This window comes from Budorcas taxicolor, chromosome 3 (genome assembly GCF_023091745.1).
Source record: "Budorcas taxicolor isolate Tak-1 chromosome 3, Takin1.1, whole genome shotgun sequence".
Taxonomy (NCBI): Eukaryota; Metazoa; Chordata; class Mammalia; order Artiodactyla; family Bovidae; genus Budorcas; species Budorcas taxicolor.
In genome coordinates, this window is record NC_068912.1 from 19,290,541 (window position 1) to 19,431,447 (window position 140,907).

The 140,907-nt window shown below is 47.7% G+C and overlaps 7 protein-coding genes across 25 annotated transcripts; 6 read left to right on the forward strand and 1 right to left on the reverse strand.

Moving 5' to 3' along the window:
• The first annotated feature begins 8,942 nt into the window (after window positions 1-8,942).
• THEM5 (thioesterase superfamily member 5) lies at window positions 8,943-17,394 on the forward strand. Its single transcript, XM_052638184.1, has 6 exons — window positions 8,943-9,065; window positions 11,009-11,210; window positions 12,305-12,443; window positions 16,356-16,466; window positions 16,899-17,023; window positions 17,348-17,394. The coding sequence occupies exons 1-6, from the start codon at window positions 8,943-8,945 to the stop codon at window positions 17,392-17,394; spliced, it is 747 nt and encodes a 248-aa protein (XP_052494144.1).
• Window positions 17,395-29,386: 11,992 nt separating this feature from the next.
• C2CD4D (C2 calcium dependent domain containing 4D) lies at window positions 29,387-30,427 on the forward strand. The gene has a single exon (XM_052638276.1). The coding sequence runs from the start codon at window positions 29,387-29,389 to the stop codon at window positions 30,425-30,427; it is 1,041 nt and encodes a 346-aa protein (XP_052494236.1).
• An 8,957-nt stretch (window positions 30,428-39,384) lies between these two features.
• On the forward strand, window positions 39,385-63,709 carry RORC (RAR related orphan receptor C). 18 transcript variants are annotated; one of them, XM_052637687.1, is made up of 14 exons: window positions 39,414-39,484; window positions 39,918-39,997; window positions 42,165-42,311; window positions 44,846-45,023; window positions 47,900-48,076; window positions 54,207-54,292; window positions 54,575-54,716; window positions 55,976-56,488; window positions 56,829-56,950; window positions 57,807-57,939; window positions 58,103-58,210; window positions 58,393-58,503; window positions 59,966-60,075; window positions 63,055-63,709. In XM_052637687.1, exons 1-14 carry the CDS (start codon window positions 39,445-39,447, stop codon window positions 63,214-63,216), a joined length of 2,109 nt encoding a protein of 702 aa, XP_052493647.1. In that variant the 5' UTR covers window positions 39,414-39,444; the 3' UTR covers window positions 63,217-63,709. The 18 variants fall into 18 exon arrangements, with proteins under 18 accessions (XP_052493658.1, XP_052493660.1, XP_052493661.1 ...); XM_052637685.1 differs by having other exon boundaries at window positions 39,436-39,512; window positions 39,922-39,997; XM_052637691.1 differs by lacking the exon at window positions 39,918-39,997 and having other exon boundaries at window positions 39,410-39,508.
• Window positions 63,710-67,764: 4,055 nt separating this feature from the next.
• LINGO4 (leucine rich repeat and Ig domain containing 4) lies at window positions 67,765-69,559 on the forward strand. Its single transcript, XM_052638208.1, has one exon. The coding sequence runs from the start codon at window positions 67,775-67,777 to the stop codon at window positions 69,557-69,559; it is 1,785 nt and encodes a 594-aa protein (XP_052494168.1). The 5' UTR covers window positions 67,765-67,774.
• Window positions 69,560-77,354: 7,795 nt separating this feature from the next.
• On the forward strand, window positions 77,355-99,839 carry TDRKH (tudor and KH domain containing). Its single transcript, XM_052637373.1, has 14 exons — window positions 77,355-77,457; window positions 92,610-92,746; window positions 93,364-93,470; window positions 94,077-94,266; window positions 95,153-95,292; window positions 95,399-95,720; window positions 96,810-96,970; window positions 97,134-97,306; window positions 97,543-97,607; window positions 97,892-98,043; window positions 98,268-98,369; window positions 98,622-98,715; window positions 98,921-99,008; window positions 99,187-99,839. Exons 2-13 carry the CDS (start codon window positions 92,623-92,625, stop codon window positions 98,971-98,973), a joined length of 1,683 nt encoding a protein of 560 aa, XP_052493333.1. The 5' UTR covers window positions 77,355-77,457; window positions 92,610-92,622; the 3' UTR covers window positions 98,974-99,008; window positions 99,187-99,839.
• Window positions 99,840-101,526: 1,687 nt separating this feature from the next.
• OAZ3 (ornithine decarboxylase antizyme 3) lies at window positions 101,527-107,952 on the reverse strand. The gene is given in 6 exon segments (XM_052636916.1): window positions 101,527-101,669; window positions 102,343-102,428; window positions 102,918-103,093; window positions 103,859-103,933; window positions 103,935-103,998; window positions 107,921-107,952. Coding segments are annotated over 6 exon segments (576 nt in total).
• On the forward strand, window positions 107,555-114,510 carry MRPL9 (mitochondrial ribosomal protein L9). 2 transcript variants are annotated; one of them, XM_052636915.1, is made up of 7 exons: window positions 107,555-107,748; window positions 107,942-108,098; window positions 108,829-108,953; window positions 109,169-109,219; window positions 110,842-110,943; window positions 113,785-113,845; window positions 113,981-114,510. In XM_052636915.1, exons 1-7 carry the CDS (start codon window positions 107,596-107,598, stop codon window positions 113,992-113,994), a joined length of 663 nt encoding a protein of 220 aa, XP_052492875.1. In that variant the 5' UTR covers window positions 107,555-107,595; the 3' UTR covers window positions 113,995-114,510. The 2 variants fall into 2 exon arrangements, with proteins under 2 accessions (XP_052492875.1, XP_052492874.1); XM_052636914.1 differs by having other exon boundaries at window positions 107,556-107,748; window positions 113,785-113,868.
• The last annotated feature ends 26,397 nt before the right edge of the window (window positions 114,511-140,907 follow it).

The following is a 140,907-nucleotide window of genomic DNA, read 5'->3' on the forward strand; positions in this document are numbered from 1 at the left end:
GTGGACACACTCCAAACTAACGATGCCCGTGGTCCTGAGGACAGGAGTCCTGGCACCTAGCCGCTGTTGGTGATGCCACCATCGCCTATACTCTGAGGGCCCATGAAATTGGCCCCTGAGTCAGTTCAACAGTTAGTGAAACCCTGTTTCAGAGTTTTCAGGGGAGAAAGGGCTCAGGTATCCCAGGAATGGGTGTTAGACATTTAACGTACTTTTTAAAAGGAATGTGATCTTACTTTGTGCCCGAAGCTGGGAAAGCAGATGTGACTGTCCATTGGTTTTGAAAGAACCACCACTCAAGAAACTGTCTAGATTTGGGAAAGAGGGGGTTCCAGGTGCTGGCCTGGCCATGCCTCTGAGCCCACCCTGAGCATGAGCACACGCGTGCACACACACACACCTGCAGGATTTGTCACTTTCTGAGCTTAGCGGTCCTGCCTCTCTCTGCCTCTTTGCATTTCGCAGCCCCAGCTGAGCAGCAAGGGGGAGCACTCACATTTCTGGGAGGAGTTTAGGTTCCCCTCCACGGGCCTAGTTCCCTGACCCTATACTCTTCCAGGACCCCCTCCTTCAGCCCAGGGACCATACCAGGCGGCAGCATTTGGAGCCAGGGCCTGCCGATCAGCTCACCTGGACACCAGGTCCCCTGCCACAGGCCCTGCCTTACCTGTGTTATTCTTCTACCAGGAGGACATCCCACCAGCCCACCACCCAAGTTCCCTCTGGACAGAAGGCTTAGCAATCACTGCTTTTACCTCCACCCAGGGCCCCAGGCTTGGGGAAAACAGGCTTTTCTCCTATCTTGGCCAGTCTGAAGCTGACCTTCCCTGTAACACTTTGCACCCAGAGCAAAAACCAAGAACCTTAGAAACTGGATAAAGCAAAATCCTGAAGCAGCATAGAGCCAAAGGACTCATCAGTTTCAATATGTGACAGTTATTTTCCTCTCCAAAGGGCCCACCGGGGGCACCCAGAGTATAAAATGAATCTCAGGAAGGCCCCTCTGAGAGGAAGCCAGGAAAAGATGGCTGACCTAGGAATACTCAGAGAGAAGAAAGCTGGAGCAGACAAACAAGAAGCTTCTGGGAGAGTGAGGTAAGAAAGGCTCAGGAGTGAGCTTAGAATCAGATGGCATGATCAGCAGCCTGCAGGCCAAGATCCGATCAGAGATGTCAAGTTTGGCTCGTGCAAATTTTTTTTTAAGATTTATTTATTTTTAATCGAAAGATAATTTGCTTTACAATATTGTGTTGTTTTCTGCCATACATCAATATGAATCAGCCACAGGTGAACATATGTCCCCTCCCTCCTGAACCTCCCTCCCACCCCCCACCCCATCCCACCCCTATAGATCGTCACAGTGGCTCCTGAAAATTTTTATACATTCAGTTCAGTTCAGTCGCTCAGTCGTGCCCGACTCTTCGCGACCCCATGAATCGCAGCACGCCAGGCCTCCCTGTCCATCACCAGCTCCCGGAGTTCACTCAGACTCACGTCCATTGAGTCAGAGATGCCATCCAACCATCTCATCCTCTGTCGTCCCCTTCTCCTCCTGCCCCCAGTCCCTCCCAGCATCAGAGTCTTTTCTAATGAGTCAACTTTTCGCATGAGGTGGCCAGAGTACTGGAGTTTCAGCTTTAGCATCATTCCCTCCAAAGAAATCCCAGGGTTGATCCCCTTCAGAATGGACTGGTTGGATCTCCTTGCAGTCCAAGGGACTCTCAAGAGTCTTCTCCAACACCACAGTTCAAAAGCATCAATTCTTTGGCGCTCAGCCTTTTATACATTAGTTGCGATATTATAAGGTTTAATATAATAAAAGTCTGGATTTGCAGAATTCCCTGGTGGCACAACAGGCAAGAATTCGCCTGCCAATGCAGGGAATACAGGTTCGATCCCTGGTCTGGGAAGACTCCTCGTGCTGCAGAGCAGCTAAGCCCATGTGCCACAGCTACTGAGCCAACGTCCTAGAGCCCGAGAGCCACAGCAGCTGAGACCGCGCGCCAGAACTCCCGCACCGGTGTGCTGCAACTCCTGAAGCCCACGCACCTGCAGCCTGTGCTCAGCAGCAAGAGAAGCCACCGCCAGGAGAAGTCTGTGCACCACAGCCAAGAGTAGCCCCCACTGGCCACAACTAGAGAAAGCCTGAGCAAAGCAACGAAGACCCAGGGCAGCCAAAACTAAATTAGTTTTCTAAAAGCTACTTAACAGGTCTGGATTTGTGCTGGCTTTTTGGGAAAATGTGAAAAGCTGGCAACCGGGCCTGGATTCTATTATGGCAACCCTCGAATGGAACATGGCCAGGGAAGCCCCCTCTAGGGTCCCTTGAGTTTGCCCACCACTTTTTGCTGTGCACAATGGTTCCTGCCCAGCCTGCCCCCTGAGGCTTAACTCATGAGAAGGTCAAGAAACCAACATCTCTGAGGGCAGGGCCAGCCTGGGAAGGAGTCTGGAGATAAACCATGAACTGATAGGGAGATGTGCAGCCCTCCAGGAGGTGCCCTGTGTGAGCCTACAGGGCCAAGTCTTCAGGAGGGATTTGAGTTCACAGTGGACGAAATAGCAGTGGCATCTAGAAAGGCTGTTAGGGAAGTTCTTTCCTCATCTAGAAGGGCCAACAGGGGGTTATCTCAGACAAAACCCTTCCAAAGTGATGGGAACCCCCCATCCTGGCAGGGAGCCCTGCGGGCTATCAGGAAAGGTCCACAGCCCGTCCCAAATGATCTGAGAAGGCTTCCAGTGCCCCTCAAGATGAGGAAGACTTTGTAAGATTTCTAGAAATGTTACAATTTTCCTCTTAAATATCTTGAAACAACGCAAAAATCTTTAACAAAGAAACAAATGAAAAAACATGTCCTAGGAACTTGCTTGCCAGGCAGCAAGGAAGGAAGGCAGGCTGGGGAAATGAAGTACTATTGGTCTTTAGAGGGAAGGGAACTGGAAAAGAAGCAAGTGGTTGCAGATTTACATTTGGGAGGACCCAGGGCCAAGAAAGGATCTAATCAACCTACCTCAGACTTGGTTACCTGTGTTGCTTTACCTCAAGCCAAAGAAATTTCCGGTTCAGTGGTGTGCTGGAGCCAGGGCTTACCAGCTTCCGAGAACCGACTGAGCACACCTTTTCCCAACTTCATAGTCAGGGTCAGTGGCCTCATATTGGTAGCTTGAGATCAGCCACCACAGGAATATTTACACGTGACATGGCCCCAGAAGCATAGCCTGGGCCTGACCTGACACAGGTTGCACAGGAGAACCAACTGTGGTGTGCCAGTAAGCAGAAAGGGATCTACAACTCCCAGCAGAGAGTGTGTGAAAGTGTTAGTTGCTCAGTCACGTCTGACTCTTAGCAACCCCATGGACTGCAGCACACCAGGCTTCCCTGTCCATCACCAACTCCCGGAGCCTGCTCAAATTCAGGTCCGTTGAGTCGGTGACACCATCCAACCATCTCATCCTCTGTTGTCCCCTTCTCCTCCCACCTTCAATCTTTCCCAGCATCAGGGTCTTTTCCAGTGAGTCAGCTCTTCACATCAGGTGGCCAAAGTATTGGACCTTCAGCTTCAGCATCAGTCGTTCCAAAGAATATCCAGGACTGATTTCTTTTAGGATGGACTGGTTAGATCTCCTTGCAGTCCAGGGGACTCTCAAGAGTCTTCTGCAACACCATAGTTCAGAAGCATCAATTCTTTGGCCCTCAGCTTTCGTTATGGTTCAACTCTCATATCTACACATTATTACTGGAAAAACTATAGCCTTGACTAGATGGACCTTTGCTGGCAAAGTAATGTCTCTGCTTCTTAATATGCTATCTAGGTTCGTCATAGCTTTTGTTCCAAGGAACAAGCGTCTTTTAATTTCATGGCTGCAATCACCATCTGCAGTGATTTTGGAGCCCAGAATAAAGTCTCTCACTGTTTCCATTGTCTCCCCCATCTATTTCCCATGAAGTGATGGGACCAGATGGCATGATCTCAGTTTTTTGAATGTTAAGGTTTAAGCCAGCTTTTTCACTCTCCTCTTTCACTTTCATCAAGAGGCTCTTCAGTTCCTCTTTGCTTACTGCCATAAGGGTGGTGTCATCTGCATATCTGAGGTTACTGATATTGTGAGATGAATGCAATTGTGTGGTAGTTTGAACATTTTGGGGCATTGCCTTTCTTTGGGATTAGAGTGAAAACTGACCTTTTCCAGGCCTGTGGCCACTGCTGAGTTTTCCAAATGGGAGGGGGACTCTAATTGGTAGTATTTGCCAGTTTCATTTATACAACAGAAGCTGCTGCTAAGTTGCTTCAGTCGTGTCCGACTCTGTGCGACCCCAGAGACGGCAGCCCACCAGGCTCCCCCGTCCCTGGGATTCTCCAGGCAAGAACGCTGGAGTGGGTTGCCATTTCCTTCTCCAGTGCATGAAAGTGAAAAGTGAAAGTGAAGTCGCTCAGTCGTGTCCGACTCTTAGCGACCCCACGGACTGCAGCCCACCAGGCTCCTCCGTCCATGGGATTTTCCAGGCAAGAGTGCTGGAGTGGGATGCCATTGCCTTCTCCACAACAGAAGCTAGCAAATGCTAATTATAGTTCTCCTCTCTGCTATGCTGTTCTTAGTCACTCAGTCATGTCCGACTCTTTGCAACCCCATTGACTGTAGCCTGCTAGGTTCCTCTGTCCATGGGATTCTCCAGGCAAGAATACTGGAGTGGGTAGCCATTCCCTTCTCCAGGGCATCTTCACAACCCAGGGATCGAACCCAGGTCCCCACATCGCAGGCAGATTCTTTACTGGCTGAGCCACCAGGGAAGCCCAAGAATACTGGAGTGGGTAGCCATTCCCTTCTCCAGAGGAACTTCGAAACCCAGGGATCAAACTGGGGTCTCCTGTATTGCAGGCAGATTCTTTATCAGCTGAGCTACCCAGCAAGCCCCTCTCCTCTTTGCTGCTGCTGCTGGAGGAGGGGGGCTTGCTGGGTAGCTCAGCTGATAAAGAATCTGCCTGCAATACAGAAGACCCCAGTTTGATCCCTGGGTTTCGAAGTTCTTCTAAGAGGTGTTAATCCCTTACAACTTACTAGCACACCACAGCTGGTTCTTCTGTGCACAGATCAGGCCTCCTCTATGCTTCTGGGGACATGTCATATCTCAGTCAGAAAAGCCTCCAAACTCAACATTCCCCTACAAGATCCCAAACAGGAAATGCAGGAGGCAGACAGCAAGCCAAATATGAATCCAACAGGAGTTCTGAATTATGCTGAACCTTCACTGACTTCCCTCTCTTTTTTAATTGCGTATCCTGAGACTCCAGGTCTGGAGAAAAGCTTTTTCTCTGCACTGAGTGTTCTTTGTTCTCTGAGCTGAGTTCACACAAAAGAAGAAGGGTTGTGGCCAGACCCCACGTTCAAGGCACTAGTCTAGCACCTTTCCACCTCGCTGGATAGCTGAATTCCCAGCCCACGTGTGGGAAGTGCTCTGTGTAGCAGAAAGAATCCACAAGATGTATGAAATAATGGGAAAGGAGTTCAAAGGGAGGAGAAGAGTGCTTTCTCCACAATCTTAATTTTTCTCTTCCTAGATGGCCTTGGACAACAACATCCTCCATCCTACACGAGCCGTCAGAATTCAACACCCCATGTACAATTTTGCCATCACCATAGATATTCTCCTCAGATATCTTTCTTTCTAGTTACTCTCCATCTGTCATACCATTGATCTCATTATATCTTCTCTTAAATATCACAGCCATTGCCAGATCTTCATTTTTTTTAAAAATTTTCTCTCTCCTCCCTCTCAGCTGGGAAATGAAAGCTAAGCATCTCAACCACTGTCCTCCAAATTCCCTGTATTCCCCTGGACCACATTGTCTAGTTGAACCTTGGAAATTATCAATTCACAGAAAATAAAACTTATACAAGAAATAAAATGAAACTATAGCATATGGCAAGGCTGAGAACAAAATTTACATAATCATAGTGATGTCAGGTTTTGAAAGTTAATTTAATCAAAAGCTGCAAAACAACTAAAGTAGGAGGGTGCTTATAGGAAAATTTTCCTGTGTTTTCCCTTTGCTCACACACACACACACACACTCCCCTTGCTCTCGCACACACACTCTAATGTCCAATGTGTGGGGTTTTCCTCCCCACCAAGCAATTCTCTATGACACCAGATGGATGCTCCATAATTTAATTCTGACACTAACCAAAGTTAGCACAGACCCCATGGGTTAAAGGCTCAGTCCCACAAGACTGTGCCCCACCTCAAATGCCGGTCACCACGTTACTCACAACTTCTGTCAGACTTGGCTACAAATCAGATCTTCCCATGACCGCTCCTCTCCTTAGATTTGATCATTGGCTAGAACAGTTGATCAAATTCAGAAACAGTTTTACATTTACTGGCTTATGATTTATTAAAGGGTATTATGAAAGATATACATGAACAGTCAGATGAAGAGATATGTAGAGCAAGATTTGGAAAGATCCTGCAAAGAGTCGGACACAGCTGAGCAACAGAACTGAACTGATCATAGAAGCTGGCGTGTGCCAACCTGGAAGCTCTCCAAACCCTACACTCCTGGGGTTTTTATGGAGGGCTCTCAACTGGTAAAGAATCCACCTGCAATGAGGGAGACCTGGGTTCGATCCCTGGGTTGGGAAGATCCCATGGAGAAGGGAATAGCTACCCACTCCAGTATTGTGGCCTGGAGAATTCCATGGGCTGTATAGTCTATGGGGCCACAAAGAGTCAGACGCGACTGAGCAACTTTCACTTTCATCATGTAAGGATGATGAATCATTAATTCACTCTCCAACCTCCTCCCCTTCCTGAAAGATGGGAGGTGAGACTGAAAATTCCAAGCTTCTAACCAAGGCTTGGTCTTTCCGGTAACCAGCCCCCATCTTGAGGCTCTCTGGAGCCCACTCAGAGTCACCTCATCAAAACAAAAGATTCTCCTATCACCCAGGAAATTTCAAGGGATTTAGGAGCTCTGTGTCAGGAACCAGACAGTGAACCCAAGCAATGAAACAAGGATTTCCTTTCCCAGATTCAGCTACTGATTCTTCTTGGGATGACAGCCCCTGCCTTCTCTCAGGGCAACCTTCCTGGGCTCAGCTCCCAGCCTCCAACACTGTCCCCCCCCCATGAATCGTTCTCCTCCTTGCTCCCTTTTCCTCTGCCTCCTCTTCAGTCTTTTTTTTTTTTTTTAAGGATTTATTTGGTTCCTCCAGGTCTTAGTTGCAGCATGTGGGATCTGATTCCCTGATTGAACCCAGTCCCCCTGCATCAAAAGCAGAGTCCTAGCCATGGGGCACCAGGGAAGAAAGTCTAACCTTTCTAAGAGTCCTCTTTTCTCTCCTGTCTCCTGCTCAAGTCTCATCTTCCAAATCAAGTATTGCACATACTTGCAAAGCTGCTGGCTGCTTTGATGAACCTTTGTTGGCAAAGTAACGTCTCTGCTTTTCAATATGCTGTCTAGGTTGGTCATTTTTCCAGTAGCCATGTATGGATGTGAGAGCTGGACCATAAAGAAAGCCAAGTGCAGAAGAATTGATGTTTTTGAACTGTGGTTTTGGACAAGACTCCTGAGAGTCCCTTGAACTGCAGGGAGATAAAACCAGGCAATCTTGGAGGAAATCAACCTGAGTATTCCTTGGAAGGACTGATGATGAAGCTGAAATTCCAATATTTTGACCACCTGATGCAAAGAACTGACTCATTGGAGAAGACCCAGATGCTGGGAAAGATTGAAGGCGGGAGGAGAAGGGGATGACAGAGGATATAGTGGTTGGATGGAATCATCGACTCAATGAACATGAGTTTGAGTGAGCTTTGGGAACTGGTGATGGACAGGGAAGCTTGACGTGCTGCAGTCCATGGGGGTCTCAAAGAGTCAGACACAACTGAGCGACTGAACTGAACTGAACTGAACTGAACATAGAGACTGGCAGACGGAGTGAAGGAATGTTCAGGATCGCCGAGGCCTGGGGCAAGCCCAAGGGCACACAGGAATGAAGATGCCCTGTTGCCAGATCTTTCCACTTATCTGGAGGTCTGAGGCCTTCTGCTCTCTATGAAACTCCTTGTTTTTAAATATTGGCAACTAGTTCAAATATTTATGGTTAGACCCAGAAACTGAATCAATCAAAAAACTGAGTTCCCCCAGTTCTTGAAGAAGTTTCATTTCAAACATTGACAAGAGTGAGGAAAATACTTACAGTCTAGTCTTCTAGGGCAGCTAACTACAGAAGGTGGGACAAAATCTTTAAATTTCCATGTTTATTCTGGTGAATTAAATTCTGGGACTTTTAGTTGAAAATTGGCAGTTTTAATTCAGTAGAAGAAATACCACCACCAAAAAGAGTTCGCACCCTAGCAGACTGAGCGCTTCTTCCCCACCCCCATCCCCACCCAAAGCTGGCTCTTTCCTAGACTTGTCTTGGACAAAACCTCTGCTGCCCTGCTCTGCTTCTCACTCCCAAAACTGTCTGCTGCCAAAACTCCACCAACATACACAGATTTTCCATCAACAACCTCCCATCAAGGATCAGACCTCCCTCTCCTTTCTGGGAGTATTATTGGGTTCTTCCCAGAAAAGCTCCAGGGCAACTCTCTGAAGTTTCATATACACTATACTATTTTCATTAAGTATTCTTTTGCTCCTTTAACAAATATTTCTGAACTGAGGCTAGCCCTGCTCTGCATTCATGCCCAGGCAGCACCTGCCTCTCCCCAAGGGCTGGATGGGGCTCTGCACCAGCTAGATGCCCCAAGCATCTACGGGTGTTGCATCAGACGAGCCCAGCCTTGCCTCGTCATCTGTGGTGGGAGCTTGCTAATAGAAGCCCGAGACAGGAGAGAGGCTCGTCTGAGAGGCAGTTGCACCAACAGCTCCAAGAAGCAGCTGGAAGGCTTTCACTGGCCTCACTGCTACAGCCCTGCAGCTCAGCATTCAGCCATGCTACGGAGAGGCTTCCAGATGGCAGTGATACTTGGCCACCATGGAACTCTTCCTGGTGCCACCCACCTCCTGCCCAGATTCAACCCTGCCTCAGCCTTCGGATCCTCCACGGAGTCCCTGGTGAGTGAGTTCTCAGTTCAACCAAATGCACAGCCCTTCTGGAGCCCAAGGATATATTTGTTGTTGTTGCTGTTTTTGTTCTGTCGCTAAGTTGTGATTCTTTATAACCCCATGGACTGTAGCCCGCCAGGTTCCTCTGTCTATGGGACTCTTCAGGCAAGAAAACTGGAGCAAGCTGCCATTTCCTTCTCCAAGGATCTTCTCGACCCAAGGATTGAACCCAAGTCTTCTTCATTGCAGGTGGACTCTTTACCATCTGAGCCACCATGGGGCCCAACCCAAATCTCCTCTTCATAGGTCATGGCCAGGGCAGGTGAGAAGCTTGCTGGGAGCTATTTGATTTGGCAAAGGAAACCAAGTAGCCCAGATCCCAAACTAAGACCACCAGGTTACTTTCCTCCTGATCTGAACCTTGTGTGGCCACCAATCACTTTCCTCCTACGGGGCTCAGACTGTTGGGACATACCCAGACGAAGGATGCTTTGTGTGCCCTTAGCAAACAGCTGGTGTGTTGCCCATGATTGCAGTTGGTGCCTGAGCATCTGGTGCCGCAGAGGACTCCTCTTCATCCCATAGAAGGTACTGCACCACTGTGGTGCCCAAAACACGTTTCAAAAGAGCCCCCACTCCCCACTTCCCCATTGTTACTCACTTCAGGGTGAGGACAGCTGTGGACAGAGCCCAAGTAGCCCCTGAGATGAGTAACGATGGTCCTCACCTGTGGTCCCACTCCCGCCCCCACCCCTGAGGTAGACGGTTGTTCAAAATGAGCTCTGAGCTTCCCAGGTGGCATTAGTGGTGAAGAATCCACCCGCCATGCAGGAGGCAAAAAAGACACAGGTTCAATCCCTGGGTTGGGAAGATCCCCTGGAGGATGGCACAGCAACCCACCCCAGTGTTCTTGCCTGGAGAATTCCATGGACGGAGGAGCCTGGCAGGCTGCGGGCCATGGGGTCGCAAGAGTCGGACACAACTGCAGCAATTTAGCACACGCAGAAAGGGCTCTAGTCCAGCCATCAGCTCACATGCTTACAAGTTTGGCAGCCTCAGCCATATTTCCTCAGTTTTCCCAGTGGGACTAATCCTAGCCATTCTCAGCCTCAAAGAACAGCTCCAGGTGGTCTCGTTTTTGTTCTTGTTTGGCTGCACTGGGTGTCAGTTGTGGCACATGGGATCTTCTTTGCGACATGCAGGATCTTTCATTCTGGCACTCCGACTCTCTAGTTGTGGCGCAGGCTCAGTACTGCGGCACACAGGCTTAGTTGTTCCTCAGCATGTGGGATTTTAGTTCCCTGACCAGGGATTGAACCTTCAATCCCTCCATTGCAAGGTGGATTCTTAATCACTGGACCAGCATGGAAGTCCCTTCTCAGGTTTCAAAACAGAGCAATTATACTGCACCATCACAGAGCTGCTGCCTCTAATTGTCAGCCCCAATGCCTTCCCTTCCTTTGCACATTAGTGTCCCCTAGCCTGATGGCTCAGTTGGTAAAGAATCCACCTGCAATGCAGGAGACCCAGGTTCGATTCCTAGGTCAGGAGGATCCACTGGAGAAGGGATAGGCTACCCACTCCAGTATTCGTGGGCTTCCCTTGCGACTCAGCTGGTAAAGAATCCGCCTGCTATGTGGGAGACCTGAGTTTGATCCCTGAGTTGGGAAGATCCCCTGGAGAAAGGAAAGGTTACCCACTCCAGTATTCTGGCCTGGAGAATTCCATGGACATGGGGTCGCAAAGAGTCGGACATGACTGAGTGATTTTCACTTTTCCCCTTGACTGGTCACTCTGAGGAGTCCCCAAGGGCCATTTTCCTCAACACTGACAGAAGAGATTGAGAAGCCCAAGAACTCAGGAGCTGGGTTACATCAGGTACAGGTACCACAGCTCAAACCACAGCCCACCTTCTAGAAAGCCATCTAGTCTCCCCAATCTTTCCTGCCCAGGTCTCAAGATTCTGTCAGGAGATGACAAAGACTAAGAATTATGCCCTCCCCAATGCCAGCTGGGGTCCAGACATGCTGAGCCTGTATCATGAATTTCTGGAGAAGACCAAGACCGATGGCTGGGTCAGAGTGCCTTCCTTCAGGTCCAACAGAGACCACATCCAGGGGTTCAAGCTCCCACTAGAGTTATCAGCTAACTCAGGTAAGGCCTGGCCTGAGAGTGGCCCTTGGCACGCACACGCCCCAGCCCATAAGAATCAGTTCAGCCAGCCCCTTTTCCTACGGCCAGAGACTTTTTGGGAGGAAATTAACAAGCTCTCTGCCAGTTCTCAGCCAGAAGTTCTTTCTGACAAGTCCACCCCTCACGATGCAGCCCCAGGCACATGGATGAGGAAAACGTCCTCTCAGCCCCCACCCCCTCCTCCCCTCCTCCTGGGGATGAGAGCATGCCCTAGCAACCGCCTCTGCTCCCAGCCCAGAGTGCACCCACTGGAGAACCGCTGACTCAGCCCTCTACCCATCTGCCTTCTCACCAGGGATGCTTGCCTTACTGTCAAGCCTTATCCCAAGTCCTCCTCCCCACCCCACAAAGGTCTGAGGATTCCCCCTTGCCCACTGCAGACCTCCCACACCATCCCTGTTCTGCTAGGCTCAGAGACTCCTGAAACACCCACAGGTCAGAGCAATAGAGCTTTCCACTTTGATCTCTCTGCATGTGCATGGACTTGGACGGGTTAACATGTCTCTCTCACTAACATAACTGTTCTTCCAACCAAGTGCTGACTGGATGGTCCATTCAGTTTATGGAAAAAACAAAGTTGCATCAAAAATTTTTGAAGACTTTGGTTATCATCCAAGAAGGATATGGTTCTTATAGTTGCCTTGAGGAAAAAAAAAGTCAGAACTTTAGGGGATTCATATCCACTATTTTTCTGTTCTGTATTTTTATTTTGAGCTACATGTGAATTAAATGCCTTACATTTTAATTTTCAATGTTTAAGGTCTCTGACTTGTCTCTGACCCTACATCTACTCTCAGCCAGGGAACTTCATATGTGTTTCTTCCTCAAGATTCAGGGCTCCCAGAGGACAGAGCTGTGTCCCCTCAGACCGAAGACCTTGAGGACAGGTCGGTGCCTCACTCTCCAGTTGAAGAGTCCCCAAGAGCAGAGCCCACGTGTCCTCTGGTTCTCTCCTCAATGGTGTGCCAGAGGCCAGCTCCATCTCCGCTGCTGACCAGCCCCCCTGCCCTTACACACTCCCTCCTTCAGCTGTGTCACTGCCCATCTCTCCCCAGATAAGAGTGACTGGCGCCTCTTCACCAGGTGTATTGAAAGGGAGGGACAAGGCTACGAGTATGTCATCTTTTTCCAACCATCTGAGAAGAAGTCCGTCTGTCTTTTCCAGCCAGGCCCCTGCTTGGAGGGGGTCCCAGGGTAAGATAATGGGCTAACCCAGGGAGGGACATCTTTGGCTGCTTTCTGGGCTTGGCCAAGGGGTGCATTAGGCTTGGCCAGCCTCTAGGCTCTGTACCTCTCTCTAAGGAGCTGGGTGGAGAGTGGGAGGCACTGGGCTTCAGTCTCGCAGTGTCAGATGTGGAAGGATATTCTGTCATCTGGTTCAGTCCCCACTGGGCAGATGAGAGACAGTTTCCTTATTCCAGGCCTGGGAATTTTTCAGTAAGAAGGGGCCTTAGAAGCCACTCTGAGAAGGGTGTAGTAGACTCAGAAGATGATAAGATCTGGAGTTAAGGGCTGGGCTTCCAGTCCTGCTCTGCTGCTGCTTGTATGAAGACCCCAAGCAAGCCATTTAACCTCTGTCTCCTGGCCTTCAGTCTCCTGGAAAAGGCAATGGCAGCCCACTCCAGTACTCTTGCCTGGAAAATCCCATGGACAGAGGAGCCTGGTGGGCTACAGTCCATGGGGTCACAAAGAATTGGACACGACTGAAATGACTTAGCATGCATGTACTTCAGTCTCCTTACCTAAATCTTGGGGCAGTAATATCTACCTCCCAGAACAGCTAAGAGATAACAAGGGCCTGTGTGTACGTACTCATAAACCATAAAGGACAATACAGCTATCAGGCTATCTCTTCAAACTTCACCTTTGCCCAGTGGGCAAACTGAGGCGCACAGAGGTAATTGATCTTGCCCAAGATAGCACAGGCAGTTAAAGTCAGATCCAGGATTCTAACCCAGGAGGCGGGACTCCAAATCCATTGCTTCTTCTGTACTCCGCTGCCTCCAAACTGGGAAAAGACCCAGGAAAGAACTCACACTGGACGTAAATACGTTCATGCTGGACATAAAAACACATTCAGATGGGCCCTGAGCCTCTTGCTTAAGGACCCTGGATCACCAGGTCCACCTTTGCCTGCCTTCTTGACCCCTGTTTCTGCTTTAGACAGTCACTGAAGGCTAACTGTGGAGTCAGAATTCTTGCAAGGGAGAGGAGAGAGGGGAGGGAAGGAGAAACATAAGGGTCGCAAGACCTGAGAGAGACTGAGTTGCAGTTAAACAGAATTCAAAGAGATTATTAGATGTCAGCACCTCTGCAGGCCACGGATTCCGACTGCAGCCCTTTCGTCACCTTGGCCATCCTGAAGGTATCTTCAGGGGACTTCCACACGAGTGCGTCCAGACACTGGGGGACCAGGTCAGAACTCTACCCAGACCACGGGTCCCCTCCCTTATGAAGATGAAAACCTCCAAAGAGGCAGGGATAGGGTGGAAAGTGGGCCTTTTATTTAGGGGCTCATGGAGGTGGGGCTGGAAAGCCAGAAGAGGATCACTCAACACTGAGGCTAGAAGATTGAGGGGATCCAAAAAGGGGTCAGCACTGAATTAGAAACACCCAGGTCAGTCTATCTCCTGCGTAAGGAAAAATCTTGTACTTTCTGCTGTCTTTCTTTCCTGTGAGCCTCCTTCACTCTCACACAAAACACTTCACTTCTGACACTTCAGTCACCAAATGGCTGGAAGCTCCCCCAACACCAGGCAATTCTCTGTGACACCACTTGGGGAGGGGGGAGGTCCTACATCAGAACTCCATTCTGACACTGTCTACCCAGAGATAGTGTCAGGCCCCACAGGTTAAAGGCTCAGCCGCACGAGACTGCTTCCACCCTTCTTTAGATGCCAACTGCAAGCCTAGGTGCATAGGTCACCCACAATTTCTGACCTGGCAGTAACTGGTGGTTCCCAGTACCCTTTCCTCTGGTTGGATGAATTTACTAGCACCATTCACAGAACTCAAAGAAACACTTACTTATGTTTACCAGTTTATTAAAGATATGGTAAAGGATGAACAGGCTTCCCTAGTAGCTCAGTCAGTAAAGAATCTTCCTGCAGTACAGGAGACCCAGCTTCAATCCCTGCATAGGGAAGATCCCCTGGAGAAGGAAATGGCAATCCACTCCAGTATACTTGCCTGGGAAATTCTGTGGACAGAGGAGCCTGGCGGGCTATAATCCATGGGGTCACAAAGAGTCAGACACAACTGAGCAACTAAACCACCACCAAAGGATGAATATCCAGATGGAAGAAGTCTATAACAGAAGGTCTGGGAACACATCCTGAGTGCAACAGCTTCTGTCCTCATGGAGTTGTGGTGCATCACCCTCCTAGTGTGGATGCATTCACCTACCCATACTAACTGGAATTATTATGGAGGCTTCAACATATAGGTATGATCCGTCATTAACTTCATTTTCAGCCCTTCTCCTTTCTCAACAGAACTAGAGGTTGTGGGGGCAGGACTGAAAATTCCAAGCTTCTAATCATGGCTTGGTCTTTCTGGTAAACAGCCCTCAATCAGGAGCCCACCCAGAGTCGCCTTGTTGGAACAAGAGACGTTCCTATCACACAGGAAATTATGAGGGTTTCGGGAGCTCTGTGCCAGGACCCAGGGGCAGAGACCAAGATCCCCTGGAGAAGGCATAGGCTACCCACTCCAGTATTCCTGGGCTTCCCTTAAAAGAATCTGCCTGCAAAGCAGTAGACCTGGGTTCAATCCCTGGGTTGGGAAGATCCCCTGGAGGAGGGCACGGCAACTCACTCCAGTATTCCTGCCTGGAGAATCCCCATGAACAGAGGAGGCTGGTGGGCTACAGTGCATGGGGTCGCAAAGAGTCTGGCATGACTAAGCGACTAAGCACCTCACAGCATACATACATATCATATTATCTTACAAGTACCCGTCCAGGCCCAAGGCAACGAGGCAGGGCAGAATAACTGAGCCAGAGCTACCCTGAAGCATCTTCACACTTGCCACTGGGTCCTGGGCCCTGAACAAAGAGGGAAGAGCAGGCTTACTGTTCTTTGGCTACAACTCTTCCCCTATTTCAAGCCATGTGGGAAGGGAAGTGGCTAGAGGTGTATGTAAAGGTTTATAAACATTACCTCATTGGATTGGATGGGACACAAATTATTTTTATTCACAACCCACAGTGAGAAAACTAAGGCTCAGAAAGGTTTAGCAACTTGCACAAGATCAAACAGGTAGTGAGGGTGGAGCAAGGAGTCAAACCAGGCGGGTGTGGTTGCATGGCCCCCAGTACTTTCCACCAAAGGGAGCAGAAGCAGGGGTGTGGGAAACCCGCTGGTGGCAGGCACAGCAGGGTGACCCGTGATAGCACAGCAGGGAAGCTGACCTGGTCTGTGGAGAATCGGGGTCACACTGTTCAAAGTCAGAAACTGGAATCTCTTTTCGAGTTATCCGCTTTCTAAAACTCGGTGCCTCTCTATTTTCCCCAACTTAACCAGCAATGGAGTTTTGGCGTGAAGAAGGTCAGGTTACACAAGTGAGAACGAGAATTTGCACCCTTTAAATAAAGCAAGTGTTTGCAGCATCTGCTGAAGCTGGCTCTCAGCTTTCCACAGGCAGCGCCGCTCGGGGGTCCATCTTGTTATCACTGAATAGGTCCTAGATCAAGTCTCATGGTTACTGGTCTTGAAAATGTGGGCTCAACACTGGCCATAGTGACTGGTGAGGTGAGAGCTGCCCAAGGTCACAGTTTAGAGACTAAAGCCCAAAAGTTCAGGGATTTTTCCGTCCCCTGAAAGAGTGTGCCTTTCCAAACTACGGTAATTGCTACCAGCAATTGGTGATTAATCAAAAAAAAAGCTTCTTCCATTCATTCTATCAGAAAAAAATTTTTTCCTGAAATACAATAATGGTATCAGTGGTTGCTAACACAGGCTATAGTAATGTGGAAGAAAAACCAGCTGATTTTGACTGGTTTGATCAGACAGGATCCAGATATGTTTCCTTTTTTTGGGGGGGGGGAGATGGAATGGGGGGTGCGGGGTTTCTGTCCCTGGCCTTACTCCTTGCTTCCTCCCCCAGGTTTGCCCATGGAGGGTCCCTGGCAGCCTTGATAGATGAGACCTTTTCTAAAACTGCTTACCTGTCTGGAGAGGGGCTATTAACAGTAAATTTCAACATCAGGTTCAAAAAGTAAGTATGGGGTACTTCCCTGGCAATCCAGTGGTTAATACACCTCGCTTCCAATGCAGAGGATGTGGGTTCAATCCCTGGTCAGAGAACTAAGACCCCACGTGCTACATGGTGTGGCCAAAAAATTAAACAAACAAAAAATCAGATTTTTTTTTTAAGTAAGTACAGATCTTTGGGGTGTTGGCCATTGAGGGGACAGCTGGGGTGCAGAAGACCTGTCATGCTCCTTCCCCAGCCACACAGTCCCTTGGTCCCCTGGCCAGATCAGAATCTCTGCCATGCAACTCTGGTTGCTGGCAGATGGGCCCTGAGCCGGGAGCCACTTAAGTCCTTGGACAAGGTAAGATGAAGAGAAGTATGGGGGAGGACAGAGAGTTGAGGGGCAGGGCCCAGGGGCTTACATGAGCGGGGCTAAGCCACCTCCTCTCCCAGCTTGATTCCCCTGGGCTCTCTGGCTGTGCTGAACGTCAATGTGGAAAAGATCGAGGACCAGAAGATGTACCTGTCCTGTGTCACCCAGAGCAGAGATCAGCAGACAGTTTACGCTAAAGCCTCAGGTAAAGAGGACCTCAGCTCCAACCCCTGGCCCCGTCCTGCTGGCGCTATGCCCAGAACAAACAGGAGGGGGAATGCTAAGGATCCAAGCACAAGGTGGGCTCCAGCTTTTTAGAGTGGGATTGGGACCTGCTGTACACACAGGCAAAGTGAGGAAAAACTGAATTAGGACTTTTTTTTTTTTTTTCTGTATATGAGTGGCCCAGCATGTCTCACAAAGACAGGACCCAGGTACTGAGTAACTGGGTACCAAAGCTCTGAGCACCCCATCAGCTCCTGCGATCCATGCTTTGGCCCCTGCCATTTGGCTCACCCTTCTCTTGCAGGCACTTTCCTCCAGATGCAGCTGGAAGAGGAGTCATCTCAACAATAGACACAGTGCCTTCAGGAGAGCCTACCAACCACCACCTTGCCTACCAGGGACCCACCGTGGGGCAGGGAGGGGTGCCCAAAAAGTAGCAGGTGAAGTGAGGGAGAGGGTGCTTTCCTTGCATAAATAAAGTCTCACAGCCCTGTTCTCAGTCCAAGACGCTCCTATTGTTGAAACTCAAGATTCTCCCAGGGCCTCCCACATACCCACTTTCCCATTCAGCACCAAGAAAAGTGGCGTACTGAGGTCTGCCAGGCACTGGGTGAGGCGCCAGGCGCACAGTGTTGAAAGACAAGGCCCTTGGTCTCAGCATGCACGGCGCGGGGCGGGGAGCAGAGCGCCCCGTCCACTCCTCCCACCCGAGGCCCCAGTTATGACACAAAGGGAGGGGGGATTGCTCTAGGAAAGCAATCAGAGGTTTTCTAGAGGAAGCTGTGCTTGAACTGAGTCTCAAAAGTTAAGTGGTGTCCACCAGGCAGGCAGGCAGGGAATAACAGGATATTCTGAACAGGGGGCTAGTCCGGGCAAAGGCACGGTGACTTTGGAGAACAGCAAGGTGTTGAGTGGGCAGGAGTTTAGGGAAAGAGAAGGGGGCAGGGCAGGTGCAGGCCATGGAAGGTGCCTTAAACCGTGCAGTGCAGCTTGAACTGTGTCTTGTAGGCAACAGGGATGCTTTAAAGGGTTTTGGCTGGGGCATGGCATAAAGTTTCGTTTTTTGGAAAGATGACTCTGGTGACAATAAGAGGTCAGCAAGACTGAAGTTGGGAGCACTGGTTAGGAGATCCCTGTGGGGCTCCAAACAAGAGATAGTAAGGACCTAACAGGGTTCAAAGCAATGAAGATGAGAAATATGAAAATGTTGCAAAGAGTACGGTTTCTGGCTTGATGGTTCCAGGTGGCATCACTGGGCATACAGGGGAGCAGGCGTGAGGTGGAGGGAGATACTGAGGTTAACTTCACACAAATTGAGCTTGAAGTACCCATGGAACCTCAACCACAGGGCGAGCAGCAGCAGGGGCCCTGGATATTATCATTTGGAACTCAGAATTGATTACATACTGACTCAATCAGTAAGTCACCAATATAAAAACTGGCATGGAATCCCACGGAGTGGATTATGCAGAATGAAAGTGAGGAGGAGCCAGAGAGCATGAGAGTGACAAGATGAGAGAGGAAGGAAGGGCAGGGAAAAGGGTCAGTGACGGAACATGCGGCCACACTGGGGCTTAACGCTGGGACAGAGCATCACACACCCACTAAGGAGGCCAAGAATGGGACAGGTGGGACCGTCATTAGATCAGCAGTATCAAATGCTATAGAGAAAGCAGACAAGAATTAAAAAGAGGCCTTTGGACTTCGCAGTAAGGAAGGTGGTGGTCTTTTTTGCCAGGAGGTAGGAGCAAATTCTAGATTGTGGTAGACGAAAAAAGGAATGGGGATGACAAAGTGAATCGAGATGAGTCTTTCTAGGAATGTTGTTGTTGTTCTTATGTTATTTAAAGAAAGAGATTTAAGTGTATTGAGGAGAGAGGTGTCATCTCGTAGAACAGCCATCTGGTCTTGGAGCTAGATCAAGAGCACAAATGGTGGGCTTCCCTGGAGGTCCAAGGGATTCTTAACCAAGAATCCACCTGCCAGTGCAGGGGACATGGATTTGATCCCTGGTCCTGGAAGATCCCACGTGCTGAGGGGCAACTGAGCCTGTGGGCCACAACTACTAAAACTCTGAAGGCCACAAGTGGACACAAGTGGAGGCAGAAGAACATCACCGTGACTCTGAGACCAAAACGAAGGAGTTGGAGGGTGGTACAGAGAGGAGCTAGAAGTTGACAGGAGCACCTTGACTTCCTCAGAGATAGGAGGCAAGGCCACTGGTGGAGAAAGAGGTCTGGAGGAAGGGCAATGATTTGCATAAGCCACAGTGAGGATCAGGAAAACAAATTGACCAATACATGGGGGCTAAGGCATGCTGAAGGCCCAGCTACTGGTGAAAGGCAGGCCTCTGGAGTGGCACCAACCTGGAGTGAAAGGAAGATGTGAAGCAGCCGGCAAAACCAAGGGCCATGGCAGACACATCAGGTGAGAACAATGGTAAAGGAGGAAAAAGACTGATATGGCTGGTGCACATTTCCAGGGAGGAAAGGTTTGATGTGAGAACAGCTATGTCATTGTTCAGTCGCTCATTGGTGTCCAGCTCTTTGTGATCCCATGGACTGCAGCACGCCAGGCCTCCCTGTCCATCACCAACTCCCAGAGTTTGCTCAAACTCATGTCCATTGAGTCGGTGATGCCATCCAACTATCTCACTTTCTGTCATCCCCTTCTCCTCCTGCCTCCAATCTTTCCCAGCATCAGGGTCTTTTCCAATGAGTCAGCTCTTCGCATGAGGTGGCCAGAATATTGGAGCTTCAGCATCAGTTCTTCCAATGAATATCAGGGTTGATTTCCTTTAGGATGGACTGGTTGGATCTCCTTGCAGTCCAAAGGAATCTCAAGAGTCTTCTCCAACACCACAGTTCAAAAGCATCAATTCCTTGGCACTCAACTTTCTTTATAGTCCAACTCTCACATCCATACATGACTACTGGAAAAACCATAGCTTTGACTATATGGACCTTTGTCGACAAAGTAATGTCTCTGCTTTTTAATATGCTGTCTAATTTCAAGGAGCAAGTGTCTTTTAATTTTGTGGCTGTAGTCACTGTTCACAGTGACTTGGGGCCCAAGAAAATAAAGTTGGTCATTGTTTCCATTGTTTCCCCATCTATTTGCCATGAAGTGATGGGACTGGATGCCATGATCTTAGTTTTTTGAATGCTGAGTTTTAAGCCAGCTTTTTCACTCTCCTCTTTCACCTTCATCAAGAGGCTCTTTAATTCCTCTTTGCTTTCTGCCATAAGAGTGGTGTCAGTTGCCTATCTGAGGTTATTGATATTTCTCCGATAAGTCATGTCCAACTCTTTGCAACCCCATGGACTATAGCCCACCAGGCTTCTCTGTGCATGGGATTTCCCAGGCAAGAATACTAGAGTGGGTTGCCATTTCCTTCTCCAGGGGATCTTTCTGACCCAGGGATCAAAACCCCGTCTCCTGCATTGGCAGGCAGATCCTTACCACTGAGCCACCTGGGACACCCTTTATTAGGTATGGTGATGCCAAATGCTGAAACAGATAAAGCTTTGCATCTCTGTAGTCTAACCCTTTTCATAAATAGACTAGTTTTCATTCAGGTTAGGTCTAGTGTTTGGTTTTTAGCAGTCATTCAGTAACCTGACTGACAAAAGCTCTGTCATCTTCAACATGCAGTTTCCAAAGTCATCCTGGGTTGATGCCTAGTTGCCAAATGAAAGAAGAGAGAATCACAGGGAGGTTTTCAGAACCAAGCCTCAATGTGTTTCCTCAGTCACAAGACTCCGCCAAACTGAAAGGAAGGTTGGCTAGAAAATATGGTCTAACTCCATGTTGTGGAAGTAAGGGAAATGGGGTTGGTAAGTAGCTAGCCACCACTGCCTCAGTTTGAAAGGAGAATCAGCAGAGGAGGGTGAGTCTGTGTCCAAACTCTCATCCTGCCAAGTAAAGAATTCAAATTCAGGGGGTTCAGAGAAAATGAGGTTTTTGTGGCACGGAACAGGGTCAGAGAGTTGGACACAAATTCAGCAGTGGTGGGTGGATCAGGCTCTCTTTCTAGTAACTAGACCACATACTTCCTAAGCCATCAGTCTTGAATGACAAGCAAAAGATCAGTTGACATGGATTTGAAGGGACTTGATCCAGTGCCTTCCAAAAACTGGAGATTTACTAGAAGCCACAGCCAGAAACCTTGTGGCAGCTATTCCCTCCCCCACATACTCACATAAAAATTCTTTCTCAAGGACTTCCTTAGTGGTCCAGGGTTAAAACTCTGCACTTCCAATGCAGGGGGCATGGATTTGACCCCCAGTCGGGGAACTAAGATCCCACATGCTGCATGGCACAGCAACAAACAAAACAAAAAACACCTTTCTCTTGTGCTTTCACAGTTGCCTTTGAAAACCAATTAAACCCAGAGTCTAAATCAGTGTACACCAAAAACCTATTGTCCTTTATCATGGTCAGTTCAGTTCAGTTCAATCGCTCAGTTGTGTCTGACTCTTACAGACCCCATGGACTGTAACATGCCAGGCCTTCCTGTCCATCGACAACTCCCGGAGTTTACCCAAACTCATGTCTATTGAGTCAGTGATGCCATCCAACCATCTAGGGCTAATCTTCATTTTTTTATTTATTTATTTTAATATAAATTTATTTATTTTAATTAGAGGCTAATTGCTTTACAACATTGTATTGGTTTTGCCATACATCAACATAAATCTGCCACGAGTGTACATGTGTTCCCCATCCTGAACCCCCCTCCCACCTCCCTCCCCATCCCATCCCTCTGGGTCATCCCAGTGCACCAGTCCTGAGCATCCTGTATCATGCATCGAACCTGGAACGGCGATTCGTTTCACATATGATAATATACATGTTTCAATGCCATTCTCCCAAATCATCCCACCCTCTCCCTCTCCCACAGAGTCCAAAGACTGTTCTATACATCTGTGTCTCTTTTGCTGTCTCGCATACAGGGCTATTGTTACCATCTTTCTAAATTCCATATATATGCGTTAGTATACTGTATTGGTGTTTTTCTTTCTGGCTTACTTCACTCTGTATAATAGGCTCCAGTTTCGTCCACCTCATTAGAACTGATTCAAATGTATTCTTTTCTTTTTAATGGCTGAGTAATACTCCATTGTGTATATGTACCACAGCTTTCATGTCCATTCATCTGCTGATGGACATCTAGGTTGCTTCCATGCCCTGGCTATTATAAACAGTGCTGCGATGAACATTGGGGCACACGTGTCTCTTTCAATTCTGGTTTCCACAGTGTGTATGCCCAGCAGTGGGATTGCTGGGTTGTATGGCAATTCTATTTCCAGTTTTTTAAGGACTCTCCACATTGTTCTCCATAGTGGCTGTACTAGTTTGCATTCCCACCAACAGTGTAAGAGGGTTCCCTTTTCTCCACATCCTCTCCAGCATTTATTGCTTGCAGATTTTTGGATCGCAGCCATTCTGACTGGCGTGAAATGGTACCTCACTGTGGTCTTGATTTGCCTTTGTCTGATAATGAGTGATGGTGAGCATCTTTTCATGTGTTTGTTAGCCGTCTGTATGTCTTCTCTGGAGAAATGTCTGTTTAGTTCTTTGGCCCATTTTTTGATTGGGTGGTTTATTTTTCTGGAATTGAGCTGCAGGAGTTACTTGTATATTTTTGAGATTAATCCTTTGTCAGTTGCTTCATTTGCTATTATTTTCTCCCATTCTGAGGGCTATCTTTTCACCTTGCTTATAGTTTCCTTTGTTGTGCAGAAGCTTTTAATTTTAATTAGGTCCCATTTGTTTATTTTTGCTTTTATTTCCAATATTTTGGGAGATGGGTCATAGAGGATCCTGCTGTGATTTATGTCAGAGAGTGTTTTGCCTATGTTCTCCTCTAGGAGTTTTATAGTTTCTGGTCTTATGTTTAGATCTTTAATCCATTTTGAGTTTATTTTTGTGTATGCTGTTAGAAATTGTTCTAGTTTCATTCTTTTACAAGTGGTTGACCAGTTTTCCCAGCACAACTTGTTAAAGAGATTTTCTTTTCTCCATTGTATATTCTTGCCTCCTGTGTCAAAGATAAGGTGTCCATAGGTGTGTGGATTTATCTCTGGGCTTTCTATTTTGTTCTATTGATCTATAGTTCTGTCTTTGTGTCATTTAAACATTTCCAAGAGAAGAAGGGAAATATATTCCATCTTTCCCATACGGTCAAAAAAAAAGAAGAAAACCAAAACAGTTGTATTTGGAAACTCAAATACAACTTGCTTCTTTCTTTTCTCACTTGGCAACTGGACATCAACACTCAGGATGACTTTGGAAGCCAAGTGCTGAGGATGGCAGAGGTTTGATATACCCTGTCACTTCTCCACTGGGACCAGTTTCTAGCAGAAAACAAGCATAAGCTGAAAAACATACAGAAGTAGGAGGGTCTCAGGCAAGACCCACAGCCAGGCTGGGAGTGACAGCCTTGATTGGAAAAGGCCTGGGGGGCAGGCAGGGATCTCCAGAATGGAAATAAGATCGCCAGCTGCTGGAATGCTTCTCTAGCATTAAGAGCGTCGACAGATGCCTCTCTTCTCACAGAGGGCCAAGTATTGCAGCTTTCTAAGCAGAAACGATGAGAGGTGCTACCTCCACACTTTAAAAGCCAATTCCATGTGTAGTGCGTTCATCTGGAATGCAACTACTACTCAGGTAGATTGGGTGGAATCCAACAGGCCATCCAGGCAAATGTGCTAGCTTATTTTGCTTGAAGCAAAGGATATGTGTTCTCCAAATATCTGAATCAAGGGCCAAGAGAAGCCAAAGAGTGAATAAAGCAATTATAAGACTAACCAGTTCAGAAAGCAAGGGCTATCAATAGTTCATATCAGCTCCCCCTAAGGTCTTCCTGAAACTAAGATCAGAGAGTTAGGTCATTCATCAAGGGTCCTGGGTGAGGAGCCAGAGATGCAAGACATAGTATATCACCAATCCTATCACCTGCCAGCACCTGCAGTGAGCGCACTGGCCAAGTTATGCTGCCTGAGGCCGCTGCTCAAGGACAAGGGACAATTTAGCCCAAAAGCCCAGGGAGTCTAGTAGTTGTCTGCTGACCCAGAGGAGAAGTCTCTCCCCTCTGTGTCTGTTCTTCTGGCTTGAACCCAGGAAAGCACTCTGTCCTGCCCAGTCCTCTAAGTGTCCTTCTACAGTGGCACTGGAAGAAAAAGGAGGTCAAGGCCCCAGGTCACCTATAAAGTTCTTGAGTGGCAGCAATGGTGCTGGAAGTTGGGGGAAGCCACACTGTGGGTCCTCATTCAATGAAGAAGCTCTGCTTAATAATGAAGACCCCTGGAGTACAAGAAAGAACAGAGGTTCTTTAAGATAGAAGATCTGGGTTCTAGTCTCAACTCTGCTACTCTTTGGCACATCATTTCTTTTGAGGTCTGTTTCCTGCTCTATAAAAATTAAAGAGTAGATGAGGTGACCTCCAAGTTCCAGGTCTGATGTCTTATTGTTCTAATTAAGTCAGCTTTCAGCTCCCTGGTGTGCCGGTCATTTGAGTGATTGCTCTCACATCCCCACCCTTGTCCTACTCTGCCTCGGACTGCAGAGGCCCAGTGCCTGCAATCTACATTTCCCAGTCTCCTCTGTCATCAGCTTGGAAAGGCTCTGGTGGCAGACTGGAAAGCGGGAAGTCGGGAGATGTAAGGGTATTTCTCGCCCTTTTCTGTTTTGAGAGGCAACTCAAGTAGTGGCGTAGATCCTACAAGGTTACAGATCCTACTAGACAGCCCTCACCTTCCTATTTTGCCATTTTTGTTCTTCCACCACCTTGGTGACAGGTTCCCTGTGATAAATGCCCTCTGTTGAACCATCTAATAACTGCTTGCAACCCCATGGACTGTATCCTGCTGGGCTCCTCTGACCATGGAATTCTCCAGGCAAGAGTTCTGGAGTGTGTAGCCATCTCCTTCTCCAGGGGATCTTCCCAACCTAGGGATCGAACCCAGGTCTCCTGCACTGTAGGCAGATTCTTTACCATCTGAGCCACAGGGATATAAAGTGGGCCCATAATACTGTCCAGCAATCACCCTGCAGTTTTGTAGATCATTCGCTCTCCTGACTCCATGGATTGCAGCATGCCAGGCTTCCCTATCCTTCATGATTGCCCAGAGTTTGCTCAAACTCATGTCAGTGATGCCATGCAACCATCTCATCCTCTGTCATCCCCTTCTCCTCCCACCTTCAATCTTTCCCAGCACCAGGGTCTTTTCTAATGAGTCAGCTCTTCGCATCAGGTGGCCACAGTATTGGAGCTTCAGCTTCAGATCTAAAATTGAGCTCCTCATATTTTCCCCCTCAGCAAATGGCAACTCCATTCTTTTAACTGTTAGAGCCAAAAACCTTGGATAATTCTTTCTCTTTGGATAAGGATGGATCCATCATGAAATCCTGTTGATTCTATCTTCAGAATACGGCCAGAAACTGACTACTACAATGCTGATCCACGCCCCAATCAACTTGTGCAAAGATATCTCAATATCCTTTTATCTGTTTTCCCTACTTATGCCCTTATCCCTCTCATTCTACTGTCAGCACAGCCGCCAGAGCAACCCTTTTAATGCATAAGTCAGGTGGTATCACTCCTTAGCTCACCACAAGGAAAAGCTAAAATTGTTACAGCGGCTTCAACCCCCTTAAGATTCTGGCCTTACTATCTCTCTAAGGTCATCTTCCCATCATTCGTTCTGTTCCAGCTACAATGGACTCTGCCTCCTTAAACATTCCAGGCATGCTTCTGCTTCAGGACTTTGCATTTCAATTCCTTCTGCTTAGAATGCTTTCCTTTCTCCTTCCTTCATATCATTACTGAAATGTTACATTCTCAAGATGGCCATCCTTGACCCCACTATTTAAAACTGTACGCTCTCCTCATACCCTCTATGATCCTCCCCTACTTTAATTTTCTCCCCAACACTGATTTTCATCTGACAAGCTGTATTTTTTACCAATTTATTTTTGTCTATGGTCTTTCTTCTCCCACGAAAGTATAGATTCCATTTGGCCAGAAGATTTCTCTGTTTTCTCACTTCTATATCCTCAGAGTCTAGTACACAGTGCCTGGCATGTGGTGAGTAGTCAATAACTATGGATGGTTGAATGAATGAAACTAAAGAATCAAACTTCCCTGAAGCCTACCCTTCCTCTGGACTTCTAATCACAGAAGACAAAAATGTCCTTATTGTCAAGTAAGATTGAATTGGGGTCTCTGTTTTTGTGTACTTGTAGCACAAGTCAGTCTAACTGATACGCAAGTGTGATCTTTTTCACTATTTTGGTTGTTGTTTTTTTTTAATTTCTGTGCAGTTCCCTGGGTCTTCGTTGCTATGCATGAACTTTCTCTAGCTGCAGCAAATGGGGGCCACTCGTTGCACGGCGCAGGCTTCTCTTGTTGCAGAGCACAGGCTCCGAGCGCGTGGGTTTCAGTAGCTGCAACACAAGTGTTCGGCAGTTGTGGCACATGGGCTTAGCTGCCCCATGCGTGTGGGCTCTTCCCGGACCAGGGATGGAACCCATGTCCCCTGCATTGGCCAGTGGGTTCTTAACCACTGGACCACCAGGAAAACCTCTATGTATGATCTTAATCTTCATGCTAACTCTGAAGTTTAGATAGTTTCTCTCCATTTTTCAGATGGGAAAGGAGAACTTCTGAGAGATTAAGTTACATGCCAGAGGTCATACAGTTAGTAAATCCCAGGGCTCAAATCCCCAACCTGACTGATGCCGCAGCTGCGAGTTCTTGGCTGCAGCACTCCACACAGACCACTGTCCCCAGAAACAACACCAAGGCTGAGCTAAGTCAGAAGCCTTTGGATTGGAGGGTCTGGGTGCTGCCAGTCATCTCCATAAAGGAAACATTTGCTCCCTGAAGACTCTTAAGTATCAGATGTCAAAATAATAATCTTGTTCATTTCCTGAACTTCACAGTTTGCCTTGTTGCTGTCATTATTGTCTGTCTGCTTCCCCCTTCTATGTATCCCCAGCATTTAACACAATGAAGGATAAAGGAACTAATTCAGATACAATTCTGCTTGAAGTGAAAATGTTAGTCACTCAGTCGTGACTGACTCTTTGAGATCCCATGGACTGTAGCCCGCCAGGCTCCTTGTCCATGGAATTCTCCAGGCAAGAATACTGGGATGGGTAGCCTTTCCCTTCTCCAGAGAATCTTCCCGACCCAGGGGTGGAACCCCAGTCTCCTGCATTACAGGCAGACTCTTTACTGGCTGAGCCACCTGCTAAATATCATTCATTCATTCACAATCCTAATTAAGCATCTGACTTGTTCTAAGCACTGTCTTTGTGATGCTTACAGCCTACTAAGAGAAGAGGATATTAAACAGTCACAGAAATAAATCACACACACACAAAAAGAAACTGTGAACAGGGCCATAAGGGCGAAGTATGGGGTACTATGAAATCAGACAACAGAACATCTTAATTTCAATGGGAAAATGTCAGTGAGGACCTCCAGATCTGAAGGGTGAAGGGGAAGTGGTCCTCGAAGACGAATGTCCTAAGGAGGGAATGAAGGATGGTGAGTGTTCCTGAAGTACAGCTGATGGGGCTGTGTTTCCTAGAATCTGCCTTCAAGAACAGGAAGGAAGGGGGAGACACTGTATTTACAGTTTAACACACATCTGGCAAGCCTGACCTCTACTCACTGATGGAAACAGCTCTGTCCTCAGTGTCTCTGTGTCCAGATATTTCCAGCTTGGTCACTTTTCCCTGGTCCAGTGTAATTCAAAGAACCAGTCACTGCAGTCACTGTGTTTGGGAGCAACTGGGATGTCTCCAGAACTAAACAATGGGGGCCAAGGCAGGATTCCAGCAGGGAGGGCTTTGCAGAAGTTACCGTTTGTGTGGTCAGGGCTGTGGGTTTCACCTAGGAGGGTTGGGTGGGGCCTGGGTAGCATTAAGGGATGGAGGCCACTGCAAACGAATGGCTGTCTCCCTTTTCACAGCAGCCCTCCCCAACTCCCAGCAGAGAAGGCCCCAGGGCACAGGGCTGGCTTGCTGCTAGAAACCTGAAGGAAGGAGTTAAGAAGGCCGGGCTGATGGACTTAAAGACAGAGCTGTGTTTATCCAGGAAAAGAGGTCGTACGTAGGCAACGGAGGCCCCTGCCAGCTCCTCCCGGGACTGGGCTGCGGGAGCAAGCTGGAGAGGAAGTTGTTCCCCTCCCGGCTTCGAACGGCTCCTGGCCCGAGGCCAGGACCCAGAGGCGGCCCACAGGTGAGGCCTGAACTCTGGGCGCCAGGCCGAGCCCACTGCCTTGGAGCTCAGACTCCCAGACAGAAAGTCGGAACATCGCGCTCCCTGGGAGTGCGGCGAGCGGGTGCGGTAAGCGCGCCGCGGAGGGCCTCCCGGAATCAGGTCAGAAGGTGACGGAGAATCAATGCTGTCTTTGTGCTCGGCGGTTTCCTAGGGGGAAAAGGAGTGGAGAGTGGGAGGGGCGGCCCCACTACTCGGTCCGCTGCAGACTCGGGATGCGGTAGGACTGGGAGGTAGGGAGCCGGACAGCCAGGGCTTAAGTGGGGGGCGGCATTCTGTGTCCCCGAGAGGTGCTCTTCTTGAGCAGGCCGTGGGTGCTCTCGGGGCAGCAGTCAAATGTGCAGGCAGTTCGTTTCTGGCCTGGAACGGCCCCGGAAGGCGAGGGAGGAGCAAGAGGATACAAGTGGGGCGAGGGACGAAGGATGGCTCAGCCTGCAGAAACTTGCGCAGCCGCAGGGGACGGGAGCCAAGGGGTGGGGGTGGGGAGGGGAGTGGCGGGAGTCCCAAGCGGCGCCAGATCAGACCCTGGAGGAGCGCCCCAGTGTTCCGGAATGGGCATGGGAGAAGGGGGTGACCCCCCTCCCCTAGGGCCGCGGTGTCTCTTGAGGAGGAGAGTGAATATGAGGGAGTTTCAGCTCTGGGTCAGTGTTTTTGACTACAGACCTTTTGACAATGTGGTGTTACTCGATTCTTCTAATAGGAGTCTAGGGTTCCAGTAGGTGTGTTAGGCCTTCTCTCACTCTGAAGTGGGTGTGAAAGCAGTGGGAGAGTCTGTGTACTCGTATGTCCGAGGCCTGTCTAGCCCTGGACTCCATTTCTCTCCGGACCCTCAGACTTTGCCGCCCTTTGTTTTTGCCGCTCAAAAAGGGCCTACTGCGCCGGTTGGGCCCCCAAAGAAGGGAGCGGCGGCAGATCGCCCGGTGTACGATTGCAGCGTCATTCACCTTGGGCTCCCCTTCTTTCCTTGCCCAGGCCTCCACGCTGGACTCGGATCCTCTCGGCCTCGTGGAATTCGGGCTTTCAGCACCCCACCACCGCCGCCGCCGCCTCATGTGGCTCTTGGAGAAAGCTGGCTACCGGGTAGGGGCCGCGGAGCCCAGGGCCCGGTGGGCGCCCTCCAGTTTGTTTCCTAAGCGCCGCACCCCGTCTCGCCCGTGCCCCAACGTCCTCACCCCGGATCGCATCCCGCAGTTCTTCATCCCGCCTCGGCTCCAGGACCCAGGTGGCGCGCTGCCCCACAGCGGCGGGCGCGGCCTCCCCGCGACCTGTTCGCTGCCACACCTGGCGGGCCGCGAAGGCTGGGCCTTCCTGCCCGAGAGCCCGCACACGCGCCGGCGCGAGTCCCTGTTCCACTGGCCACCGGCCACCCCCGCCGGCGGGCTGCCCCCCGCGCCGTCCCGCCTGCACGTCTCCGCCCCGGACCTGCGCCTCTGCCGGGCCCCCGACAGCGACACGGCCTCGTCGCCGGATTCGTCGCCCTTCGGCTCGCCGCGGCCAGGCCCCGACCGGCCCCGGCCGCCCCGGCCGAGCTCGCTGTCCCGGCTGCAGGCGAGCTCGGCGGCCACCAGCCCGCACGCCTCGCGCCGCGCGGGGCCGCCCACGCCGCCCCTCTTCCACCTCGACTTCTTGTGCTGCCAACTGCGGCCGACCCAGGAGAGCGTGCTGCACCTCGAGCCCCGGGGAGGGCAGCTGCGGCTCTCCGCCGAGTACCCGGCCGGGCCCGGGCGGCTGCGGCTGCGCCTGGTGAGCGCCGAGGGCCTGCCGCGGTCGCGGGCTGGCCCCGGGAGCGGCGGCGGTGGCTGCTGCGTGGTGCTGAGGCTGCGGCCGCGCTCCCGGCCGCGGGGCCAGCGGAGCCGAGTGGTCAAATGCAGCACCAACCCCATCTTCAACGAGGACTTTTTCTTCGATGGGCTCGGCCCGCCGGACCTGGCCGCCCACAGTCTGAGGGCCAAGGTGCTGGACAGGGGCGCAGGATTCCGCAGGGACGTGTTGCTGGGGGAGTGTGAGACGCCCCTGATTGCCCTGCTGCCGCCCTTGGGTGGTGGGCTATGTCCCGGGGCCTCCCTGGTGCCTGCCCATCTCAGCCTGTAGCCTGAGAGAAGGTCTCTTCCTCAGGAGGGCTCCACCGGGTCTACAGTCTCCATTCTTTCCATCTGCCGCACATGTATTTATTTTTGCAAATAAAATATCTGTCTCCCCTTGTTTGCACATTGCGTTCTCAGATCTGCAGCCTGCCCTCCTCCCTCTGCGCTGGCCCTACAAGGGATGGAGGAAGCTCATTCAGGTTTTCTGATTTGGAGCAGACTTTAAGAAGTGGGTCTCAAACTTGAATTGAGTATCACAATTACCAGACATCAGAAATGCTGGATGAGCTCGTTAAACATAGGGAAAGAATCCTGAGCTCTGTTCCTGAGAGACTCAGACACTAGTTTACTAGGTCTGAGCTGAGTGGGTCCGAAGTTCCCTGCTCAACACAGCGCCTATCCCTTCAGGGGGCCCTCCAATCACTGTAAAGCTCTGTGACTGAAGCTCCAGCATAACTCACCTTCCCCTGGGGGGTTCCTGGGGGCTGCACAGGGGAAATCAACACCCCCCACCCATCTAGCACACCACTCACACCCACATCTGATCTGAAGAAGTGAAGTGAAGTCACTCAGTCGTGTCCGACTCTTTGCGACCCCATGGACTGTAGCCTACCAGGCTCCTCCCTCCATGGGATTTTCCAGGCAAGAGGACTGGAGTGGGTTGCCATTGCCTTCTCCAGGGGATCTTCCTGACCCAGGGATCGAACCTGGGTCTCCCGCATTGTAGGCAGATCTTTACCATCTGAGCCACCAGGGAAGTCCAACCTTCCGATCTGAAGAGAGAGATGAAATTTCTGGGTCTTGGGAGGGAGTCAGAGGATGTCAGACTGGCACACTATGCCTTCAGGGGCCCTCGCTCCGCCTGTTCCGGCCGTGCCTAGGCCTCCCTGGGGAGTAAAGCAGTACTTGAGTGCTGAAAGACCGGGATATAAGGTCACAGGGATTGAGGTCCTGGGGCAGAGGGGGCCCACTGGGCTGTGAGAGCTGTTCTCACGGCTTTGCTCAGAAAAGGCTACCCAGGTGAGTAGGGGCACAATGTGGAAGATGGATACATGTAGGTCACGGTGTATTTACCTCCTACCTGAATGTCCCTGACGTCAGCAGTGACCTTCTTCTCTCTCACCCCTCCTTCTCTGAAGCTGGTTCCTCTTGGCTCAGGGCAGGCTTGGAAGAGGGAAACAGGGAGGAGGAGAGGGAGGGAGGGAGGCAGGGAGGGAGACACGGTGCCAACCCAGCTTCTTTTTCCCACCCCCTTGGGCCATTTCTCATTTTGCCAAGTGCCCGTAACCAGGGCCAAGCCTTTGTTACCTAGATAAACCTCAGCATATATAATGCTAGCATTACCCACACACACACCCCCCCACCCCCACACACCCCATGCTCCTCCATTCCTTCTCCCTCCCCTGATTAGGTCCCTCTCCAATCCCCCAGGCCAGGGAAAAATCTTGCTCCAGATGTCCACCAGGTGGTAGCATTGATCAACTAATATTAAGCACTAACAGCTACAAAAAATATGACGGCCATGAAATGGCAACCCACTCCAGTATTCTTGCCTGGAGAATCCTGTGGACAGAGGAGCCTGGTGGGCTGCTGTCTATGGGGTCGCACGGAGTCGGACACGACTGAAGCGACAGCAGCAGCAGCAGCAGCAGCATGCAAGGAATCTTATCCAACAACTTGTCAGCAACTCCCATGAGAGTTAAGTACTACTGTTAATATTGTTATCCAGTGTGACCTCAAGTTTTACTAATCCAGTGAGGGATAGAACTAGGATTTAAACCACAGTCTGGTCTTAGACTCTGAGCTGTCAGTCACCTCACTATAGTGGTGCTGGAGAAGACTCTTGAGAGTCCCTTGGACAGCAAGATCAAACCAGTCAATCCTACAGGAAATCAACCCTTAACATTCATTGCAAATGACACCATCTTATGGCAGAAAGCGAAGAGGAAATAGCCTCTTGGTGCAAGTTAAAGAGGAGAGTGATAAAGCTGGCTTAAAACTCAACATTCAAAAAAAGAAGATCATGGCATCTGGTCCACTGAGTTCACTCAGTCGTGTCCAACTCTTTTTGACTCCAAGGACTGCAGCACGGCAGGTTTCCCTGTCCATCAAAAACTCCGGAGCCTGCTCAAACTCATGTCCATCGAGCTGGTGATGCCATCTGACCATCTCATCCTCTGTTGTCCCCTTCTCCTCCCGCCTTCAATCTTTCCCAGCATCAGGGTCTTTTCCGATGAGTCATTTCTTCCCATCATGTGGCCAAAGTATTGGAGCTTCAGCCTCAGCATCAGTCCTTCCAATGCGTATTCAGGACTATTCAGGATTTCCTTTAGGACTGACTGATTTAATCTCCTTGCAGTCCAAGGGACTCTCAAGAGTCTTCTCCAACACTACAGTTCAAAAGCATCAGTTCTTCAGTGCTCAGCCTTCATTATAGTCCAACTCTCACATCCATACGTGACTACTGGCAAGTCCAGAGTTTAGTTTTGACTAGACCTTTGTTGGCAAAGTAATGTCTCTGCTTTTTAATATGCTGTCTAGGTTGGTCATAGCTTTTCTTCCAAGGAGCAAGTGTCTTTTAATTTTATGGTTGCAGTCACCATCTGCAGTGATTTTGGAGCCCAAGAAAATAAAGTCTGTCACTGTTTCCATTGTTTCCCCATCTATTTGCCATGAAGTGATGGGAGGAAAAGGGGACAACAGAGGATGACATGGTTGGATGGCATCACCGATGCGATGGACATGAGTTTGAGTAGGCTCTGGGAGTTGGTGATGGACAGGGAAGCCTGGCGTGCTGCAGTCCATGGGGTCGCAAAGAGTCAGACATGACTAAGTGAACTGACTGACTGATGGGACCGGATGCCATGATAGACTTTATTTTCTAGGGCTCCAAAACCACTGTAGATGATGACTGCAGCCATGAAATTAAAAAAGGCTTGCTCCTTTCATGACAAACCTAGACAGCATATTAAAAAGCAGAGACTACTTTGCCAACAAAGGTCTAGTCCAAACTAAACTATGGGTTTTCCAGTAGTCACCTCTGGACGTGAGAGTTGGACCATAAAGAAGGGTGAGCACCAAAGAACTGATGCTTTTGAACTGTAGTGTTGGAGAAGACTCTTGAGAGTCCCTTGGACTGCAAGGAGATTCAACCAGTCCATCCTAAAGGAAATCAGTCCTGAGTATTCATTGGAAAGACTGATGCTGAAGTTCCAACACTTTGGCCACCTGATAGGAAGGGCTGACTCATTAGCAAACACCCTGATGCTGGGAAAGATTGAAGGTAGGAGAAGGGGATGACAGAGGATGAGATAGTTGGATGGCATCACCAACTCGATGGACATGAGTTTCAGCAAGCTCCAGGAGTTGGTAATGGACAGGGAAGCCTGGAGTGCTGCAGTCCATGGGGTCGCAAAGAGTCAGACACCACTTGGTAACTGAACAACAACCACCAGCTGCCACCTCCCAATCAGGTCACTTCCTTCCCTAAGATGATAGCTCTCCAATCTTTTCAGCCTGTGAAGTCCACCCATAGGTCCAGTTCTATCCCTAGTACTGTCCTTCTTCAACCCAAAATCCTCCCCTAACAACGTTCGGTGAACAGCTGTATTTGATGCCTCTTTCAAAGGAGAAAGAAAAGAAGAAGCCAGTCACCTTTCATTCCTGCAGTCCTTCAACAGATACTTAGGGAGGGCCAGCAGGGGCTGCCCTGGTGGCTCAGTCAGTACAGAATCCGCCTGCAGTGCAGGAGACCTGGGTTTGATTCCTGGGTCGGGAAGATCCCCTGGAGAAGGGCATGGCAACCCACTCCAGTATTCTTGCCTGGAGAATCCCATGGACAGAGGAGCCTGGCGGGCTGCAGTCCATGGGGTCACACAGAGTCAGACACAACTGAGCGACTTAGCACATACACACACGGCAGGTGCTGAGCTTTGGATACAGCAGTGATCAGAATAGAAACGGGAGCCTGTTACACAGAATGGAGTCAGTCCAAAAGAGAAAGATAAATATTGATATCAACACATATATGGAATCCGGAAAAATGGTGGCGATGGACTTATTTGCAGGGCAGCAATAGAGACTTGGGGCTTCCCAGGTGGAGCTAGTGGTAAAGAACCCTAAAGAATCCCTTGGACAGAGGAGCCTTAGGGGCTACAGTCCATAGCGTCGCGAAGAGTCTAATGCAATTGAAGTGACTTAGCATGCAGATGCGGAGAAGGCAATGGCACCCCACTCCAGCACTCTTGCCTGGAAAATCCCATGGATGGAGGAGCCTGGAAGGCTGCAGTCCATAGGGTCGCTGAGGGCCGGGCACCACTGAGCGACTTCACTTTCACTTTTCACTTTCATGCATTGGAGAAGGAACTGGCAACCCACTCCAGCATTCTTGCCTGGAGAATCCCAGGGACAGGGGAGCCTGGTGGGCTGCCATCTATGGGGCCGCACAGAGTCGGACACGACTGAGGTGACTTAGCAGTAGCAGTAGCAGCATGCAGGTGAGGTCATACAGAGTCAGACACAACTGAAGCGACTTAGCAGCCGCAGCAGCATGCAGGCACAATAGAAACACAGCATAAAGGACAAGCTTGTGGACGCAGGGAAGGAAAGGAGAGGGTGCGGTGAATTGAGAGGGTAGCATTGAAACATACACATTACCACATGTAAAATAGCTAGCTAATGGGTAGTTGCTATATGACACAGAGGGCTGAACCTGCACTCTGTAACAACCTAGAGGGGTGGGAGGGAGGTTCAAGAGGGAGGGGACATATGTATACCTATGGCCGATTCATGTTGATGTGTGGCAGAAACCAACCCAATATTGAAAGCAATTATACTCCAATTAATAAACACTGAAAAAAAAACAGAAATGGGAATCAGATAAGTTACAAAATGAATAAGCAAAATGTAAAAATGTTACTCGGTAATCTGTTTTAGAGAAAATTGAAGCAGGAAAGGGGCAAAGGAAGGAAGTCAGACAGAGAGAAGAAGGGAGGAATGGAAAGAGAGAGAGAGAGACTGAAACATTTCTTTTTAACCGCAGTACTTTGTACCCGTAGGTCCTGTATTTTACTCATTATGCCAGTTAATCATTGCAACCACTCAGCAAGGTGGGTTCTGTTCCCATTTGACCGAGCCGATAGATCAGAGAGGTTAAGTAAACCTGTCTGAGGAGCAGCCCTGGCTGCAGAGAAATTTCAGGACTGTGGCTTCCTCCACACCTCCTACTGCTGCTCAGAGGTGGCTGAGAGGTGGGAATTCAAGTCCATTCCAGTCAGGAGCAGTTCACTCAGCGTCCACAGCTGCGACCTTCCCCTCCCCACACCATGGGGACCACAATGTCTCAGGAGGAACTTCCTGGCGAGCTAAAGCCACAAAAGCATGCCCTGGGGCTAATAAGGTCAGACTAATCCCTCCAGTGTGCAGACTGCTCTGGCCTCAAAGTATGTTCAGACACAAGTCTGGACTGTTATTATTGTCCCTCTTTTATTTTTTTTAATTAATTAATTTATTTTAATTGGAGGCTAATTATAATATTGTAGTGGTTTTTGCCATACATTGACATGAATCAGCCATGGGTGACCATATGTCCCCCATCCTGAACCTATTGTCCCCCTTTTAATGATGTGGTAATTGAGGCCTGATAATAGTAGGCTGCATTTTTATCTGTCTTTTGGCTCCAAAAATCAGAGCTCCTGCTTTTCAACGCTCCTTGCTGCATCCAAGCCTGCTGCTGCTGCTGCTAAGTCGCTTCAGTCGTGTCCGACTCTGTGCAACCCCATAGACAGCAGCCCACCGGGCTCCCCCGTCCCTGGGATTCTCCAGGCAAGAACACTGGAATGGGTTGCCATTTCCTTCTCCAATGCAGGAAAGTGAAAAGTGAAAGTGAAGTCGCTCAGTCGTGTCTGACTCTTAGCGACCCCATGGATTGCAGCCTACCAGGCTCCTCCGTCCATGGGATTTTCCAGGCAAGAGTGCTGGAGTGGGGTGCCATTGCCTTCTCCGCATCCAAGCTTAAATGACCACAAATGTTAACTGACAGACAAGGGGACATGGAATGTTCGGGCCAGGAACTAGGGTCAAATTTCTACTGTCCCTCCACCCACAGTGGCCTTTGTGACAGGAAAGGGGAGAGCTGGTGACTGAGGTGTTTATAGAAGCAGGATGTCTTTTCTTTCATGGTTGAGGGGCCTGGGCCCCCTTCCTGAGTCACTCCAGTGGGTTGAGGTCTCCCCAGGCATGGACCTCTTAGGGAGGACCTAAAGGAAAGTGTTCCTAATCTCTGGGTCAGGCTTCCCAGAGCGGGTGGGCCTCGAAGGATGGAGCTGAGGTAGCATGTGGCATACAGGCTGCCCAGGTCCCCGTACTTTCCACCTTTCCACCCCAGGCCCCCCCAGGAGGGCAGGCCTGCCCTGAGCTTTAAGTGGTTTCTGTGGTTTAGGGGTGGGGAAGAAGGCAAAGAGAAGTTGGTGACTGTTCCCCAGTTCCAAGCCGCCACCACCACCCTCCACCCCCTCTAGGCTGCTTGCCCCTCACTTTCAGATTCCCCTGATAAGGGAACTTGGGCACGTGGGGGGTGAAATGATTCTCTGATCCCTATCAGCCTCTTCCTTGCATAAAAATGTGAGGAGGAAATAACCAATGCCCTGCTCTGAAAGGACTGATTCCTCCAGAAAGGGGGCTGCAATTGGAGCAGAAGAGAGGAAGGGTAGGCAGGAGGGGACTTCCCAAAAGGATGAGTTACCTTCTTGACCCAGGGAGAACACCAGCCATCCATGCTTAGGGCAAGAAAGGGGTAGAAATGTCCAGGAAGTGTGTAACTAGCTTAGATCTAGGAGGACCCTGTCTTCCCAACCACCAGTCACTTCCTCCCCCACCTTACACAGTGACCCGAAGTGGCAGGGCTGAGAGAGGCAACCAGACCTGTGGTATCTGGGGCAGGCAGGGCTGCCTGGCACCATGCTGGGGCCAAGTGTCCATTGCCAGGTGCTCTGCATGGCCTCTACTCCGTGCCCATGCTTGGGAGGTCAGGAAGGATCCTGAGAGACCCAGAGTCACAGAGGAAGGGAGGGTTAAAGAGAAGAAAAGAGAGAGATGAGGCACAAAAAACAGAAGAGCCATAGGCATGGGGGGTTGGCAGGGGGAAACACAGAGACAGGGTCCTGAGTGGAAGCAAAGCCAACTGGGGGTGGGGAGGGGCCAGCAGAGCAGCACTCCTCGTGGCCCTGCCCCCCTGCCTCTCACTGGCTCTATTGATCTGCCTGGGGGTTCTTCAGAGAGCTTTGCTTACTGAAGCCTGCCCAAGGGGCTGCACCCCAAAACAGACCAACATCCTGTTCTGTGCAGAGAAGTGTACATAGATGCGTGGGCCACGCATTTACCAAAAGGACACGGGGATAATCAGAGTCTCAGAGACACAGACACACGCCCTCAGACTCTCGGTACGAGAAGGTCCCCAAAAGTTTCCACTTCACTCTTCCTCACTCCCTACCCCCTTGTCAACCATCCTGGGAGCTGGAAAGTCCTTCTCTACTTCTAACCTCTGTCCTGTGAGCTGCAGCCCTGGGAGACTCTGGGAGCTACCTGGGAATGGAGGTGCCGCTGGGAGCTGAGCATGAGGCTCCAGGGTGGGGCACGAGTGGAGGATGGCAAGATGGGAGGGCAGGCCGGGGAGGGGACAGCTACCCGCCTCTCCACGCCAGGTGCCACGTGCACCACGTCGGGGGGAGTGGGCTGCAGTCATGAGGCTGAGGCGTGTCTGGCTCCTGCTCTGCTGTTTACCAGCTGGGAGTGAGAGCAGGAGGAGGTGCCAGGGAGCCTCCCCACTGCAGCCTGGCCCCTGGCCAGCCAGCCTGTTGGGTAACCAGGAGAGCCAGGCCCAGCTAATCAAACTCTGGGCCGAGGCTGTGCAGGAGATCAGTGGCACCCAGGATCCTCAGAAGCTGTATCCTGTGGCCTCCCCAGAGCCCTTCCTCCGTGGGGGCTGCCAGACTGGGGCAGGGGGGGGGGGCAGGGCGAGAATCTCCTTCCTGCAACTACTGCATGAAGCATGTCTCCTCTACACTCCTCTCCCATTGCTCCTCTGCCTCAGCACACACCTCCAGGCCTGCCCCCAGCACCCAGCAGACCAGGAGGCTGTGAAGGCATCAGGGAGCCGGGGAGTTCTAGGGAAGGTCAGCAAAGTGCAGACGCTAAGTAGGCAGAGGCCTCAAGGAAACCAAGAACTGCTGGGATGAACCCGACCTCACCCTGTAGAAGAGGCACCATCCACCAAATATGCCACCCCATCTTCATCTCTCCCCTCCCCACCTCCCCTTCACCAGTCACCTGCCTTGGTGGCTCAGTGGTAAAGAATCCACCTGCTAATGCAGGAGACACAGGTTGGATCCCTGGGTTAGGAAGATCCCCTGGAGGAGGAAATGGCAATCCACTCCAGTATTCTTCCCAAGAAAATCCCAGTGACAGTGGAGCCTGGCAGGCTGCAGTCCGTGGGGCTGCAAAAAGTCAGACACGACTGAGTGACTGAGCACGCATGTCTTCTTGGTCAAATAGAAAGCGCATGATTCTAGAGTCACAAAGACCTGGGTTCAAATCACAGCTCAACCACTTACTGTCCTTGTACAATCCCTGGGCGAGTTGTGACTATCTTCGAGCATCAGCTAGCTTTGAGCATCACATAGGTATCTGAAGCAACTATGCTTGCTCCATGGTGGACATTGGGAGGATTGCAGAAAATCATGGATTTACAGAAAGTGACTGGCAAAGGACCCAGCACACAGTAGGTGATGCAGAAAGGCCAGTGCCCTTCCCGTCACCTATCCTGTCTCTCCTCAAGGCCCCAGACTCTGTTCCTCCCATCTCTCCCTGTGTCCCCTCCTGATGCCGGGACGCTCTGCCAGCCACTCCTTTCCCCTGCCTGCTGTCAGGCCAGGTGCTCCCTCCTCCTCCCTCTTCCCTCCCCTGGGCCCTGCTCCCTGCCCTCCTGGGCAGCCAGGGCAGCAAGGACGGCACCAAGGGAGTTGCCCCATGGACAGGGCCCCACAGAGACACCACCGAGCCTCGCAGGGTAAGAGGCCCTGCAGCCTTACAGGCAGGTGGAAGGGGCTCCCAGGAGGTGCAGAGGAGAGATGGGAAGGGGCTGGTCGGGACGTAAGAGGGTTGGGGCAAGAGAAGAGAGAAGGAGAGAAAGATGAGTTGGCAGGGGAGGGTAGGCCGGTGAGACAGAACAGGTCTTGATAGAGACTGAAGGAGACATGGGAGGAAGGGCTAGTGGCCAGACAGAGGAGAGAAAGAGGAGAAGCGAGAAGCAGGAAGCACGTGGAGGGGAAAGAAAGGCAGCCGTGAAGAAGGAAGACACAGGTGGGCTGGGGGAGGAGAGGAGAGAAGAGAGTCAGGGAAGCTGGAGGGAGGAAGGGCCAGCATGTGGGCAGGGTCTGGTTTCAAGTGTGAGCGCCCCCTGGGAGGAGGGGCGGACACTGCTCATCTGGCTGGGACCCCAGGCAGCAGTAAGAGGCCGACCACTCCACCTTCTGTTCATTCGGCGACGGAGGAAGCCGTCCTGCCTCTAAAGATGACAAAGGTCAGGGGAGCAAGCAATAGAGCCCTGTCCGCTGCCCACGCCCACCCCCAGCACTTTGCTCCCCACTGGCTCCGGGTTGGGGGTGGAGGATGCGGTTTCATTTCTGCAGAAAACGTGGGACGCTCGGCCAGGGGTAGCGGGGCAGGGGGGGCCGGGGGGTGTGGAGAGTCAGGCAGTCCTTGGCCCCACGGAGGGTCTAACTCAAACCGCTCAGCGGGATCCCATGGCCACATGCTCAGTCAGGTGTGAGCCCTGAGGCAAAAAGTGGTGGGGCCACCTGGTGGAGGAAGAACTCCACTGCAGGGGCAAGCAAGGGGAGCTCCCCCACCCCAGGCCTGCTGTGAGGTTCAAGGCTAGAGGCTAGGGAAGAGGGTGCCACGTCAGGGAGGAAGCTGGGTGGGGCCAGGCAGGATTGGCGGCCAGAGGGAGGGGCCGGATGGAGCCACTCCCTCTCTGCGCAGTCCTCCCCCGACCCCACCCCACCCCAGCTGAGCCCAGACCTTCAAGTCCATCACTCCCACCCAGTCCAGTGGAGGAACTGGCGTGTAGGGGGCACCTCCTGGGCAGAGGGACAGTGTGTGAGCCGGGAGGGTGGGCAGAAGGGAAAGATGCTGAGCATTGGACAAGTGCTGTGCTTAGTCGCTTGGTGGTGTCCGACTCTTTGCGACCCCATAAACTGCAGCCCGCCAGGCTCCTCTTCCATGGGGATTCTCCAGGCAAGAACACTAGAGAGGGTAGCCGTTCCCTCCTCCAGGGGATCTTCCTACCCAGGGATCCAACCCAGGTCTCTGGCATTGCAGGTCTCCTGGATTCTTTCCCATCTGAGTCATCAGGGAAGCCCACTGGGCAAGTAGAAGAAAAAAGTAACAGGAGAGCCAAGTCAGAGGTCAGGGGAAATATAGGGGGCTTAAGGCAGGCCTGCAGCATTTACTGAAATGAAAGACTGTCCTTGTGCTCTGTGAGGAGCTGCTGTGTGGATGTACAAAATGCAGTAAGGTCTGGCAGGGAAAGCTTCTTCGCAGGGACTCCTTTGATAGGTGTTTAATAAAAGTTAACCATATGAATGAATGACATGCTCTTCCCTGCTCCAATCAGGCTCTAGCTAAAGGCTTCCCCCTCAGCAGCTGCCCCTCTGGAGGTCTGTGCCTCCTTTCCTTCCTCCCACATCAACCCATCTGTGCTCCCTACAGCCTTCTCTTCACCTGGACCAGCCACACACAGCACGAGGCATTCCTTCTTCTGCAGGCTGGGGGGCCAATGGAGCCAGAACCTGCAGGAGGCAGTGTGTGTGGTGGGGGTGTCTGTGCTTGCAGCTCTCCCTTCTTCCTTCTAACATCTTCACTACCCTACCCTCAACTCCTACACCTCGAAATTTCCAGATGCTTGCGGGCACAAACAAGCAACCAAGAGTTTTAACTCTGGCCGCTTGGCTCAGTAGTAACGAATTCTCCTGACAATGCAGGAGACACAGGTTTGATCCCTGAGTCAGGAAGATTTCCCTGGAGGAAGAAATGACAACGCACTCCAATATTCTTGCCAGGAAAATCCCATGGACAGAGGAGCCTGGCAGGCTACAGTAGTAGGGTTGCAGAGTTGAACACGGCTGAGCATGCTTGTGCAGCCAGCAGAATATTTACTGTGTATCTCTAAGGGGGAGGCACTACAAAATAACAATATGAACAAGGCAGACACAGTCCCTGCCTCCATAGGGCTTACTGTCCAGCAGGAAAGCTCCCTGTTCTTAGATCATGAGCAATTATAGCAGTGAGATGATGTGATGAGTGCCAGGAAATCAACTGGTGCTGAGTGTGTCAGCACAGGGGCAGGAAGGCTTCTCTCAGGAAAAGACCTGCTTGGGAACTTGGGGGCTGAAAAGTTGTCTAGATTGAAGAGGGGCCAGGGAAGGGCCTTCCAGGCAGAAAGAATGATGTGGGGAAGTCCCAGAGTGGTGAGGAGCCTGGCACATTTCAGGATTTGAAGAGGCTTCACGTGACTGTAGGGCAGAGTGAGGAGAGCAGTGCAGCGGAGGTGGTCCCACCTTCTCCCCAGACGCCAGGTTCTTCCAGGAAGGACTGGGGTGGGAGTGAGGGCCTGAGCTTTGGGGAGGATCTCTTGATCCTCCATGGTCCTCAACTTTTGGCCCTGACCCCCTCTCTTCTCCTTACAGAGCTGCTGGCTGCAAAGAAGACCCACACCTGTGAGTAGAGGACTGGGGCAGGAACTGGTGCTGGGGTGTGGAGAGATGGCAAAGAATTCAGCAAGGGCGCCAGGAGGTCCATGTACGGAGCTGGAGCAACCGGGCAGAGGTGGCCAGGTCTGAAAGGAGGTGGAGCTGAAAAACCAGGGAGACGGGGAGATGAGGAGGAGGAGTGATGAAACCTCAAGATTGGGGGGCAAAGGGAGGAGATAAGGGAGAAGCCTGAAAAGTGCGAGGGAATGTCGCAAAGAAGTAAGGAGACGACAGTAAAAGGGAGCCACAGGAAGGAGGAGCAGCTGGACAGAGGCACAGGAGATGCCGGGTGGGGCGGTGGGGGGCGGGGCGTGGGCAGCGGCGGAGATCGCTAGGTCAGGCAGGGAGCTGCTGAGGCAGGGTGGCCTCAGGGACTCAGGGAGCCTGCACCAGGCTTTGTGGCGGCAGAGTCAGGTTTGCTGTGCATCTCTGTGGTTAACACATCCCAAGGCATAAACAAGCCTGGGGCCAGCCTGTGCAGAGCAGGAGAACAGGAAAGCCTTCATCTTGGTAGGAAACTCATGGAGAAAAACACTCTGGGTCCTGGGGACATTGAAAGACTGAGGCTGCAACCTGTGAGGAAGGGATTAGAGCTCAGGAAGGACTTACCAATGGATACTAGCAAGGAATACCTTCTCTTGGGAACTCTCAATTCATCAGATCTACCTAGTTCATAAGACAGGCTACACCCCCAGAAAATGCACCCATTGCACCTTGGTCTCAAAGCTCATGTCCCATCAACGTGCCCTTCCAGCCCCAGGATGCCTTCTCAGAATCCTTGAACTGAGGAGGACCACTCCAGGGCATGAGAGGTCACCTGCCTTTCTCCATGGCCCTCCCTTGGACTGCCGACCAGTTCCTCCTGAGAGCTCACTGCAGTTCTTTCTGCTGCCATCATTGCCTAGAGCTCCCTGTTCCAAGCAGAGACTCTCAGAGGGCCCAAGCATCACCCTCCTCCCTGAGCTGGTCAGATAGGGGCTGGGGGGCCACCAGGAGGCTACATCCTTCTGAGTGGGGGGTTGCTTTGCTCAGCACAATCCTGATCAGTGCCTCGCCTGCCCCTAGCCACAGGGCCCCACGGAAATGCTGAGCAGGGCCCTGGGAGGAAAGCGGGTCAAGGAGTGACGCGGGTGAGCTGGGGGAGGTGGGGGCCAGGGACCATATGTGGGTGGGGGGGAGAAGGGGGACTTTCGGAGCATCTGGAACTGGAAGAGGCTAAACGCCATTCCTACCCTCAACCCCTTACCACAGAAACCTCGGCCAGGACCACACCCCCTCATCCCCTTCCAACCCACTGGCCCTGTGCAACCACCTCCACCCCACCCCCACCCGTGAGGGTCCTCAGGAGAACAGGGGCTGACAACCCCTCCCCCAACCCACTGCCAGCTCCTGAGTGCCCAAGGAAGGCCAGCGGGGAAAGGCCTGTGCCAGGCGCCATTGGAGTCCCGGCAAGATCAGAGGCCTCTTGGGAGGTTTGGCCCAGAGAATCCAGGAAAGATTAATGCCTCCCCCAGGCCCAGAGACTCTGAAAAGTGGGCTCTGGAGTGTAGACAGTCATAAAAGGGGGCTCCAAGACAACCCCAGGAAGGGAGAAGCCCGACAGGGACTCCCAGACTGAGAGGGGCACCTGATTACTAAGGGGTCCTGAAGAGGGAACCCCGAGGCTGAGGTGCCCATAGAGCAGATATGAGGCTGAGAGGGCCTCTGAGGTTGATGGACCCCAGAGAAGGACTCCAAGAGCAAGAAACTCTACAGACTCACACAGCAGGAGACCCTCCTAAGCAGACCTGAAGCAGAGAAAGCTTCCCATTTCTCAAGTGTAATCTGGGGTCAAACACCCTGATTTTGAGTCCTGACTCCACCACTTTGCTAGCTTTGTGACCTCAGACAAGTTACTTAACCTCTCTGTGTCTCGCTGTCCTCATCTTTGAAGTAGGGATAATGGTACCTACAACATAAAGCTTTCTGGGAGGATTAGATCATCCACATAAAGCCTTAAGAACCATTTCCGGCACATGGTTAAGCATTATTATTAACATCGTCTTCATTCCGAGTTCAGCAGTTTTGCTCCTGAGGAAATTTCTGACAGACTAATCCCTCCTACAGATAGTGGCATTTGTCTGATGGTTATTACTGCTACTATAATCACTTATGCCCTAGCCCAGGGCATGCACTGTGTGCAGGGAGGGCATGAGCGTGGTGGGTGGTGGAGCACGGCTGTTGGCAGTCCATAGTGTCGCAGGTGGCCCCAGGCAGACATTCTGTGACTTACCTCTAGAAATAGCCCCGTCCCTGGAGTCACCTGGCAAAGAGGGTCAGGCTCTCGGGGATCCTCGGGGGGAGGGGGAGTAAGGACCTGGCCCCAGGCTTGTGTGAGCTCCATTCCGGCTCCCCAGCCAGAACTACCCTGGCGGGTGGAAACAGCTTTTACGCGTGTGGCTGTCGCCTGTGGTTTTGGAATTTTCCAACGCCCCCTGCGATTGGCTGCCCCGCCCCTCACACTCTGCCCCAGGCCCAGATTGGCCACATGGGGCGCCTGTCATCCTACCCGCTGCACCCCAGGGGGGGTGGGGGGTGGAGTTGGGGGGGGTTGTCACTCGGCCACCTGCGTGGTGCAGATCTTAAACCCCCCGGCCCAGAAGCATTGGGGGAGAGCTAGTGCAGAGCTGCGGACTGAGGCTCTGCCAAGAGGGCCTGGCCCCCACCCCTGCTGTCAGCTGCGCCCCAGCCCTGGACCACCCCGGCTGAGAAGGACAGGGAGCCCAGGCGGCAAAGCCCAGGACTCAGTCATGAGAAGTAAGTGAATGGGCCTCCTGGGAGCGGGGAACCCTGGGGCCCATCATCATTCACAGGCCTTCTGAAAAGGAGGGGACAGTGTGGGCAAAAGCCGAGTGCTCTTCCCTGGCAGGGTGTGTCCTGGTCAAGGCTAGTGTCTGTTGGGCGGAGTAGCCGTGGAGTCTCGTTCCTCAAGCGGTTCTCTTACAGCAGTCGCAGTAAAGGGACTGTTGAGGAGCTCCTCTGTCATGGGCTCTGGCAAGGATCTCCCAGAGCAGGTGAGGTGCCCCGCGCCTTGTTTTACAAAAAGAAACTGAGACCCAGAGGGGCCCAGTGCTTCACCCCTAGATCACACAGCTGTAGTAGGTGGAGGCTGGCAATTAGCAGGCAGCCCAGACTCGCTGTCCCGGCACCCACTGCAGTGTTTCCCTCCACGCCTCCAAACTACCTGTGGGAGGGTGAGAAAGCAGGCCGGAGGAGCCACTGTGCCCTGAGGCAGCGGGTTGGCGGGGGTAAAGAGAGGGCAGCTGGCGGAGGGGGTCAGAACCCCAGCATCCAGGCCTCTGAGCCATCATACTCCCTGCCCACTGCAGGATCATGAGGACCAAGCGGAATCCAGCCAGGGTGCCGTGTGTGTGTGTGTGTGTGTGTGTGTGTGTGTGTGTGTGTGTGTGTGTGCGTGTGTGAGAAAGAGACCCCTCATCCCAGGTTCAGACGCCCATTTGATGAGTAGGATCAGGCAGTAGAGATGAGAGCAAAAAGCCTTCAACTTTACTGGCTTCCTGGCCCAAAGCCATGGGCCAACAGCTGGTGGGCAGATGTCTGGGGTCCCTGTGCCTTCCAGCAGAGCAGTGGTGGGCAAATCGCCCTCATGTAGGGAGCCAGAGAACCTCCCAGAGCATAGGGTGAAGGACGAAAAGGGAAGCCCTGGACCCCTGTGGCCTGAGGCAGGAAGCACCCCCAGCCTCAACTGGGGGTCTTCCCACAACCCACAAAAGAGAGTCCATATTGTGTACTGGAAAAACCCACTGGCTGAGTCCAAATACCAGGTTCTGAGCCACCTCTGTCCCTGACTAGCCTTGTCCTTAGGCAAGTCATTGCGCCCCTGTCTCTTGTTTAAAAAAAAAAAAAAAAAAAAAGCTGAATTTAAAAACAAAACTAACTTTGGAGAAGCTCCCGTTCTGAGCAAGCAGAGAGCAATGATCTCCAAGTAAAGCATCCCCCAGGGTAGTGGAAGAAACTCAGAGGAGACACGGAGAGGTAGCCAAGGGAAGGAAAGAGCCTCACCTCCACACTTGGGGTGGAGACTCCCATGCAGGCATCCGAGCGGTGGCAGCCAGGAGGGGTGAGGAGACCCAAACTTCAGTTTCCCTTCTAGCTTCTTCCCAGTAACAGCAAAGGTTAGCAGGAAAGGTTAGCAAAGGTTAGTCTTGCCAGAAATGGTCTCAAATCAGCCAGTCCACTTTGGGAAGAAGCAACGGTCAGATGTGCTTTAGAGCCTGGCAGGAGGGCAGGAGAGCCCGGGACTGAACGGGGAGACACTGAACAGAGCAGCTCTACGTGGCAAACCCACCCCCCACCAAGCTGGTAGGCTGGAGAGGGTCTCCTCCCATCCGGGGTTGGTGCCGCCGGTCCTTCTCACTTGGACGTCTCTGGGCACCGCATAGCCCCTCATGAGTTCCCGCTACCTCCCTGTCCTCGGACCTTCTCTGGGGCGGGCAGAGCACTGGGGGCTTGGAACTGTGACCCACACAAAGACCAAGGTCCAGACACACTGGGAGCAGAAAACGGACCAGTGGCACTTCCCTGGTGGTCCAGGGGCTAGGACTCCGTGCTCCCAATGCAGGGGGCCCAGGTTCGATCCCTGGTAGGGGAACTAGATCCCACGTGTTGAAAACAGAAGATTCTGCATGCTGTAGCTAAGACCCAGTGCAGCCAAATAAATTTTTTTAAAAAAGAAGAAGAAAGAAACCAGACCAAGAAATAAAGAGAGATGCAGAGGCCAAACTCAAATGACAGAAGATCTATAAATACACGGGGAGAGAGTGATGTCCAGATAGAGCTACAGCTGGAGAAATGCCAGGGGAGCCAGAGCATGACAACGTGCAGCCTGAGGCAGGACTGAAGTGCCGAGGATGGGAAGGCACACAGACCCAGGGGGTGACAGAGAGAAGAGAAGGTGGGCAGGAGAGGGGAGACACTGAGGATAGGTCAGGTGCAGGAAGGCAGAAGTGGGAGGGAGGGAGTTTATAGAAGTTCCAAAAGAACGACAGGGACTCTGCCATCATGACCTGCTGCCGAGTAGAGAGGAAACATCCATTAGCCAGAAGAACTTCCCAGCCAGACAGAGGGAAGGTGGCCCCATCACCTCACTCCAGGGCATGGCTGGAGTAGAGACGGACATAAGGCCCTGGCGTTAGGCCTGGATGGGGAGGTGGGAGGGCACGGGCTATGAGGTTGCATTCTTGTCTTTGTTGTGCCCTGATCTTCCTCAAGTCTGGTTATGATGAGGAGGACCTGTGAACCAGAAAGAAGTCCAAGTCCCAGGGAGCCACAGACCTCACCCAGAGAGCTCAGGGCCATACAAAGGGCCCCCTCCTTCCTCGAGTCACTCTTGTACCTTTGGCTTTTTCTCTCTGCCCATTCCTAACAGGACTCCCAAACACCTCCAGCTCAGGGCTCTAGAAGGTGGGAGCACCCCAGCCTGTCCCATCACCATGAAACATGGGTATTGGTGTGGCTGCCCCTCCCAGGGGCTCCCTCCCCTCCCCTTCCTCTGTCCCCTGATTCAGATGGGGAACAGGGACTTTCCCATGCTGAGAGCTCTCCTAGAGAGGCAGCCCTGGGGTCTCCTCCAATGACTAGTCCTTTCTGAGATCTCATCTCCACTCTTCCAGCTGACCCCTCCATGCGACTCCAGGCTCAGAAAGGATGGAGATATCCATCTAGGAGGAGGGACAGCAACATGGCAGGGGCGCGGGGCCAGAGCCTGGGTCTTTCTGGGGGCCCTGGCCTTCCCACAGCAGCAGAGGCCCTCTGGAAAGGAGACTCGAGCCTCGGGAAGGCCGCTGGCGGTGCGTCTGGGCTCCTGCTCCTTACTGCTTCCTCCTGGTGATTCATCCCCTCCCCCCATCCCCTGGTTGTTTTCACTCAATTCTTTTGTTTCCCCTTCTTTCTCCTGTCCCAGACTGCGGGGGCGGCGGGGGCACCAGGAGGGGGGTTTCAGGTGGCTGGCTGTCTTTCGTAGCTTTTCAAAACCCCAGACTCTCCCTCGCCCACCTGAGTTTTAGCTTCACTACTTTCTCAGCCCTGGGACCTGGGTGTATCAGCAGAAAATTTTCACCAAGTGCAGGCAGGAGCGTTCGCCAGGTACAGCAGCTTCTGTTCTGACCCCCACCCTGCCCTCCCCTTCCTGCTGTTTGTGGCGTGGGGAGCCCACCACCAGCCGTGGTTTCCAGCTTTGCAGAAGCTGCGGGAACTGAGAGCTGAGAAAGGAGGGAGGCTGGTGACCGGCTGGGGTACACAGGGATCCCCTGGCCAGAGGTGTGGTCTCTGTGGGGAGAGGGACTGAGTTGGAGCTGGGGGGTGGGGGCCCCTGAGCTAAGAAAAGAGATACAGTCCTTTCTCACTCACTCACTCACTGGTTTCTGCAAAGAAGCCTACCAGCATGCCTGACCTGAAAGCCAGACCATACGCCAGCGGAGCTGTGGGCCTGCGAGGAGTCCTAAGTCAGGAGCTCGGCTGGGGTGGGCGAACCATGGTTAAAGGCAGGAGGGGGCTGACACCACGGGAGAAGGTATGGGGCAGAGGGAATAACGACTGTCTGGATCTTTAGCCTAGACGTGAGGCCCGGCTTCAGTGCCATGGGTGTCCTCCCTGAATTCTGGTCCTAGCCCCCCCCTCACTTTGCACTTCCGCTGCAGCCGGTAAACATGCCCCTACCCACAAGCTGCCTAGTGCATTTGGGTGTCTCATCCTTCTAGAGTGAAAGGCTCAATGGCTGGGGACCCTGGCTCTCAGGTCACAGAGACCTGGGCTTACATACCAGATCTCCCACTTCTGGTGAGGACCAGCAAGCTTGTGCAACCTTAGTCAAGCCACTTACTCTCCCCTGGACTCAGTTTTCTCATTCTTAAAATGCGGACGATACAATGAGTACCTACTTCATGGGATTATTGTGGTCATTAAATGAAAAATGTATGTAAAGCCTGGCACAGAGTAAGAATTCAGCCCACGCTTATGTCTATCATGCTTGTGTGTGCTCAGCCGCTCAGTCATGTCTGACTCTTTGCGACCCCATGAACTGTTGCCTGCTGGGCTCCACTGTCCGTGGAATTTCCCAGGCAAGAATACTGGGCTGGGTAGCCTCCGGGCTTTTCTGTCCATGGGATCAAAAATACTAGAGTAGGTTGCCATTTCCTTCTCCAGGGGATCTTCCTGACCCAGGGATCGAGCCCATGTCTCTTGTGTCTCCTGCACTGGCAGGAGGATTCTTGACCACTCTGCCACCTGGGAAGGTGCCACCTGTCATCATCATCCTTTTTTTGGAGAAAAAGAGAGAGAAAGAGGAGAGAGGAAAAGCCTAGCCTTGGGCAGATAGAGCACCAGGGGAAGATGAGGACCTCAGGGTGCCTCTGCCTGCATCTTTCTCTGCCAGAGCTGGGGTGGTTCTGGGGTTTGAGGGGAAAGATCCCCCTGGGTTGCAGCCCCTCCTTTGCTCCTACCACTTCCTCTCTGTGGCATAGGGCACCTGGACAGGGCCCAGGGCTGGCTTTCTAAGGTGGCACAGGGCCAAGCTCGGGATGCATTCAAAGAGCGCTATCAATGAATCTTGCAGCTGTGAGAAGGGTGAGATTAGAGGAGGCTGGAGGGAGGGGGACAGCCTACTTTGTCTCTACCGTATTTCCCCACATAGGAGGTGCTCAGAGGAGGCTCCCTGGGGATCCTTCAATCCCCAAAGCAGTCCAGAAGAGATTCATTTTCTTTTCCTAGTACTGTGTCGGAATGAAGTTTTAGAAGTCACACCGGTTGGCAGATAAAAGAAGATAAAAGAATGAGCTGGGGAGGAGACCACCAGCCCCACCCTTATGCCCCAGGAAGAGGCAGAAGCAGGAAGAGGGACTACATTCTTGCTACTCAGAAATGTAGGGTGAGGACCAGCAAGCTTGGGCACCAACCAAGAGCTTGTTCAAATGCAGAACCTGGGCCCCTCCAACTTCCTGAGTAGGGACCTGCATCTTAACTAGCTCCCCAGGGGATCTTGTTGGCTACTCAGAGGTCTAGGGTCATGCAATCACTAGGTGCTTTCAGGAGGTATCATGTGTACGTGGGCACGTCGCTCCCTCCTTGGAATTGACGGGCCCTGGGAGAGAACCGCAGTGTGCTACACCGATCTTCCTGAAGCAGCAGGCGAGGGCGGATAGAGTGAGGGCTGTTGTGGGAGCCATGCTGCAAGGGTTGACCTCGAGGCTCCTGACCTCTGCTTAGTTCTAGTTCCTGGCACTGTTAGGCCCTTAGGTGGTAAGTTCCTGGCAGGCCAGGCTCCTGGGAAACAGCTTGAGTAATCCTGTGATTACTCAGCTCCCCTCCCCAACCTGAGTTCCCACCAGCTGCTGCTTCAGGGACAGGGCTCATGGGGGGAGGTTGCAAAGGTGAGGTATTCAAGGTGTTTTTCAGCTCCAGCTCACCCCACCGCCACCTCTGCCGGTCCTCTTCCCGTCCTCTCCCCGCCCCTCCTCCACAAGTCACAGTCGTGTGCACCGGTACTTTCTCTTTGAGGTTTTGGGTAGATGGCATGGCTGGGGTACAGGTGGCAGGGCCAGGAGGGAGGAGCAGGATAAGAGGGCCTGACCGTGCTGACAGGGCCAGGCCTTGGGCATGGGGCCAGGACATGAGTGTGGGTTTTTTCTGTGTTTCCGGGGCTCTCTCTCCATCTCTGCGTCTGTCTCTGTCGTCTCCTGGTCCCGAACCTCTTGGTCTCTCTAGCTGAGAGGCTGGACAGTCTAGCCCCAAACCCCTGACCCTGTGTGCCTGTCTCACTCTGTACCTCTGTCTCGGACTGTGGCTGGGGAGTGTGGGACTATGGTTGGCTGGCCCAGTGGCTGGGGTCCAAACTCTGGTCTCCCCCAAACACGGGTATTTGTGAATCTGGTCTGTGGCTGGCCACATCGTCCTATGAAAAGGGCAAGGTCTCGGTGACACTGTTGTGAGGTTCCTGGGGCTGGGACCAGCAGTGGGTCAGGCGGTGGGGCCGAGAGACGCGTCTGGGTCAGCCGTGTGGTCAGCGCACACACGCACACGGATGTGGCTCTTGGAGAAGGGAAGAGGCAGGGAGGCCTGTGGTTGAGCGCTGGGCTGGAGCCCAAGTTCCTACTGTGGCTTGGCCTAGTCTCCCTCCCGCTTACTTTTTGGGTGACCCACGATGGTTTCTGCCCTCTCCGGGCTTAAGGCCACTGAGGAGTGAGATCCCACAATGCTGGAGGGGAACTGGTCGGGGAGAGGCAGGAGCTGACTCCACAGGAGACAAGTACTTCTCTTAGGCCTCAAACGCCTTCAGGGTTCTGTTCCCGCCGCTGTGCTCAATGGCAGCCAGCACCCAGTGTTTCCAGCTGCAAGGCACTTTGCTCAGGTGATTCCATGTACCCCCTATGCTAACACCCGTCACCCCCTGCACTGGCAACGCAGGCTGTGCTTACCCTGATTTTACTGACAAGGGCACTGAGACCTAGAGAATCCAGTGGCTAAGATGTGCAGGTGTCCCTGCATTCTCTGCCCCTTTTCCAGGTATCCAGTCCTCCCTTGTTCTCTCTTCCCTCCATTCATTCCCATCTGCTCTTAATTTACTGGAAAGAATCTGAAAGCTCTCTTGCCATCTGTCCTAGATGATCAGGACAGCCTACTGGGTGGGTGCTGGGCAGGATAGTGGACTGCCTGAGAATTCGAGTTAGGAGAGACTCGAGTTCTAATGGAGGGATTTCAGACACCCTGTCCCCCATGAGAGGCAGCTGCTTACTCTGACTCAGGTCTAGGCTAACCTGAGGGGATGATGGCTTAAGGGTGACGAAAACAATATTTGGGGGAGTAGTGGGCAAGCCATGGTCCCCCGCCCCACCTCACATCAGCAGGCCCTACACCACAACCAGAGTCCAGGCTGAGGCCAGAAGAGAGTCCATAGCACTGCGGCTTTGCCCCCCAGGCGGCTGCTGCTTCTTTCTGACCCTTGGAATCAGAGATGAGGAGGGACTGCAGTCCTAGACCACTTTCACATCCTGCTCCATCCCAGGCAGGAGAAGGCAATGGCACCCCACTCCAGTACTCTTGCCTGGAAAATCCCATTGGTGGAGGAGCCTGATGGGCTGCAGTCCATGGGGTCACAAAGAGTCAGACACGACTGAGCGACTTCACTTTCACATTTCACTTTCATGCATTGGAGAAGGAAATGGCAACCCACTCCAGTGTTCTTGCCTGGAGAATCCCAGGGATGGAGGAGCCTGGTGGGGGGCCGTCTATGGGGTCGCACAGTCGGACACAATTGAAGTGACTTAGCAGCAGCAGCAGCCATCCCAGGCATTCTCCCTCAGAGGGGAGGCAGCAGGTCAGCAATGGCAGAGGAGAGACGCGCATGCCCTTAGGAGTGATGAAAAGACCTGAAAGAGAACCCGTCCCTGCCCAGTCCCTCCAAAGATTGGCTGGTGGGGAGGCCGGCGGCTCATCCCTGAAACTTAGCAGGGAGCTGTGGGCATTGACAAGGATGGGCAAAGTAGAAATGAACCTGGGGCCAGTAACCAACCACAGCGAAGGCACCAGGGAGGTAGGTTACAATGAGCTTCGTGGGAGAAGGGGAGGGTCCTGCCAGCCAGTGAACAAACACTAGCACACAAATATGCACAGTGTACACACTGGCTCAAGCAGCTATGCCTGCTGCCTCATGAATCACATATACCTTTCATGTACACACACACACACACGCACACACGAGCACCCCTTCAAGCAGGCAATATGCCCACTGATGTGTGTGCCCCTGAAATCACAGACATGGACCAGCAGAATGGAAAGCTATGGGGAACTGGGATAGAGACCCAGCTCCTGAGTAAGCTAGCTGTGTGAACCTGGGCCAACCATCTGATCTCATCTGGCCTATTCCTTCCTCGGTAAAGGGGAAAACAAGAGGTCTGAATGATCCGATGGTCTCTAGTCCCAGCCAGTGTTAACATTCATGATTTGGGCTCATACAGCTGGAGGCAGAGGCCCGCGTACACACACGTAAGCATCCATACACAGCCACCCTCTGCTCTGGGCCAGGAACCTCGGCACTCTGTTTGATCCGCTCCCTGGCTCTCAGACATCCAGAAGAGCTGGCTTGCTGCCCCCACTTTCCTGGGCTCCATCTGGCTTCTCTCTACCCTCTCTGGGCCCCACCCTGTGACCCTGCCCTCTTGGCCCCCCAGCCTCTGCACAGCCCCTCCCTGAGCCTTCACAGCCCGGCTGAGGATGGCAGGCAGCTCTACCTGGCCCCCAGGTGCCTCCCGCCTGGTGTACCACATCTTCCCACCAGGCCCCACACTCTGCCCTGGGGGCCAAGCCCCAGTGGGGGGAGGGCAGCTCAGAGGAAGCCCCCTGGGCGGGAAGCAGGTGTTGTGAAGTAGTGAGGACTCCTAGGTCCCCAGGCGGGGAGGGAGGCAACCAGAGCTTTTCATCTTGATGGGCTGAGCAGGTGGCCTCTCTGCAGCTGCTTTCTCTGCCCCCATAGAACTGATACAACCCCAGCCGCTCCGCAAAACTAAAACAGCCTCCACAGACCCTCTGCTGAGTGGCATCTGGCTTCACTCCTTCTTCCATCTTATTGTTTTTGTTCAGTCGCTAAGTCCTGTCCCACTCTGTGCAACCTCATGGACTGTGTGTAGCCCGCCAGGCTCCTCTGTCCATGGGATTCTCCAGGTAAGAATACCGGAGTGGGTTGCCATTTTCATCTCCAGGGGATCTTCCCAACCCACGGATTGAACGCACGTCTCCTGCTTGGCAGGTGGGTTCTTTACCACTGAGCCACCAGGGAAGCCTGGTCTTCCATCTTACAAGAGAGATAAAGCGAGGTGGACTGGGGTAGGGCAGCAGAGGATACACCATGTCCCTGTATCTGCCTCCCAGGTGCTGGGGTAGGATGCACCGAAGGCTCCCAGGCTGACCTCTGCTCTTTCCTTCTTCCAGCACAAATTGAAGTGATTCCGTGCAAAATCTGTGGGGACAAGTCATCTGGGATCCACTACGGGGTTATCACCTGTGAGGGGTGCAAGGTGAGTGCTTGCTCACACACAGTCTCTTCAGAGGATAGACGGGGCTCGGCGGGCTTCGTACCGCCGGCAGGGCTGGTCTCCTGAGACAGCTAGGGAGCTGCCCGCTGGCGCCTTGCCTGGAGAGCCCTGTGCATGGAGGGCCTTGTCTTCCACTAGGGAAGTGACTGCAGGACAGATTATAATGGAGGAGAGAAAACTGAGGGGTCCTATGATCCGGAGGCCTTCAGAGTGATGTAGGCCTGGCCAGGGTCAGCAGCCATGGTCTTCACCCGCCTTCCCCAGGGCTTCTTCCGCCGGAGCCAGCAGTGCAACGTGGCCTACTCCTGCACCCGTCAGCAGAACTGCCCCATTGACCGCACGAGCCGCAACCGATGCCAGCACTGCCGCCTGCAGAAGTGCCTGGCCCTGGGCATGTCCCGAGATGGTGAGGCCAAGTGGGCAGCCCCCCAGGGCTTCAGTCGCCAGAGCGGCGGCCTGACCAGCGGCACCAGACAGGGGTTCGACAGCCTTCTGGGTCTCCGCCCTCCATCCTTCCCTCTGGCAGGCCCGGGTCTCTTCCACTGTCCAACGTTGGGGTGGGCGGGCTGCCCTCATCAGAGGTCTTCACAGTCCCCCGCTTCAGGCTCTGCAACAAAAACCCTTGTTTCCTCAAACTCCTAGACCCTTTTCCCATTCCTCGGGAGGGACTCTCCTCACCCGACTCGCCTCCAGCCCAGATCCCATCTCTACCCACAGTCCACATCTTTCCCCAGCTTCCCCTGGCTCCAGCTCCACCTGGCTCCCCGCACCCCCATCCACAGCTTGGGACAAAGGGCTGCGACTATGAATGGGACACAGTTACCCTGAGAACAGCCCAGAAGGCTGAGGTTGGCGAGGGCGGCTGTTCCTGGTGCCTTTCTCCATCTTTCTCAGCCACTGCCCCCTTGCAGCCCCCAAACTGCTCCCCCCTCCAACACCACAGAAGGAGCCCAGGGTGGGGCTGGGGGAGGCATGAGGTGATGGGGAGCCAGAAGGAGCCTGTCAGCACTTTTCAGCGCCCAAAATAACAAAGTGAAAGGAAACACGAAGGGTTGCAAAGGGGCAGGCGGGGTGAGGGGCTGTGCCCCCACACCTGGGAGGGGCGGTGGGGTGAGTGAAAAGGCAGGAAAGAGAGAGCAGAAGAGGATGTTCAGAAACAAGCCGCGGAGCCTGGGTTGGGCTGTGGTGAGTATCTAGGTCACCAGGGAGCCTGTAGGCCTGACCACAGGGAGACCTGTGTTCTCGGCTCTCCTCTTCCTCTGACCCTCCTAGATGGGCGAGGTGACCCCGATACAGCTTGAGGCTCCCCCCTCAGCCATCCCCAGCCCCATAGCAGGAGGCCAGGCTCCCCAGCCCAGACTCATTGCTCAAATTCTGCCACTTAGTCGAAGCTGGTTTCAAGCAGGGAGAGTTTGCTCAGAAGACTGATACGTCTGCTGATACATCTGGGCTGGACAGAGCCCAGAAGCAGACAGGAGTCGGGGGGAGTGGGTCTTGAACAGAAATGCCTGGAAGGCAGGCTCTCAGCCAGACTGGAGAAGGTCTGCACGGAGTGAGCTCTTCAAGGAGCAGCAAGTTAATCCTGTAATGGTCACAGTGCCTATGACTCTGCCCTGTGCCGTGTCTTCCCGCCTCCAAAACTCCTGAGCCCCCGACCTCTTTCAGCTGTCAAGTTTGGCCGCATGTCCAAGAAGCAAAGGGACAGCCTGCATGCAGAGGTGCAGAAACAGCTGCAGCAGCGGCAACAGCAGCAACGGGAACAAGCGGCCAAAACCCCTCCCGTGGGAGCCCAAGGAGCAGAACCCCTCGCCTGCACCTTGGGGCTCCCGGATGGGCAGCTACCCCTGGGCTCCTCGCCTGACCTGCCAGAGGCCTCAGCCTGTCCCCCCAGTCTCCTGAGAGCTCCAGGCTGCGGGCCCTCCTACTCCAACAGCCTGGCCAAGGCCGGGCTCAATGGGGCCTCGTACCACCTGGAATACAGCCCTGAGCGGGGCAAGGCTGAGGGCAGGGAGAACTTCTATGGCACAGACAGCCAGCTGGCCCCGGACAGGGGTGGACTTCACTCTGAGGACCCCAGGCGTCCTGGGCTTGGGGAGCCAGGACGGGGCCTGGACAGCTACTTCACCCCCAGTTTCCGCAGCACCCCAGAGGTGCCTTATGCTTCCCTGACGGAGACTGGTAAGCGGCTGGGGAGGCGGAGAGTGTAGAAAGATGAGGGAGGAGCTTCCAAGAAAGGGCCCTGTGGGACTTCCCTGGTGATCCAGTGGTTAAGAGTCCACGTTTCCACTGCAGGGACATGGGTTCTATCCGTGGTCAGGGAACTAAGATCCCACATACTGTGCAGTGCAGCAAAAAAACATGGGGTGGGGGGCCCTAGTCAGCATCCCATGTAAACCAAGCATACACAAGGGTCTTGAGGGAGGCAGAGCAGGACTAGGCCAGGCAGAGGAGTGCCCTTGGTATGCGAAAGGTAGGAGCTGGCTGAGATGGAACCTCTGCCTTCCTCCCCTGGCCCCAGAGCACCTGGTGCAGAACGTTTGCAAGTCCTACCGGGAGACGTGTCAGCTGCGGCTGGAGGACCTGCTCCGTCAGCGCTCCAACATCTTCTCGAGAGAGGAGGTGGCTGGCTACCAGAGGAAGGTGAGGCCAGGACACCGTACCGGTGAGGAAAGACTCCTGCCACTACCCAGGGAGTCCAGAGACGGCAACCTGCACACGAGTGGGCTTGGAGCGAGGCAGGGTATCCCAGAGAAACACAGTGTGCACCTGCTTTTAAGTATGCACCCTAGCAGATGGGTGAGAGCTTCTCCTTAGCTCCTGCCTATGGTTGTTTTACCTGGTCTTCATTGGTAAAGAATTTGCCTGCAATGTAGGAGACCTGGGTTCGATCCCTGGGTCAGAAAGATCCCCTGGAGAAGGCAATGGCAACCTACTCCAGTATTTTCGATCTCATGGACAGAAGAGCCTGCAGGGCTGTAGCCCGTAGGGTCGCAAACAGTCGACCACCACTGAGTGACTAACACACACACACACACACACACACACACACACGCACACCCTATGTCCTTCACCACCCAGACCTAGAAGTACAGACCTTAGCATACTCTCCTTCCTCCTCCTCTATCAACAATAGTCAGACTCCTCATTAGCATCTGTTTCAACATTCTTTCTCTGCCAGGCACTGTGCTGAACACTTTACATAAATTATCCTTGACCCGTACAACAACCACCCCATGAGGTTGCCATTCCTGTTTTTCATGGACTGAGAAACCGAGCACAGAGGAGTTCGTAGACATACTCCATGCCACAAGGTAGTGGAGCCAAAGGCAAATTTGGATCCATTGGGCCCCAAAGCACATTGTGCTAAGAATGGGCTAAAAACACAAGTGCTGAGGATGTGGGGGGTACTTGCAGTTCTGTCTGGGCTCCCAGGGCCTCAGTGGGGTCCCAGGAGTCCTAAAAGACAGCTCCAGTGGGACCTCCCTTCTCCCTGCAGTCGATGTGGGAGATGTGGGGACGCTGTGCCCACCGACTCACCGAGGCCATTCAGTATGTGGTGGAGTTCGCTAAGAGGCTCCCGGGCTTTATGGAGCTCTGCCAGAACGACCAGATCGTGCTGCTCAAAGCAGGTGCCCGGGGAGAGCGGGTGGGCTGCGGGGTGGGGGGACCAGTGTGGAATGGGCGGGGCTGCGTGGAGGGAGGTGCCTCAAGGGGCCCAGGACACTGAAGGGGGACAGAGACAGATTCCTGGCTCTGTGTGACAACGCGCCTGCCTGTCTCCCCACTCCCCAGGAGCCATGGAAGTGGTGCTGGTCAGGATGTGCCGGGCCTACAACGCTGACAATGACACAGTCTTTTTTGAAGGCAAATACGGTGGCGTGGAGCTGTTCCGAGCCTTGGGTGAGGGGCAGGGGGAGACGAGCAAGAGGAGTCCGATGCCAACCCCATCCGAGGCTTCCAGACCCAGGGCGCCCTCTTTTCATGACAGACTGCCCTCTCTGCTCCAGACACCAAGGGGGTGGGTGTCCTCGGGCACTGTGGCCTCAGCCACCTTGCTCACTATTTCGTTTCCACCCTCCCAGGCTGCAGTGAACTCATCAGCTCCATCTTTGACTTCTCCCGCTCCCTGAGTGCCTTGCGCTTTTCAGAGGATGAGATCGCCCTCTACACAGCCCTCGTCCTCATCAATGCCAGTGAGTGTCACTGGGCTTGGGCAAAGGACAGTCAGGCGGTGGGGGCACGAAAGGTATTGAAGAGTCTGGACCTGTGCGCTGTGCTCAAGCAGCCTTCGCAGGTGGCGCTAGTGGAAAAGAACCCGCCCGCCAGTGCAGGCGACCTAAGACATGTGGGTTTCCATCCCTGGGTCGGGAAGATCCCCTGGACGAAGAAATTGCAACCCACAAGCAGGCGGTGGGGGCGTGACAGATACTGAAGTGTGTGGACCTTCGCTGTGGTTAAATGTGGGAAGGTGCTTTATAAAGCAGAAGAAGCCCACCCAATGTTGCTGTAAAATAAGATGAGTCAAAATAAAGATCCAGAGGAGCCTGAGAGAGGGAAGAGAGAAGCGCAGGTGGGGCTGGAGAAGTGGGGAGGCATGAGGAAGAGAGGAGGTGAGAGCAGTTGGGCTGCATGTGAGTCCCTGCCGGGGACCCCACCATGGCCCCACTCTGGAGCCGCCTGTGGAGCTTTAGAAAACGAGTGCTGCGACTCTGACGTGGATCTCAGGTGCAGCCGGACACCAGAACTTTGCACAGCCTCTTGTAGGTTATTGTGACATGCCACCAAGCTTGAGAATCACTGCTCTGTGTGAACTCGTTTTAAGGCAACACGCCATCGGGAATTCCCTGGCGGCCCAGTGGTTAGGACTCCACGCTTTCACTGCTGAGGGTGCAGGTTCAGCCCCTGGTGGACAAACTAAGATCCCATGAGTCCTAGGACAGAGCCAAAAATAGAAACAAAAGGCTACCTGCCATCAGGGCAGGACTCTGGATGTCCACTCCACAGAATGGAGTGGGCTGGGTGAGCCCAGCCGAATGCCAAGGATTCCGAGAACCTGGGGAAGTGGATTGTGCTACTAACCTGAGTTTATAGACCAAGTTACCAGTCCACTGGCTCTGCCAACGAGTAGAACCCAAAACATGCCCCTTGACCTGGAAGTAAAGACTGAAAAGATGACTTCTGGTTATTTTATGGAGTCAGGACAAAAGGTGGTTTGTCTCTTGAAGTTAGCCACAGAGTGCTACAGAAGGCCCAGTGCTGACCTAGGTGGCTACACAAGGCCCATCTCCTCTCTGGGGCCATCTTTGCCAAGTCAGGGTGAAGGGGGAGATCTTTTCTTCCCCACAGCAGAGTTTTAGTGGAGAGCACTGAATTAGCCATGTGAAATATCTAGGTACCAGGGAGAAGGCAGCCTGGAACTGGGAGATCAGAATGTCTCATCTCTTTCATCTCTCCCCAGTTTTCCTTATAGAGAGCTACCCAAGGCCCCACAGCTTACTAACTCCAAAACAACACACACCCACACCCCCTACACTGTCTCTCACTCAGCTAAGAAGATCTCCGTTCAGCACAGATGTCCAGAATGACACACCTTTTGGGAGAAGTTAACGTCCATGTTCTTTCTTGTTTTTGCCGTGGTCCCATCCCCTCCTTCAGACCGGCCAGGGCTCCAAGAGAAAAGGAAAGTAGAACAGCTGCAGTGCAATCTGGAGCTGGCCTTTCATCATCATCTCTGCAAGACTCATCGCCAAGGCATCCTGGCAAAGGTAGGAGCAGTCCCTGGGACAGAGGTCAGGCCCGGTGCCAGATCTGTGACCTCAGGGTTTGCGAGGACCAGGGTCTGAGGGTCCAGAGGAGGAAGTGCCTGAGAGCTAAGTTGTACGAGAGAGCTTGCAACAGCACAGGACACGGGGACTGAGCAGTCACTTCTGTGTGGGTACAGATGAAAAGTTAGGGAGCCTGAAATTGGGAGGGACCTCCAGGGAACAATTCAATTTAATAGAGCCACCGCTTACCAGCACCAGTACTGTGAGTGGAAAGATACAGAGATGCCGTCCTTACCCCCACCAAGAGTTTTTAACCTGCTGTGAAGAAGAGATTTGTATACCAATGACTCTAAAGCAGAATAAGATGTGATATGGGATAAAATAATAATGTGATTAACAACGTGCTTTCCCAGATATACTCATCTTTGTGACAACCCAGTCAGTAAGAGAGATGTTCAAATCTCCCTGTAGTGATAAGGAGACCTGAATGACTTGTTCAAGTTTACACAATCGTGGGTGATAAATGCAAGTCCCGGGGCTCTTTCTACCACATCTCTGTGCCCCTGATATATTACTAATATTGGGGAAATGTGACAGCATGGAATAGGGGTTAAAAATAACTTGAGGGAAAAAGGAGAGGCTCATAAATGCTTCCTAGTGAAGGTGGCATTTAAACTAGGCCATGAAATATTTATTTTAACAGGCATTGAGGGGTGGGATAGGCATTCCAGGCTTAGGGAACCATATGAGCAAAAATAAGGAGGAAAGATAATGTGTATGTGGAGAATAGTTGGTGGAACATTTTGAGTACATGTTAAGATGGGAAGCTGGGATAGATTGATGGGAGCAGGAAAGTAGCAGAAGACAGCCTTAAAAATTAGGTCAGGGAGCAAATCAGAGAGGACCTTCAATGCCATATTAAAGAATTAAGACTTTATTTCCAGGCAATGGAGAGCACCAAAGGCTAGAGGAATGATATCATCAGAGCTATTTTTTAGGCAATTTAATTTGGAACTAATGTAAGGGGACCATTTATGGAATGGTTCAAGCAATGGACGCTTGCTGTGTGCCAGGCACTGTGCTGGGTGCTGAGAATACAGAAATTACTTAAATGACAGTCTCTGCCCTACATAAACCTCAAGTCTGGTAGGATAGTTCAGGAGGAGCAGCACCTGGGAGGGCAGTTGGAAAGCAAATCTGGTGGAATCCACCTTCGGAATACATCACCTCCCCACCGTCACCCTCTTGCTGTCAGCGCTCACTTGGACCATTAGAGAGGCCTCCAGCTGGACCCCTGCTCCACACGTCTGCCCTACTGCAGCCACACGGCAGTCCTCAGTGCTCCTGTAGCTGCCGTCACACTGAGAATCAAATCCAGAGTCTCTGTCGTGGCCAACTGGCCTCACGGCATGACCCCCGACTTCTTTGCTCACCTCGTCTCCTTCCACTGCCCTCTCAGTCACCCATTCCAGCAGCACTGGCCTCCTTGCTATCCCTTGAACACATCAAGTTGCTTCTCAGGGCTTTTGCACCTGCTGTTCCAAGTGCCTGGATGCTTCTTCCCCTAGTTTTCCAAACAACCTGCTCCATCCCTTTATTCTGGAGAGGTTTTCCCAGACTACCCCATCCAAAAAGCTTTCTACCCATCAGCCTGCTTTATTGTTTTTTTGAAGAAGTTTTCTAATATTTATTGTCTGGCTCCCTCACTAGAATATACATTTAATAAAAGTAGAGATTTTATTTCATTCACCGACGCATCACCACAGCCCATCACAGTGCCCAGCCAGAAGGTTCTCAACACATATAATGAGAATGAATGAAAGGATGAATGAACGACCCTGTTGCAATAGCCCAAACAAATGCAAGGTAAAGCAGGAGGCATGAAAAGAGGAGGAATTCGAGAGGTATCAAGGGATCCCATGCTGCCTGCTCTTCCCTGACTGTCCCTTTCCTAGATAACTAACCTGGGGAGAGAGGGATGGTGGCTGGTGAGAGGTGCTTTTAAGCCTCACTTGGTGATACAGGGAACTGCAGAAGATAAATGGTTTTTTCAGTTTTTCTCCGGTGAGGTCTCTCTGCCTCTGTCTCCTCATGGATCTCTGGGCCTTTTTCATTCCCCTCCACTGGCTGAGTGCTGGCAATGGTGGTTTACTATTTGCAGTGTTGGGTATCTGTTTGGAAATTGCTTAGTCCAAAGAAACAGTTATTGAGCATTTGCCGTGTGCAAGCAGTATGATAGGTACCGAGGATACAGAGAGAGTGGGGGAGGAGAGAGAGGGAGAGAGACTCAAGGAGCTTAAATCTAGGCTGGAGAGATAGATAAATTGGATCATTTTCCTAAAATGGGATTTAAGTGCTCCACAGAGGGAAGCCCAAAGGAAGGGACCTTTAATCCAGGGAAATAGTCCTAGAGGAGGTGACACTGAAGGTGAGTAAGAATTAGCCAAGCACCGAAGAATTGAAAAGGCATTCCAGGTAAGGGGAATACCATCAACGAAGGCAAGCAGGCACCTAACAGTGTGTAAAAGAGGCACAGACTTTCACTATTATAAAAGCATGGGTTTTATAATCGCTGGTGGTCCAGCGATTAAGACTTCAGGCTTCCAGTGCAGAGGACATGGGTTCGATCCCTGGTCAGGGAATTAAGAGCCCACATGCCACGTGGCATGGCAAAAAGATGTTTTAAAAAAGCATAAGAGAGTGAGAGAGTCTTGAACAGGGCTCATTTAAGGAGTATCAGGAACACCATTTCGGGGCTCAGCCAGAAATCATGTTCCTGTCCCACTGCGGTTCTCATGCGCCTCCAGTTCCTTGAATACAGACCTACCCCTACCAATGGGATCTGGATGACCCACAAGTGCTGAGTGTGCAGGGAGAGAGTACAGAGGGTTGTCGCAGCCCAGGAAGGATGGGAGGACTTCTCTGACCTGGGGACAGAGCTGCACTACTCACCCTCCTTCCCCATGAACCCACCTCCAGCTGCCACCCAAGGGGAAGCTGCGGAGCCTGTGTAGCCAGCACGTGGAAAAGCTGCAAACCTTCCAGCATCTCCACCCTATCGTGGTCCAAGCTGCTTTCCCTCCACTCTACAAGGAACTCTTCAGCACTGAAATCGAGTCACCCGAGGGACTGTCCAAGTGACCTGGAGGAGGGACTCCGTTCCCTTTCCTAGAGCCTGCTGGCTCACCTTTCCCTTGGTCTTTTCCTTTCCTGTGACCCCTGGAGGGTGGTCTCTGACTGTTTGGGGGGATGGGTGAACAAACGCTGAGACTGGGTTTCAGCCCACCGGCCTGCCTGGCAGCAGGCCAAGACCCAGAGGGTCGGGATGGAGGGACTCTGTCCCCAGCCTCAGCTTTGTCTGGGCTCCTTTCCCATGCCCTGTCACCCCCAGCTTCTGGGAGGCCTGGGGTGGGATACAAGGACCTCTCGGAGGACCTAGGTATCCTCAGGACAATAGGGGGTTCCAGGACACCCTGGATGAATGGAACTCAACTCTGGACTCAGAAGCTAAGAATAGGACTTTGAAATACCTCATTGCATTTCCCTGGGGCTTTGGCTGGGGTGGTGCAACAAGCTTGGAGACTGGCGGCCGGAGCCCAGAAGGACCTGCGTATAACATGAATCTGCATCACTAGGTTTGCTGCCTGCCCTCTTCCTTCCAGCTCAGCAAGGAGATGGTTAGGCACTCTGGGGTCTTAAAAAAAAAACAAAAAACTGGATATGTGAAGGGTAAGGATGGGATGGGAGTAAGGGAGGGGCTGGGGATGATAATTTTATGGGATTTGCATATAGGGATAGGGTATGATGAAGACCAAGAACATCACAGACAGACAGTTAGAACTCAGACTTCTTATGTGCACTTTAAAAATAGACTTTAAGGGTTACCCAAATCTATCAGAGACACATCCACAGACAGGTGAAACATACTCACACACTCAACCTGCAGTCATGTGGCTCTATAGACACATTTAATCTGACACAATCTGTCTTCCTTGAGGTCACAGCTCAGAGGAATTTAGCGGCCCCAGGGCAGAGTCCCAATCCTGAGGGAGCCCAGAACATTTCACCTGGTGCCCTAGTTCACCAGGCTTAGGCCAGGGGTGGCCCAAACTGTACGCCAGCCCCAGCTGTCTTTGGTTGCAAGAAATTCTAAAAGAAGAGGTAGCTGGACACTGATCAGTCACAGGGCCAAGAACAGACCCTTGGAGTACTAGTTGTCTGGTCCCCACCCTGCAGCCCTGCTCTTGCGATGAGAAAGGAAGCAGATGCAATTCCAGCACTCTCTCCGTGGATACCGCTGGGTCCAGCAAGGTGGAGAAGACCGTGATCTTGCCCGAGAACTTCTCTTGGTTTTATAAATAGCTGTGTGCCCTGCTTGGAGGGAAACAGCAGGTGGTCAGGAGGTTTGGTTTTTCTTTCTTTTTTTTTTTCCTCTCAGGGGAGTGTAAACATAAACTCCAACCTGTGCCATTCTTTATAAAATGATTTCAAAGGCAAGAGGTGTGTGTGTCAGGTGGGAGGAGCCTTAATGAAGGTTATCCTAGCGCTGCTCTGAAATCTCATTTCTGCATGAGGACCCAGGTTCCTAGCCCAGGCAGCCATCAACACTGTAAGGATGCTAGCCCCCTACCCTGAGCCATCCCCCATAGAGGTGAGGGAGCTATCAGGAACGCCCCCTCTCCCCACTGAAGCAATCTCAGACCAAGCACCACAGCGGGTGTTCTGGACTGAGAACTTTCCCCACAAATGATACCCACAGGGGACATTTAGAATGAGAGGTGGCACAGAATCTCCCGGCATTTGGGAGACTGAAAGACAACCCTATGGAGAATGCCTGGCCGGCCCCAGAGCTCCCCAGGGGGAGTCAGGATGTCCGAGAGACTCTGTGGAGCTGCCAACCCTCCCACCCCTGGGGCTCCAAGCCTCTCCCTGCGCTCCCTCCCCTCCACTGCCAGCCTGTAGTGGCAACTGCTGCAGCCCTCCCTGGTTGCTTTATTTATTTATTTTGCACCAACAGGGTTGCTGCAGACTCATTCTCGCCCGGTTTAAAAGAGAGAGAGGAAAAAAAAAAAAGGAGAAATGCTCTCTGGCTCTTCTCTCTACCTCGGTCTTGGCAGCAAGCGGCCGCAGCAGCAATAGCAGCAGCGCCCGGCAGGCGGGCAGGCGGGCAGGCGGGGAGTGAGGCACACGGGGAGGTGCGGGCCGAGGGGCAGCTTGAATGGGACGGGCCCCCAGCCCTGGACAGATGCGGTGCCCAACTTGATGCCACCCTCTGGCTTCTCTGGTAAGTGCCCCCACCTCCTGTCCTGGAGCTGCAGCTGCCCTTCTCCATAACATGCTCAGAGACAAGGCCAGACCCACAAGGGCTAGAGGGTTTGTGCCCACTCTGCCCCCAGTCCACCATTGATCTTGGCCCTTTAGGACTTTGATGGGAAAAGTAAGATGTCCCAGGTGCCCCTGGGCAAAAGGACTCCAAGGAGCTCTCCCTCCATTTCCCAGGCGCTCTACTTCTGGGAAGGATTATTTTGCAGTCAGTGTGGATATTCCAGAGATCTTTCCTCCAGGAGCCCCCCTGCCCCCGGTGTAGTTCCCCATGCTTCACTCAGGTCTGCTTTAAAGAGGCTGTCCAGTATCAAATGTGTCCCTGGACTGGCACACAGAGACAAGAAGAAAGACCCCTACTTCTTGAGGGTGATCCCCCTGGACCCCAGCCCACATGAGGAGAGAAAGAAGTGGTTCTGACACCTATCTCTTCCTGCAAAGTGGCTGGGAGCCAGTCCCATACCCACGGAGCTTAGCAAAGGAAGCTTGTGATTACATTAGCCACCTTTAAAGAGAATGGGGCCGGACCTGCCAGCCCCTGGTCTGGCAGGCTCTGGAGACTAAGAAGATGCTCACAAGAGTGGGAAGGGGGAAAGCTGGGTTACACGCTTCACTGCACTTTTGCTGAATGCAGGAAAGAAGGAAGAGCAGGAACTGCAGCAGTAGTGATAAAGAGCTAGCTGTCAGGTGGACTACCCAGGACAGGCACTGGGGGAGGGAGGCCAGGGATGAGGGAAGCTGGGACATTGCTCCCTGGAGAATTCTTAGCATGCCATCCATACCTGTTAGTTTGGGATAGGGAACAGAGGATCCTGCTCAGTAGCCCCAGCTGGGCCATTCTTTCTCAAGCCCAAGCCTCAGAACAGTGTCCCACGTCCCTTGCTCTTTCGGCCTCTTTCCTCTTTCCTGAACTGCTGTGGTCCTCTGAAATAGCTGTAGGGTAGCCACCTGAATGATCCTTGTGGGAGGGGGGATAGTGTGGGAAATAAAGGGGGAAAAAATCACACTAACTCTTAAACTGTCTTTCCTAAGTTCCAGCTGGGAGAAAATGGCCCATGTGGTAGAAAGCTGACCTCATAGGGCCCAGAAAGTCAGAAGTCTGAAAGGTCAAAGGTGACTGGGATCTGCCTCTAGAAAGAAACCCAGGCATCCTGCCTCCCAGGGAGCATTAATTCACTCTCGTTCTGTCTCTGCAGCCATCCCTTACCAATTCCAGTACTTCCCCTCTCTTGGGGTCCCAGTGGTCATTGAGCAGGGTGGGTCCACGGCATCTTTTCTCCTCTGTCACCTCATTCAGCCCCCAGTGGTCATCACAGTCACCATCTTCCTAATTTTTCCCAGGCACCTGGCACCCAGAAACTTACTTTAAGTTGACAGACTGGGCACACAGCCTGTGCCGAGATCTCCTATGCCAGCCAAGGGCCTGCTTACTCCCACCACAGTATCTGGTCAGACACTGTCCCTCCTCACTCGTCTGGGCCTCCTTGGCTCCCAGTGTGTCTCTTGTGCCTTTCTCAGGCAGCAGAGGCCAAAGGCAACAAGAGATCTCTCTCAGACTCCCACACGGCGTTTGAATCAAAACACCACAGAGGGGCATGAGAGAAGCCTAAGTCTGAGGACCAAGCAAACAACGCTCGGCCTCTCTTTGGGTCCCTTATACCCAATGTCATCTACAGAGGAGGTGGGCTGCCCTTGGGGCTCTGGTGAGGGATTCACGTGTGCCTTGCATCCTCTGCCACATTTAATGTGTAGCTTGGCTGTCATCCATAAGGCGTTCTGGGGAGATTGCCTCGTGTTAGTCTGGGGCCTCGGGCCCTGGGCCAGGCTGGAGGAAGGCAGAGAGGCAGTGAGTGGAGCTTGGGGGGCCGAATTGAGGCCCACATGCTTCCCAGGCTTGGATGACTTAGTCAAGGTGAGGCCTCTCTCTGATCAGGATCCAGGGGTATGACCCCCGTAAGCCTTAGACAAAGCTGTGGGCAGATGAATGAGAGAAGGGTGGGCAGAGAGGGACAGGGCAGAGACTAGGAGAGCAGCTGTCGAGGGAAGGGACCTGGGTATTTCTGGATCTCTGAGACAGAGGGAAACTCAAAAGTTACTTCCCTGCTTCTTTCTGTCCTGTTCCCATAAAATCTTCCCCACTGGGCTAGGGTTCCAAGAGCTAGTAAGCACTCGGCCTGTTACCCAGGGGTGGTGGAGGGGAGCAGAGAGTCCCCAGAGAGGAGGCTCCAGGGAGTGTACTGCACACTACCCGGCCACCCTAGGACAGGTAGCTCAATCCCTCTCCTCTACGGAGGCTCAGGGAAATCCATAGTACCCATCATCTGAGCCACTTTCCAAAAAGGGCCATGTCATCCTCTGTTCCAGGAGCAAAGAGGGCATGGCTGTGGCCACAGCTCCAAAGCAAGCCTGGCCCCCATGGCCCCCCGTCTTTCTCCTGCTCCTCCTGCCGGCAATGGGAAGCAGTGGCAACTGCCCTGCTGTGTGTGACTGCGCCTCCCAACCCCAGGCAGTGCTTTGTGCCCACCGGCGACTGGAGGCTGTCCCGGGGGGACTCCCGCTAGACACTGAGCTCCTGGACCTGAGTGGGAACCGCCTATGGGGGCTTCAGCAGGGAATGCTCTCCCGCCTGGGCCAGCTCCGGGAACTGGACCTGAGCTACAACCAGCTGTCCACCCTGGAGCCAGGGGCCTTCCACGGCCTGCGCAGCCTACTCATCCTGAGGCTGCAGGGCAACCGGCTGCGAATCATGGGGCCTGGGGTCTTCGCGGGCCTGTCTTCCCTCACACTGCTGGACCTTCGCCTCAACCAGATCGTCCTCTTCCTTGACGGCACTTTCAGGGAGCTAGGCAGCCTCCAGCAGCTGGAGGTTGGGGACAACCACCTGGTGTTTGTGGCTCCGGGAGCCTTTGCTGGGCTGGCCAAACTGAGCACCCTCACCCTGGAGCGCTGCAACCTCAGCACTGTGCCTGGCCCGGCCCTGGCCCGCCTCCCAGCACTGGGGGCCCTAAGGCTCCGAGAACTGGACATCGGGAGGCTGCCAGCGGGGGCGCTGCGGGGGCTGGGGCAGCTAAGGGAGCTGGAGATCCGCCACTGGCCAGCTCTGGAGGCTCTGGAGCCAGGGAGCCTGGGCGGGCTCAATCTCAGCACCCTGGCCATCACCCACTGCAACCTGAGCTCGGTGCCCTTCCAAGCACTGCACCACCTGAGCTTCCTCAGGGCCTTGGATCTTTCTCGGAACCCCATCTCGGCCATCCCAGCCCGCAGGCTCAGTTCCCTGGTGCGGCTCCAGGAGCTCCGACTGTCGGGTGCCTGCCTCACCTCCATCGCGGCCCACGCCTTCCATGGCTTGACGGCCTTCCACCTCCTGGATGTGGCAGACAACGCCCTTCAGACACTGGAGGAAACAGCCTTCCCTTCTCCAGACAAACTGGTCACCCTGAGGCTGTCAGGTAACCCCCTGACCTGCGACTGCCGCCTCCTCTGGCTGCTCCGGCTCCGCCGCCGCCTGGACTTTGGCTCGACCCCACCTGCCTGTGCTGGCCCCCAGCATGTCCAGGGGAAGAGCTTGAGGGAGTTTTCAGACATCCTACCTCCAGGGCACTTCACCTGCCGACCAGCCCTGATCCGAAAATCCGGGCCGCGCTGGGTCATGGCCGAGGAGGGGGGGCATGCCATTTTCTCCTGCTCTGGAGATGGGGACCCAGCCCCCACCGTCTCCTGGATGAGGCCTCCGGGGGTTCGGCTGGGGAAGGCCGGGAGAGTGAGGGCCCTACAGGATGGGACGCTGGAGATCCGCTCTGTGCAACTCCGGGATAGAGGGGCCTATGTCTGTGTGGTCAGCAACGTGGCGGGGAATGACTCCCTGAGGACCTGGCTGGAAGTGATCCAAGTTGAACCACCGAATGGCACTCTCTCTGACCCCAACATCACCTCGCCAGGGATCCCAGGGCCTTTCTTCTTGGACAGCAAAGGTATAGCTATGGTGCTGGCAGTTGGCTTCCTCCCCTTCCTCACCTCGGTGACCCTCTGTTTTGGCCTCATCGCCCTCTGGAGCAAAGGCAAAGGCCGGGTCAAACATCACGTGACCTTCGACTTTGTGGCACCTCGGACCTCTGGGGATAAGAACTCTGGGGGTAACCGGGTCACTGCTAAGCTCTTCTGACCTTTCCTTCCACAGTGGGGCCTCATCTAGGCCAGCTTCAGATACCACAGTGGGAGAGAACCAAGGCTGCTTGGACTGGACATTCATCCCAAACGGCCCAGATTTTCCCCTTTCTGCCCACACCACGCCAGCAGCAGATGCTGCCTCCTCATAGCCTGTCTCCTCAGGCTTTTGCAGTTTAAGGATAGCATTGTCATCTCTTCCCTGAGAGTCCCAGGAAACGGAAGGTGTAGATCCTGCAGTCAGCCCAGCCCTCCCCGCACACCACATACAAAGCAGGAACTATAACCCTCCAGTCTGCCAGCCTAAACTCCACACACACTTACATATACCCTGAATAACCAACGCCAATTGCCAACCACAGTGATAAGGCTACTTCAGGGGTGGGGCTGGAAAGTGCAACTGCTTCTTGGAGTCTGCTCCTTCCCCAGGTGGTGTCCCTCGCTCCCTCCCGCTGCTCTGTCCCCTCTCTAGGCACAAGGAACTAGGGCCAATGACCTCAAGCTAGAGAGAAGAAGATGTGACCGGGTACTGGGGATGGGGGGGGGGGGGCACACAGACTACACACTGGCACTGGGTCTGCATGAGCCCCCCACCCCCGTCATATCATTAAAGCTGCTGTCACATCATTAAACCTGCTATCTAAAGGCCAAGACAGTGGCAGCCACAACTAAATGTGATCGCTCGAGTTTTCTTTACTTCAGTCTTTTCCACCCCTTCTTTCTGTCAGAATCCCACTTCCTACCCTTCTGCCTGCCTGTTAAGCCTGTAACAATGACCTTGCCTGAATCTAACGAGCCTCACAGCCAAAGGTTTATGCAAAACGTTGCCCGCCATGCCTGAAAAGATCAGCACCCCCAGGCCATTTCCATGTCAGCCCTTTCCTCTGTGTGCTCCATTTCCAGAGTTGGAGGAGAGAGTCTCTGCCTTCCAAAGGATCCCTCTGCAAAAATTCCAACCCAGGACACCCAGCTCCTCCCCTTTCTTTCTCATTCTGGTTCAATCTCCCGACCGTTCCTGTTGTGCAAATCCCTAGTGCCCTTGGTGGAAAGCAAGAGAACCTCCACAAAATGAGAATCTGCAGCTATCAAAGGAGAGAGACCCAGAACACAACAGGACTAGGTTTGGAGGAGCAAGGTGGGAGGGGCACTGCGAGCTCTAGTGAAAAAAGTGGAGGGAAGGAGCAGCAGGAACTGCACGCCTTTCCGCTGTCCTTATGGAGACCCCAGATGCTGAGATGGAGTGGGAGAAGAAGATGCTGACTGCCTCTGAGTGTGCTTCAAAGAGAGGGCAAAGCAGTGTCAGAAAAACTGGAGATGCTGAGAGCTCAAGAGAAGTAGAAGCAGCCTCAGCATCATAGGAAGGGGAGGAGTGAAAGGAGAGGAAAGGAGCCGGGAGGAGGGACCGAGAAGTGGAGAGTCACGAGGTCCCGGGGAGCCTCTCTTTCTCCCTCCCTCCCTCTCTCTCTGCAGCAGCATCTGCACAGCATCCTCAGTTCCCCTCCATCTTCTGGGCCCCCACCCATCCCTCACCCAACAATCCGCAAGCATCATCAGGTTCCAAGCCATTCCTGAAGTCATAGTCCTTGCTCTGGGGAGACTCTACTCATTAGAATACTCCCAGCCCAAACTATCCCTGACAGGTGAGAGAAGCTGGCACCGTATGGAGGCAGCCAGACTTCACCAGTAGGCAAACTCTTCAGCGGGCCGAGGTGGGAATGTGGGGGTGGGGTGGAGAGGACGCAGAGGTGACTGTGAAACCCAGCAGTTTGGAGAGTGAGGCTGGGGAATCAGGCAATCTTGAGTACCCTGGAGCCTCCAACCCTACCCCCCACCATGCACAGACAGCTCTCTTAGCCTTGCAGCAACCTCTCCTCTCCAGATTGTAAGACACCAGAAAAGTTCCCCTGGGGCACGCCCCTCTTCCCCCATCTCCAAAATCTTCCACCAGCTGCTTGTTAGACTGGGACTTGGGGGACAGGTGCCAGAAGTTCTCGTTTCAATTGTGCACATTGCAATGCAGAGAAGGGCAGAAGCAGCACTGCGGTTCTGGGAAATCTGCTCTGGGAAGCAGCCCCTCCCTGAGGCAGTGCGGAACAGACGACGTGTGTCTAGATCAGGAGCTGCTGCTGCCTGCGCCCCACGGCCTCCAGAGCAGCCCAGGAGAGACAGACTGAGAGTCACTTGTGCAGTGCTGTGCTTAGTCGCTCAGTCATGTCCAGCTCTTTTCAACCCCAGGGACTGTAGCCCCGCAGGCTGCTATGTCCATGGGGATTCTCCAGACAAGAATACTGGAGTGGGTTGCCATGTCCTCCTCCAGGGGATCTTCCCAACCCAGGTCTCCCGCATTGCAGGTGGATTCTTTACCAGTTGAGCTACCAGGGAAATCCCGTGAGTCACTTAGGTGATTTCAAATTTTCTGGTATCACATTGAAAAAAAAAAAAAAAGGCAACAGATACAATTAATTTTAAGACTATAGTTTATTTAACCCAGTGTACCCAAACTATGATCATTTCAACATGTTATCAATATAAAAATGAGTGATGAAATATCTCACATTACTTTTTCATACTAGGCCTTTGAAACTTGGTATATCCTTTACACTTATGGCACATTCCAGTTTGGTAACTAAATTTTCGCCAGAAATACCTGATCTGTATTTAGGTTTCATAAAATTCACTGTTGAAAAAATCAACTCATACATCCAAGTTGTTCCAACTATATTAAAAGTCTTCTAGGGACTTCCCTGGTAGGCCAGTGGTTAAGACTCTGTGCTTCCCCTGTAGGGGTGCATGGTTCCAATCCCTGGTTAGGGAACCAAGATCCCACATGTAGCTCGGTGTAGCCAAAAAAAGTTTTCCATAACTAAATATTGGTTTTAACACTTAAATTAACTGAAATGAAACAAATTTTCAATTCCACTCCTCAGTCACACCAGCTATGTTTGGAGTGTTCAATAGCTACATGTAGCCAGTGGCTACTGTATTAGACAACACAGCTCCAGATGTTATAACTCTAGGTGTAGACTAGGGCCTCCCCAGCACAGGTGAGAAAAGTATCCCCCCAAAAAACACATTCAACCTAGAGGAAATGCCTGTGGGGCTCCCCCACCCCCACTACCACCCCTTGCTCTCCTGATACAGCCTTTCCAGAACACCTTCAATGAGTGACACTAATTACTGTAACAAGGTTACTGGGATGAGCACTTGTACCACAGCTTGTACCATCATCAGTAAGTCAACTGCTTACCTCACCTGTCTGGAAAGGCTGCTTTAGCTGGGGGGCAGGGGTGATATGTGTCTGTGTGTGGACAAGTATGTAACGACAACCAAAGACCTGGGCAAGTGGTATGTGTGTATGTGTAGGAATGTTATGGTCCGCATCACAGGCAATCCAATGCCAGCTCTCCCCTGGGGCGACAGCCGTGGAGATAGAAAAGAAATAACACTTATTTTATGTCAGCGGTTATATGTAGGATTTCTAATTTAATCCTCACATCAACCCTATAAGACAGGGAATCTTGGCTGATGGAACTAAAGGTCAGGTAGATTAAGTAACATGCTCGAGTACACAGAGCTAATTAGTAAGGGAGCTGCTTCTGAACTTAGGGCTGTCTGACTCAAAAGCCAAATGCTTTCCACGACATTGTCGTACAGCTCCAGTCACTGTCTGCTCTCATTACCCGCTTCCCCAGGGTCTCTCGGCTGCAGGAACTGACCTGTGAGAAAGGTAAAATCCAGGGGACATCCTCCGCCCCACCTACTCTGACCAACTCTTAAGGAAAACTGAGGTCAGTTGTTGAACCTCACCTTCTCTCAGTGACTCTAATGCACCTGATTCAGGAAGCAGAGGATCAGTTGTTGGTTTTTAATCTTTTTTTCTCAGTCTCCTCTCCCAGTGTCCTTGCCTCTGCCCCAGGGACCAGCAGAAAGAAGCAGAAATTCCAGAAATCAGATGAAATGCCTGGATGCCAGCAACATAGCCTCTTGTGATTAAAAATGGAGGCTTCAGATTTCATAGGTGCTTTTCAGAGTTCTAACCTTAACAACCTCTTAGGTTATAGAGCGGCAGCTCAGGAATTTCCAGTATGGTGGGATGATTGGTGAACTGCTTTACTCTCGAGAAGAATTCAGCTCTATTCACCTGCCTACTCCTGCTTTAGAGAACCTTCCTGAGATCATCCTGCCCAATCCTCTCTCTACCCCTCCTCTCTTTCATTTCAGACACGATCTCATCTAAGCTGAGAGAAATTTGGACCCACAGACATTCTGGCAGCACTTCCACACTCCCTATTTTGGTTCCTGAGATACTCTAATTTCCCTACGTCCTTTGCTGGGCTGTTTCCCTGATTCAAAAGAAGAGCATGCTGCAAGGCAATGATCCTTAACTTTGAGAGTTACAGACCCCTGTGAGAATACCCGGTGCACGCAATGGACAGGAATGCTTAGAGAACCTCTGCTGGGAGAAGCCTCAGGTGGCAGGGAGAAAGGTGAAGGCTTAGGCTGCCTGTGCTCTCCAGGTCCATTAGAGGCAAAGAGTAAAGGCTAGGAAGGGCTATGGTGTGAAGTAGCTAATTGCATAAGTAAGAGCAAGTGATAGGACAGATCCTATAAGAAAACATACTGTTGCCTCCAGCTGCTCTGCTGCCCTCCCTGCCACCATTCTCCCTGCAGCATCCATCTCTCAGCGAGATGCAGGAGGCTTTGGGTAGGACTTTTGCTCTAAGAAGTCAGTGTGGTGGTGATGCAGGCTGGAGAGTGTGTGAGATAAGGAACTCCTGAGTCCTCTTCCTCCAAACTGCTTTGTAAAGGGGGATTAAGGAGGAAGACTTCCAGCTGGATGGCAGTGGCCAAAGAGGCTGAGGAGAGTGTCTCTCTCCTAGGATGCCTGCCACAACTCACTAATCTGACCTAAAGACAGAAGAGTAGCACCAGCATAATTTCTGATACTAAGACCCACGCTCCCAGTTGCTGCTTTCTGGTGAAGACCCTTGAGTGATGGGGCGAATCCTACAATGGGCAGAGCCACTGTGTTGGTTTCCAAAACCTCAGATGGAGCATCATTTGAATGGTTTGCATGTTGTCCAAGAAGGGAACTCTGTAAGCAGCAGGCTCTGGAATTACTGTGTTGAGAATCCCTCCCTGTCCAGCCCTCTAGCTACAGTCTACTTCCCTGCTTTGCCTTGTGGAGTAGAAACAGCTGCCCACTGAATTCTGGGCCACCCACGCTTTAACTAGTTTCACCTGCTGCCACCTACACCTTGTTCAGAATACTCTTCAAGGAAATAAAATGGACTCTCTAGAACTGGAGATAAGAATAAAGAAATCGCAATTCACCCAATCCCAATTTGTCCTATGTCGTCTTCTTTTTATTGTGACTTTTTTTGTTATGCAAGTATTTTTTATTTTTATGGATCTGAATTTGTCAGCATTTTCTTTGATAACTTCTAGGTTTCACATCATATTTAGAAAAGCCTCCTACTATCTAAGCTTATTTAAAAATCACCCTATGTTTTCTTTAAATACTTTTAAAATGTCCTTTTTTTATATGTAAGTATTTAGTTCACCTGGAATTTATTTTGGTGTTAAGGTGTGAAATAGAGATCCAATTTTGTTTTGTGTGCTAAGTCACCTCAGTTGTGTCCAACTCGTTACGGCCCTATGGACTGTAGCCCACCCAAGTTCCTCTGTCCATGGAATTCTCCAGGCAACAATACTGGAGTGGGTAACCATTCTGTTCTCTGGGGGATCGGGGGATCTTCCTGAACCCAGGGATCAACTCACACCTCTTACCTGTCCTACACTGGCAGAGGGGTTCTTTACCACTAGTGCCACCTGGGAAGCTTTTATCCTACCCTTATCAGATATCCAAAGTATATGAACAGACAATTTACAGAAAAATATAATTGCCACTTAAACATACTAAGAGATGCTCAACCTTATAAGAGAAATGAAAATTAAAATTGCAGTGAGATGCCATTTACACTATCAGATTGTCAAAAATCCAAAAGGTTTATAACAGGCTGTATAAGCTTGCTGATGGCAGAGAAAACTGGTGAAACTTCTGTGGAAGGCAACTTGGCAATACTATACTTACCAAAATCCTTTTCAAATGTTGTTGGTGGAATACAAATGAGAAAAATCTTTATGGAAGAAAGAGAATTTGTGAAATTGTATATAGCCAAATTGAAAAAAAACAACAATACACACACTGGTCAGACTTAAATGTTTGCAGCCCTAAATGTTTACTGTACAGATATACAAGAGACAAACAAAATATACTTGGGTGTCAATATAATGTTAAAGGACTGATTGAATAAACCTTAATACATGCCTCAAGCTTACTGTGAAACTTAACTATTAGGCAGATACATGTATACTGCTACAGAAAGATATCGGGACCATGCAAAAAGAAATTGCAAAATAGTCATATAACATGTTACCAACTAGATAATATATATAAATTTAATGTATGCATATTATAGAAATCTTGTGGAAAAGCCACAAGAATCTGGTAAAACCGATTGCTTCTTTAAGGATGAGAAATCTGTTCATTTCTTGGTAGAATGTACATGTATTACTTATTCAAAACATATATTTTTTAAATTAATACAAAACGGAAAACTGAGGCTCAATGGCATCTCCTTAGTTGATTAAACATATAATCTTGCATTTATTTTACAAACATTTACTGCATTCTTATCATGTGCCAGGCATTGTGACAGAAGCTGGTGCGCACGATTCCCACGTTACATGGAGCGCTCAACCCCTGCGCGCAGGGTGAGCCCCTAGTGCGGGGCGGGGACTGGAGGCGAGGAAGGATCGGGGCCACCTCGCGAGGCTCTCCGCCGCTCTGAGTGGGTAGCAGGGCCCAACCGTCCATAACGGTCCAAGTACCCAGACGGCGACTGGAATACACTCTTCCAAAGCAAACCGCCGTCTGCATCCCCTTCCTCGCCCCCACAGAAACGGCCCCCCTACCCGCGGCTTGTGCCTTCGAGCCCGTAGCCTTGACCGGTCTCCCTTTAATCCCCAGGGAAGGGTGGGCCCCTGATGCCCGAACTACCCACAGCTCCCTTACCACGGGTTGCTCCGAACTTGGGTCCTTCATCTCTCCTGCTGTGTGGTGTCAGTCCTCCTCGTCTGTTCACTCCTCGACGGAGAAATAGAGAAACAGCTCCTCACGCTCTGCGGCGCAATTTCTTCCGCTTGGCTTTTTCTTCATCTCTACAAAGCCTTTTTAATGTTTTCCCGCGGGATGAGGCGGGGGGACATTTTTCATGTCTCCTGAGTCTCTGTCATAGTATGCGAAACGATCGAGGCAAAGGATCGCCCGTCAGGAGGCGGCTTCCCCAATGGTCACTGGGTTGTAGAGTGGCACTGGCTTTGTACAAAGGCACTAATTTTGTGCGAACAGTGATGCAGTTGAGTGATTCCACCCCCCTGCACCTCTGGAGCGCTGATTTACAACCCCACCCCCACCCCCACCTCAGTGGAAGCCTCCTAGGTAATCGGCCTGGGGATGGGCTGGGCGTACTCCTTGAGCCTCTAATTGGCTGTTTAATACTCAGCAGGTGCAATCTCAACCTCGTCGGCTTTCCCTGGAGTCTATTGGCTGACCTGGTGGGCCGGGCTCCGATTTCCATCCGGGTAATTGGGTACCAGCACGCAGCACAGCGCCGTCGCTCAGGGGCAGCTCCCGCGAGGATTGGTTTTGAGGAGGAGGTTGATTGGTCGGGCTTGCAAGCCGGGCATTGATTGGTGCGGGCGCTGAGGGGGCGGGGAAGTGGCGGCTGAAGCGAGGCTGGCGGGCCTGGGAGTGGTGCTGCTGCTGAGAGGCGGCTGCGGCCCGAGGGGTGAGGTGCGAGGCACAGCGCGCGACGGCTGACTCCAGGAGCGGTAAAGGCAGGGACCAGGAGCGGAGGTTTGGGGAGTGGGGGAGGCTGAGCCAGGGACACCACTAGCAGCAAGAAGGCGGGGAATGTGGGGCTGAGAGAAGAAAGGTGCCCCGGGCGAGACGAGGGTGTGGGGCCCGGGAGCCAGCTTCTGAGCCTGGGGTGGTGAGGCGCTATGTGGGGGCAGCTTTCTCCCACCCCGGGGCTAGTAACTGCTTCCAGAGCAAGTGCGCTCGTCCCAAGGTAGACATCAGCGGACCCTTGCACCGTGCGAGAGGGTTTGCCCCAAGCCAATGATTATGTTTGCCTATTTCCCAAAGCTTTTTCTTTAATGGTTTTCAGTATTTGTTTTTCCAATTTCCCTCTGTAGTTTTTAATGCAGAAAAAATCGTGGGTTTTGGCTTAGGACTCCTGTGTCACAGCTACTCTTTCCTCAGCTGAGAGAAATGGGTGGAGGCTTTTTTCACTCACTGGTTTAAAAATAAATGTACCAAGAATGACAACATTGAATGAGTTGCTTCAGTTCGACAAACCAATCACCATGTTTTAGGTACCTTGTAGGTTCTGGTTGTTAGGAGATACTGGGGTGATATATCAGATCCTGGCTCCCATGGAGTTCACTTTGTGTTTTGAAATGCATATCAGATAGTTGTTAGCAACTGTTTTAATACAAATATCAGGAAATGTCAAAGTTAGCTTTTACTGAAAAGCGTTGCCTACCTGTATTTCTCAACCTTGGGATGACCCATATGTCTTATGTGTAGCTCAGATGGTTAAAGCGTCTGCCTACAATGCTGGAGACTCGGTGTTCGATCCCTGGGTCAGGAAGATCCCCTGGAGAAGAAAATGGCAACCCACTCCAGTATTCTTGCCTGGAAAATCCCATGGACTGGGAAGCCTGGTAGGCTACAGTCCATGGACTCGCAAAGAGTCGGACACGACTGAGCGACTTCACTGTCTTTCACTTTCTATGATCTTAAGGTCTAGTCTCCTCCTTACATTCAACTTGAAGTAATAAAATCAAACACAAGTTAGCGTTTAGTACTATGGTTTTGGCGCAATCCCTGGTAGCTCAGATGGTAAAGCGTCTGCCTACAATGCCGGAGACCTGGTGTTTGATCCCTGGGTCAGGAAGATCCGCTAGTGAAGGAAATGGCAACCCACTGCAGTATTCTTGCCTGGAAAATCCCATGGACTGAGGAGCCTGAGGCGACTTCACTTTCCTTTTTTCACTGTAGAATTATTCTCATTTCCATCATATTTTCCACTTTTAATTTTTAAGAGAAACTTAGCAATGTGAAATGATATGTATGTTGTAAACTATACTTGATTAATATTAATCAAGTATGTATTCTTTGAGATATCAGCTGATATTTTAGCACAAACCTCATTCGTAGTATCTGAAGGGATGTTAGTAAAATTTAGGTTTTGTTTCAAGTGGAAGTCACCCAGTAAATTCATCCATGTCACAGACAGACATTCCCCACCACCCCCCCCACAACAGAGCATCAGTATTCTATCAGACACTACCATCTACCAGGTGCTCAAATGAGAAATGTGATAGCCAGCTCCTTGGCTCACCCTCTGACTTTTCCATAAATCAATTGCTGGCTCTTGTGTATTCTTCCTTTGAAAGCCCTCTGAACCCTCTGTCTGCTTCTCTCCATCTCCATCAGTGACACCTGGACTAGCCTCTGAATTGGTCTCCCTACACCGGCTGTTGCTGCCTTCAATTCATTCTCACTACAGACATAGCCATTAATCAATGGTTATAAGCAATGCAAGGGCTATGAAGGGATGTTTGGAGTACTATGGAAACCCATAGCAATAAAACCCAGCTTAGTACAGAGTCATATTAGGGTCATTCTGTCCTCTCTGAGACAGAGAAAAACATTTTGAGGTGTTCTAGAGACCCTTTGGAAAACCTCAAAGTTAATTAGAGGTAAAATGAACTTTATTTAGAATTTGAACTTTGGGAAGTTTGTCAAAAATATCAAAAAGTTTTGAGACTTCCCTGTCAGTGATTAAGACTGAGCTTCCAACACAGGGAGTTCCAGTTCCATCCCTGGTCTGGGAACTAGGATCCCATATGCCACTGTGTGGCCAAAAATTTAAAAAAATAAAAATTTAAACATATCAAAAAGCTTTAAAACACTTGGTCAAATAGGATTATATGTGGAACAATTCTTAGTCACCAAACCAAAGTGACAATAAAAGATCTCAAAGGCAAATATAGAAATGTATTTCTGTTCCTCATATCTTTTTTCTGAAAACATTTTTCTTTCCTTGTATACTTCAATGTTTCCCTTATTCTAGTAGCTTAAATTGCGTATATTTAGAATTCTCAGTTCTTAAAACTCTAATTTTTAATGAAAACTAACAAGCAATTATTAACTGTTTTACATTAGCATTCTGTAGATTGGCAAGCTTATATATAGTATGTAATATTTATATACTATTTATGCTTATAAATAGTACATCAATGCTATTTATGGTTTCTAGAAAACATGTGCTTTTTAATAGAAAATGTCTTAGCATGGCACCAAACCTATTAAATAGTTCCAAATATCTTTAGTTTCTTTGTAAAAGGAAACCTATATTCACTAATGCTACAGTATCTCACTTTATTTGGTAATTATCTATTCAGTAGACTTTCAGCATTTAACTTAATTTAGCAAAATGCTGAAATTTCAAACTACCAAAATATGGAGAGCATTTTGGATAGACATTCCCAAAACATAATTAGTCTGAAAGAGTTTACCTAAAGGCCCTTATTTCATTTACCTCTATTTACTTAAAAGTTTCATCATATCAAGTTATTTTCTTGCCAGCAAATTTTGCAACAGATTTAAGGTCTTGTTTGATTTCTAGTAAATCTAGGTACAATAAAAATATCATCCATTGTGTTGATGATTCTAAAGAGATACATATTATTAATTCAGCAAACTTAAGCTAACTTTAATACCAGATATTGATTCACTATTGAGTATTTACCAGGTGTTACCAGAGAATTGGCTTCACCTCTTGGTGGGTGTCAAGCCATAAAACCAAGTCAAAGACTGGGAGAAAAAAGGATTCATTACTTGCAGCAAGTGAGAATGCTGAGGATCTTTCCCAAAACAGTGTCTCCTCAAATAGCAAAACTGGTGGGTCTGTGTAAGGACACATGCATATTCGTGAAGGGTCTTGGGTGATTGAGAGTCCTCTCTTGAGTTAATTGAAGTCAGGAGAGTCAGGAAAAGACAGTATCATCCCTTAGGTGTCAGTTGATCTAGTGGTTCGGTGCTTCAAGCTAATCTTTAAGACTGAAATAGAACCTGGAGTTCTGTTAACAACTAATAATAATATCTTTGCTGTTGTTACTTCTGTTGCCTGATAAGCCGTTGTTTTCTGGATTCTTTGTTCCCTTAAAATCATTACTTACTGTCATGAGACCTGTTCAAGGACAAGCACTGTGGCCAGGCTTAGGTCACAAAATGACTTAGGCTAAAAATGGCTTCTCTACTGTCAAGAAAACAGTGTCCAGGGACCTCTTATCCTATCTGCTTACAAGATTATGTGAAATTTCTGAGTATTTATATAGATGTTTTATTTCCTTTAAGCCAATATATAGAGTTCTTTTACAAATTAATTTTGGCAATACAGCACATCTACCGGAGAAGGCAATGGCAACCCATTCCAGTACTCTTGCCTGGAAAATCCCATGGACAAAGGAGCCTGGTAGGCTGCCATCTATGCGGTCACACAGAGTCGGACACAACTGAAGCGACTTAGCAGCAGCAGCACAGCTACAACACAGATACATAACAGACACCCTATAGTTTTCATTCCAAAATTTCAGCCATGAATCAGGGACAGTAATATTAAACCCATCAGTTACAAGCAAATTCAAATTGGGTTTCTGGCAGATGGAACAAGTCAGTCACCTTTTTAGATGGCTAAACCCTTTCTACTAATACTTAATGGAGAAGATAGTTAAGATTTTGTCATTGACAAATTCTAAATTACCTACACGCTTCCTGAAATTTGCATTTTATTTTTTAAATTGAAGTGTAATTGATTTACAATGTTAAGTTAGTTGCTGGTGTACAGCAAAGTGATTCTGCTATTCATATATACACGTATTATTTTTCATATTTTCCATTATGGTTTATTACAGGATATTGAATATAGTTCCCTGTGCTATACAGTAGGATGTTGTTTATCTACTTTATATACAGTAGCTTGTATCTGCTAATCCCAAACTCCTAATTTATCCCTTCTCCATTCCCTTTCCCCTTAGGTAACCATGGGTTTGTTTTCCATTGTCTGTGAGTCTGTTTCTGTTTCGTAAATAAGTTCATTTGTGTCATATTTTAGATTCTGCATGTAAGTGATATCATATAGTATTTGTCTTTCTGACTTATTTAGTAAGATCTCTAAATCCATACGTGTTCCTGCAAATTATAGTCTTTTTTATGGCTGAGTAACATTTGTGGTAGAGTAATACTTGTACCACATCTTCTTTCACTACTCCTCTGACACGTAAGTTGTTTCCATGTCTTGGCTAATGTGAATAGTGCTTCCATGAACATAGGGGTGCTCATATCTTTTTGAATATGGTTTTCTCAAATATATGCCCAGGAATGGGATTGCTGAATCATATGGTAGTTGTACTTTTCATTTTTTAAGGAACCCCCATTCTGTTCTCCATAGTGCCTGTATCAATTTACATTCCCACCAACAGTGTAGGCAGGTTCCATTTTCTCTACACCTCCTCTAGCATTTATTGTTTGTAGACTTTTGGTAATGGCCATTCTAACCAGTGTGAGATGATAACTCATAGTAGTTTTGATTTGCATTTCTCTAATAATTAACAGTGTGTTGAGCATATTTTCATGTGTTTTTTGACCATCTGTCGTCTTTGGAGAAAAGTCTATTTAGATCTTTTCCCCAGTTTTTGATAGGGTTGTTTTGTTTCTTTAATTGAGTTGCATAAGCTATTTGTGGTATAATCTGAAGTCAGGGAGCCTGATTCCTCCAGCTCTTTTCTTTCTTAGAATTGCTTTGCCTATTCAGGGTCTTTTGTGTTTCCATAAAAATTTTAAAAATTTTTGCTGTTAATTCTGTTAATTTTTGCTGTTAAGTGTCATTGGTAAGTTAATAGGGGTTGTATTGAATCGGTAGATTTCTTTGGGTAGTATATTCATTTTGACGATATTGATTTTTCCAATCCATCTGTTTGTCATCTTTGATTTTCTTCATCAGCATTTTATAGTTTTCAGAATACAGGTCTTTTGCCTCCATGGATAGATTTATTTCTAAGTGTTGATATTTTATTCTTTTTGATGATAAATGGGATTGTCTCTTTAATTTCTCTTTCTAATCTTTCATGCTTCAGTCATGTCCAACTCTTTGCGATCCCATGGACTGTAGACCACCAGTCTCCTCTGTCCATGAAATTCTCCAGGCAAGAATACTCGAGTGGGTTGCCATGCCCTCCTCCAGGGGATCTTCCTGACCCAGGGAAGATCTCTTAAATCTCTTGCATTGGCAGGAGGGTTCTTTACCACTAGCGCCACCTGGGAAGCCCCATAGAAATGCAAGAGTTATGAATTTTGTATCTTGGAAGTTTACCAGACTCACTGAGCTCTAGTAGTTTTCTGATAGTATCTTTAGGATTTTCTGTGTATAATATCATGTCATCTGCAAACAGTGACAGTTCTTTTCTTTTCCAATTTGGATTCCTTTTATTTATTCTCTGATTGCCATGGCGAGGACTTCCAGAACTATGTTGAATAAAATTGGCAGGAGCAGACATCCCTTGTCTTGTTCCTGATCCCCTAGGAAACATTTTCAGCTTTTCACCATTGAGTATGATATTACCTGTGAGTTTGTCATATATATCCTTTATTATGTTGACATAGGTTCCCTCTATGCCCCGTTTCTGGAGAGTTTTTTAAAAATCATAAATTGGTATTGAATTTTTATCAAAAGCATTTTCTGCATCTATTGAGGGGATCATATGATTTTTATTCTTCTATTTGTTAATGTGGTGTATCATACTGATCAATTTGCAGATATTGAAACATCCTTGCATCTCTGGAGTAAAACCCACTTGATCACGGTATATGTTTATTCACATGGTTGGTATTTGAGAATTTTTGCATCTACGTTCACTAGTGATTTCACCTGTAATTTTCTTTTTTAGTGGTATCTTTGTCTGGCTTTGGCATCAGGATGATGGTGGTGTCATAGAATGAGTTTGGAGTGTTCCTTCCTCTGCAGTGTTTTGGAACAGTTTCAAAAGGATAGGTGTTTATTCTAAATGTTTGATAGAATTTACTTGTGAAGCCATCTGGTCCTGGACTTTTGTTTGTTAAAAGTTTTTAAATCACAGTTTCAATTTCAGTACTTGTGATTGGTCTGTTCATGTTTTCTATTTTCTTCCTGGTTTTCTTTCCTTTCTTCTGAGAAAGGAGACTGTACCTTTCTAAGAATTTTTCCATTTCTTCTAGGCTGTCCGTCTTATTGGTGTATAGTTGCTTGTAGTAGTCTCTTATGATCCTTTGTATTTCTGTGGTATCAGTTTTTCATTTCTAATTTTATTGATTTGCACCCTCTTTTTTCCACGATGAGTCTGACTAAGGATTTATCAATTTTATCTTTTCAAAGAACCAGCTTTTAGTTTCATTGATCTTTTTTGTTTTCTTCATCTCTATTTCATTTATTTCCGCTCTGACCATTATGATTTCTTCTACTAACTTTGGATTTTGTTTTTCTTTCTCTAGTTTTAGTTGTAAGGTTAGGTTGTTTGAGATTTTTCTTGTCTCTTGAAGTAAGATTGTATTGCTATAAACTCTCAGAACTGCTGCTGTGTCCCATGGGTTTTGGATCACTGTTTTCATTTTCATTTGTCTCTAGGTATTTTTATTTCGTCTTTGATTTCTTCAGTAATCCATTGGTTTAGTAACATATCGTTTAGCTTCCATGTTGTTTGTTTTTTACCTTTTTTTTTTCTTGTAGTTGACTTCTGATCTCAGTGTTGTGCTTGTTGTGGTTGGAAAAGATGCTTGATATAAATTGTTTACTATCATTACTCTCTCTTGTCTAACTTTCTATGTTTGTAGCCTCTGTTCCCCGGCCTGCTGGATTGTAGCTTCTTGCTTCTGTTCTCTGTCCGCTTGTAGGTGAGGTTGGTCCAGGGGCTTCTGCAGGCCTCCTGGAAGGAGAGACTGGTGCCTGCCCACTGGTGAGTAGAGCTGGGTCGTGTCCCTCTGGTAAGCAGGAGCGTGTTTAGAGGTGGCTGTGGGACAACTGTAAGCAGTCTGTCTGCTGATGGGTGGGGCTCTTTCCCACCTTGGTAGTTTTGTTGTGGTTGTTGTTGCACTGGGTCTTCATTGCTGGCTCTTTTGCTGCTGCACACAGGCTACTCTTCGTTGCAGCACATGAGCTTCTTGTTGCAGTGGCTTGTCTTGTCGCAGAGCATAGGCTTCAGTGGTTGCAGCTTGTCAGCTCAGTAGTTGTGGCACATGGGCTTTCGTTGCTCCACGGCATATGGAATCTTCTTGGACCAGGGATCCGCCCACGTCCCCTGCATTAGCAGGTGGATTCCTATCCGCTGTACTACCAGGGAGTCCCTGTTGGTTGTTTGACCTGAGGCATCTCAGCACTGGAACCTGTAAGCTTTTGAGCGGGGCCAGGTCTCAATGCCAAAATGGTGACCTCCTGGAGAGCTCACACTAAATATTCACTGGGTCCCCTGCCACCTGTCCTTGCCCCCACTGTGAGCCACAGCCAACCTGTCTCCCCAGGAGAACCTTCAAGACCTCCAAGTAGGTCTGGCTCAGGCTTCTGTGGAGTCACTGCCCTGGGTCCCAACACACGTAAAACCTTGTATGTGCTTTCTAAGAGTAGAGTCTGTTTCCCCCAGTCCTGTGGTGCTCCTGCACTCAAGCCCCACTGGCCTCAAAGCCAAATGCTTTGGGAACTCCTGCTTCTGATGCCAGATCCCCAGGTTGAGGAGCCTGACTTGGGGCTCAGAACTCTCACTCCTGTGGTAGAACCTCTGCAATATAATTATTTTCCAGTTTGTCAATTGCCTACCCAGTGGGTATAGGATTTGATTAAATCGTGAAAGAGCCCCTCTGTCTTGTTGTGGTTTCTTCTTTGTCTTTGGATGTAGAATACCTTTTTTTATTGGTTTAAGTCTTTTTGTCAATGATTGTTCAGCAGTTAGTTGTGATTTTGTGGTTTTCGTGAGAGGAGGTAAGCTTAAGTCTCTCTGCTCCACCATCTTATCTCTTCAGTATCTGGTAGACTTTTTCATGATGGCCATTTTGCACAGTGTGAGTTAGTACATCATTGTAGTTTTGATTTGCATGAAATTTGTATTTTAAAAAAACAGTCCAGGGAATTTGCTGGTGGTCTGCACTCCCACTGCAGGGGGGCCAGGTTCAATCCCTGGGGACCGTGGATTCCACAAGCCACACAGTGCAGCAAAAAGAAAAAAAAAAAAAAATGGTCCAGATAAGAGCTCCTGGAAAAGACCAAATAGAATATTTGCTTCTCAAAGGCATAGGAAGAAAAACACAAGTTCCTCCTTGGATACTTTGTTCCTTAAGGGCTAGATATTTGTTCTTCAGTACTTGCAAGCCTCTTAATAAGTGAGGTTTTGTTGTTGTTTACTCACTTAAGTCATGTCCAACTCCTTGTGAGCCTGTGGACTGTAGCCTGCCGGGCTCCTCTGTCCATGGGATTTCCCAGGCAAGAATACGGGAGTGGTTGCCATTTCCTTCTCCAGGGGATCTTCCCAACCCCTGGAAGGGAACTCTTATCTCTTGAGTCTCTGGCATTGGCAGGCAGGTTCTTTACCACTGGCGCCACCTGTGAGTTTTGTATTATTTCTGGAGGCCACACCTCTGGTCCTATAAAGACTAGATTTAGAACAAGTGTTAGGGGAAGCACACTGACTGAAAACCGCCCACCCTGGCCAGGCACCATAGTAACTATTTGCATGAGTTACTTTATGACTGGAGGTCCAGGTAAGAAACATGGAACTCATAAGCCACCACTAACTGGAAGAGTTCGGGAAAGAACAAAAGGAGACACCATGTGTCCAGTCACCTTCCATAATCCTTCTCATTGGCATCCTTCTTGGCTGAGCAATGCATGTGCCACCAGGAAGGACTCTGAGCCAGGATGACTGGCCAAAGACAACCTGGAAGCTAATCCCATCACCACAAAACCTGAGACTGTGAGCCATGTGTCAGAGCTGTTTTCCTGGGTTCCCTTACCCTACAACTCTCTGCCCAGGAGCCCTTTCCAGTAATATTTCTTGCTTGGTTAGCACATGTGTCTGCTCAGACAGTTCATTTCTGAGTGTTAAGAGAGGAGCCCATTTTGGGGCCCTGGAAGGGATCCCCCTTCCTGCAACACAAGGACAGTGTTTTTTAATTCCTCATAAAACTGAGTAGCCACCTCAGTGCAAGGACTGACATATGCATTCACTAATGCTGGAATTTTATGTTCCCTCATTTAGCTTGGGGAACAGAGACCCCACCTCCCTCCAGTAAAATTCCTCTCAGGTTCTGAATATCAGCTATGATTAGTTTAGTCAGGCCAGTGATAACCCATCTTGGCAATCCATTTACAAACACTTTTAAGGATTCTTCCTGGGCTTAAGAAATTATTTAGCTATGGTCTACAGCCTCAGGTGTCCCATTTCTTTTTTTTTTTAATTGAAGTGTAGTTGATATACAATACTGTGCCAGTCTCTGCTTTACAGCAGAGTGACTCAGTTTTACGCATATATATATTTTTTTAATATTCTTTTCCATTATGGTTTCCTGCACTATGTATAGTAGGACCTTGTTTATCCATTCTAAATGTTTGCATCTACCAGCAAATTCCCAGCTGGCCCCTCCTCTCCCTCCCGCTTGGCAGCCACAAGTCTGATCTCCATGTCTGTGAGTCTGTTTCTGTTTGTATAGGTTCATTTGCACTGTGTTTTAGTTTCTACATATAAGTATGGATCTGTCTTTCTCTTTCTGACTTCACTTGGTATGATAATCTCTAGTTGCATCCATGTTGCTGCAAATGACATTATTTTGTTGTTCTTTGTGGCTAAGTAGTAGTCCATTGTGTATGTATATATATATATAATCTTCTTTGTCCATTCATCTGTCGGTGGACGTCTAGGTTATTTCCATGTCTTGGCTTTTGTGAATAGTGCTGCTGTGAACATAAGGGGGCATGTATCTTTTTGAATTATAGTTTTGTCTGGGTGTATGCCCAGGAGTGGGATTGCTGGATCATATGATACCTCTGGTTTTCTGAGGAACCTCCATACTGTTTTCCATAGTGGCTGTACCAACTTGCATTCCTCAGGTGGTCCCATTTCTAAAGGTAACCATTTAATAGTATCTCCAGAATGGAAAGGCAAGTCAGAGAGAGGATTATTAGAATGAGTATTCAAAGATAGAGGGGAGCAGTTTTTAGGTTACCTATCATTAATCTTTCATTAGCCTTCTACAACAAATCTTTCAAGGAGGCTATTTTGAAATTTTGAAGTGTTTTGAGCCTTCTGCATATCAGTTAAAATAGGTAGAGTAGTTTAAGATGAGAGCTGTCTAAAATTTTAACTTGGAAGTTTTTCAATTCACAGAATCCAAAGCTTTAAAAAGCTAGCCCTGTACAAATATTTCTCCCTGCTAACCTAATTTTTTAAAGAGAAAAATTCTTTCCACTATTTCTAGTAGACCCTGCAGGCAGAGTTTCAGGAGACTGCCAGCTTTTAACTGCATTCAGAAAATCAGTTTTGGAATGCCAAAAAGAGAACCCAGTCTTGGCCATTTCAGGGTGGGGTTTCCTCTAATTTTTGGTTAAATATTTGCAAGCATATGTAAACCCAGCTGGTATTCCGTAGGTGGCTATCTGTCTGCACAAGAGTTTGGGCCTTCGAGGCACAATTTCCCATTATTAACTTGGCAACCTAATTCAGATATGAGATACATACAGTCTGAGCAACATTATAAGGGCAGTATAGTGGATCGAATGTGGCTGCTTCTGAGTCTAGCTCCCCAAGAATGTTATGCTTTATGGTTCGAGCAGGCTTCTGGCCAGTGGGCCAGTTTGGTCGATGCATGGTGCAGATACACAGTGGAGAGGAGAGAGAAGGCCAAAGGGCAGGGGAAATTTTTTTAATTTTTAAATTATCCTCAACTTGCCTTAGAATATGAATTTTTATTTCATCACGCATAATATGAAATTATGACCCCAACCTAGTTTCCTTAGGACAGGAAAAGTCTGGGTGAAATGTACTAGTTAAACTATTATTTAAAGTCTTCTCTCTGATTTTTGTTGCACAAATGGTACTTTCTTAGCCCCCAAGATAGAACTGTATTAAAAAACAAAAACAACAAGCTCTGAAATAAGTGCTGGAAAGGATCAGAGAGATACAAGTGGAGGAAAGAAAGAAAGAAGGGAAAAATCATCCTCAAATTACTCTTTTTAACATCTGACAGCAAGTCCATTACTAAAAATTTAGCAGATTTTAGTTTCCTGTCACCTTCTGTGACCTATTAGAGAGCTTAATATCCAACAGTCAGTTCTTTCACCTGATAAAATATTTGCATTGTATATGTAAAACAAAATGCAGTGTGTGCTAAGTTGCTTCAGTAGTGTCTGACTCCTTGAGACTCTATGGACTGTAGCCCACCAGGCGCTTTAGTCCACAGGATTCTCCAGGTAAGAATATTGGAGTGGGTTGAAATACTCTCCTACAGGGGAAAAACAAAATAGAATGTTATTAATGTTCACCTCAGATATGCAGATGACACCACCATTATGGCAGAAAGTGAAGAGGAACTAAAAAGCCTCTTGATGAAAGTGAAAGTGCAGAGTGAAAAAGTTGGCTTAAAGCTCAACATTCAGAAAACTAAGATCATGGCATCTGGTCCCATCACTTCATGGGAAATAGATGGGGAAACAGTCTCAAAACTGTTACTTTTTGGGGCTCCAAAATCACTGCAGATGGTGATTGCAGCCATGAAATTAAAAAGACGCTTACTCCTTGGAAGGAAAGTTATGACCAACCTAGATGGCATATTCAAAAGCAGAGACATTACTTTGCCAACAAAGGTTCATCTAGTCAAGGCTATGGTTTTTCCACTGGTCATGTATGGATGTGAGAGTTGGACTGTGAAGAAAGCTGAGTGCCAAAGAATTGATGCTTTTGAACTGTGATGTTAGAGAAGACTCGAGTCCGTTGGACTTCAAGGAGATCCAACCAGTGCATTCTAAAGATCAGTCCTGGGTGTTCTTTGGAAAGAATGATGCTGAAGCTGAAACTCCAGTACTTGGCCACTTCATGCCAAGAGTTGACTCACTGGAAAAGACTCTGGTGCTGGGAGGGATTGGGGGCAGGAGGAGAAGGGGATGACAGAGGATGAGATGGCTGGATGGCATCACCAACTCAATGGACGTGAGTTTGAGTGAGCTCTGGGAGTTGGTGATGGACAGGGAGGCCTGGCGTGCTGCAATTCATGGGGTCGCAAAGAGTCGGACACGACTGAGTGACTGAACTGAACTGATCTGAACTGAATTTGTTAAAGTAAAAAGCAGAATGGTTGTAAGTGTATTGATGGGCTAAGGAATAAGACTGTGAAGACAGAAGTGACACGTGACAGAGCAAGGATACTTGAGAAAGCACATCCTGTTCCCCTAGTAGAAGTGTTAGAATATAAGGCTGTGGAGATGATGGGCAGAGATTAGGTTATAAAGTACCTTTCAAACCACTGAGCTTACATGTAGGCAAGAGAGTTGCTGAAGAATAAGAGGAAGTGTGTTCATTCAAAGATGATTATTGACCAAATACCTATTAAGTGGCTACTATGTACTAAGTACTGAGGAACAAAAAAATTCCTGCCTCTGGGGAGTTAACTTTCCAATGGGGAAACAATCAAAATGAACACCTTGCAGGTTATTATAATGACTGTGGCTTTTAATCACCGTGAAATGGAAAACCGTGGAAGGATTTGAGCAGATGAATAACACTTTTCACTTATTCCAGCTGTTATATGGGGAATAAATTGGACAATGATAAAAAGCAGGGAGGTAGTTAAGCTTTTTAATAATCTAGACAAGAGATAATGGTGGTTTTGAGCAGATGTTGGTCATAGCAATAGAGATGTTAAAAAGTGGTCAGATTCTGGATAATCAATGTAAAACAAAAAGGATTTGCTTCCAGGATAGATGTGCTGTTTGAGGGGAAGAAGAGTAAGATTTTTAGCCTGAGGAACTGAAAAGAATGGAGTTGCCACTAACTGATAGGGCAAAGAAGAAAGGAGTGAGATCTGGAGTACTTAGCAAACTTGCATTTGCTAAGCTTGAGATACCTATTAAACATCAAATGGAGATATTTCATAAGAAGTTGGATGTACAAACCTGGAGTTCAAAGCAGTCCCCACTAGATCTATGAATTTGGGAGTTAAACATCAGCAAATAGATGTGGCTTAAAGCCAAGATGGAATGATTCTTGAATAAAGAGGGCAAAGGACAGAGCCCTGGGTCACTCCAGTGTTCAGAGGTTAAAAAATGGAGCAAGAACCAACAAAGGAGACTGATGGAGCAGCCAGAAAGGGAGAAGGAAAACCAGGAAGCAGTACTGGGAAGCCAAGTGTAGAAAGTGTCAGAGAAGAGGGAGTCACCAGCTGTGCCAGACTCTGGTGGTGGGCGAGGTAAAGGGAGGACTGAGACTTGATCATTGGATATAGCAAATCCAAGTCACTGGTGACCTTCACTAGAGCAGCAAGGGTGAATTCAAGGAGGGAAATCTAGCGCAGAAGCATTGACACTGAGTTTTCTTGTAAAAGGAAGGAAAGAAATGAGTAGTATTTGGAGGAATAAGTGGAATTGAGAACGAATTTTCTTTAAGAAAGAAATAATGGCGTGTTTGTCTGCTCGTGGAAAGATTTGGTAGAGAGGAAAACATGAATGATGCAGCATAAAGAAGGAGAGCAACACTTACATGAAAGACTCAGTGCTAGAGCCAAGATAGTTCATCCATGACCACAGGAAGGAAGATAAAATACTAGGAGGTGGAGGCGGATGGATCAGTTTGGAAGTCAGTTAATATTTTCTCCAAATGCTTTACTTTCTCAGTGAAATAGGAAGCAGACATCAGTTGAGAGGGAGAATGAAGAAGGAAGCACTAGAGGTTTGAGAAGAGATGGTATAAAATAATTGGGAAGGTGAGCAAGTATTGATACATGAAATAAAGAAATAGAGTGAGGGACATATTAAGATATGCTTGGTAAGAAAATGAAGATACAGTGTCAGAGAGAGAGACTAATAGCAAGAAGACCGTTACAGTGGTCTGAGATTTGATGAGCAATCAGTTCAGGTACAGAGTTGGGGTCATTAGCATATAGATAGTAGTTCAGGCTTCAAGTATGGATAAAATTGTCCAAAGAGAGCAGAATGACGATAGCAATGGATAGAGGCCACTGGAAGACCAGCTCAAAACTCAGAAGACGCCTCCAGATAAATAGAAACCATGGGAAAGAGGGAAGAGAGGTGAGATTAGATAAGGCTTATATATGCCATCTAGGTTAATTACCTGGAAAGTTTTAGTTTTGATGAAGGACCAGGAGAAAATCCCCATTCACTGTTAGTTGAGGAGTAAGTAGAAATAAGGAGTACAGAGAATAAATAGACCACACTTCCAAGAAAGAGAAGTAGAAGTAGCAAAACATAAGCCTGGGCCTGGGGTGCCATTCCTTTCAGAGGCAACAGCATCTGCAAAGGCCAGAAGGCACAGAAGTGCACAATATAAGGGATTTTAAATAGTTTGATATGAAATGTGAATTTTAAAGAATATTTGATTCAGTTAATTCCTTGTTCCTTTGTCTTTTAAAGCTGATCAATATACAGCCCTCTTTGCAGGGGCTGAGCAGGGAGTAGTGCTCCTCTATTTAGTCATATGTGTGTGTGTCCCTCAGCTAACTTTCAGAAAAAATACCCTGTGACCTTTCACATGAAGCACACCTTGAGACTGCTCAAGCTCTTGAAATGGGAAATTAGGCTGTAGTATTCTTTGTAATATTGTAATGTGTTCCATTCTCTCTGGCGTAAAAGTTGTATGAAAGCTCCTTTCTCTTCATTTGCTTATTTCAGGAGGCGGCCGAAAATGTCCACTGAACGGACTTCTTGGACAAGTTTGTCCACTGTTCAAAAAATAGCTCTGGGCCTTGGGATCCCTGCCAGTGCGACAGTTGCCTATATCCTATACCGCAGATATAGGGAAAGCAGAGGTATGTGAAACCATGGCTGTACATACCGAAATGGTTAGACTACGTTCTGGCACTGTTAACTTGAAACTTCTTTCAAGTTATCATTTGTTGGGATGTAATTGGCTCTCTGTGAGGGACCTTTGAAACAGAGTTTTTCTTTTCTATGTTAATGTGAAGCTAGTCTGTGAAATAAAGAGCTCATTTTATAATTCTGTTGATTTGTTCCCTTCAGCAACACCAGCACTGTAAGGGATTCTGCTAACTGTTGGGTCCAGTTTCCCCACAAGCTGGACCTAGAGAGTAGGACTTAGAAAAATGATCTGTGTATAAACAAGGGAAGTTCTGAGCCTAATGGACTCCTCAGGCAACTTCTGGCCTTCATTCTTCTCCAGGAGTCATGTCTTGGGAGAAGTAGTTTGCCCAGAAGCCAGTGGCTTTTCCCATTTTAACATTTGAAAACGGTATCCCAGAGAGAATGCCCATCTTCTGGTCTTTCAGGACCCTTTAGTTCCCCCTCAGATGCTGCTTCTCCTTCTCTTTATGATTGATATCCTCAGTTCTCTTTGACAGCTTTGATTCAGGGGAGGGGAAGTAATAGCTTTGGGTATTGTCTAAATCTGATCTGATGATCTGTGCAGAAGAACGGCTGACATTTGTTGGGGAAGATGACATCGAGATAGAGATGCGAGTCCCCCAGGAGGCTGTAAAGCTCATCATTGGCCGGCAAGGAGCCAATATTAAACAAGTAAGTATGTGAGCAGGCAGCAGCTTTCCCGGGATTGATTTCTGCTGTCCATCCTCTGCCCCCATTCTGTAAAACCCACTTACACCATGTATATTTTAAACAAACAAAACAAAAATAGGAAGTTTCTAGCTGCTATTTTCCTGTCGGAGATGAGTACTTCTACTCCTTATAGAATGGGTGACTTAGCTTGAAATGGGGATTTTTAATTGGATGGTTCTCATCTTGGTATAGTTTGAATCATTCCTTTCTGCTATGGAATTACGAACTCATTAATCGGCAGCAATAAATTAATTGCTCTCTAATTCTTTTTACCATCTTCCATTATTCAGTTGGAATGTCAAGAAAACTAAATAATTGATTCTATAATCCAAATCTGGGGAAAGACCAGTCTAAACACAGAAAAACGGTTTTGGGTTAACTGCTGTTTAGGGTTGCCTTCGTCTCTCCTTCCATAAGTACATGTAATTGAGGACTGCTTATAAAACCCGATTTCACTGATTACTGTGTCCAGTTCCATCCACCTCCAGGGTTAGGCTTAGAGTATCCTCAGCTGACCCAGGTGAGAGCTCTTCCAGAACACACTGCCACGTATCGTTTTCTCTGCAGCTAAGAAAGAAGACAGGTGCTCGGATTGATGTGGACACAGAGGATATAGGAGATGAGCGGGTGCTGCTTATCAGTGGTTTTCCTGTTCAGGTGTGCAAGGCCAAAGCAGCGATTCATCAGATCCTGACAGAGAATACGCCAGTGTCTGAGCAGCTCTCAGTCCCCCAGAGATCCGTGGGCAGAATCATAGGTACCACCGGACAACTTTCTCTGCTGTTTCCTTTTTTGTTCCCTTTGCCTTCCTTTCTTTCACACCTTCTGGAGGGCTTTTCCTGGCCTACTTCCCCTTCACCTTGCTGAGGGAAATTGAGAGCAGAGCTTTACTTTTTTATAGAGCCAGTGGTAAAGCAAAACTCATTACCTCAAGAAGTTGTAAGAGAACTTCCCTGGTGGTTCGGTGGTTGAGAATTTGCCTTCCAATGCAGGGAACATGGGTTCGATCCCTGGTTGGGGAACTAAGATCCCACAAGCCTCAGGGAAGCTAAGCCTGTGTGCCACACTGGAGAGATGCCTGCATGCTACAGCTAAGACCCAACACAGACAAAAATAAATAATAAAAAATTTTTAAAGTATGACCTGAACCTTACAAATAGGTTCCACACAGGTTCAGGTAAATGTATTTACCTCATATTAAGACTTTTAAAGGGCAGCTAAGGATGCTCATTTTATCCTAAATCTCTCAAGACCGTGCTCTAGAAAGCGCTTTTTATGCCTTCTCCTAGAGCATCCCTCATGCTGCTGTGAGAGGCAGAGAAATGTCCTGTCCTTGGTCCAGTGGTTTCATGTAGGCTATCTTCTAATGAAGTGAGGCTGTGAAGTCTGCTCAGTGGCTAGAACATGAAAGTGACATGACCACATTAACTTAGCCAGTGTGTAGAATTTAAATAAAATGGATAGCGCAAATAATCTAGTACCCCCCTTATTACAGTAAGGATCTCAGTAGCTCCTGTTTTCCATTCGCTATCCTACATTGTTTGAAAATGAGCCCTGACTCTCACCTCATAGTGTATACAAGATAGTGACATCACGAGTTGTAGTAGAGGAAAGGACAGGGTTTTATGTATTATTCAATACAGGGAGAGGCGGCGAGACAATTCGTTCTATCTGTAAGGCCTCAGGAGCCAAAATAACCTGTGATAAAGAATCAGAAGGAACATTGCTACTATCAAGACTTATAAAAATCTCAGGAACGCAGAAGGAAGTGGCAGCAGCTAAGGCAAGTAGCTAACCTGAATTGTATCTGAGAGTAAGAAGAACCCTTTACTCCATCCTGGGTCAGCATCTGACCATGTAGATATCATCCCTTCTCTTATTTTCCACAGCATTTGATACTGGAGAAAGTTTCAGAAGATGAAGAACTTAGGAAGAGAATTGCTCATTCTGCAGAAACCAGAGTTCCACGGAAGCAGCCAATCAGCGTAAGAAGAGAAGAAGTGACAGAGCCAGGTGGAGCCAGAGAGCCAGCTTTATGGAGAAACACTGGCACTAGCTTAAAACAGGCTGCACCTCTGGCAGTTCCTCCCCACAAAGGAGATGGTGACGTGGCTGTTGTAGGACCAGAAGAGGGTTCCTGGGAGAAACCCACTGATGACAGCTTTCAGAGGTCTGGTGTCCAGACCAGTCCAGAGATGTCCATGTTTGAAAGTATGTAACAAAGGGGACCCCCTTAGCCATATGGAAGATAGACATACTGGCTATGTGTGTATGCTCAGTTGTGTCTGCCGGTTTGCCACCCATGGACTGTTGCCCGCCAATCTCCTCTGTTCATGAGGTTTCCCAGGAAGAATACTCTAGCAAGTTGCCATTTCCTTCCAGGGTATCTTCCCAACCGAGGGATCGAGCCCGCTGCCAATCCTGCATTGGCAGGTGGGTTCTTTACTACTGCTACCTGGAAAGCCAGAAATACTGGCTTAGATAACCCAGAATAAGGAAACAATAAAAAAATAATTTCTATTTTCTTGACTACATTTACAGTTCTTTAATTACAGATGGGACTTTCTGGTAATATTTTCCTTGGGTTAATACTGAACACAAATTTTTTTCTGAATACAAACCAGCTAATAATTAGAGAACAATATAGAAATATGCTCGTTCACAGGAAACTGGTCTGTGAGTAATACATCAAATAATTGAATTACATGGTATTCTTTCTTCAAACATATACAAATAAGTAAAATACTTTTGAGTCCAATATTTTTTCCTGTCTCATTACTGTTCTTAAAAATCTTCACCATTCAAGAAGAATGAAAAGGCTGTGGGCTTTTTCTTCTACGCATAGGTACTGGGATGGGCAGGGCAGACCAGAGTCCTTAAGAGGGTCATAGGCGTGTCCAGGTCTGTAATGAGTCGGTGGTGGAATACAGTCTGGAGCAGGCCCACATCTGTCCGCATATCTTCTCCCTGGTCCTGCTGCAGCTAGCATATGGGGATTTCCCTTCATTATAATTGGTGCTGATTTGAATACATGGCAGATGACAAAGAATGTGAATGAACTCTTAAGTACTCAATTACATAGAAAGAACAGAACATAGCTTATAGTACCTTTCCTTCAGGATGTTCTTGTATGATTCATCCACTTGTCCTCCAGCCATTTTTAAGTGTTATTAGCCACTTGGTATTTGTACCTCTCACCCCACCGATGCAGTCTTCCCATTTCAACCAGAGATGATTCTGATAATGGTCATCATATTAGATAATAATTCTGTAGCTTAACTTGCTTATGCCTGTGGTTAGTTCCCAGTCCGGACTTCAGTTTCCATGCTGATGAATTCCTAGAAGTGTATGTCTCTGCCTCTGAACATCCCAACCACTTCTGGATTCAAATCATTGGCTCCCGCAGCCTGCAACTGGATAAGCTTGTCAATGAGATGACCCAGCACTACGAAAATAGTCTGGTGAGTTGCTATAGGGACAGGGCTGGGGTTTAATGAAAGTCGTGATGTGTTCTCTTCCCTTTCCTGTGGAGCAATGGCTTGTTCTTTCTTCCTTCTGGTATTCAGTTTTTTAGCCCATCCCTTCCTAACTCTGCCCTCTCCTGGCTCCTCATTTCTTGTGTAGCCTGAAGACTTGACTGTACATGTAGGAGACATTGTCGCAGCACCTTTACCTACAAATGGTTCCTGGTATCGAGCCCGGGTCCTTGGTACCTTGGAGAATGGGAACCTGGACCTTTACTTTGTTGACTTTGGAGATAATGGAGATTGCCCACTGAGGGATCTCAGGGTGCTCAGGTCAGTGTGGAGTCAGGCTGGAGTCCCATCTGTTGACTCAGTCCTGGCCATAAGGTGGTGAGCTGTTGGCACTTCTCACTGGGGAGGAGGCCGGCGGGGAGGGTTGGAAGAGAACCTCTTTACAGAGATCAGTTAATTATCTTCTGCTGCTGGGTTAACTGGTGCTGTCTAGAAGCAACGAATATAAGAAGGCCCTCCTAGCGCTAGGATTCTAATTTTAGTTTCTTTCACTTTAGGAGTGACTTCCTAAGCCTTCCATTTCAAGCAATAGAGTGTAGTCTGGCACGGATTGCCCCCTCAGGTAAATTGGTCCTATTACCTATTGACTGTGCGTCCAAATAGAATAACTTTCATAGGGCATGTGGTGGGGATTCTCACATTCCCAGGCTTTTTGAGTTCTGGGGGCTCAGGCGCCTTTTCATCACCAGTGCCAGACAGCAACAGCCAGAAACCTGCCTGGCAGTCAGACATAGGTACCTTCTGAAGTAGACAGAAGTAGTTCCAGCTTCCCTCCAGGGCATAATCCCACCCCTGTCAGCACTGACCCCTTCTTCTTAGGCTCTGTCTACAATTTTTTTTAACCAGGTGAACAATGGGAAGAGGAAGCTTTGGATGAGTTTGACAGACTCACTCACTGTGCTGACTGGAAGCCCCTGGTGGCCAAGATCTCTAGCTACGTCCAGTCTGGGCTCTCAACTTGGCCCAAGATCTATTTATATGATACTAGCGACGGGAAGGTAAGACTGAGGTTCACTTGTTGCTCACTGTCTCTTCAGTATATTTACAGGCTCATCTTCTTTTCCTTTCCCAGAAATCCTTATTTGATGATAGTCCTGCTTCATAAGCTCCTGCTTAACTGAACCACCAAAGGAATTTTTTAAAGTATCAATCCCAGCTCTTCTGCCCTTCCTCTGATTTGCCCTTCTTTGAACCCAAGAAGCCTTTTCATTTATTTTCTCAGAAACTTGATATTGGGCTAGAATTAGTTCGTAAAGGATACGCAATTGAGCTTGCAGAAGACACGGAAAAAAACAGAGCTGTCCCACTAATGTTGGATGACCTAGTAAGTGAGCCATTATCGTCATTTGGGGTGCTGCTTTGGGACAAACCTTGTGCCTCAAGACAGGAGGGCTTCTAGTCACTCATGCAATCTATAGAACACCCTTAAGTACTCTGAGTTGCTCCACTAGTTGATCAAAGGAAGCACTGTGTCCCTCAGCAGCCACACCGGACTCTGTGAACAAAATGATGGGGTCGCTTCTCCTTTCCCACCAGCCAAACATGTTCTTCCTTTTTCTCCTGTTTGTGCCCTCAGGCCACAGAAATAGATGTCTCACTGAGCATGCTCACTGAGACCAAGAAGAGCCCTGGAGAGATAGCAAACACCCTGTCCTGCCTCAGTTTATCAGGTACAAACAACATTTGTTCCCTCGAGCATCTCTGGAAGTTACCAATTCTTAGTCAGCCTCTCCAAACTAGGGAAGTTGTGTCAAGATTTATCTCCTAACCAGAGTGGTCACTGAACGCCAAAAAGCCTATTTTTTTTCTCTGACCCTGAGTGGCAGTGCCTGCTACAGTAGGGCAGCATCTAACTTTACCCTCGTGTCTGAATAGAAGCTGCCTCTCTGTCTGGTGATGATAATCTTGAAGACGACTACTTACTCTGAAGTCCCCTCCAGTTGCCTCGGCCATCTGCTTTGCTGTGAGTAGAACTGTCCTCTCTCTGTAGCAGCCAGAGAGTAGTGAGGGTGACCACAGGGCCTTGCCTCTTCCCTGTATCCCATCTTATTACTACTTCTCTGCAGCTGCCTTCCTGCAGCTTTACTTTCCGTTTGAGCCCGTTCAAGCTTTTTGTGTCTCTGTGTGTGTGTCTTTGGCAGGTTTGGCATAAGACTTGGTGCCTGGAGAGAAGAGCCTATAATAGAGATCTATGCAGTTCTTCCTTCGTTATGTACATGACCTGGCTTGCTGTGAACCAAATGCATTTTCTTCTTCCACTGGACTACCCAAGAGCATGTGTGTTGGAGAGGGGCAGACACATGCCCCTAACTCCACCACCACCCCCTGTGCCCTGTGCAGTGTGAGTACTGCCACATGACTTTCAGGCTGCTTAGTATCCAGCTTGTTCCCCTCTGCCAGTCATAATGCACAGTACTGCTAGGCAGTGTCCTCTTTGAGGCTGGGAAACAGCCAGGGTTTGGTTATTGGAAATGATGATTCTGCAGACTGACTCACCACATCAGGTGACTCTGGTTAAGGGGAAATCTTTTGAGTGGTAAACTCAAAGATTGCAGTTAAGTCAGGCAGCAAAGGCAAAAATCAGCATAATTTAAAGCCTCAGGAAGTGAGAAGAGAATACTGCCTCCCAGCCTCAAATGCTGATGTGTTATTGGAGATAAGATTTTTAACAGTGCTCCAGCTATTTCCCAGTAAACTTTGGTTAAAATACAAGTAGACAAGGAGAAAGGTAACTCAGGAAATATTGCTATATTGCTGGTATAGTATCTATATCAATATATGTATACACACAGAGCCATAGAGAACTTGTAGAGCTGTTTAGATCATTTGGGGTGTTCTTTGCTGAATAAAGTTCTTAAGAAAGTTATCTAAAACTAAATGCTGGTTGAATCACAAGGTGGAAACAAGCCTATGGGTATCCTCTGTACTGAAATCTGGTAAGATTGCCTAACACCTCACACCACCTATGAAACAGCTATCCCTCTAATGTGCAGATCATATTCTTTCCTTAAAGGGACTTCAGAATTAATCATTCACTAAAACCTCACCTAAAAGAGGTAGATTAGAATTACAGAAACCTGGGTTCTAGGAATAGATCTTTGCTGTAAACTTATGGAGCCTGTTTCCTTACGTAGCATCTCTCCATTTCTGACAGTATTGTGAGGATCCAGTGAGAACTGTGAAGGTGTTCGAAAGTTGGTGGGAGAATAACGGTAAATTAACCTTTTTTTTTTTTTTTTAAAGATCAGCAAGGTAAAGTAGAAGACTTAAAACTCGTATATAAGACTCTGCTATGCAGGACTTTTTAATCTAGGAGTTAATGAAGTCTACCCATGTACTACATAGCAACTATATTTCCCCAGAAACACAATTTTCAAATTTTATTGTCTTAGAAAAACCTCAGTATCAATTAGCGGAAAGACTTCAGTAAAGGAGCATCTCTAGGTAGCTTGGGTGGTCCCACAGGAATCAATGAAAGCGTGCCGTTGATTTGGTATTTCAGACCTTGGCTGCACTTGCTCACGGAGCAGGCTCGGCCCTGGAATTGGAGCTACTCTACGACAGGATCATGGGGCCAGTTAGTCCCCAGTTTCCTCAGCCTTTACTCTTTTTTAAAAATTTTATTTAATCGAAGTATAGTTGACTTACAGTGTTGTGACAGTCAACACTGCAAAGTCCAGCAAAGTGACTCAGTTATACACATACAGGCATTTTTATTTTTGTATTCTTTTTCATTATGGTTTATCCCAGGATATTGAGGATAATTCCCTGTGCATACACTAGGACCTTGTTGTTTATCAGCCTTTACTCTAAAAAGAAGTCTCCTGATATAAATTGTTCACAGGACTTCTCTGAAAGATGAGTGGTATCTCATCCTTAGCTACAGTTTGTTACTGTGTATGAAAGCCTTTTCCTTTAACATGGCTTTTAAGACCTTTTAACCCATTCTGATGGGTTCCCTATTCTTAACAACACTACTTTTGCAGCCTCCTGGAATGTTCCTGCCCTTAAACTAGTGCCACAGGAACCATGTACCTTCTCTGATTTCCTTCACTTGTCTCCAGTTTGAACCTAAGTATATGGATAAAATATCCCAGTAAAGCTTAAGTCTTTCTGAATTCCCTGGTGCTTGGTTCCTGCTCCTGGCAGGTGCTCAGATGGTTAAAATAAATAAGGGAAGAGTTTTGGGACAGGGGCAAGGCAAAAGCTTAAAATCCTTGGGTCCTTTCCCTATCTTGCTCAGACCCCTTTGAGCTTTTCAGTCATCAAATGTCTGTCTATCCTACAGTGAATTCAGCTCTGTAAGGCTCACTTTTTGCTCCAGCCAACCCTCTCCCCCACTCCCGCCTGCAAAGAAAAGGGAAACGCGTGAGGATTGCACTACCCTTTACTCCTAGATGGAAGGTGTTTTGTCACATCCTGGAAGCTTGGTTCTCACTTAACACGGCTCCCAGCCCCTCGCAGAGTAGGAATAAGCATGTTCAGGGAGGTTCACTGGGCAGGTGGCCAACATCCCTTTCAAGGGGATACACCATAAAGATGACATTGTCCCAGGGAGGAAGGGCTGGGTGGTCTGGTCTGACCACCTCAAAGCCCATGTAGCTGAAGGCGCGTAGCAGAGCACCTGTGAGAAGAGAACAAAATAAGAATACGCTGAGACTGCATGCAACCATTCCCCTAGATTTGGCTTCTTCCACTGGGGAATGACTGGGCAGGGAGCAGTGTGGTGCAGGCACAGGGATGATGTGCTTTGGAGTCAAACAGAGCTGGACTCTAACCTGGCTTCAGTGCTCTACATGTTTGTAAAATGAGGATCACACAATTTAAATGAGATGTTTACAAAGTGCCTAACACAATGATGGTATAATAAACTCTTACTTGTCTCTCATATCCAACAGAGTGTAAGCTCCCCGAGGGAGCGAGGGTTTCTGTAATGTGCACCTCGCATCTGGCCTTACACCTGACCCTCTCACACTATGGGTGCTTAATACATTTGAGACTCTTTCTGTCCTACCAGCCACATCCCTTGAATGGCTTCTGTGTAATTTCACCAGTGCTTCTTCAGTCTAGCTTCTGAAATTTGTGTGCAGGGCCTTCTTGACAGTTCAGTTATGACTTCAATGAACAGAATACTAGATGCCTTAATTTCCTTGGTGGGGAGAAGGGGATGGGTGTTGAATCCCTGAACTGCCTGAACATGCCCTTTAGAGTGAAGGGAGGAAGATCTCCTATAAAGGGGAAATCACTGTCAGCTGCTTCAGCACAAAGGGCCAGGAAGAATAGAGCAGATTCCCCACCTCTGTCATTCCGGTTGTTTTGGAAGTTTACAAACACGGAATCCACGTTGGTCTTCTCCTCCACATACTCCAGTGCTGCAGTCAAACTAGGGACCAGAAGGAAAATGGTTAATGGCATGTTTCACAAACTCAAAACCTACAAAGGTGCCTGTTTGCAACAGAAGGTATTTTATTGCTCAGTGTTTCCTGACCCAAGGAAGTGAAAGTTCCAAACTGGTTTTGATGGATTTTTCTCTGAAGCTAAGGGTTTATACACTATGGTCTGATACCCCTGCCATGGAAGGGGCTTGGGGAAAAAGGGCCACTCTATAAAGACAAACAGCTGGAGATCACTTCCTTTCAACTATTTATGGATTCCACCTTGTGATTCTGAATCAGTTTAGCAACCTCCTATGGACTGTTATCTCTTGAATCCAGATCCTGGCTCAACTCACTGGCTGGTTCAGTGATTTGAATGTATCCAGCTCCTGAATAAGCCCTCACTGGCTAGCATGCCCGTTACTTGAGTGTGACATCAGAGTGAAACCCCTACCTCTTCCCTTCACCTCCCCCTCCCCCCATCCAGACTCAGTCACCTTTCCCGGTTGCCTTGATCCAAGGCCCGATACGGGATGTCCAGGAAGAGCCTATGGTCACATAGAAGGCCGTGCCAGTGGGCGGAGGTCTGGGGGGTGAGGCGGAAGTGGAAGTCTAACTGCACTGGGCCCTTGTGAAGCAGGGGGTCAGTAGACAGCACCGTCAGTTTCCCAGCCTAGAAAAGGAGTAAAAATGAGAGTAACAGTCTCCTGTTTCTGTGCTCACCTAACCCTCAAATCAGATCTCAGACCTGTTTAGGTGTGTCTGTGGAAGCAAGGAGGGGGCTGATGGAGAGCCTAGGTGAAGTGGAGCCAGGCCGTACTCAATATCTCCTAGTCCTAAGACCTAACTCTGTCCCTATCATGGCGTTTTCCTTGATAAAAATTTGGAATCGAGTCAATACTACCTGCTGACTCCACTGAGAGGTGCACTAACGGTTCAGAAACTTGTATTTACATCATCAAACAGCTTATTCTTTAAACAAAGCTGTATCATCTGTTTACTGTCTCACTAATAACACTCGTACTTTTTCCCATCATATATGTTTTCCCTAAATTCTGCCACTTCTTATCTAAAAATGCATAGCTCATACCTAGGCATGATGATACAAAGGCAAGTGCAGGAGTTCGGGATTCTAGACCCAAAACTTAGCATCTAAACAGCTTTATGTCCCAGAATACAGCTGTGTGTCTTAATATAGTCTGTCTTTGTTTTCAATTCCTCCTTTCCCATCCTGCTTTTCAACACCAGCCCTAGGACCCTGCCTTAAGTTCTCTGGACCAGAATCCTTGTCCATAAAGCAAGTCCGTTTTACACAGGCGCTCACATGAGCTAGCTTTCTATGATTTATTTTCCAATGCGTCCATGTCCCTTTGTAAGTTATCATATTACAGCAAGCAGTGGGCTGCCATGTCCCAGCACCAGCTCCCAGTCCACTTACCGAATATAATTCTTTAAGCTGGTCTTGATCACCCTGCTCGGTGCGTCTGCCCCCCTGAAGACCTGCTAGGGACTCAGGAGCACTGAAGACAGCAACGGGGCCGGAGTGTCAAGTCCTCCACTTCCTTATAAGTGGTGATGCTGATGAGGAAAAAGAGGCCCCAGTTAGTTGATCTCTGAGTCTGAGATGAGGAGAGACTTACCTTCCAGGTACACTGGGCCAGGCTCTGGCACTGTCTTCTGTATCTTATGTGAACCAGCCTATCTATTTCCATTTCCCCAGGCCAGCCAGATAGAAAGGTTTACAAAGTTCCATGCCAGCCTTCCACCCTATTTTGCCATTCTCTTTTGCCACTTAGGGAGTCCTTTCAAATTATTTTATTTTTCTTTACAGTTTATATAAACAACTACAGGTAGACATTAAAACAAGTACCTTTTACAGCAAGGCAGCATCTTCTCCCGGAGGGTGATCCGGTACTTGTAACAGTAAAGGTAATAGGCGTGTGGTGACCAGAACGGGTAGAGGTAGTTCCGTGTTTTTCCCCTCTTGATATAAGAAAGGGAGTAGAAAGAGGGGCGTGACCTGTAACAAGGCAGTTTCTTAGTTCAGTGCCTCCCTGCGGCAAAGTGAGGTTCAGGGGCTGGTGGCAGGGGTTCAGGCCTCTGGTGCCATTGTGACACGGTGAGCACTGTGACATGGCAAAGGGCCACCCTTCAGTCACTTCAGTGTTCCTCTCTGTGCTCCCTACCCGACCCTACCCACTTAGGTAGCCCCCAAAGTGCTTGTTCAACTAGTATGGACTTCACGGCTGTACCAGAAATTAAAATACTTTTTGTTTCTGTATGGTTGGTAAACAGCGCTGGCTGACCACTTGTGCTCACGGAACATGGGCTCCCCTCTGGCGTGTGCATGTGGCAAACACACACTTCAGTAACAGGTTGGGGTCTGATACTGCAGGAGGCTTCTAAGGCCCTGTTCCAGTATCTGACTTGATTGGTTGGTTCCCTGTTCCTATCAGTTCAATATTTTTATTATCCCTACCTTTAATAACCCAATGATTCTACATGTTGTTGAACTTTCTCAGTGCCTTATGGGGTAGGAACTGCAAACTCAATGCCTCCAGGGACCTGGACAGCTAGGGGAAATTAGTGCAGCTGCTGGGTGGGACTGTAGCAAAATGAAAAGCTCACACACTCTTAAAAAAAGGGTCGGGGTGGGGGGAGACACAGCTCAGCTCCAAGTTTCCGTGCAGGAATGCAGACCAGATCATACAGTTTTCAACAGAAACTGGAAAGAGATTTTTGTGGTAAGTTTCTCAAAAAGATTTTTTTTTAATCTTCAGAAATTTTACTACTAACAAAAAAAATTATTGATTAAAAAAATCAACACTGTGTGCAAAATTTGGAGCTGGCGCCACCAGTCTGAGACCTCTGTACGTTCCTGATCCATTTACAAATACTTATTGGGGGCCTACTGTGAGCTTGGGATACACCAGTAAACCAAATATCCCTGCCCCATGGAGCGTCTAACACTGAAAGAACAAACCTAAACACAAGAGAACTATTTCACGTGTTAGAAGATGATCGAGTAGAAAAAAGAATCAGGAGTGTGAAGGGGGTGGGACAGTGGCAGTAATAAATAGGGTGATCTAAGGAGGTCTAGGAGAAGGCAATGGCAACCCACTCTAGTACTCTTGCCTGGAAAATCCCATGGACAGAGGAGCCTGGTAGGCTGCAGTCCATGGGGTCGCACAGAGTCGGACACGACTGAAGTGACTTAGCAGCAAGGAGGTCTACTCAAAGGGGTTGAGGGAGTTAACGCCAAGCCAGCGTCTGAGGGAAACAGCTTCTGTGTGAAAGCAACAGCTAGTGCAAATCCCTAAGGAGAAAGGGTCAAATTTTTTCAAGAAACAGGAGTCCACTGTGGGTTGACTACAAGCTACGTGCTAAGTTGCTCCGGTCATGTCTGACCCTTAGCCTGACAGCCTCCTGTCCATGGGATTCTCCAGGCAAGAATACTGGGGGTTGCCATTTCCTCTTCCAGGGGATTTTCCCAACCCAGGGATTGAACCCGCATCTCTTATGTCTCCTGCACTGGCAGGCAGGTTTTTCACCACTCCTGCTACCTGGTAAGCCCTGTAAGCTATAGGGGGAGTAGAAGAAGAGAGCTAATGGGACCGGGTCATACAGGGCCTTGTAGACCATTGTATGGCCTTTTTCTTTGACTAAAGGGGGAAGTCTTTGCAAGTTTTGGACAGATGAGACATGATCTGACATGTTTTTCAAAAGATTCTGACTGGTGTATCGCAAATAAACTGTAGAGCTCTAAAGGATTATTTGTTAGGAGACTATTGCAGTTATCTTGGAGAAAGATAGTATCTTATACCATGGTGGAGAACTGGAGTGATGGGATATGGTTGGCTTCTGGATTTCCTGAAGTAGGAGAGGTGAGTCCAAGAACTGAAAGAAGCGAGTTACCATTGACAGAGAAGAAAGGCTGCAAGTGAGGCAGAATGGGGCAGAGGATAGAGATGGGTTTAGTTTGGAGCATGTTAACTTTGAATTGTCCACAGTTGTGTAAGGGGAAGATGAAGTAAGCAGCTGGATAGTCATGTGTGGAGTTTAGAAGTCTAGGGTGAAGACAGAAATTTGAAGTCATTGGCATATGAGTCAAGACTGGCATTGAGAAGAGTAAAGACCCAAAGACTGAGGCCTGGGGGCACTCTAAGAGATGAAGAATAAAGGAGAAATCAGCCAAGGAGACTGAAACGCTCCCCGCTTGTTTCTGGGAGCATGTTGAGACCAGAAGGAGAAAAGTAAATCGGTGTCCTGGAAGCTACCTAAAGAAAGTGTAATTACGAGGGACTACTGGCCAAAGGCTGTTTACAGGTCGAATAACATGATGCTCAGAGCATCTTTCCATAAACCTCATGCCAAACAGGCCTATTCATTCCATTTTATATGGTTTACTCCCCAGTACTGAGACCCTCCACAGAGGGAACTGTCTGTCTGGTGATTTACGTTTACTTAAATATTTGTTAGGAGACTAGTGCAGTAATTGGAGAAGGAAATGGCAACCCACTCCAGTATTCTTGCCTGGAGAACCCCAGAGACAGAGGAGCCTAGTGGGCTGCCGTCTATGGGGTCGCACAGAGTCGGACACGACTGAAGCGACTTAGCAGCAGCAGCAGCAGTGCAGTAATCCTGAAGGAAGATAGTATCTTATTCCAGGATAGGAGGACTATACACTGTAGTGTAACGATTAAGAGACGATCCTGAGGTTGGCAGTTTTCCAGAGGATTCCATCCTTCCACCACTTTTAGATAGATTTGAAGTAAGGAAAAGCATCCAGCTATCACAGAACGTCAGAACTGGAAGCGACCTCAGCGACTGGAGCTAAATAAAAAGCCCCAGTAATAAAGACGAAGCCAAGGGAGGGAGCGGGTGCCTCCCGGTGTCAGTGCAGCTAACAGTCATTCCACTATCAGTCAGTGGCTAAGGGTGTCCCTCCCCCGAGAAGAAATTGGGGAAAGGGAGTGGCGGAAATGCTGAATCGTGGAGCACCCATCCCAGCCAGATCTCTGGTCTCCAGACACCCACGTCGCAGCTCACTCCGCGCCAGGCTTTGCTGGAAGCTCAGCGCGCACAGAGCCGCGCCGGCTCAGGCGCGCCGCGGGCAGCCCGTGGGGGCCTTTCCCGCCGCCTGCGCCTTGCGGACCTTCCTCTGCGCCCGAGAACATGGCGGCAGCCGGTTTCGCGGCCCCGCGGGCAATTCAGCTGCGGGTGTTCACTGAGCGGCTGCTGCGAGGAGGGGTCCGGGAGCTCCTCCGGCCGCGACTTTCAGGGAGCACCCCCGGCTCGGAGCGCGACTTCAGCCTGTCCCACAGTCGGGTGAGGGCCGGGTCTGAGTGCCGGGGCTCCTTGCCTCTGGTGGAGCTAGTTATGGCCGAGGCTTGTTTTGGGAAGCGCGCTGAGACCGGGTGGGCCCCAAATCGAGGGTGGTGGGCTCTCCCTGAGGTGCCGGCGGCCAGTGGAGGAGGCTTCTCCTTGAATACTCGCTCACTCTCGCTCCCCCGGCCGCCAGGGCACGGTCATTGTAGAGCGCTGGTGGAAGGTGCCGCTAGCGGGAGAAGGCCGGAAACCGCGCCTGCACCGGCGACACCGCGTCTACAAGCTCGTGGAAGATACGAAACACCGGCCCAAAGACAACCTGGAGCTCATCCTCACCCAGTCGGTGGACGGTAAGGCCCGGGGAGAGGTACTTCTCTCAGGCTGGTTCTGTTCGGCATCAACTTTTTTCTGCCCTTTCACTACTTTGGGTGAATGATCAGCTGTCTGTTTGAGAAGAAGAAGCGGTAAAAAGTACTGTGATTGTGACATTGGTTTCCTACATAGAAAATTAGAATATGAATGCAGCAGCATCTAATTTTATGTTCCAGAGTCTTGGAAGGCCTCATTTTGACTGTTTCCCTTTGCATGGGCTTCCCAGGTGGCGCTAGTGGTAAGGAACCCTCCTGCCAATGCAGGAGACTTACGAGACACTGGTTTGATCCGGAAGATCCCCTGGGATCTTTGCAACCCACTCCAGTATTCTTGGCTGAGAATACTCCAGTATCCTCCCCATGGAGAGAGGAGCTGGCGGGCTACAGTCCACATGGTCGCAAAGAGTTGGACAGGGCTGAAGCCACTTAGCACAGCATCTTTAACAGTGTGTGGGGAGACAGGCCTGACAGTAGGCACCGCATACTGAAATCTCCGTGATGGGACAATGCTTCACTTTGTACATGGAATATTGAGTTTCTCAATCAGGCCCTAAAGAAATGAATTCGAAATCGTGTTGTTCCTAGTGAATACTAATATTTCTTCTGGGAGGAATAAGCACTGAGAGAATAAGAGGTCTCTTTTTCTTTGGTCATCTCTTTAGGGACTGCTAGATAACTCTGATCCTCTGCCTCTGTTCTCTGTTGGCAGAACTTGGAGTCCGAGGTGACCTGGTCTCAGTGAAAAAATCTGTGGGCCGTAATCGACTACTTCCTGAAGGACTGGCTGTGTACGCATCTCCTGAAAACAAGAAGCTGTTTGAAGAGGAGAAATTGGTGAGCCCAAAGAAGAAAGCAGAGGGACTCAAGAGATATTAAAACCTGAACATTACTTCTAACAACTTCTTTCCCTTTGATATTTAATTTGAAAATGAGGTAGGGACTAGAAGAACAGGAATTCAGAAGCCCAGACTATGCCCAGCATAGTAAGAATTTGTTGTTAGTTACTATGGATTCTCTTTTTTTTTTCAATCTGTAACTTTCTTTTCTAGCTGAGACAAGAAGGAAAACTAGACAAGATCCAGACCAAGGCAGGTGAGGCGGTAAGTAGAAACATAGAAAATCTTTATTTATTGGTCACCTACAGAAATCACCAACCTCTCCCTAAAAGGCTTCTTAAGTCTCTTGATTTCCGGCACAAGGAAGGGGCAAGGGGAAGTATTGTGGCTACTGTAACTGATACTAATATTAAGACCTCCTAGGAGATCTGACATGTTGGGTTAAGTGCTCTGACTTATTGAGGGAGGCCCCATCCTGGGCACCAGGGTACCCATGGAAGAATGTGAGATGAGGACTCTGGCTTCAGGGGTGTTGACAGACAACGTGGGGAGAACACAGACACAAGAAAAAGTTATACATAAACTCAAGACCATAAATTATGAGTGACATGGACTAGAATGGATTAGGGTGATTGAGGAGGATTGAAGTAGGCCTTAATAGGCTTTGGATAGACCAGGAAGGTAGGAAAGGTATTAAGGGAGACAAAGTCTCAGTAGATAATTAAGGCATGTTTTAAGGTTACACTTCATTTATAGTTATTACAAAATGTTGGCTATATTCCCCAGGCTGTACAGTACATCCTTGTAACCTTACACTCTATATCTGTGCATCGGTTTTTGTCTCATATTCACTGATTCGTATTTTTTAGATTCCACATATATAAGTGATATCATACAGTATTTTTCTTTCTCTGACTTATTTCAACTAGCATAATGCCCTCCAGGTCCATCCTTGTTGCCGCAAATGGCAAAATTTCATTCTTTTAAATGGCTGCATAGTATTCCATTGTGTGTGTGTGTGTGTGTGTTTGCATATACCATATCTTTATCCATTCATAATAGACACTTAGGTTGCGTCCATAACATGGCTATGAACATTGGGGTGCATATATCTTTTTGAATTAGTGTTTTGGGAGAGTTGGATATATATACCCAGGAGTGGAATTTCTGGATAATATGGTAGTTCTAATATTTTTAGTTTTTTGAGAAACTGCTATACTGTTTTCCACAGTGGCTACACAAATTTAACTTCCCACCAACAGTGTACAAGGATTCCCTTTTCTCCACATCCTTGCCAGCATTTACTTGTATTCTTTTGATGATTGCCATTATGTCAAGTGTGAAGTGATAGCTCAGTTAAAGAATGTTTTAAAATAGAAAGTAGACCAGTCTAGTTAAAGCAGAAGACTTGAATAGTATATTAGGAAATATATGACTGGAAAGTGGGGTGGGCGTGATTTATAAAACATCTTTAACCCTCAGCTAATGAATTTATACTTCATTCTGTAAGCAAGGAGGAATCATTAATGGTGTAGTGGTAGGATTGAAGGGCCAGAATATTGGGTTAAAACAGTCTATGAAAGTCTTTCCTGAGATGAACAGTCGATGAGCCCAACTTTGACATGGCCTGTGTCTCCTTGCTTAGGGATAGCCAAGTATAGGCAGCATTCCCCTCCCGAGCATTGCTAAAACATCTTTCCATAATGTCAGTCTTGAGACAATAGGAGTTTTTATCTTTCCTATTCATCATCTCACCTCTCTTGGCTACGAGGCAGGAATTGTGCTTTGCCTGAACTCTCGGACTTTATGCCTCTTGGCCTCTTGCTAACATGTTTCCTCTCCTTGATTCCAACTCTAACCTATCCTCTGTTTATAATTCCTCTCAGACAGTGAAATTTCTGAAGAGTTGCCACCTGGAGGTAGGAATGAAGAACAATGTCAAATGGGAGCTAAACCCTGAAATAGTTGCCCGCCACTTTCTCAGAAATGTGAGTACTCCCAAACACCACTATAGCCCTAAGATGGAAGCTACCCCTGGGAAGAAGCAGCTACTCCAGGATTGATCCCTCTGTTAGGAAAGGGTGTGATCATCCAGTTGAAGTTAGGGAAAGCTTTTTTTTTTTAATTATAGTTGATTTAAAACATATTAATTTCTACTATGCAGCAAAATAATTGTTTTATATCTATGTATCCTTTTTCATATTTTATTATGGTTTGTCACATGATATTGAATATAGTTCCCTGTTGTATACAGTAGGACCTTGCTGTTTATCCATCCTATATAGTCGTAATATATAGTCTGCTAATCCCAGACTCTGAATCCATCGCTCCCCAGTCTGGCAACCACAAGTCATTTCCCTCCCACAGCTGTGCAAGCCAGTCAGGAATGCTTTCCGTAAGTTGGACAGCCATATGTAAATCAATGCACCCTCCTCCTCGGCAGTCAGAAGTCTGTTCTCTACGTTTGTGAATCTGATTCTGTTTCATAGATCATTTGGGTCATGTTTTAGATTCCACATATAAGTGACAGCATATGGCCTTTGTCTTTCTTAGTTCACTTAGTATGGTCATCTCTGGATCCATCCCTGTTGCTGCAGATGGCATGGTTTCATTCTTTTTTATGGCTGAGTAGTGTTCCGTTGTATATATGGACCGCAGTTTCTTCACCCATTCATGTGCTGATGGACATTTAGGCTGTTTCCACGTCTTGACTGCGACGGGTCTTTGCTGCTTCACACAGGCTTTCTCTAGTTGCTGCGAGCATGGGCTACTGTCTGTTGTGGTGTGCAGGCTTCTCATTGGGGTGGCTTGTCTTGTTGCATAGCATGGGCTCTAGGTGTGGGGGCTTCAGTAGCTGTGGCTCAGGGGCTTAGTTGCTCTGCAACATGTGGGAGCTTCCCGGACCAGGGATCAAACCCATGCCCCTGCATTGGCAGGCGGATTCTTAACCACTGGACCACCAGGGAGGTCCCACGTGTATCTTTTTGAATTATAGTTTTGTCCAGATATAAACCCAGGAATGGGCTTCCCTGGTGTCTCAGACGGTAAAGAACTTGCCTGCAATGCAGGAGACCTGGGTTCGACCCCTGGGTTGGGAAGATCCCCTGGAGGAGGGCATGGCAACCCACTCCGTATTCTTGCCTAGAGAATCCCCATGGACAGAGGAGCCTAGTGGGCTGCAGTTCCTGGGGTTGCAGAGTCCAGCACAACTGAACGACTAGGTGCATACCTAGCAATGGTATTGCTGGATCATATGGCAACTCTAGTTTTATTTTTTTGAGGAAGCTCCATATTGTTTTCCGTACTGGCTGTACCAGTTTACCTTCTCACCAGTAGTGTGAGAGGATCCCCTCTTCTCCACCCCGCTTCAGCATTATCTGTAGACTTCTGTTTCACTTTTGGGTGCACTGGCCTTCCTTGCTTCATGTGGGCTTTTTCAGTTGTGGTGAGTTGGGGCTACTCTATACTTGCAGTACATGGGCTTCTCACTGCAGTGACTTCTCTTACTGCAGAGCGTGGGCTTCAGTGGTTGTGGTGTGTGGCCTCTGTGGGTACAGGTGGCAAGCTCAGTTGCCCCTCGGCATGTGAGATCTTCTCGGACCAGGGCATTCAACCCATGTCCCCTGCACTGGCAGGTGAATTCTTTACCACTGGACCACTAGGAAGGTCCGTGTAGACTTTTTATTGATGGCTGTTCTGACCGGTGTGAGACGGTACCCCATTTACTTTGGATTTGCATTTCCCGCATCTTTTCCGTGTCTGCTAGCCACTGTATATCTTCTTTGGAGAAATGTCTGTTTGGGTCACCTGCCCATTTTCTGATGGGGTGGCTTCTTTTCTTTCAGGTCTTCTTTGTTTCTGGCTGCACTTGGCCTTCACTGCTGTGCACAGGAGCTGCTCTCTAGCTGCAGCGCACAGGCTTCTCACTGGCCGCCCGTCTCAGCAGGGGCTCCAGGGTGCCTGGGCTGGGTTGCCCCACAGCACGTGAAATCTTCAGGGATTCACCCCATGCCCCCTGCCTTGGCAGACAGGATTCTTAACCACTGGACCACCAGGGAAGTCCAGTTGGGTTGATTTTTTTGTTGTTGAGTTGTATATGAGTTGTTAGTATATTTTGGAATTTTAAGCCCTTGTCAGTGGCATCATTTGCAAATATTTTCTCCCAGTCTGCAGGTTGTCTTTTTATTTTATGTCCTGTGCAAAAGCTTGTAAGCTTGGTTAGGTCTCATTGTTTACTTTTGCTTTTATTTCTGTTGCCTTGGGAGACTAATCTAGGAAATCATTGGTACAGTGTATGTCAGAATGTTTTGCTGTGTTCTCTTCTAGTTTTGTGGTGTTACGTTTTGTGTTTAAGTCTTTACGCCATTTTGAGTTTAATTTTGTGTATGGTGTGAGGGTGTGTTCTAGCTTCATTAATTTACATGAGGCTGTCCATCTTGGGCAAAGTGTTCTTGATTGGTTTGCAGAAGTGTAGAAGGGAAGTGACTAAGGATGGTCACAAAGAAATTGAAAACTGACAGGAGAAGATGGGAACATTGATTTTCTCTAGATAGGAAAAGCTGGGGAATTGTGACACTGGAGAATTTTTACTTATCTGGATGAAGTGACTTTGATCTCAAACCCTGTTTCTCTTGTGAAACCACCTCCCTGAGAAATCAGGACTGAGTTTCTCTGCCACTCTTTAGGGAGGTTTGTGCCTTTCCGTGGGATCAGCCAGGGTAAACGCCCCAGTTTTACTCATCCCTACAGGGAAGTCTAGAATCCTCTTGAGATTGCCCAGAGTGGCAGCCATGTAAACAGAGCTCCTTTTGGCTGTAATTTTTCTGCAGCTTGGCGTTGTGGTTGCCCCACATGCATTAAAGTTGCCCGAAGAGCCCATCACCCAGAGGGGTGAGTACTGGTGCGAGGTGACGGTGAGTGTCACACATGCGCTCTCCTTTTTCTGACTGGGTAGAAAGCTTGGATTGGGTGGTGTTAGCCTTATTTGCCCACCTGACCTAAGCATTCCTATTGTTCTGTGGGCAGGTAAATGGACTTGACACTGTGAGGGTACCTATGTCCGTGGTGAACTTTGAGAGGCCCAAAACCAAAAGATACAAGTATTGGTTGGCCCAGCAAGCTGCCAAGGGAGTGGCCTCCACCAGCGTCCAGATCTGAACCTGTTCTCCCTCGAAAGCAGCGAAGCAGAATCAGAGGAACGGTGGAGCAAAGATGGAGCAGCACTGTGATGCCGCTCCTAGCTCTAACCAAACACGGAATCTTAGAGAGCGAATGGAGGCCGCAACAGCAGACCGGACTGCACCGATGTGTTCAGTCGTCCATATTTGCCATCTTCAACAGTTACCACGTTTGGCCTTATTGGGGAGGCCTGCTCCAGAAGTACAGGCTGTGGATTTGATAAGCTAAATATTAATAGACCAAAACAGTCTAGATCCTATTTAGCCTCTTCCTTCATTGGAATTCACTGGAATAAATGGTAGAGCTAGCTAGCTTATTCTCATCATCCAAACTGAACATTGTATCTCAGAAAAAATAAAAAGGTTGTGTTGTTTTTAGGTGTTGTTTACTGACTTGAGTAGATTGGGGACAGGACTTCCAAGTGGAATGTCCTCTTGGAAAGCCCCTGGAGTTTGCTGCTAAAGGGGGAAAAAGAGAAAACATTTTTTGGGCTACAGCCCACAGTTGGTATGGACAAATTACTCAACAAGCTGATATGCCTTATGGTCTTAAAACTTATTAAGTATACTAATAAAGTCCTCAATACAAATAAGCACAATGGATTCTACTTTTCTGAGATCTGAATAAGGTCTAAGGGCAGTTGTTGGAGAAAATAAAGCTGGGATAAAAGAAGTTTAAAAGGGGAACTCTTGAAATTTTGAAAAAGAATTTGTCTGGTTTCCAGACAAAGGTTAAGATGTGGGGCTAGTTCATAGGTAATTGTGGATTGGGAGATGAGGCAAGTAGATAGTTCTGCATAAGTTCAAGGTTCATTCCTGGAAGAAAGACCAACTCTTGTTAAGTGGATTGTGCCAGAGTCACTCAAATGGGAGATTTTTAGGAAGGATAAAGATGAGACCATTGACGCTTTGCTACCCTTATCAGCAGCTCAGAAAAATTGATTTATCCTGTTTGAGCTCACCTGCCTGGAGAAAGCAATGGCACCCCACTCCAGTACTCTTGCCTGGCAAATCCCATGGACAGAGGAGCCTGGTAGGCTGCAGTCCATGAGGTCGCTAAGAGTTGGACACGACTGAGCGACTTCACTTTCACTTTTCACTTTCATGCACTGGAGACGAAATGGTAACCCACTCCAGTGTTCTTGCCTGGAGAATCCCAGGGACGGGGGAGCCTGGTGGGCTGCCGTCTATGGGGTCGCACAGAGTCGGACACGACTGAAGCGACTTTGCAGCAGCAGCAGCTCACCTGCCTTGTCAAGCCAGTTAACTACTTTCATCCACATGTAGCCATCCTTGAAAATGAGAGTTCTTTCATCAGTGGTTGCAGCACTCTTACCTGTATCCAACGTCACTTTCCAGAATTCCATAACTCAGGTCGAGCACTAGTATTCTTTGAAATTTGCTGTTCCACTGTCAAATTTGCCATCAATCCCTGCTGTCCCTGAAATGGAAAGGTCGTTTAACACCGCATCATTCCACACTACCACCATCACTACATTGAAGCTCTCTGAAATTGGGCAACAGACAACATTCCACACAGCTAATCTCAAAAAGTGTTTAAATACTTGTCATAAGGTGAGTTCTTGGCGAAACCGTGGTGTGGTGAGGTTTACTGCGGGGGGAGTCCTCTAGATTAACACCTGTTGGGGAATGAAGGAAGCAAGATTAGGTAGAGACAGAAGTTGAGCTGATGCAGTTTCAGCTAAGGCCTTAGTCCCACAGCAGGCTGAAGCTAGGGATGGCTCTACAGAGACCTATAGAACCCGACACTGACCAGGAGAGGGTCTTGGGTGTGGTGACTGATTTCAGGCACAGGCAGTTCCCAGGGGGAACATAAATGAGAGCTGTATGCATTCTCAGCAGCCTGGGAAGTGCCTCAGTGCTGAAGCCAGGAGTCTGGGCAGCACGGCGTAGTGTCCACTAAAGTCCACTTATTGCGCTCTTCAGACCCATTTGCTTTAAGTCCCAAAATGATCCTTCAGGTTCTGGGGAAATAAGAGGAAGACCTGGGACAGACTATAGCCCCTGCTGTTGTAGCTTAAGTCTACAACTGATACCTATTTCCTCTTGGACTACCCATTCTAGATTCTCCCCCACATCCCCTCAGTTTATACTTCTGTTGGCCTAAACGGGTTACCTTCTCAGGCTATGACTACACTCCTCCATTTATAATAAAAATTAGGCAAGAGAGGAGCAAGAGTGGATGACTTAGGTGCCAAATACACGCTCCCTTGTCCCCATTATGTAATAGCAGCCCTACCTCCTGATGGTTATGAGTTACTCCTGCCGGGTTAATGATTACTTCCCTTAACCTCACTGTCTTTTGGTAGTGATCTGAAGTAAATCTGGTGACAGCCCTAACTTAAAATGTGATGAGATTTTTAGTGTGTCCACTAGTGAAAATATTCCCCTTCTGTGAAGCAGGACTTCTAAATATTCAGAGCCCTGAGCTGGAGACACGATTTCCTCCAGGTGGGTCACTGAGAGTAAAGGGCTGCTCCTACACCCAACCCCCATTTCCCAGACCCATATGTTTTAGTTAGGGACAGCACTCCAGGCTGTCTTGATCCAGGGTATAAACTGTATCCTGGAGGATGGTATCTCATCTTTACAGGTGTCTCCAAGCTGTTCCACTGTGTTGCTTCTAGATAGTATGCTGTGTGATCAGACCATGGATCCTGTGGTCATGTACCCAGTGCTGTACCTCCTTGCTATAATAGGGGTCTCAGGGTTGATGGAAGATAAACTGACTAGAGATTGAGAAACAGAACACTGAAGATGAGGGAGTGACCAGTTTTGAAGATCTGCAGAGGGGTCCCCTGAAACCTTGGTCTGAATACTGATCTGTGGATGTGTGGGGTGAAACCATGAGGCTGGGGGGTGGGAAACACCAAATGGACAGTAAGCCAAACAGTTCTCCGAGCTCCCACACACAATACTGGGAATGTTCTGTTTGTATTCCTGACAGTGTGGGTAGATCTTACAATACATAGAGCACTGGGTGGAGTCTTCAAAAGGGCATTAGGATAAAGGCTACCCTGGACCCACCATGCAAAGCCTGAAAGCAAGCCTAGAAAGGATCAAACTGATAACCATGCATGCCAGAACCAAGACCAACACTCATGGAAGAAAATGCAGCAAACAACACTAAGCAAAATTCCCAATGTCGGATGCCCGATCAGTATGCATGCATGCTCAGTCGTGTGACTGCAACCCCATGGACTGTAGCCTGCTAGGCTTCTCTTTTCTGTCCATGGAACTTTCCAGGCAAGAATACTGGAGTGGGTTGCCATTTTCTACTCCAGGGGATATTCCCAACACAGGAATCAAACTCACGTCTCTTGCACCTCCTGGACTGGCAGGTAGATTCTTTACCATAGAGCCAGCCAGTCAAATATTACCATAAAAAAAGACAGTGAGTCAGGAAAATATCCCAACCAAGAGAAATTTTCCTAGAAATGACAGTGATGGTGGAATTAAAATAGCTATAAACATGCTTCAGACATTTACGGCTGTAAAGGCAAACAAAACTATAATGAGAGAGAGAATATAAGACCCAAATGGAACTTCTAAAAATGAAGAATACAATACCTGACATGAAAAATACATTGATAGAACATCTTTCTACTGGGGCTTCCCTGATAGCTGGTGAAGAAACTGCCTGCAATGCAGGAGACCCCGGCTCAATTCCTGGCTCGGGAAGGTCCCCTGGAGAAGGGAACAGCTACCCACTCCAGTATTCTGGCCTGGAGAATTCCATGGACTGTATAGTCCATGGGGTCGCAAAGAGTTGGACACAACTGAGTGACTTTGACTTTCAGAGATGAAGAATACAATACCTAACGTGAAAAATACACTGGTAGAACTTCTACTTCAGGGGAAGGTAGAATAGATACACTTTAACCATTCCTGGTACAACTATAAATCCTAGAAATTATACATGAAACAAAGACGGCTGAGAAGTGGAAAGAAGCAAGCATACTGCCTAGGAATGGTGGGGCCCAAGGAACAACACTGCAGTGAATCCCTTGGATTTTCTTTTTGCCTCATTTATCCAAGAAACCTGGAAAGGCAAAATTGGGGTACAAATAAAAGTACAAATAATAAGCCTCAGTAAAAGCCTGCTCCTAGTCAAAGCAAAGGAGCAGCCTTAGCAAAAAATCTTTTAGACAATTAACTGCGCTACTCTAGCCAAACACCACAGATAGCACTGTAGCCCTACCACCACCATGCCGAGGCTGAGAGGGGAATCTAGCCTTCCATTCTCTATAAAGGTGATAACACCCGGGCCAGCACCCCTGCCAGGGTGGTGCCAGAGAAGGCCAAATAAGAAACTACAAGCTGCCCCTCCACCAGCCAGTAATGAGTCCTGTCCCTCCCTGGTGTCAGCAGGGAACCTGGAATTCACTCCCACCTGGCAGAAAAGAGGCATGCTTCTGCCTTCCTATAGGGTTGAGTCAGAGGAGGCCTAGTGGAGAGTTTGCACTTTCACCATTGCCCAGCAGTAATGAGGCCTCATTCACCATAGTATCAGTGGAGACCATGTAGGAAGCTGGAACTCAGATCCCCACCTAACAGGAAAGAGAAGCTCCATGTGCTTTGGTGTCAGTGGAGGTAAGGGGTAAAATCTGAAACTATACTTGGCAGTAATGACCTATTTCCCCTTTCTGTGCCAAAGCAGTATAAGAGAAAGTCAGTTAAAACAGAAGTAAGTTTTAAGATTCAGAGTCTCATAATACAAAAATGTCCAGATTCCAGTTTTTAAAAATCTGTCCTCATACCATGAACCAAAATGATTTCAATCAATGAAACAAGAAAATCTATGCCAGTACTGAGATGACAGAGATATTAGAATTATCTGGCATGTTTTAAAGCAGCCATGAGAAAAATGCTTCAACAATTATGAATATGCTTTAAACAAACAGGATTAAAATAGCTTTTAGAGAAACAGACGATACCAAGAAGAATTAAGTGGAAATATTAAAACTATAAAATGTAACACTGAAAATGAGAAGTTCAGTGGATGGACTCAGCAGCAGAACGAAGAGAACAGAGGAAAGGGCTGAAAAAACAACAGAAACTCCCCACTATGAACAACACAGAGAAAAGAGAACTGGCGGGGCGGGGAGGGAGGCGGGAGGCGGGTGGGGGGAGAAGAACGGAGCCTCAGAAGCCTGTGAGACTATAACAGAAGACGATATTTCTGTCACTGGAGTCCCAGAAGGAGAGGAGAAAGAAAGCAGGGCTAAAAAATATATATATACAACAGAGTAATGGCTGAAAACCTTCCAAATTTGTTAAGAGACATAAACTTACTGATTCAGAAAACTAAGCAAACCCCAAACAAGATAAACTCAAAGAAATCCATGCCAAGACATATCAGGACTAAACTTCTGAAATCTAAAGACAAAAAGTCTTTAAAACAGCTAGAAAAAAATGACACTGCTGCTAAGGGAAAAACAACCCACTTCAAATGACAGCAGACTTCTCATCAGAAACCATGGAAGCAGGAAGGAGTTGATACCGTGTTTTTCAAATGTTGGACTGTTGACCCAGAATTCTATACCTAGAAAAAAAATATATTCTTCAGGAATGACAGGGAAATTAAGACAGTCTAAGACAAAGGAAAACTAAAAGTTTGTCACCAGTAAACTGACTCTAAAAGAATGACTAACTATGGAGAACAGTGTGGAAATTCCTTTAAAAAGTGGAAATAGAACTGCCATATGACCCAGCAATCCCACTGCTGGGCATACACACCGAGGAAACCAGAAGTGAAAGAGACATGTGTACCCCAATGTTCATCGCAGCACTGTTTACAACAGCTAGGACATGGAAGCAACCTAGATGTCCATCGGCAGATGAATGGATAAGAAAGCTGTGGTACTTATACACAATGGAATATTACTCAGCTATTAAAAAGAATGCATTTGAATCAGTTCTAACGAGATGGATGAAACTGGAGCCTATTATACAGAGTGAAGTAAATCGGAAAGAAAAAACACCAATACAGACATGAGTTTGAGTGAACTCTGGTGGTTGGTGATGGACAGGGAGGCCTGGCGTGCTGCAATTCATGGGGTTGCAAAGAGTCAGACACGACTGAGCAACTGAACTGAAACTGAACTGATGTAATTTAGAAAGATGATAATGATGACCCTATATGCGAGACAGCAAAAGAGACACAGATGTAAAGAACAGACTTTAGGACTCTGTGGGAGAAGGCGAGGGTGGGATGATGTGACAGAATAGCATTGAAACATGTATAATCATATGTGAAACAGAGCACCAGTCCAGGTTCAATGCATGAGACAGGGTGCTCAGAGCTGGTGCACTGGGACGACCCTGAGGGATGGGATGGGGAGGGAGGTGGTGGGAGGGGAGTTCAGGATGGGGGACACATGTACACCCATGGCTGATCCATGTCAATGTATGGCACAAACCACTACAATACTGTAATTAGCCTCCAAGTAAAATAGATAAATGAATTAAAAAAAAAAAATCATGCATGTGTGCTAAGTCGCTTCAGTCATGTCCGACTCTGCAATGCTATGGACTGTAGCCTGACAGGTTCCTTTGTCCATGGGGAATCAAAACAACAACAAAAAAGAATGCCTAAAGGAAATTCTCTAAACAGAAAGGAAACAATAAAGAAAAAAAACAACTTGGAATATCAGGAAGAAAGAAACAGCAGGGTTACTGAAAATATGGGTAAAGTCAATAGATCTCTTGAGTTTTATAAATTATGTCTGACAGTTGATGAAAAAATTATAACATCGTCTGATCTGGTTCTATCAATATGTGTGTGTGTATGTGAGTCACTCACTAGTGTTTGACTCTTTGCGACCCCATGGACTGTAGCCCGCCAAGCTACTCTGTCCATGGAATTCTCCAGGAAAGAATACTGGAGTGGGTTGCTATGCCCTTCTCCAAGGAAATCTTCCTGATCCACAGATCAAACCCAGGTCTCCTGCATTAGCAGGCAGATTCTTTACCATCTGAGCCACCAGGGAAGCTCCTAACGATACGTAGAGGAAATATTTTTAAAAATTATAAACAAGAGAGAATAGGGTATTATACAGATGTAGGGTTTCCATACTTCACTCAAACTGGTAAAGGATAACAGTAGGCTATGATAGATTATGTATATATAATACCTGCAGCAGTCAACTTTTTAAAAACCTATACAAAGAGATAACACTCAAAATGGAATTCTAAAAAATGTCCAAGTAATCCTCAGGAAGGCAGGAAAAAGAATACAGAAACAGAATAAAAACAAAAAATAAAATGGCAACCTTAAGCTCTAAAGTGAAAGTGAAAGTGAAGTCGCTCAGTCGTGCCCAACTCTTAGCGATCCCATGGACTGCAGCCTACCAGGCTCCTCCATCCATGGGATTTTCGAGGCAAGAGTACTGGAGTGGGTTGCCATTGCCTTCTCCATAAGCTCTAAACATACCAATAAATATATTAAATGCAACAGTCTAAATACATCAATTAAAGACAGAAATCAACAGTGTTGGTGAAAAAAAAAAAATGACCCAAATAGATACTGTCTACTGAAAACTCACTGGAAATATAATGATACAATGAGCAGAAGAGGAACTGGATGAAAACAGTCAAAAGGTACAAACTTCCAGTTATTAATAAGTACTAGGGATGTAATGCACATGATAAACATAATTAACACTGCTGTACATTATAAATAAAAGTTAAGAGCAAATTCTAAGAGTTCTTATCACAAGGAAGAATGTATCTATTACTTTAATTTTGTATATGAGATAATGAATTGTCACTAAATTTATTGTTATAGTCACTTCGTGATGTATGTAAATCAAATCTCTATGCTGTACACTTTATACTTATACAGTGCTGTATGTCAATTATATCTCAATAAAACCAGAAGATATATATGTGTGTGTGTGTGTATATATATGAAAGTAAAAGTGTTAACTGGTTAATTTCTCAGCTGTGTCCAACTGTGTGCCCATGGACTGAAGCCTGCCAGGCTCCTCTGTCCGTGGGATTCTCCAGGCAAGAATACTGAAATGGGTTGCCATTCCCTTCTCCAGGGATCAAACCTGGGTCTTCTGTATTGCAGGCAGATTCTTTACTGTCTGAACCACCGAAGCCCTATATATATATTTTATATATATATATAATGATATATAAGTCGCTCAGTCATGTCCGACTCTTTGCGACCCTGTGAACTGTAGCCCACCAGGCTTCTCCATCCATGGGATTCTCCAGGCAAGAATACTGGAGTGGGATATAATGATATAGTCAAGTTAAAAGTAAAAGGATAGGAAAAGTTATACCATGCAAATATTAAACAATAGGAAGTGGGAGTGGTTGTATTAATATCAGAAAGAGTAAACTTCAGAACAAAGACATACCAGAGACCAAGAAGATCACTGTATAACAACACAAAGACCAGTCCAGCAAGAAAAATGTGGCAATCCAAAATGTACATGCCCCAAACAAATGGGTGAAAAACAAGTGAAGCAAAAATGAACTGAACTAAAAAGTAGACAAATCCAGAATTATATCTGGAGACTTCAGTAACTCAGTAACTGATAGAACAACCAGAAATTCAGCAAAGATACAGAAAAATTCAACACCACCATCAACCAACAGGACTTTATCAACATTTATAGAACACTCTACCCAACAAAAGCAGAATACATATTTTTTAATTCTCCCAACATAGGCCATATCCTGGACTATAAAACCAGTCTCAACCAGTTAAAAAGAACTGAAATCAAACTAGAAATCAATAATAGCAGGAAAAGAAGAAAATCTCCAAATACTTGGAAACTGACTTATGACTTAATTAAGTCTCAAGGAAAAAAAATTTCTAATACATCAAACTAAATAAAAATGAAAATGCAACATATTAAAATTTGTGGCAGGATGCTTGGGGCTGGTGCACTGGGATGACCCAGAGAGATGGTATGGGGAGGGAGGTTCAGGATTAGGAACTCATGTACACCCATGGTGGATTCATGTTGATGTATGGCAAAACCAATACAGTATTGTAAAGTAAAATAAAGTAAAATTAAAAAAAATTTTGTGGTACACAGCTAAAGCAGTACTGAGGGGAAATTATAGCTCTAAATGCATACATTAGAAAAGAAAGGTCTAAAATCAGTCATCTAAACTCTCACCACAAGAACCTAGAAAAAGATCAAACTAAACCCATAACAAGAATGAACAAGGAAATAAAAAAAGATAAGGAAACAGAAGAGAAATCAATGAAACTTATAAAAGAAAGACAATAGAGAATATTAATTAAACAAAGAGCTGGTTCTTTGAGAGGAAAAAAAATCAATAAAATTGACAAACCCCTAGGAAGAGTGACAAGAAAAAGACAAAATTACGAACATAGGAATGAAACATGGCATATCTCTAAAAACCCCGCAAATACTAAAAAGGTAAGGGGATACTATGAACTCTATACAATTAAAATTGAGAACTTGGACAAAACAGATTAAATCTTTGGGAAAAAAATTACAAACAACCCAATATGAAATATATCATTTGAACAAATCTATAACAAGGAGAAAAGGAAAGATATACCCATCTGAATGCACAGTTCCAAAGAATAGCAAGGAGAGATAAGAAAGCCTTCTTCAATGATCAGTGCAAAGAAACAGAGGAAAACAATAGAATGGGAAAGACTAGAGATCTCTTCAAGAAAATTAGAGATACCAAGCAAACATTTCATGCAAAGATAGGCTCAATAAAGGACAGAAATGGTATGGACCTAACGGAAGCAGAAGATAAAAGAAGAGGTGGCAAGAATACACAGAAGAACTATACAAAAAAGATCTTCACGACCCAGATAATCACAATAGTGTGATCACTCACCCAGAGCCAGATATCCTGGAATGTGAAGTCCAAGTGGGCCTTAGGAAGCATCACTAAGAACAAAGCTAGTGGGGGTGATGGAATTCCAGTTGAGCTATTTCAAATCCTAAAAGATGATGCTGTGAAAGTGTTGCACCCAATATGCTAGCAAATTTGGAAAACTCAGCAGTGGCCACAGGACTGGAAAAGGTCAGTTTTCGTTCCAATCACAAAGAAGGACAATGCCAAAGAATGCTCAACCTACTGCACAATTGCACTCATCTCACATGCTAGTAAAGTAATGCTTAAAATTCTCCAAGCCAGGCTTCAACAATATGTGAACCATAAACTTCCAGATGTTCAAGCTGGTTTTAGAAAAGGCAGAGGGACCAGAGATCAAATTGCCAACATCCGCTGGATCACTGAAAAGGCAAGAGAGTTCCAGAAAAACATCTATTTCTGCTTTATTGACTATGCCAAAAACTTTGACTGTGTGGATCACAAGAAACTGTGGAAAATTCTGAAAGAGATGGGAATATCAGACCACCTGACCTGCCTGTTGAGAAATCTGTATGCAGGTCAGGAAGCAATACTTAGAACTGGACACAAACAACAGACTGGATCCAAATAGGAAAAGGAGTACATCAAGGCTGTATATTATCACCGTGTTTATTTAACTTATATGCAGAGTACATCATGAGAAACGCTGGACTGGATGAAACACAAGCTGGAATCCAGATTGCTGGGAGAAATATCAATAACCTCAGATATGCAGATGACACCACCCTTATGGCTGAAAGTGAAGAAAAGAGCCTCTTGATGAAAGTGAAAGAGGAGAGTGAAAAAGTTGGCTTAAAGCTCAAAATTCAGAAAACGAAGATCATGGCATCCGGTCCCATCACTTCATAGCAAATAGATGGTGAAACAATGGAATCAGTGACAGACTTTATTTTGGGGGGCTCCAAAATCACTGCAGATGGTGACTGCAGCCATGAAATTAAAAGATGTTTACTCCTTGGAAGAAAAGTTATGACCAACCTAGACAGCATATTAAAAAGTAGAGACATTACTTTCCCAATAAAGGTCCATCTAGTCAAGGCTATGGTTTTTCCAGTAGTCATGTATGGATGTGAGAGTTGGACTATAAAGAAAGCTGAGCACCAAAGAATTGATGCTTTTCAACTGTGGTGTTGGAGAAGACTCTTGAGAGTCCCTTGGACTGCAAGGAGATCCAACCAGTCCATCCTAAAGGCATCAGTCCTGAATGTGCATTGGAAGGACTGATGTTGAGGCTGAAACCCCAATACTTTGGCCACCTGATGCGAAGAGCTGACTCATTTGAAAAGACCCTGATGCTGGGAATGATTGAAGGCAGGAGGAGAAGGGGATGACAGAGGATGAGATGGTTAGATGGCATCACCGACCCAATGGACATGAGTTTGAGTAAACTCCAGGTGATGGACAAGGAGGCCTGCAGTCTATGGGGTTGCAAAGAGTCGGACATGACTGAGGGGCTGAACTGAACTGAACTGATAACAATAGAGGTCTGACAGAATGTGGTCCACTGGAGAAGGGAATGGCAAGCCACTTCAGTATTCTTGCCTTGAGAACCCCATGAACAGTATGAAAAGGCAAAATGATAGGATACCAAAAGAGGAACTCCTCAGGTCATTAGGTGCCCAATGTGCTACTGGAGATCAGTGGAGAAATAACTCCAGAAAGAATGAAGGGATGGAGCCAAAGCAAAAACAATACCCAGTTGTGGATGTGACTGGTGATAGAAGCAAGATCCAATGCTGTAAGAGCAATATTGCATAGGAACCTGGAATGTCAGGTCCATGAATCAAGGCAAATTGGAAATGGTCAAACAAGAGATGGCAAGGGTGAACGTCGACATTCTAGGAATCAGAGAACTAAAATGGACTGGAATGGATGAATTTAACTCAGATGACCATTATATCTACTACTGCAGGCAGGAATCCCTCAGAAGAAATGGCGTAGCCATCATGGTCAACAAAAGAGTCCGAAATGCAGTACTTGGATGCAATCTCAAAAATGACAGAATGATCTCTGTTCGTCTCCAAAGCAAACCGTTCAATATCACAGTTATCCAAGTCTATGCCCCAACCAGTAACGCTGAAGAAGCTGTAGTTCAACGGTTTTATGAAGACCTACAAGACCTTTTAGAACTAACAGCCCCCAAAAAATGTCCTTTCATTATAGGGGACTGGAATGCAAAAGTAGGAAGTCAAGAAACACCTGGAGTAACAGGCAAATTTGGCCTTGGAATGCGGAATGAAGCAGGGCAAAGACTAATAGAGTTTTGCCAAGAAAATGCACTGGTCATAGCAAACACCCTCTTCCAACAACACAAGAGAAGACTGTACACATGGACATCACCAGATGGCCAACACCGAAATCAGATTGACTATATTCCATGCAGCCAAGATGGAGAAGCTCTGTACAGTCAACAAGAACAAGACCAGGGGCTGACTGTGGCTCAGATCATGAACTCCTTATTGCCAAATTCAGACTGAAATTGAAGAAAGTAGGGAAAACTGCTAGACCATTCAGGTATGACTTAAATCAAACCCCTTATGATTATACAGTGGAAGTGAGAAATAGATTTAAGGGCCTAGATCTGATAGATAGAGTGCCTGATGAACTATGGAATGAGGTTCGTGACATTGTACAGGAGACAGGGATCAAGACCATCCCCATGGAAAAGAAATGCAAAAAAGCAAAATGGCTGTCTGGGGAAGCCTTGCAAATAGCTGTGAAAAGAAGAGAGGCGAAAAGCAAAGGAGAAAAGGAAAGATATAAGCATCTGAATGCAGAGTTCCAAAGAATAGCAAGGAGAGATAAGAAAGCCTTCCTCAGAGATCAATGTAAAGAAATAGAGGAAAAGAACAGAATGGGAAAGACTAGAGATCTCTTCAAGAAAATTAGAGATACCAAGGGAACATTTCATGCAAAGATGGGCTCGATAAAGGACAGAAATGGTATGGACCTAACAGAAGCAGAAGATATTAAGAAGAGGTGGCAAGAATACATGGAAGAACTGTACAAAAAAGATCTTCACGACCCAGATAATCATGATGATGTGGTCACTAATCTAGAGCCAGACATCTTGGAAAGTGAAGTCGAGTGGGCCTTAGAAAGCATCACTATGAACAAAGCTAGTGGAGGTGATGGAATTCCAGTTGAGCTGTTTCAAATCCTGAAAGACGATGCTGTGAAAGTGCTGCACTCAATATGCCAGCAAATTTGGAAAACTCAGCAGTGGCCACAGGACTGGAAAAGGTCAGTTTTCTTTTTTTTTTTTCCATCATTAATCATTATTGCATCTTTTTTTTTTGTATTAACTTTATTTTTTTTTAATTTTTATTTTTACTTTATTTTACTTTACAATACTGTATTGGTTTTGCCATACATTGACATGAATCCACCACGGGTGTACATGCGATCCCAAACATGAACCGCCCTCCCACCTCCCTCCCCATAACATCTCTCTGGGTCATCACCATGCACCAGCCCCAAGCATGCTGTATCCTGCGTCTGACATACACTGGCGATTCGATTCTTACATGATAGTATACATGTTACAATGCCATTCTCCCAAATCATCCCACCCTCTCCCTGTCCCTCTCCCTCTAAGTCCAAAAGTCTGTTATACACATCTGTGTCTTTTTTGCTGTCTTGCATACAGGGTCGTCCTTGCCATCTTTCTAAATTCCATATATATGTGTTAGTATACTGTATTGGTGTTTTTCTTTCTGGCTTACTTCACTCTGTATAATTGGCTCCAGTTTCATCCATCTCATTAGAACTGATTCAAATGTATTCTTTTTAACAGCTGAGTAATACTCCATTGTGTATATGTACCACAGCTTTCTTATCCATTCATCTGCTGATGGACATCTAGGTTGTTTCCATGTCCTGGCTATTATAAACAGTGCTGCAATGAACATTGGGGTACATGTGTCTCTTTCAATTCTGGTTTCCTCGGTGTGTATGCCCAGCAGTGGGATTGCTGGGTCATAAGGTAGTTCTATTTGCAATTTTTTAAGGAATCTCCACACTGTTCTCCAAAGTGGCTGTACTAGTTTGCATTCCCACCAACATTGTAGGAGAGTTCCCTTTTCTCCACACCCTCTCCAGCATTTATTGCTTGCAGATTTTTGGATCGCAGTCATTCTGACTGGTGTGAAGTGGTACCTCATTGTGGTTTTGATTTTCATTTCTCTAACAATGAGTGATGTTGAGCATCTTTTCATGTGTTTGTTAGCCATCCATATGTCTTCTTTGGAGAAATGTCTATTTAGTTCTTTGGCCTATTTTTTGATTGGGTCGTTTATTTTTCTGGAATTGAGCTGCATAAGTTGCTTGTATATTTTAGAGATTAGTTGTTTGTCAGTTGCTTCATTTGCTATTATTTTCTCCCATTCAGAAGGCTGTCTTTTCACCTTGCTTATATTTTCCTTTGTTGTGCAGAAGCTTTTAATTTTAATTAGATCCCATTTGTTTATTTTTGCTCTTATTTCCAGAATTCTGGGAGGTGGATCATAGAGGATCCTGCTCTGATTTATGTCAGAGAGTGTTTTGCCTATATTCTTTTCTAGGAGTTTTATAGTTTCTGGTCTTACATTTAGATCTTTAATCCATTTTGAGTTTATTTTTGTGTGCAGTGTTGGAAAGTGATCTAGTTTCATTCTTTAACAAGTGGTTGACCAGTTTTCCCAGCACCACTTGTTAAAGAGATTTTCTTTACTCCATTGTATATTCTTGCCTCCTTTGTCAAAGATAAGGTGTCCATATGTGTGTGGATTTATCTCCAGGCTTTCTATTTTGTTTCATTGATCTATATGTCTATCTTTGTGCCAGTACCATACTGTCTTGATGACTGTGGCTTTGTAGTAGAGCCTGAAGTCAGGCAAGTTGATTCCTCCAGTTCCATTCTTCTTTCTCAAGATTGCTTTGTCTATTCGAGGTTTTTTGTATTTCCATACAAATCTTGAAATGATTTGTTCTAGTTCTGTGAAAAATATGGCTGGTAGCTTGATAGGGATTGCATTGAATTTGTAAATTGCTTTGGGTAGTATACTCATTTTCACTATATTGATTCTTCCGATCCATGAACATGGTATATTTCTCCATCTATTAGTGTCCTCTTTGATTTCTTTCATCAGTGTTTTATAGTTTTCTATATATAGGTCTTTAGTTTCTTTGGGTAGATATATTCCTAAGTATTTTATTCTTTTCGTTGCAATGGTGAATGGAATTGTTTCCTTAATTTCTTTTTCTACTTTCTCATTATTAGTGTATGGGAATGCAAGGGATTTCTGTGTGTTGGTTTTATATCCTGCAACTTTACTATATTCATTGATTAGCTCTAGTAATTTTCTGGTGGAGTCTTTAGGGTTTTCTATGTAGAGGATCATGTCATCTGCAAACAGTGAAAGTTTTACTTCTTCTTTTCCAATTTGGATTCCTTTTATTTCTTTTTCTGCTCTGATTGCTGTGGCCAAAACTTCCAGAACTATGTTGAATAGTAGCGGTGAAAGTGGGCCCCCTTGTCTTGTTCCTGACTTTAGGGGAAATGCTTTCAATTTTTCACCCTTGAGGATAATGTTTGCTGTGGGTTTGTCATATATAGCTTTTATTATGTTGAGGTATGTTCCTTCTATTCCTGCTTTCTGGAGAGTTTTTATCATAAATGGATGTTGAATTTTGTCAAAGGCCTTCTCTGCATCTATTGAGATAATCATATGGCTTTAATTTTTCAATTTGTTAATGTGGTGAATTACACTGATTGATTTCCAGATATTGAAGAATCCTTGCATCCCTGGGATAAAGCCCACTTGGTCATGGTGTATGATCTTTTTAATGTGTTGTTGGATTCTGATTGCTAGAATTTTGTTGAGGATTTTTGCATCTATGTTCATCAGTGATATTGGCCTGTAGTTTTCTTTTTTTGTAGTATCTTTGTCAGGTTTTGGTATTAGGGTGATGGTGGCCTCATAGAATGAGTTTGGAAGTTTACCTTCCTCTGCAATTTTCTGGAAGAGTTTGAGTAGGATAGGTGTTAGCTCTTCTCAAAATTTTTGGTAGAATTCAGCTGTGAAGCCGTCTGGACCTGGGCTTTTGTTTGCTGGAAGATTTCTGATTACAGTTTCAATTTCCGTGCTTGTGATGGGTCTGTTAAGATTTTCTATTTCTTCCTGGTTCAGTTTTGGAAAATTGTACTTTTCTAAGAATTTGTCCATTTCTTCCACGTTGTCCATTTTATTGGCATATAACTGCTGATAGTAGTCTCTTATGATCCTTTATATTTCTGTGTTGTCTGTTGTGATCTCTCCATTTTCATTTCTAATTTTATTGATTTGATTTTTCTCTCTTTGCTTCTTGATGAGTCTGGCTAATGGTTTGTCAATTTTATTTATCCTTTCAAAGAACCAGCTTTTGGCTTTGTTGATTTTTGCTATGGTCTCTTTTGTTTCTTTTGCATTTATTTCTGCCCTAATTTTTAAGATTTCTTTCCTTCTACTAACTCTGGGGTTCTCCATTTCTTCCTTTTCTAGTTGCTTTAGGTGTAGAGTTAGGTTATTTATTTGACTTTTTTCTTGTTTCTTGAGGAATGCCTGTATTGCTATGAACTTTCCTCTTAGCACTGCTCTTATAGTGTCCCACAGGTTTTGGGTTGTTGTGTTTTCATTTTCATTTTCATTAGTTTCTATGCATATTTTGATTTCTTTTTTGATTTCTTCTGTGATTTGTTGGTTATTCAGAAGTGTGTTGTTCAGCCTCCATATGTTGGAATTTTTAATAGTTTTCCTCCTGTAATTGAGATCTAATCTTAATGCATTATGGTCAGAAAAGATGCTTGGAATGATTTCAATTTTTTTGATTTATCAAGTTTAGATTTGTGGCCCAGGATGTGACCTATCCTGGAGAATGTTCCATGAGCACTTGAGAAAAAGGTGAAATTCATTGTTTTGGGGTGAAATGTCCTATAGATATCAATTAGGTCTAACTGGTCTAATGTATCATTTAAAGTTTGCGTTTCTTTGTTGATTTTCTGTTTAGTTGATCTGTCCATAGGTGTGAGTGGGGTATTAAAGTCTCCCACTATTATTGTGTTATTGTTGATTTCCCCTTTCATACTTGTTAGCATTTGTCTTACATATTGCGGTGCTCCTATATTGGGTGCATATATATTTATAATTGTTATATCTTCTTCTTGGGTTGATCCTTTGATCATTATGTAGTGGCCTTCTTTGTCTCTTTTCACAGCCTTTGTTTTAAAGTCTATTTTATCGGATATGAGCATTGCCACTCCTGCTTTCTTTTGGTCTCTATTTGCATGGTATATCTTTTTCCAGCCCTTCACTTTCGGTCTGTATGTGTCGCTTGTTTTGAGGTGGGTCTCTTGTAAGCAACATATAGAGGGGTCTTGTTTTTGTATCCATTCGGCCAGTCTTTGCCTTTTGGTTGGGGCGTTCAACCCATTAACGTTTAAGGTAATTATTGATAAGTATGATCCTGTTACCATTTACTTTATTGTTTTGGGTTCGGGTTTATACACCCTTTCTGTGTTTCCTGTCTAGAGAATATCCTTTAGAATTTGTTGGAGAGCTGGTTTGGTGGTGCTGAATTCTCTCAGCTTTTGCTTGTCTGTAAAGCTTTTGATTTCTCCTTCGTATTTGAATGAGATCCTTGCTGGGTACAGTAATCTGGGCTGTAGGTTATTTTCTTTCATCACTTTAAGTATGTCTTGCCATTCCCTCCTGGCCTGAAGAGTTTCTATTGAAAGATCAGCTGTTATCCTTATGGGAATCCCCTTGTGTGTTATTTGTTGTTTTTCCCTTGCTGCTTTTAATGTTTGTTCTTTGTGTTTGATCTTTGTTAATTTGATCAATATGTGTCTTGGGGTGTTTCGCCTTGGGTTTATCCTATTTGGAACTCTCTGTGTTTCTTGGACTTGGGTGATTATTTCCTTCCCCATTTTAGGGAAGTTTTCAACTATTATCTCCTCAAGGATTTTCTCATGGTCTTTCTTTTTGTCTTCTTCTTCTGGGACTCCTATAATTCGAATGTTGGAGCGTTTCATATCGTCCTGGAGGTCTCTGAGATTGTCCTCATTTCTTTTAATTCGTTTTTCTTGTTTCCTCTCTGATTCATTTATTTCTACCATTCTATCTTCTATTTCACTAATCCTATCTTCTGCCTCCGTTATTCTGCTATTTGTTGCCTCCAGAGTGTTTCTGATCTCATTTATTGCATTATTCATTATATATTGACTCTTTTTTATTTCTTCTAGGTCCTTGTTAAACCTTTCTTGCATCTTCTCAATTCTTGTCTCTAGGCTATTTATCTGTGATTCCATTTTGATTTCAAGATTTTGGATCATTTTCACTATCAATATTCGGAATTCTTTCTCAGGTAGATTCCCTACCTCTTCCTCTTTTGTTTGGTTTGGTGGGCAACTCTCCTGTTCCTTTACCTGCTGAGTATTCCTCTTTCTCTTCATCTCGATTATAGTGCTGCGTTTGGGGTGGCCTTTTTATATTCTGGTAATTTGTGGAGTTCTCTTTATTATGGAGCTTCCTCACTGTGGGTGGGGTTGTATCAGTGGTTTGTCTAGGTTTCCTGGTTAGGGAGGCTTGTGTTGGAGATCTGGTGGGTGGAGCTGGGTTTCTTCTCTCTGGAGTGCAGTGGAGTGACCAGTAATGGGTTATGAGACGTCAAAGGTTTTGGAGTAACTTTGAGCTGCCTGTATATTGAAGCTCAGGGGAGCGTTCCTGTGTTGCTGGAGAATTTGCGTGGTATGTCTTGTTCTGGAACTTTTTGGTCCTTGGGTGGAGCTTGGTTTCAGTGTAGGTATGGAGGCATTTGATGAGCTCCTATTGCTTAATGTTCCCTGAATTCAGGAGTTCTCTGATGTTTTCAGGCTTTGGACTTAAGCCTCCTGCTTCTGGTTTTCAGTTTTATTTTTACAGTAGCCTCTAGACTTCTCCATCTATACAGCACCAATGATAAAACATCTAGGTTAAAGATGAAAGGTTTCTCCACATTGAGGGACACTCAGAGAGGTTCGCTGAGTTACAAGGAGAAGAGAAGAGGGAGGGGGTAGTTAGAGGTAACTGGAATGAGATGCGGTGAGATCAAAAGAGGAGAGAGCAAGCTAGCCAGTAGTCACTTCCTAATGTGCGCTCTATAGTCTGGACCGCTCAGAGGTATTTACGGAGTTATACGGGGAAGAGGAGAGGGAGGAAGTAGACAGAGGTGACCAGGAGGATAAGAGAGAGGAATGAGAAGGAGAGAGACAAATCCTGCCAGTAACCAGTTCCTTAGGTGTTCTCCACCATCTGGAACACACAGAGATTCACAGAGTTGGATAGAGAAGAGATGGGGAGAAAAGAGACAGAGGCCACCTGGTGGAGAAAAAGGAGAGTCCAAAGAAGGAGAGAGTGGTCAAGCCAATAATCTCGCTCTCAGGTAAAATTGGGTAGTGAAGTTTGGGTTTTTTAATGTACAAAATTGACAACAAAAACCAAAGAGCAAAGATTAAAAATCTAGAGTAGAGGTTGGATTTTCAAAAATACAATATTAAAGAAAAGAAGCAGAAGGAAAAAGGAAAAAAGAGAAAAAAAGAAAAGAAAAAAAAAGCCACAAGAATTATTAAAAAAAAAAAACAAAAAACACCAATAACCACCCAAAGACTATATATGGTGTTTGCCTTAAAAAAAAAAAAAAAAAGTCGTTTTTTTCTTTTTTGAATAGTAATAATAGGTTATAAAAATAAAAATTAGAGGAGAAATAGAAGACTTAACTATTGAAAACAAAAGTTAGAAAAAAAAAAAAAAAGGAATGATTTTAAAAATAGTAAAAATATATCTGGCCCTTCTCTGATGTTGTGGGCAGTGTGGGGTCACTTCCAAGGCAGTTCCCTCTGTTTAACTTCTTCTTTATGCTGGTTTTTTAGGCTCACTCGTTCAGTCGCGCTGTGGGGAGGGGGGATGCTGCAAACAAATAGCGCTGTCGTGTGCACAGTGTCTCAGCCCCGCTGGACCTGTCCCTTCTCGCGGCGTACAAACCGCTCCGGCTCTATGATGCTCAGCCGGGAACCGTCTGAGGCCGGCCCTAGGCTGCATGCACTTCCCCGGTCTAAGCCTCTCAGGTTCGGCGCTCAGGTAGCCCTCAGAGGCACAGATTCGGTTGGGACTGCGTTTTGTGCCCTTCCCTGGACCGAGTAGCTCAGGAGTTTGGCGAGCACGATCGCTGTGACTTGTCGCCTTTTCTGCCTCTGCTGCTCAGCTTTCTGGGTGGACCACTGGCGCTCCTTGTGAGGCAGATGGTGACTGTCCAGCACCCCCAGAAGTCTTAGCAAAGAAGCCTGCTTGCAGTTAGGTAAGTAAAGTCTCTCCGGGTCTGCAATTGCCCCTTTCCAGTCCTTACAGCTCTGGCTGCCTGTCCCCGGCGGGGGATGGTCTGCAGCCGGCTTTTTCCGTTCCGTCCTTTGTTCCGTGCTCGGTCCTGGCGGTGTCTTATGTTCGAGCTTTTTGCGTGGTAGCTATCCCACAGTCTGGTTTGCTAGCCCAAGTTAGATCGTTCTGGTTGCGCGTGGGGCGTTCCTGCCTGATTCTTGCAAAGCACTGCAGCCCGCGCCTCCCGCGCTTCCCTGCCCTGCCCCCACTTCCTAGTGGCAGATGCAGGCGTCTGTGCTGCTCTTCCGCTGGGGGAGTTACTGTTGGGCTTGTAATCTCTTGGTTTTAATTATTTATTTATTTTTCCTTCCTGTTATGTTGCCCTCTGTGTTTCCAAGGCTCGCCACAGACTCGGCAGGGAGAGTGTTTCCTGGTGTTTGGAAACCTCTCTTCTTAAAATTCCCTTCCCGGGATGGGCTTCCCTTCCCGGGACGGAGCTCCCTCCCCACCTCCTTTGTCTCCTTTTTCGTCTTTTATATTTTTTCCTACCTGTTTTTGAAGACAATGGTCTGCTTTTCTGGTTGCCTGATGTCCTCTGCCAGCCTACAGAAGTTGTTTTGTGGAGTTTGCTCAGCGTTGAAATGTTCTTTTGAGGAATTTGTGAGGGAGAAAGTGCTCTTCCCGTCCTATTCCTCCACCATCTTAGGACCGCCCCCCTCAAAGGTCAGTTTTCATTCCAATTCCAAAGAAAGGCGATGCCAAAGAATGCTCAAACTACCACACAATTGCACTCATCTCACATGCTAGTAAAGTCATGCTCAAAATTCTCCAAGCCAGGCTTCAGCAATACGTGAACCGTGAACTCCCTGACGTTCAAGCTGGTTTTAGAAAAGGCAGAGGGACTAGAGATCAAATTGCCAACATCCGCTGGATGATCGAAAAAGCAAGCGAGTTCCAGAAAAACATCTATTTCCGCTTTATTGACTATGCCAAAGCCTTTGACTGTGTGGATCACAAGAAACTGGAAAATTCTGAAAGAGATGGGAATACCAGACCACCTGACCTGCCTCTTGAGAAACCTGTATGCAGGTCAGGAAGCAACAGTTAGAACTGAACATGGAACAACAGACTGGTTCCAAATAGGAAAAGGAGTACGTCAAGGCTGTATATTGTCACCCTGCTTATTTAACTTCTATGCAGAGTACATCATGAGAAACGCTGGACTGGAAGAAACACAAGCTGGAATCCAGATTGCTGGGAGAAATATCAATAACCTCAGATATGCAGATGACACCACCCTTATGGCAGAAAGTGAAGAGGACCTAAGAAGCCTCTTGATGAAAGTGAAAGTGGAGAGTGAAAAAGTTGGCTTAAAGCTCAACATTCAGAAAACGAAGATCATGGCATCCAGTCCCATCACTTCATGGCAAATAGATGGGGAAACAGTGGAAATAGTGGCTGACTTTATTTTTGGGGGCTCCAAAATCACTGCAGATGGTGATTGCAGCCATGAAATTAAAAGATGCTTACTCCTTGGAAGAAAAGTTATGACCAACCTAGATAGTATATTCAAAAGCAGAGACATTACTTTGCCGACTAAGGTCCGTCTAGTCAAGGCTATGGTTTTTCCAGTGGTCGTGTATGGATGTGAGAGTTGGACTGTGAAGAAGGCTGAGTGCCGAAGAATTGATGCTTTTGAACTGTGGTGTTGGAGAAGACTCTAGAGAGTCCCTTGGACTGCAAGGAGATCCAACCAGTCCATTCTGAAGGAGATCAGCCCTGGGTGTTCTTTGGAAGGAATGATGCTAAAGCTGAAACTCCAGTACTTTGGCCACCTCATGAGAAGAGCTGACTCATTGGAAAAGACTCTGATGCTGGGAGGGATTGGGGGCAGGAGGAGAAGGGGACGACTGAGGATGAGATGTCTGGATGGCATCACGGACTCGATGGACATGAGTCTGAGGGAACTCTGGGAGATGGTGATGAACAGGGAGGCCTGGCCTGCTGCGATTCATGGGGTCGCAAAGAGTCGGACACGACTGAGCGACTGAACTGAACTGAAGTAATTTTAAAGTGTCCCCTTCTCCCCCACCACCAAAAGAGCAAAAACCTTTTGAGGCCCATATATTTTCTCTGGAGAATTCTACAAAATGTTTAAAGAAGAATTAACACCAATTCTATGTAATCATTTTCACAAAGTAGAAGAGGAGAGAATACTTCCCAATTAGTTTTATGAAGCTATATTACCCAGGGGTGGGGAGAGGGGACAGACTACAACTGTACAAAAAAAAAGATAAGTACAGACAAATATCTCTCATGAATATAAATCAAAAACTCCTTAACCAAGTATTAGCAAATAGAGTTTAGCAATGTATGGAAACATTTATATACCATGCCCAAGTGGAGTTTATTCCTGGGAGACAAGTATGGTTCAATATTCAAAAATCAACCCATGTATTCCACCATATTAAGACTCTGAAGAAGAAAATCACATAATTATATCAATTGATTCAAAGAATCAATTTGACAAAATTCAACACCCACTCGTGATTTAAAAAAAAGGAAAGACTCAGGAAAATAGGAATTTGGAAATCTCTAAAGCTTGAGAAGAACACCTACAAAGCCTACAGCTAACACTACACTCAGTGCTGAAAGTCTCAGTGCGTGCTTTTCTCCTAACATCGGGAACAAAGCAAGTATATCTGCTCTCATCCCTCTTATTCAAAATTGTGCTAGTGGTTCTAGACAGTGCAATAAGGCAAGAAAGGGCAATAAAAAGCATACAGATTTGCAAAGAAAAAGTAAAACTGTCTCCATTTGCAGATGCCAAATTTTCTACATAGAAAATCTTAGTGAACCTACAAAAAACCTCCTAGAAGCAAATTAACACATTATTGACTGGGGGATTTCTTCAGAAACTAATGCCTGTGGCCAGCAAATTATCCTGTAAGTGAATATTGAGATGTCTCCAGTCAATAACATTTGGGTAACAAAAGATGTATTAATGTCTCTGATCAACAATGCATTAATACACACACACCCCCATGTGGACACCAAAATTAAAAATACTATTTATCATTGCTCAAAACATGCTTAGGTATAAATAACAAAACGAATACAAATACAAACTATACAATGTCATTGAAATAAAGATCTAAATAAATGGAGACATTCTATGTTCATGGATCAGAAGACTCAACTTAGTAAAGGTGTCAATTCTTCCCCCCAAATTGATATGCAGGTTTAATGAAATTTACTATCAAAATCCTAACAGTTTTTGTTGACAAATATTGTATTGTTTCAAAATTTATATGGAAGGCAAAGGAACTAGAACTAAAATAATTTTAGAAACAAAACCAATGAAGTGTAATAAATCATCTATCCAACTTTATTATTAATATATAGCGACAATAATCAATGCTGTGTATTGTAGGTGGAGAGACAGACACATCAGTAAGAGGAAAAATATGAAGCTCTCAGAAACAGACACACACAGATATGTTCTACTCCCTTTTTTTTGACAAAGATACCAAAGCAACTCAATGGAGGAAAGATAGCTTTTTCAGCAAATGATGCTGGAGCAATTATACAGGCATAGGCCAAAAACGAAATTCAACCTAAGTGTAACGCCTTATTCAAACATCAACTCAAAATGGCCACAGACTTAAATGTAAATTGTAAAATTATAGAACTTTTTTTAAAGGAGAAAATCTTTAAGATCTAGGATTAGACAAAGAGTTCTTAAATTTGACAACAAAAACATGCTCTATAAAAGGAAAAATCAAGAATTTGGATCTCATCAATGTTAAAAATGTGTGCTCCTCTGAAAGCTCATGTGAAGAGAATGAAAAGACAGACTACAAGGAAACAATGTTTGCAAACCATCTATCTACATATCTAAATAAACTAGCTCTCAGTTAAAAAAAAAAAAAAGGACACAGGCAATCCAGTCAGAAAATGGGCAAGACATAAACATATATTTCACTAAACTAGAAAGGAAATAATGAGGGACAGGAAGCACATGAAAAGCTGTTCAACACAGTCAGCCAGAGAAATGCAAATGAAAACCGCAAGGAAATATTACCATGCACCTATCCAAACGGTTCAAGTGAAAAATTGTGAGAATACCAAATGCTGGTGAGGATACAGAGAAACTGGTCATACAGTGCTGGTAGGAATGCAAAACAGGGTAAGTGAAGTCACTCAGTCGTGTCTCACTCTTTGCGACCCCATGGACTATACAGTCCATGGCATTCTCCAGGCCAGAATACTGCAGTGGGTAGCCCTTCCCCTCTCCAGGGGATCTTCCCAACCCAAGGATCAAATCCAGGTCTCCTGCATTGCACCAGATTCTTTACCCGCTGAGCCACAATATATATGGGGTAGCCACTATGAAAAAGAACTTGGCAATTCTTTACTATGTTAAATATACACTTACCACTTAACTCAGCAGTCCCATTCCTAGATATTTACTAAGGAGAAATGAAAAGTTATTAATAATATTAATTTAATGTTCATCAAAGCTTTATTTCCCCAAATGGAAGTAACCCAAATGGCCATCAACTGGGCGTAAAGAAAGGACTACTATCCAGCAGATGAAGGAACAAACGAATGAATACAGATAGATTTAAATATAGGCTATGCGAAATAAGCTGGACACAGAAGACTACATGCTGGGGACTCCCCTGGTGGTTCAATGGTTAAGCCTCCATGCTTCTACTGCACGGGGAGCAGGTTTGCTCCCTGGTTAGAGAACTAATTCCACGTGCCTCAGCCCAAAAAAAAAAAAAAAAGAATACACTGTGAATCTTGCCTTCTCTGTAAGGGGTGAGCTACCTTTCTTTACACTTGATAGGTCTTCCCATAACATCTAGTGCAAGATGATATACAGAACTGAAAAATGAAAAGCATGGAGACGGAAGTGACCTTGAATGAGAGAGAGAGCTGGCACACGCTCAAAATGTCTGTTGATAAATGAATGGATTTTGACCTCACCTACAGTTAGAGTAAGTTAATTATCCATGGACACACAGCACGTCCTTGCTCCTGAACGATCATCTAGTTATTGTTCTCCAAGCTAAATGAGTCTAGGTAGTTTTTTCCAGTGTGAAATACTGAAATCACATGCGATTTTAAATCAGGAGAGGGCCAGCCCCCTGTGCCACACTGTCGTGTGGGGATAAGTCTCTCCATCTGTGAAATAACACTGGACTGGCTGATCTCCAAAGCAATTTCTACTTGAAGAAATTCTATGATTCAGTCCTTCCCTTTGGCATCTAGTTTTCATTTCTCTGAAGTGTGGAAACAAAACACAGTAACCCATTTAGCCTCTTTCCATCAGCTTTCGTTCTCAGGTGCATCTTACCAGAGGTACCCTACAGCTAGCTTTCCTCACTGTTGACAGGAAACATACCCATCTGAATGCAGAGTTCCAAAGAATAGCAAGCAGAGATAAGAAAGCCTTCCTCAGCAATCAATGCAAAGAAATAGAGGAAAACAATAGAATGGGAAAGACTAGAGATCTCTTCAAGAAAATTAGAGATACCAAGCAAACATTTCATGCAAAGATGGGCTCGATAAAGGACAGAAATGGTATGGACCTAACAGAAGCAGAAGATATTAAGAAGAGGTGGCAAGAATACACAGAAGAACCATACAAAAAAGATCTTCAAGACCCAGATAACCACAACGGTGTGATCACTCACCTAGAGCCAGATATCCTGGAATGTGAAGTCAGGTGGGCCTTAGGAAGCATCACTACGAACAAAGCTAGTAGAAGTGATGGAATTCCAGTTGAGCTATTTCAAATCCTAAAAGATGATGCTGTGAAAGTGCTGCACTCAATATGCTAGCAAATTTGGAAAAGTCAGTAGTAGCCACAGGACTGGAAAAGGTCAGTTTTCATTCCAATTCCAAAGAAAGGCAATGCCAAAGAATGCTCAAACTACCCGCACAATTGCACTCATCTCACATGCTAGGAAAGTAATGCTCAAAATTCTCCAAGCCAGGCTTCACCAATACGTGAACCATAAACTTTCAGATGTTCAAGCTGGTTTTAGAAAAGGCAGAGGAACCAGAGATCAAATTGCTAACATCTGCTGGATCATCCAAAAAGCAAGAGTTCCAGAAAAACATCTATTTCTGCTTTATTGACTATGCCAAAAACTTTGACTGTGTGGATCACAAGAAACTGTGGAAAATTCTGAAAGAGATGGGAATACCAGACCACCTGACCTGCTTCCTGAGAAATCCGTATGCAGGTCAAGAAGCAACAGTTAGAACTGGACTTGGAACAACAGACTGGTTCCAAATTGGGAAAAGAGTACATCAGTTCAGTTCAGTCACTCAGTCATGTCCGACTCTTTGCGACCCCATGGACTACAGCACACCAGGCCTCCCTGTCCATCACCAACTCCTGGAATTTACTCAAACTCATCTCCATTGGATCGGTGATGCCATCCAACCACTCATCCTCTGTCGTCTCCTTCTCCTCCTGCCTTCA

Coding starts and splice junctions, on each gene's coding strand:
- THEM5 (XM_052638184.1), top strand. CDS start 8,943: ATGCTACGGAGAGGCTTCCAGATGGCAGTGATACTTGGCCACCATGGA. Junction 12,444..16,355: donor TGCTTGGAGGGGGTCCCAGG/GTAAGATAATGG, acceptor TTCCTCCCCCAG/GTTTGCCCATGGAGGGTCCC. Junction 16,467..16,898: donor TTCAACATCAGGTTCAAAAA/GTAAGTATGGGG, acceptor CTCCTCTCCCAG/CTTGATTCCCCTGGGCTCTC.
- C2CD4D (XM_052638276.1), top strand. CDS start 29,387: ATGTGGCTCTTGGAGAAAGCTGGCTACCGGGTAGGGGCCGCGGAGCCC.
- RORC (XM_052637684.1), top strand. CDS start 39,839: ATGTGGGCAGGGTCTGGTTTCAAGTGTGAGCGCCCCCTGGGAGGAGGG. Junction 58,211..58,392: donor GGAGCTGTTCCGAGCCTTGG/GTGAGGGGCAGG, acceptor CCACCCTCCCAG/GCTGCAGTGAACTCATCAGC. Junction 60,076..63,054: donor GCCAAGGCATCCTGGCAAAG/GTAGGAGCAGTC, acceptor ACCCACCTCCAG/CTGCCACCCAAGGGGAAGCT.
- LINGO4 (XM_052638208.1), top strand. CDS start 67,775: ATGGCTGTGGCCACAGCTCCAAAGCAAGCCTGGCCCCCATGGCCCCCC.
- TDRKH (XM_052637373.1), top strand. CDS start 92,623: ATGTCCACTGAACGGACTTCTTGGACAAGTTTGTCCACTGTTCAAAAA. Junction 93,471..94,076: donor AAGGAGCCAATATTAAACAA/GTAAGTATGTGA, acceptor TTTTCTCTGCAG/CTAAGAAAGAAGACAGGTGC. Junction 98,044..98,267: donor ATGATACTAGCGACGGGAAG/GTAAGACTGAGG, acceptor TTATTTTCTCAG/AAACTTGATATTGGGCTAGA.
- MRPL9 (XM_052636914.1), top strand. CDS start 107,596: ATGGCGGCAGCCGGTTTCGCGGCCCCGCGGGCAATTCAGCTGCGGGTG. Junction 108,954..109,168: donor TGTTTGAAGAGGAGAAATTG/GTGAGCCCAAAG, acceptor TTTCTTTTCTAG/CTGAGACAAGAAGGAAAACT. Junction 113,869..113,980: donor AGTACTGGTGCGAGGTGACG/GTGAGTGTCACA, acceptor TTCTGTGGGCAG/GTAAATGGACTTGACACTGT.